The sequence below is a fragment of the Erythranthe guttata genome, chromosome 2, assembly GCF_056151865.1.
Source record: "Erythranthe guttata isolate IM_541 chromosome 2, IM_541, whole genome shotgun sequence".
Lineage (NCBI taxonomy): Eukaryota > Viridiplantae > Streptophyta > Magnoliopsida > Lamiales > Phrymaceae > Erythranthe > Erythranthe guttata.
Genome location: NC_142534.1, coordinates 4,906,952 through 5,049,909, shown reverse-complemented (window position 1 = coordinate 5,049,909; position 142,958 = coordinate 4,906,952). Strand labels below are relative to the sequence as shown.

The following is a 142,958-nucleotide window of genomic DNA, read 5'->3' as shown; positions in this document are numbered from 1 at the left end:
CAAATCAAGGCTCCTTGATACGGGCATAAACTATCTACATATCCAAATCAAATCAATACTCCTTGATACGAGTATAAACCATCTATATATCCAAATCAAGTCAAGGCTCCTCGATACGAGCATAAACTGTCTATATATCCAAATCAAGTCAAGGCTCCTCGATACGAGCATAAACTATCTATATATCGAAATCAAGTCAAGCCTCCTTGATACGAGCATAAACTATCTACAAATTCAAGTCAAATGCTCCTTCAGCACGAGCTTAAACTGCAAATGTTTCTCCTTGTCCACATGAGTATAAACTGTGCACAACATCCCTCAAAAGGATATATTTTGAACTAAGTTATGACTTGATCCCTTTATAGGGTACGTAGGCAACTTAGAATCTCTCTAAGTTCAGTCATGATTTCAAAGATGTATGTACCATGATAGATCAAGTTGTAATTGAAGTGGAGCAATTATCGAGACTCATTCACTCCAAAACGCATTGTCCGTGAACAAGTCTCGAGGGGGCATTTGTAGACGCATAAAATTAAATAATTGGTTAATTAAATTAACCAATTAAATTGTGTCTAAATTAAATTATACCTTGTCTTGCAAGACAAGTCATGGAGATAATTATCAATTAATTATTGGCCAATAGGATTATTTCTTCTCTTCCAAGTTATAAGAGATAAATATCAATTTAATAAAGGCCAATCAAATCGCGCCACGTCATCAAAAAGACTTTGTGTAGGACTCTTATTCCACCACTATAAATAGGGACCCTCCCTACACAATTCAAGACACAACTCAAGAAGAAGAAAAACCGTAGGAGAAAATTCTCTCTACAATATTCAAGTCGTTCTTCATCAAATTCAAGGCGTTCTTCATCAAATCGAAGGAGTTCATCAAATCGAAGGTGTTCTTCATCAAATCGAAGGAGTTCATCAAATCGAAGGTGTTCTTCATCAAATCAAGGCGTTAAAGCGTTTAATTCGAGATTACGGTGCTAAACCTTCGAATTAACGTTATTAACATCAAATCGAGATCGAAGGAAGATTGAAGGGCCAAATCCATCAAGAACTCCAAGATCTTCAAGTCAAAATCCGTCAAAGTTCAACGTTCGATCCGAGATTCAAGTCGCAAGACCCTCGGAAGACGTTATTCAAATCCAAATCAAATCCGGAGAAGATCAAGTCAACGACCCGTCTCCGAAATTCAAAGTCAAACACATATTGTTCTTGAGAGAATAATCAGAGGATTAAATTAGAGTTTGTAACCCGCAATATTTTATTTTAATCTAATAAATTATCTTTGTGCAAATTTTTCTTGTTTGTCTAAATCGCAGATAAGAATTTGTTGTTACAAGTACGATCAACCCGACTTGCAGACCAACTGAGAAATAATAATTCCCCCCTCAAGCCACTATCGAAATATATTTGAGCCCTCGCCATTTGTCTCATGTCAGGGTTCAACAGGTAAGTTATATCAATTTCAAATGGCATCACCTGACGATGTCGTATAACAATTTTTTTTTTTTTTTCTGTTAATACTTTACGAGTCCACTGTGTTTTGGGCCAACCCTAATACTCAACACATAGTAACACCATAGACACACATTAAATGAAAGAGAAAAAAAAGCAATTCTCGAACTTTTCCCCGTGATCTGTTAAGACGGCATCCTTGGCAGTATTCTCCCCACGAGCCTTATTGTGATCCCTCTTCTTCTTGTTTGCTACTTGGGCATCCCTGCGACGTCTCTTGGTTACGTACGAAATGTCTTCGACGTTCGTCATCGCTTGAGAATTGGATCAACAATAAGCCCTAGCCGGGCTCTGATACCACTTGTCACGGAATTGTTCCATGAACGACGAACCGTGAGGCCTTAGCTTCTTCTCGCCCCTAGCGATAGCTAAGTCAGCATCTCCCGAATGTGGTGCGAATGCTAAGTGATGGAAAATGAACAAAGAACTTAATAAGATTAGAAACTTTGTAGGAAAGTACTTGTATTGCTTGAATGTCTTGGATTTTTTAGATTTTTTGTTGGATGATTACAAATGAAGTCCCTACTTCTATTTATACTAGGCCACCTCCTTAATGGGCGGTGGAGATCTATTTGATCTACCAGCTAGGAGTTGTTCACTAGAACACTCCAAAGTATTTCTACAAAATATCTACAAAGGGAGGATTTTAGAAAATTTTATAGAATCCTCCAAGAATCACTATATACACTTGGGAAAATCGATACAATCGAGAGTAGAAGAAGGTAAAGTAATACCGAGCCAAAGTAAATGGGGAAAAGTGAAATTTACCATATTTTATATTATTTTATTTTTCTTTCAAGGTTTATTTACATTTATTTAAAAAATACAAAATTGAGCAAGAGAATGAGAAGTCAAATAATGACTTGAGTTTGAATTCATTTAGTAATATCTTTTATGTTTAATTTGTAACACATAGTTTATACTTTTTTTTTAACGGGAAAACATAATTATAATAGGGACCCATTGTCAGAAACAGTGGAGGGTCACACCCTCCAAAGAATCTAAAGTCTCACGTGAAACAATATCGTGAGCTAGTTTATTGGCATCACGCTTTACAAACGGAAAGGAAATAGAAGAGAAAGAGAAAAGAGCGAGCTAAAACCGCCTCCGTAATAGCGCCGAATGAAGTAAGTGAAGAACCTGAGCCATTAAGCGCATCAGTCGATCACCGGGAGACAATCACCCTCAATAATAATGCCAGGCCATCCGAAGCTTAACGCGATAAGAGTAAGCTTGTAAAACGGCCCGAGCTTCCCCCTCGGCAGGTAACACTCGGCCAAGATGCCGAAAATTCTTCTACCACACACTTTGACCTTGTGAATCATTAGTAACCATAGATGTGTAATAGTGATCATTACCTCGCGGAAAAAATTGCGTCAACGTTAACTTTAATCACCCCCATCGGTGGTGGAGATTACAAAATGGCCTGGGACCGTTTGTCGACAACGCTCCGGCGGTGAAGTGTTAAGCAGAACTCGCGTGATTCGGATGATGGTGGTGGTGATCGGTTGGCTTCTAAGGTTAGTGGATTTTATTAACTTTTTTGTCTGCAGGATAGAATTGTAATTATATGAATTTGGACGAGGGTACTAATGAATTTGCAAAGTGTATTTAAACCCAGATTTTTCTACTAGTTAGCTTCTATTTGTTGTTTCCTTGTAGGAGTAAACTTCATATAGATTATTTACCTTAATTAGGCATTATAATTTTAGGGATGAACTTGAGATATCTACGGCAATAGGTCTATATGGAGTATCAAAATTAAGGAAATATTAATTAGTTCCTAAATTCTTGTCATAAAATCGTAAGTAATAAATAAATTTAAATAGTAAGTCTGTGATATGTAAATATTTAAGCTGTATTAAATATATGAAAATTGGACATCAAAATTAGTAGTGGAAATAAAAAGAGGTCTAAGTATATGGGGAATTATATACTAAACCAATTTATTTAACTCGAATATTTGGTAATTGTACATATAAACATTCATCCAATATAAAATAACCGCAAATTAACAGTGACCGGGTGTAAATAATGGGACTTTCTTATTGGTCCAAAAGAAAAGGAGCATCCACATATTTTATTTTTGACTTGAGAAAAAGTCGGAAGAGAAACACAATTGCCCTAGTCAATTCTGAGTCATTAGCATCTCTCTCACACACATACACACACTTTCTCTGTCACATATACACGCACGAAATAATAATATTTCCATATAGACAACCCTAAAATTAAAACAAATCCTAAATAAGATCCAATACAAATTTCTTCACCATCACTTAATAAATACAAGACCCCTTTTTCTAAAAGCTCATTCACTCTCTCTCTCTCTAAACAGTTTCTGAAATCTCTCTCTCTCTACAATAAACAATTCCAATATGGCTCTTGATCGGTCTTTGAATTGTAGCGCCGTCGTGGGGTCGTGGAAGAAATCATCGAGGCGATCGAAGCGATGGTGTCAGTTAAAACTCGGAGCCGACGAGATTTTGGCCGCCCAAGGTCTCGTCATGCTCGCCAGAAGCGGCGGCGGTCCTTACCCATCTCCCCCCGCCGCCAATCACCTGATCACTGGAGAAGCCAAACACGGTGGTAACAAGCCTGCCGTTCCCGAAACCACCATCTCCGCCGCCGCTTCACTCGACTTCAAGATATCTCAAGAATGGGTCCCTACTACGCCGTGCCCGCCGCCGGCCGTGCCCAAATCGTACAGGAGTTGCGCCGACTCCGGTAAGGGTTTCAATTCATACCAGGCGCTCGACAGAAACCCTGACGCCGTCATCCCCGCCATCCCCGCCGCCGCAATCGAAAGAAACCCATACGCCGTCATCCCCGCCGCCGCAATCGAAAGAAACCCCTACGCCGTCATCCCCGCCGTCGCCGCCGCGTCCACCAGATGCACCTCCGGCATGAATCGCAGTGGTAATAAGCTTCACGAGTGCGAAATCTGCCACAAAACCTTCACATCGGGACAGGCTCTCGGCGGCCATAAGCGCAAGCACTATGAAGGCGTCATCGGCGCCGGTTCTAAAAAGAGCCGGAAAACCTCCTCAAACGGCGGCGCAGCCACCCAAAAGATGATCCGGGATTTTGACTTGAACCTGCCGCCGCCGCCTGATGATCAAGATTTCAAGTTTTAATGAATTGAACAAGAAGTGGAAAGTGCTGTGCCGCCACCTTTATACGTATGAAAAATATCTTTAAAATATTTTTCTGGAGTGTTTGTTTATTGTTCCATATTATTTAGGATTCTGTGTATACTTTTATACATTCATTTAAATTCAATGAATTATTTTTTCAATGCCTATTTTCATATTCTTTATCGTTCTTGAATTTAGTTTTTTTTTTTAATACCAAAAGTAAAATTTTATTGAATCAACATGTACGAATACATAGGACTTGATTAAAACCTTGTTTGGTCTAACAGGAATATGGTATGCCACGAATACATAGGACTTGATTAAAACCTTTTTTGGTCTAACATGAATATGGTATGCAGATTATTTCCGAAAATTAGAAAAACCTAACATATATAGGAAAATAAAACGCTTAACAAAGCCTACGTTATTGCAAGTAATACAATGAAAGGAACGACGATAAGAATAAGCAAACTTTGTCAACTGATTTAGCTACTCGATTCTGCTAGTATATTGTGGGAAAATAGGTTAAAAATTGAGTCTGAACAATTTTTATTAATGTTATTGTATGGTTTAATTGATTATATAAATCAATTTTTGGATTAGATTAGTATAAAACCAATTTTGTGGTGAATGAAAAATTACTAGTCCAAAATATAAGGAAAGTGGGATTTTGAGTTATCCAACGACATTGGAAAAGTAGAGAAGTACTGAGCTATTTATATATCTCAATGTTGGGACTAAGGGTTACGCCCTTTGGGCATACAACTTTGTTTAAGAGAAAGGCCTATCCGTCTGGCTCGCTCGTCCGTACGTACCATATTTGGATTTGGGTGCGGTCGAACAATAATAATATAACTAGGTAATATAACTATCAACGGTCAGCGGGGGTCCGGAAATTTCAAACATAAGAAAAAGTTCAAAAAGGATAAAATAAAAGTAACACCGGAAACCAACGGCTGAAAAACAAAATTGAAAAGAAAAAGTCAAAATTGATTTTTTTGGTCAAAATTTATAAAAGTGCAGTTAAATTAGGGTTACATAAAGAATTGAGTTAAAAGATTGGGGGAAAAACAAAATTGAAAAGAAAAAGTCAAAATTGATTGTTTTTGTCAAAATTTATAAAAGCGGAGTTAAATTAGGGTTACATAAAGAATTGAGTTTAAAAGATTGGGGGTTATTTTTTCATAAACATTCAGTTTACCTTTACTTATACCACCTGTTAAAGGGATGCGTTTATTGAAGAAAAAGATATAACACGTGAATCTAGAATAATAAAAGTGGTTGGTCAAAAACTTATGCATAAAAAATTCTTTAAATAAACTAGACTTGTCATTATAATAAAGCTAACAAATAAATTCGAAAAAGAAAGGAGATGCATATGTAGGGATGTCCATGGGGTGGAAACGGGACATGTTTTGAAAGATATGCACCTGCTCCACTAGCAAAATTTATCACCCGTACCCGCTTCGTACCTGTTCCAGATTTGATTTTAATTTAGTAAACCCGCCCCCACCCCGAATAAAACCCGCCCCATACCCGTAATTTGTTTTATATAATTTATTTAATTTAACTATCTTTAAAACTTAGTAATTTACGATATAAAAATATATAAACGAGTTGGATAGGGGGCGAATAAGGTGCATATGATCAAAATCGGTACCCGCCCCATACCTGCTACAGGTGAAATTTTTAAATCCTGTACCAATCCCCGGTCTTCACTTGTACGTAGAAAATGGCTTTTTACTACGATTTTTTTTACTATGGTAAAAAGCCGTAATAAAAGATACATTTTACTACAGGATAATATTGGAATCATAGTAAATTTTAGGATTTACGGTAGGAAAAAAATGTTTGCTACGGTCATAAAAAATGTTTGCTACGGTCATTTACTGTAGCAAAGTTTTTGTCACGCCCGTATATGCGACGTGGCAAATTCATCAAAAATGCGTAGCAAAAGCCTGTTCATTACGAATTAGGTACATTTGCTACGGTTAACAATAATAGTAAAAAGTCATTTTCCTACTATTGCCCATTAGCTAACAAAGCGAGGATTACCTGGTAAATCCAGGACAGGATAGCGCGGGATTGGTATCTGCTGGGACGGGTTAAATGGGATGTAAACCAATATAGTATTTGGGTAAAATAGATTTTTCAACTAGTTAGCTTATGTTTGTTGTTTCCTTGTAGGAGTTAACTCCATTTAGATTATTTACCTTAATTAGGCTCTATTATTTTAGGGATGAACTTGATATATCTAAGGAAATAACTCTATATATAATATCCAAAATTAAAGTAATTTGTAGTTCCTAAATTATTGTCATAAATCGTAATAAATAAATAAATAAATTCAAATTGTTAGTGTGTGATATATCGATATTTAATAGGGCATATTACAAATAAGCCCATCAATGATTATTTATTCATAAAGAGATCCAGATAAAAATCTCTTTTACCAATAAGTCCACACATGTCCAAATTTTTGTAAAGGACTAAAATAACCCCTCATACTTTAATATGCTCCAATTTCATCCTTAACTTAATTTAACTTCAATTTAACCCCAAATTTCACAAATTATTCAATTTTGACCCAAAACTTGTTTTTTTCAAAAGAATTTTTTTCCCGCCGGTCTCCGGCGTTGACTTTTCAACTTTTTTTTTTCTCTCTTTCTTCCGGATTTTTTCGCCGGATTCCGGCGTTGACTTTTTTGATTTTTTTTCTTTTTTTTTTCTTCTTTTCTTTTTTTTCTGTAACTTTTTTTTTCCGTTTAAACAGCAATATTGCTGTGATTGACAGTAATATTAACTATATTACTGTTAAACACAGTAAAATTAACTAAACTATAGTTTCACACAGTAATATTGCAATATTAATCTCTAGCACATTAATATTAACACAACAAAACTCACTATTATTGTGTAATAAAGTAATATTACTATGTTGACCGTTCAACAAATGTAAACATAATAAAAAAAAACAAAAGAAATAATATTACTGTGAGTGACAGTAATATTACTATAGCTAGGGCTGGGACTGGATTGGTTTTTATCCACCAACCGATCCAGTACCGACCATATTTTTAGGCGGATAATCAATTTTTAACCAACCCATTGGATCGGGTCGAAAATTTTAAACAACCCATCTATAATGGGTCGGTTGATGGTTTCTAATATTATCAAAAGTTGGTTGACCGATAATTTTCGGTTATCCAACTATACTATTAAAATTTTATTAAAAATATAAAATAAATGCAGTGTTTTCTTAAGTGGTTATTGAAATCATCAAAATAATTAGTATTCTAAATTTTAAAACAATCAACAAAGGAAAAAAAATTGACCTAAATCTTCAACCAGTTTCTTTATGCCCAAACTTAAACAAAAAGCCCACAAAACTTCACTAAATCTCTTGTGCTTGTTTGAAATTACTTTGAATTTCTTAATTATATTTTTTCGTTAAATTGTTATTAATTATTTTGAACTGATAAATGATGATCGCACCGTGGCTTGACACAAAATTTGGATATTTTTACTCCAAAATTTGATTTTTTTTAAGTGAACTAGGTGGCGGGTATAGACTATCAACCAACCCATTCCGGAACCAAATATTCGGTTGCCAACCATCAACCGACCCACAAAGGTTGGGTCGGCAACGGTTTTCTAATTTGAGCAAAAATGGTTTGACGGATGGGTCGGTTGTTAGGCTGGTAATCGACCGACCCAACCCAGTCTCAGCCCTAACTATAGCAACAGTAATATTACCGTCAACCACAGTAATATTACAATAATAGACAGTGATATTATTACGTTACTCCGTGAATAACTCAAACAAAAAAAAATCCAAACAAAATAATAATATTGATGTGGTTGACAGCAATATTACTATAACAACAGTAATATTACCGTCAACCACAGTAATATTATTGTGTTTACAGTAATATTACAATAATAGACAGTAATATTATTACGTTACTCCGTGAATAATTCAAACAATACAAAAACCCCAAAAAAATAATAATATTGATGTTGTTGACAGTAATATTATTGTGTTTACAGTTATTTTACCGTCAACGACAGTAATATAATTACGTTGACTTGTCAGCAAATCAAACAAAAAAAAATAATAAAAAAAATAAAAAATAATAATATTACATTAATTTACTTAATGGGTTGCTGGGATTGAGAAGAAGACGAAGAAGTTTTTTTTATTTATTTATTCTATTTAATATTAATTCTATTTTAAAAATGAAAAAGACGTCAATAGCCTTGGATTTGTTATGTGCAACGCACATGGGTTGAGAGCCAGTCATTTGACCTGAAAACCGGTAAAATTAAATGACAAAGTGACACAATTAATTGAGTACACGTGAATTCGTGTAAAAAAAATTATTTACGTAATGATCCGCAAAAACTTAAAAAGTCTAGGTGGTTTAATACTATTTCCCCTTAATAAAATGAAGGGGCAAAGAAATTTATCAATTAAAACCATTTATATAGTGGTGCTGATGAAAAGATAAACTTATCTTCTTATAATCATAGAATGACTGACCTTTTAATTTTTGTCCGCCGTAACTAGCAGAGCCGGTCCTGAGGGGAAGCCAGAGATGCCATCGCTTAGGGCCTCATTTTAATCTGGGCCCTCAAAATTAAATTAAATAAAGCCTAATATATATATATATAGATAATTATTTTTTTAATAGAAAAGAATATTGCAAACAAAAATTTATAAGATCGGGGCCTCGATTTTTAATCTCGCCTAAGGCCCTGGGAACCCTAGGGCCGGCTCTGGTAACTAGTCTCACCGATTATGGCCTCCCGTCGCCGGGCCCCTTCTTCCTTTCTCTTATTCCAAAAGGCTCTTTCTATTTGTCTCCAAGAATTTTGATGCACATGAATAGATGTCACCCTTCTCTTTTAAGGCTTCGATTTTCTCAAAGGATATTGTTAGTTTAAAGAAAACATTACTGGGGGAGAAACTCACATGGAAGAGAAAAAGAAGAACCAGCTTCATTTCAATCAATTTCTAGTTTGGATAAGTTTCAAATTAAATTCAATCGAGTCCTTAAGTTTCAATTAAGTTCAATTATGTCCTTAGAATTTTCGATTTCACCCACATATGATATCATAAGATGTAAAGACGAAAAAATCCATGGACGTAGCATTGTGTCTCGCGCATGCGCCGGATCATACTCGAATATTCGCCTGAAAATTCAACATAAGTGGTTAAGTAACTTGAAATAACGAGTGTGTGCGTACCCGTACAAGCTTTTTATTTGTTAAAGAGACAATGTACAAAAACAGGCAACATACGAGTGGCAAAATACTATTTATACTTAAAAAAACTAAGAACAAATAAAAGAATATGAAAGGAGACATAGAAGAATTCATTGAATTTAAGTAAATAAAAGTATACACAAAAATCCTAAATAGTATGGAACAATCAATTAACACTCCAGAAAAATATTTTAAAGACATATTCTTTTTATACGCGCATAAAGGTGGCGGCAGAGCACTTTCCACTACTTCTTGAATTCATTAAAACTCGAAATCTTGATCAGGCGGCGGCGGCAGGTTCAAGTCAAAATCCAGGATCACCTTTTGGGTGGCTGCGCCGCCGTTTGAGGAGGTTTTCCGGCTCTTTTTAGATCTGGCGCCGATGACGCCTTCATAGTGCATGCGCTTATGGCCGCCGAGAGCCTGTCCCGATGTGAAGGTTTTCTGGCATGTTTCGCACTCGTGAAAATCTTACCACTCCGATTCATGCCGGAGGTGCATCTGGTGGACGCGGCGGCAACGGCAGGGATGACGGCGTAGGGGTTTCTGTCGATTGCAGCGGCGGTTGTTGGCTTCAGGCAGCAGCTGGCTTTGTGGCCGCCGAGCGCCTGGTATGAATTGAAACCCTTACCGGAGTCGGCGCACCTCCTGTACGATTTGGGCACGGCCGGCTGCGGAGACGGCGTAGTTGGGACCGATTCTTGAGATATCTTGACATGGAGTGAAGCGGCGGCGGAGATGATGGGTACGGGACAAACAGGGTTATCACCATCGTGTTTGCTCTCTTCGGTGGAAGGACTGGCTGCGGCTGCGGCGGGGGGAGATGGGTAAGGACCGCCGCCGGTTCTGGCGAGCATGACGAGGCGGGCGGCGGAAAGCTCGTCCTCTCCCAGTTTAATCTGCCACCGTCGCTTAGATCGCCTGGATGATTTCTTCCACGATCCGACGACGGCGCTGCTGCTAGGTAGATCAAGAAAGTCGAAATGGCGGGCGTTCTTGAGCGGCGGCGCAGAATTCAAAGACCGATCAAGAGCCATTGGAATTGTTGAGAGAGAAAGAGAGAGATTTTTCTTCAGAGATTGTTGAGAGAGAGAGAAAGAAAGTGAGGTTTTAGAAAAGAGGATCTTGTATTTATTAGTATTGGATTTTAATTAGGATTTGTTTTTGCATTGGGGTTGTCTATATGGAAATATTATTATTGCGTGTGTGTATATGTGAGAGAGTAAGTGTGTGTTTGTGTGTGAGAGAGAGATGCTAATTACTCAGACTTGACTTGAGCAATTTTACTTTCCAAGTCAAAAATAAAATATATGAATGCTCCATTATTTACACCAGTTAACTGTTAATCTGATTTAGGGTTAACAGATACTCAATGTAATTACCCGGTGTAGTATAAATTTCACATATGCTTAGACCTCTTTTTATTACCACTACTAATTTTGATGCCCAAATTTTCATATACTTAATGGGAAAATGAACCCCCTCATCTAAGAAACTATGTTAAGGAAACACTCCTTTCAAAAAAATTTAGAAAAAACCCCCTTAACTTATATTCCACTCAAATGTCATTTTAATATATAATCTCCTAACCATCCTTATTATATTAAATTTCATTTTAACGTTTCAAAGCCATAACCCATTTCATTTGCCGTTTCTCTCTTCTTCTTTTCTCATCTCCTCATCTTCTCTCTTCACTCTTCTCTTCTCGACTGAAATTCAGAGGAAAAGAAAGACGTCGACCGACGGTGGTGGTGATGGAAGAGTGTTTGTCGCCGCCTCCCGCCGCCGCGTGAAGGGTGGTGACAGATCTGTAGTTGGCGGCGGTGGTCTCCATCGACGACGTTGAAGCTGATGACTGACGCTCGTCGTCCAGGGCGCAGTGGGTTGACGGCTACGAGGATGTGGCATGAGAAAATCACTGTTGCAATTGATGTTGATGAAGGTATTTGTTTGTTTATTTTTTTAATTGTTTTTTTAGTGTTGGTTTGTCATGTGCTCAGAAATTGTTTATGGAGTGACCATCAATGGTTGACAAATACCTTGAATCGTTTCTGTTTTTTTTTCTGTGGACATTGAAATGCTAATTTGTGTTTTTTTGTATGAATTATTTATTTTATTCTTGTTATGAATTGGTTGAATAGTGTGGTGTGGCGGCGATGTGGTGACGATGGGGAGGCGGATTTAGGGTTTTTTTGTGGATCGGGCGGAGGACGACGTGTGTAGAGAAATTCGCACATGCTGGAACCTTAACCGACTATGTACATGTTCCATAGATGATTAAGTTAATTGACTATGCTCTGGTAGTAAATTAAGGTTGATCGACTCTGTTTTTTTTTTTTTTGGATTTTTTGTTTATTGCTTCCAATTGTATAAATCAATTATAATGTATGTATATTTTTTGTTTTTGTAAAAGGTTGTTGATTTGGCATTTTTTTTTTTGAAGTTGTGATTTGTTATTTTTAGTAGCAGATTCTTAATCGACTATATACTGGTAATCGATTAAGGTTGATCGACTCCAATTTTTTTTTTTTGTTTATTAATTCCAATAGTATAAATCAGATATAATGTTCTTATATTTTTTGTTTTTGTAAAATATAGGTGATTTTTCATTTTTTTTGCAGTTTTGATTTGTTATTTTTAGTAGCAAATTCTTAATCAACTGTGAAAAAAAAGTTAAAAAAACAAAAAAACAAAAAAAGTTTAAAAGAAAAATTAAAAAAACATTTAAAGAATTTTTTTAATCGACTATGCTTCATAGTCGATTAATAAAATTGATACAAAAAAAAAACGAAAAGAAAATAAGAAAATAAAAAAAATTGTTGATGACCAGCGCGTGACGCAGTGATGATGTTGCGGGCGGGGACAAAATTGAAAAAATAATGACTGAAAATGGGTGTGAGTTTTTCTCAAATTGAGAGAAATATTTTGGACCTCTATTTATTAAAAGAAATAATGAAGAGTTTCCTCAAAGAGCCCCATATATTTAATACATATTAAATATCTATATATTTCACACACTAACAATTTGAATTTATTTATTTATTTTGATATTATATAGAGTTATTTCCGTAGATATATATCTCAAGTTTATCCCTAAAATAATAGAGCCTAATTAAGGTAAATAATCTAGATCGAGTTAACTCCTACAAGGCAACAACAAACAGAAACTAATAACTAGTACAAAAATCTATTACTCAAAGATGACAATTTAACCCATCTCAACATATACCCATCCTGCGCCGGCGCGCCGTCCTGTTCTGGATTTACTAGATAAGTCCCGCTATGTTAGCTAATGGGCATTAGTAGAAACATAGCTTTTTACAACGATCACTAACCGTCACAAATGTACCTAATTTGTAGTAAACAAGCATTTGCTATGCATTTTCTACGAATTTGCTACGTCGCATATACGGGCGCAACACAAATTTTGCTACAGTAAATGGCCGTAGCAAATATGTTTTTGCTACCGTAAATCCTAACGTTTACTATGACTCCATGTTATCCCGTAGTAAAATGTACGTTTTATTACAGCCAAAAAAAATTGTTGTAAAAAATCATTTTCTACAAGTGAGGATTGGGATGAGTAAAGGTTTTAAAAATTTCACCCGTAGCAAGTACGAGACTAGCAAGTACGAGACAGGTACGATTTTGATCATATGCACCCTCATCCGCCCCCCTATCCAACTCGTTTATATATGTTTATTAGTTTTATATATTTTTATATTATAAGATACTTAATTTTAAAGATAGTTTAATTAAAAAAATTATATAAAAGAAATTACGGGTATGGGGCGGGTTTAATAAATTAAAATCACCCCCGGAACGGGTACGAAGCTGGTATGAGTGATAAATTTTGCTAGTAGAGGGGGTGCATGTCTTTCTAAACCCGTCTCGTACCCGCCTCATGCATATGCATCTCCTTTCTTTTTCGAATTTATGTGTTACTTTATTATAATCATAGGTCAAGTTTATTTAAAGGGTTTTTTATGCATAAGTTTCTAACCCACCACCTTTATTATTTTAGATTTACGTGTTATATATTTTTCGTCAATAAGTGCATTCTCTTAACATGTGATCATATAAGTAAAGCTAAACTGAATGTTTATGACAAAATAACCTCCAATCTGTTAATCTCAATTCCTTATATAACCCTAATTTAACTCAAATTTTATAAATTTTAACCAAAAAAATGAATTTTCACCTTTTCTTTTCAATTTTGTTTTCTAATTTTGTTTTTCAGCCGCTGGTTTTCGGCGTTGACTTTTATTTTATTTTTTTGAACTTTTTGTTCCGCCCCCCGCTGACTGTTTGATAGTTATATTATCGTGGTTGGCAGTAAAATTATTGTAAACACAATAATGTTACTATCATCCACAATCAATATTATTTATTTTTGGATTTTTTATTTTGTTTGATTTAGTGATCGCTCAACGTAATAATATTACTGTCTACTATTGTAATGACATTAAAATTACTTTAAATACAGTAATATTACTGACAACCACAACAATGTTAATTTTCTGTTGAGGTTGTCTAGTTAGCTATTCATCAACCTCATACTTGAGCAGAGGGAAATAAATTATAGGGTAAATTACAAACACCCCCTGAGGTATGGTCAAATTACAAAAACACCCCTCTTGTTTGGGTAATTAGAACCACCCCCTCAACTCCTCAAATTTAGTGGAATCTTCGAGATTATATGGAATATTATCACTTTTGTACTCGTTTTATCCCATTCAAAGTCTACATTATGAAGCAAGATGATCATAATATGTGATTTTTAGCTTGTACATATCAGTTTGTGGTGCATCGGAAACTGTATTTTTACACAAAATGAGTACAAACTAGAGTACATATGTTCCACGGAATCTAGATGATTATGTTGAATTTGGCACCATAAGGGTGGAGGTATAAGAAAAAATCATAATTAAGGGGGTAGATGTAATTATCTAAACAAGAGGGGTTTTTTTTTTGTAATTTGACCATAACTCAGGGGTTTTTTGGAAACCCTTGGAACAAAGTTGGTACGTCCGCATTGGAAAATTTAATCATATAGCAGAATCGAGTAGCTAAATCAGTTGGCAAAGTTTGTTTATTCTTATCATCGTTCCTTTCATTATATTACTTGCAATAACGTGGCCTTTGTTAAGCGTTTTATTTTCCGATATAGGTTAGGTTTTTCTAATTTTCGGAAATAATCGGCATACCATATTATTCGTACATGTTGATTCAATAAAATTTTACTTTTGGTATTAAAAAAAAAACTAAATTCAAGAACGATAAAGAATATGAAAATAGGCATTGAAAAATTCATTCATTGAATTTAATAAATGAATAAAAATATACATGTACAGAATCCTAAATAATATGGAAACAATAAATTAACACTCCAGAAAAATATTTTAAAGATATATTATTTTGATCAGGTTGAAAAAAGGGCACTAAAACTGTTCATACGCATAAAGGTTAGACCAAATAAGATTTTAATGAGGTACTATGTATGAAGGGAAAAAGAAAAAGAAAAAAGAACTAAATTCAAGAACGATAAAGAATATGAAAATAGGCATTGAAAAATTAATTCATTGAATTTAAATGAATATATAAAAGTATACACAGAATCCTAAGTAATGTGACTCCAGAAAAAATATTTTAAAGATATTTTTCATACGTATAAAGGTGGCGGCACAGCACTTTCCACTTCTTGTTCAATTCATTAAAACTTGAAATCTTGATCATCAGGCGGCGGCGGCAGGTTCAAGTCAAAATCCCGGATCATCTTTTGGGTGGCTGCGCCGCCGTTTGAGGAGGTTTTCCGGCTCTTTTTAGAACCGGCGCCGATGACGCCTTCATAGTGCTTGCGCTTATGGCCGCCGAGAGCCTGTCCCGATGTGAAGGTTTTGTGGCAGATTTCGCACTCGTGAAGCTTATTACCACTCCGATTCATGCCGGAGGTGCATCTGGTGGACGCGGCGGCGACGGCGGGGATGACGGCGTAGGGGTTTCTTTCGATTGCGGCGGCGGGGATGACGGCGTATGGGTTTCTTTCGATTGCGGCGGCGGGGATGGCGGGGATGACGGCGTCAGGGTTTCTGTCGAGCGCCTGGTATGAATTGAAACCCTTACCGGAGTCGGCGCAACTCCTGTACGATTTGGGCACGGCCGGCGGCGGGCACGGGGTAGTAGGGACCCATTCTTGAGATATCTTGAAGTCGAGTGAAGCGGCGGCGGAGATGGTGGTTTCGGGAACGGCAGGCTTGTTACCACCGTGTTTGGCTTCTCCAGTGATCAGGTGATTGGCGGCGGGGGGAGATGGGTAAGGACCGCCGCCGCTTCTGGCGAGCATGACGAGACCTTGGGCGGCCAAAATCTCGTCGGCTCCGAGTTTTAACTGACACCATCGCTTCGATCGCCTCGATGATTTCTTCCACGACCCCACGACGGCGCTACAATTCAAAGACCGATCAAGAGCCATATTGGAATTGTTTATTGTAGAGAGAGAGAGATTTCAGAAACTGTTTAGAGAGAGAGAGAGTGAATGAGCTTTTAGAAAAAGGGGTCTTGTATTTATTAAGTGATGGTGAAGAAATTTGTATTGGATCTTATTTAGGATTTGTTTTAATTTTAGGGTTGTCTATATGGAAATATTATTATTTCGTGCGTGTATATGTGACAGAGAAAGTGTGTGTATGTGTGTGAGAGAGATGCTAATGACTCAGAATTGACTAGGGCAATTGTGTTTCTCTTCCGACTTTTTCTCAAGTCAAAAATAAAATATGTGGATGCTCCTTTTCTTTTGGACCAATAAGAAAGTCCCATTATTTACACCCGGTCACTGTTAATTTGCGGTTATTTTATATTGGATGAATGTTTATATGTACAATTACCAAATATTCGAGTTAAATAAATTGGTTTAGTATATAATTCCCCATATACTTAGACCTCTTTTTATTTCCACTACTAATTTTGATGTCCAATTTTCATATATTTAATACAGCTTAAATATTTACATATCACAGACTTACTATTTAAATTTATTTATTACTTACGATTTTATGACAAGAATTTAGGAACTAATTAATATTTCCTTAATTTTGATACTCCATATAGACCTATTGCCGTAGATATCTCAAGTTCATCCCTAAAATTATAATGCCTAATTAAGGTAAATAATCTATATGAAGTTTACTCCTACAAGGAAACAACAAATAGAAGCTAACTAGTAGAAAAATCTGGGTTTAAATACACTTTGCAAATTCATTAGTACCCTCGTCCAAATTCATATAATTACAATTCTATCCTGCAGACAAAAAAGTTAATAAAATCCACTAACCTTAGAAGCCAACCGATCACCACCACCATCATCCGAATCACGCGAGTTCTGCTTAACACTTCACCGCCGGAGCGTTGTCGACAAACGGTCCCAGGCCATTTTGTAATCTCCACCACCGATGGGGGTGATTAAAGTTAACGTTGACGCAATTTTTTCCGCGAGGTAATGATCACTATTACACATCTATGGTTACTAATGATTCACAAGGTCAAAGTGTGTGGTAGAAGAATTTTCGGCATCTTGGCCGAGTGTTACCTGCCGAGGGGGAAGCTCGGGCCGTTTTACAAGCTTACTCTTATCGCGTTAAGCTTCGGATGGCCTGGCATTATTATTGAGGGTGATTGTCTCCCGGTGATCGACTGATGCGCTTAATGGCTCAGGTTCTTCACTTACTTCATTCGGCGCTATTACGGAGGCGGTTTTAGCTCGCTCTTTTCTCTTTCTCTTCTATTTCCTTTCCGTTTGTAAAGCGTGATGCCAATAAACTAGCTCACGATATTGTTTCACGTGAGACTTTAGATTCTTTGGAGGGTGTGACCCTCCACTGTTTCTGACAATGGGTCCCTATTATAATTATGTTTTCCCGTTAAAAAAAAAGTATAAACTATGTGTTACAAATTAAACATAAAAGATATTACTAAATGAATTCAAACTCAAGTCATTATTTGACTTCTCATTCTCTTGCTCAATTTTGTATTTTTTAAATAAATGTAAATAAACCTTGAAAGAAAAATAAAATAATATAAAATATGGTAAATTTCACTTTTCCCCATTTACTTTGGCTCGGTATTACTTTACCTTCTTCTACTCTCGATTGTATCGATTTTCCCAAGTGTATATAGTGATTCTTGGAGGATTCTATAAAATTTTCTAAAATCCTCCCTTTGTAGATATTTTGTAGAAATACTTTGGAGTGTTCTAGTGAACAACTCCTAGCTGGTAGATCAAATAGATCTCCACCGCCCATTAAGGAGGTGGCCTAGTATAAATAGAAGTAGGGACTTCATTTGTAATCATCCAACAAAAAATCTAAAAAATCCAAGACATTCAAGCAATACAAGTACTTTCCTACAAAGTTTCTAATCTTATTAAGTTCTTTGTTCATTTTCCATCACTTAGCATTCGCACCACATTCGGGAGATGCTGACTTAGCTATCGCTAGGGGCGAGAAGAAGCTAAGGCCTCACGGTTCGTCGTTCATGGAACAATTCCGTGACAAGTGGTATCAGAGCCCGGCTAGGGCTTATTGTTGATCCAATTCTCAAGCGATCAAGAGCCATTGAAATTGTTTATTGTATAGAGAGAGAGAGTTTTCTTCAGAGATTGTTGAGAGAGAGTGAGGTTTTAGAAAAGAGGATCTTGTATTATATAGTGGTATTTATTAAGTGATGGTGAAGATTAATATTGGATCTTAATTAGGATTTGTTTTAGGTTCTCTATAAGGAATATAATTATTTAGTTTACTCTTGCAATAAATAAATGAAAAACAAATTTTTTTTTAGACCAATAAGAAAGCCTGAATTAATTATCAACTTATCATCCCCACGTACTATTTATATTATTCATATTATTACCATTTAAATTAAAGAAACTAATAATACAATTCCAAAAAACTAAACAACAATTTCGAAAATAAAATTGTATTGCAATATATCGTACCATTTCACATACAAATTAAATTGAAACTTACATTAAAATTAAACTACATAATATATAAATACAAAGTCCTTCCTTTAGTGGAGCAATATCCTTCTCACAATCTTCTTTGTACTTCAATGGATAAGTAAAATGTAGCAATTCTATTTCCAACCATTGCTTCAAATGATGGAACGGGAGTTCTCGAAAAATTGTCTAACTTCTTAACTTTTTAACAACCTGAAAATTAAAGATTTGTGACGTTAAATAACCGAACAAGTACCTTAGAGTGTTCTGAAATTTAATGAATTCTAACTTTTCACCATGGAAATTATTGAGCGGAATATGCAAATACTAACATGAACTTAAAGCAATCAAGTTGTAGTACTATTACCTGAAGACAAAGATGCACCTTTGCACGGAAACTTTTCCTTTCAAGCAATATGAACTTAAACGGAATCAAGCTGCAGTAATAAGGATACAGTCTACACAACCAAAGATACTCGTATAGCAACTTTATCATATTGATCAATAATTAGTATATTGTATAATGAATACGAAAAGTATAAGAAATCTGAAATCCATACAAACCGTACAATGAAGAGAAACCTTGACTAAGAAAGTGATTGGTTCTACTCAATCCATCCCGCTAAAGGCTCATTCCTTGCTTGTTATTCTGCAAAGGGAAAATCAATAATTAGACAACTATACTTACACACTAGCTCATTCCTTGCTTGTTATTCTGCAAAGGGAAAATCAATAATTAGGCAACTATACTTACACACTAACTTTATGCATAGTAAGTTAAATCTTAGAAAGGAACCAAGGTGCATGCCCCTGACAACACCACCATAAGTGATTTTGATTTTGTAGCAGAGGAGAAATCCCATAGTGTTGTTCTTCCTGCAAAAAGAACCAGAGATGACATTAATTAAAACTATTATCTAAAATTTTGTGTTAGTTAAAATGAATTTTGGTGTTACACAGGCGATTCAGATTGAATTATAATCAATTCATCACCCGCTGACATGCACAAACACTTTTCGGGGCATATAGAGTTTAGCAAGAAACTCACAATTGAAGAATTATCATGCTTGCGGCTTTTGTCTTTACGTTTCCCACTCAACTTGTTATCTGAAGCAAGAAATTCGAATTGGTTAAAATTTCAAGGCCACCATAACAAGTAATGAAAATGAAAAATAATTTAATATGGAGCAGAATATCCCAATCCAAAAATATACTTATTAGCACAGTTACTAATTTTCCTAAGCAAAATGTGAGATAATTTAGAACAAACACAAATCCACGTTGAATGCCCAAGCTAATATAGACTAAGTCTCCTTCAATTTAAAATTGCAAAACAAGTCGGAAACTTTACAACAATCCAAGACCTGAATTCCATTTAAAGATTTGTAAATCTTTACCAACTTTCAAACCTTCCTGCAATTTCAAGAAAATTCTAATTATATAAATAACCCCATTCGATGAATACGCAGTCGAGTAAAGGCAGCAACATATATACCTTAGCTACATATTTAGCAATTGCAATGTTTATCACTTTCTTAATAACTTGGTGGTACACTTTTGACGGGCCTAGAATTTCCAAAAGAATCTCTTTCGGTATCTGCAAGAAGGTATATTCTACATTAGGGAAACGAAAAAAAAATTATTTCTACATTTTGGCGAAAACTTTATCATATATTTCTTGCGTTTTGGTTCCGGAAACCTCTACAGTGATCTGCAAAGAAACCATGAGAAAAAAAACCCGAAAAGAAAGAAGTCATTACAAACTATCAACATAATGAGAAAACTATTACAGTATTCACTACCTTTAGTTTGTCGTCTTTGTCAGAAGATGTGGCTGTAAAACTGAACTCTTTAACCGAAGAAACTTCGACGCCATCGACACCTGGTGTAACAGCACAATCCAAAGGAGTCATTAGTTCCAAAAAGAACATAGAATATTATCTAGCAATTAATTGCATAATCGTCGCTCGTTTTTGCACCTGATACGACAACAGCCCATACGCCTGCATTTGCAGTACTCCTGCATTAGAGAAAGCATCGGTAACTAATCAATGCGGAGATATCACATATTTTCACAGTTGAAGTTAACAATCAACATTAGTTACGGAAAAAACAACTCGATATTTACATCGATTTCGACTCGACTCATCTAACAGACAACAATCAATTTTCTTACATTCAGAGTCTGAAAGAGAGTACCTTTGCAGAAGTTGGTGTGTAGTGAATCCCATCTTAAGAGAGAAGCATCTTCCTTTGGGAAATCGACAAGGCACAAACACATCTGCAAATTGCCTCTCACTTGCGATAACCAGTTTAGTCAATCAATCATAATCTCAGATTTCTTATTTCAAATGTAATGAAAATTATAGATAAACCCATCAATCTGAAGCTGTAAATTAAGGATAGAAATTGCCCAATCTTTATCCAATTATCTACAACAAAGAAGAAAACCAAATCGAAATTAAACAGACTGCAAATGAAAAATCATTACCTTGGAATTTGAATAAGAGAAACAGGCGCATGTATTAACGGTTAACATTTCGCCTACCCCCTCTGTTCTTTCTTCTTTAGCCTACACCCTCTGTTCTTTCTTCTTTATCTTCGTACCGTTGGTTAATTCACCATTATTTAGCTGAAGAGGTCTTTTTTGTATGCCAAGGTTTTAACAAATATCATATTAACCCCAATTTAAATGGAATTCAGGTATTGGAAAATACCTTTCTCAATGGCGCTTGGAATTTTTTGTGAGATTTGTGTTTTTCGTCATCTTCCTTGCTTTTGCGCTTTTTAATCCTCGTTCATCTTAATTAGTCAATCAAACAAACCAAAAATTCATATAAATAAATCATAAATATATTCATACAATAACTTAGAGACAGTCAGTAAAGCCAATGCCGATTTCAACGGACACCAGCGAAGCAGATGAACCAACAAAGGAGAACACACAAGTATTTGGGCTAAAGAAAATTAATAGATAGTAAACAAGAGCAGGGGGATTCCATCTATGCACTTCAATTTTTATCTATGCTTGTTTCACTCTTCATTTCTTCCTTTAGGGCTTCATTATTACACTTCCATTGAAGCACCATACCAGAAAACTCCATAATTCTGAATCAGAAAACCTAATTTAGATTCAAACACCGAAGAATTCTTCAATGAATTTTGAAAATTTAATTAGATATCCTTAATTTAATTTTGAGGACAAAAACCTAGTTTACGAACTTTTAGCCAAAACCTTAACATTAGATTTCAGAATTAGAGAGAAGAAAAATGACAGCGGTGTAAATGTAGAGGCTCAAAAACTCCAGTTTACGCACTTCTAACCAAAATCCTAACATTCGATTGCAGATTGGGAGAGAAAAAAAATGACAGATGAGCAGAGGTAGAGAGGCTAGAGTTAGAGATTGAGAACAACAAAATTACCTTACTTGAATCGATTGAGAGGCTAGTGGTGACGGAGGCGGCGGAAGGCTGGCGGTGGTGGCGGAGGCGACAGGCGAAACGCTGGCGGAGGTGGCGGAGGCGACAAGCGAAACGAGAGAGCGAGTGGAAGGAAAATGGTGAGAGAAAAATAACAAGAGACGGATGCAAAATAAAAGATGGGAAAAATAATATTGAATTGCTAAATGACAAAAGATTTAATTGTAAAAGATTTATAATTAAATTTATATTTAATTATAAATTATTTGGTTTTGTGACAAAAATAATTTTGTCACAATAAAAATGAATGTGACGAAATTACTTTGTCATAAAAGAGCTAAATGTTATCACTAAAACGGGTGCACCAATTGTTGGAATGAGTCAGACATTTCTTTTCGAGACGAATTTATAATGTTGTCGCATAAGATGAACTTAATGTGACGAAAATAATTTTGTCTCATAAAACATTACTTTATGAGACGACATCTGATTTCGTCATATAAACTTGTTATTGATGTGACGAATTTTACTTTCGTCACAATAAATTGTCACAAAAAATATATTTGTTTGTAGTGTGTGCGGGTTAAAAAGGGTTAAATAACTTTTTGTGTAACTATTCCTGATTTTTTTTGTTAGCTAAAATATCAAATATTTGATAAAATTAAAAAAAAAAGGTACAAATAAAAAATAAAGTCTGGAAAATCCGAAATCAGAGTTATTTGCCACAATGGATTATTTACATTAGGTGATTGTTAATCGTATATAGAATTGAATAACTACCGATTAAACATACATATATACGAGTGGTGTGTGATCATGTGCAGCTATCCGAATAACAAACACTCAAGCAAAATAATCAGATGTGCATAGAATTATTGATTGGCCTCTTTTTATTAATTACCATACTACTTTTGATGTCCAGATTTTCATATATTGAATACAGATTCAATATCTATATATCACACACTTATATTTGATTACTTACATTTTTTTTTATTAATCACGATTTATGACAAGAACTTAAAATTACCTTAATTTTGATATTACAGTTATTTCCGTAGATATCTCATGTTCATCCCTAAAATCATAATGCCTAATTAAGGTAAATCATAACTCCAACAAGAAAACAACACATAGAAGCTAACTTGTAGAAAAATCTTTTTTTTTTTTTTTTTCCTTTTGAGAAACTGTAGAAAAATCTATTACCTAAAATACTATATTTGTCTTACAACACGACCGGAAAAAACATAAGAGCAACTCCAACAATGTAATGAAAACCTATAATTTACATTATTTGCACAATCTCAACTAAAAACCACATCTCCAACAACAAAATGCAAAAGCTTAGAATATGTCAAAAGAATAACTTTGGTTTCTCAAATTTGGATAACTAAAGTTAATTTTTAACAAATAGTGTAAGCATTTAAAATAATAAAATAATCACATTAAATCATATTCAACCACAAAATATGGTAGTTCAACTTCAAGTAATTTTTTTAATTAATTAATATGTCCAAAGTTGAAATTGTATTGACGAATATATATATATATATATATATATATATATATATATATATATATATATATATATATATATATATATATATATATATATAATACTTAATAATATTAATATATTGGTTAGAATTATTATTTTTAATAATTTTTTAAATGGTTTTTACAATATAGTTGTTGGAATATGGTCATTGAAATATAATTTTTGAAATTAATTAAAAATTTTTTTTTGCAAAATAGTAAAATATAATAATTGTTTAAAATATAAACAATGTTGTTGGAGTGTGATGTTAAAAGTGGTTTTGTATTCATTGTTGACCTGCTAAATTATAGATATAGACAACCCTTTTTAAACGAGCTGTTGGAGATGGCCTAAGCATATTTTTTTTCTTTTTCGAACTTATTTGTTCATTTAGTTAAGGGGTTTTTGACCAACCATCTTTATTATTATAGGTTTAGGGCTATATCTCTTTCACAAATAAGTCAATTCCTTTAATATCTTATATATAAAAGAAAATTATTTTGGCCCTATAACTCTAGACCTAAATAAATTGGTTCAATTTTTTCAGTGAAGCTGTCGTTAGAAAAAAAAATGTAAAGAAATCTGATTTTCATTTGTTTAGAATACTTCAATTTTATTTTTTCATCATCCTACGGCTTCTTCTTTTGATAAATACCGCTTTTCGATTTGTAAGTAAAACATGAAGTCGTTTGACAAGAATATAAATAAATTGTACCAAAACATTTTGCAAAACTGATTTATGTTTATAAATAAGTTATAATCTTTTTGTTGGCAGATGTTTTGTCAAAATTTTACAGGATTTTATGTTTTACCGAAAGATTTTGCAAACTTAATTTTTGTTTAGAATGTTTTTACTTTGTAATTTGTGTATGCTCCATTTTTATTACGCTTTATCATGAATCAAATTCTATGTGTGTCTTCAACAAGCTTTTGGGTGTTCACGGTTGTGCATTATTTCTTTCTTATTTTCTTCTTCATCATACTGGTAAGTTTGGATCTTTTTTTTTCATCATAAAATAATGGGGCCTTAAGATATAAGTCTATGTTGACAAAACTTATTAGAACTAAATGACAAGTTTAACTAAACATTTGCTACACATCCCTTACAAAATTCTTTCCGAAAATACCCCTCCACTCACAAATTCGAATTATGCATTAAGTAAAATTCAAAGTGCATTTATCATCTTTTTAGTTTGCATCTAATATTTTCATTTTTCATCAAATATTTTCATTTTTGTTTTACACAAACGATGTTTTGTTTTCCTTTCAACATTTTAGCATTTCTTACACTATTTGTAAAACAAATAAAATTCTTCTTTTCTATATAATACTGAAAATTACAAACAAATATGTTTTTCATTTTTCTTAATTTAATTTACGTATTTTTTTAATTTTATTTGTTGTCAATACTATAGTAGACTATGATATACTACGATATACTATGGTGTACTGATGTTCTATAATATACTGGTATACTATGATATACTACAGCGTATTATGGTTTACTACGGCGTACTATTCGAAACCCTAGCAGCAAAACAAACTCTCGGCCATCACCAACCCCTAGCAGCCGCCGCCAACTCCTATCAACAAAACCCTAGCCGTCAACCAAAATCCAAGCGTCGGGAAAAAACCCTAGATTAATACAACCACCACCCACCGTCGATCTAATCTCAACCACCGTCTCCAATGGCCATCCCCACCATAACCATCACCTCTATAAACACGACCACCGCCGTCATTGCCACCTCCGTTCCTCCCTTCTACATCCGCCGCCTGCTCCACTACTAGAAAAATGCCATTTAGCAACGGACATATTCGTCTCTAAATTGCGAATATCCGTCGCTAAAGAGGGTTTAGCGACAGATTCGGTCTGTTGCTAATACCATCGATAAAAACCGCGTCGCTAATTTTTAGCGAGGACGAGGTAGAATCCGTAGCTAATTTGCAACGGCTATAAATCGTTGCGATATCCGTCACATATTTAGCCATGGAGTATGTTGTCGCCAAATCCGTCGTTAATCTTAACAAATACTTTCTCGCAAAATCCGTCACTACTATGGATAGATCTATCCCAAAATCTCTATTATGTTTTCGATTTTATTAAATATTTCAACACAAATAACACCTATTCAAATTTATTGCCTGATGCATATATACTCTTAAAAAAATACCACACTTTCCGAGAACATAGCATTAAATCAAGCAAATGATCTTATATATAGCTTTGCATGTGTGATAAAAATCATAATACAACATCCAACCAGAACATCCATTTACAATCTTCTAACCGTTTGCAATATAGTCACAATAAAAACAAAAAAAATCAATCCTTTAACTGCAATGTTGACATGGTATCTCTAACAGATCCTTCCGATTGAGTTTTGTGCTCGATGGCAGTATGAAATATTAGCTTGCACTCTTGAAAAGTTGTTCCTTTTTATCTGTCATCCAACTCCCTCAAGCGAAAGTACTGTCTCCAACTTGTTTATATAACCACTGTCACTAATGCCTCATCTCCATTAACATCTCCTGGATTAGGTAAACCAAAAGAAAAAATTAATGCAATGTAACAAAGAACAAAGGACAGAGAAGAGAAAAGAGACAAAATGAGAAACTTATGACAATATCTGATAGATCATAACTTTGTATGCAAAACATAGGGTGGTAAAACAAGATGCATTGAGTAGAATGAGTATAAAAGAATAATCAGAATATTAGATTTATCATAAAGATTAGAGAAGAATTGTAACAAAATGTATGACTTAAAATTAGTAAATTATTAAAGTAGCATACCTTCACCACACACACAGGTTGCTCAAATTCTCACTCTCATCTTCGATCATCTTTACATGTATCAGGTGTTGCAGAACTAGAAATTAAATATGAAATTTAACTTAAAATTATTGCACAATAAACAACAAATATTTCTAAAATAAAAGGAATACGAATAACCAAACCATTATATTTCAACAACTAACCATCATTTGCTGCAAATATAATCTCAAAATCTTCTATCCTCGGTATATAATTATAGGTATCATCTTTGTATACCAATTGGGTCGACTCTTTAAACCTTCACTTCTTCCTAAAAAATATTTATAATATAACTAAAAAACAAAAACAAAATCAAAAGGATATAATACACTAAATGTTCTACAAAAACTAATTAATCTATCATATTACCTGCTCAATTGCACAAGTGTTTCAGCCTCGGTTATTTTTCCCCAACTTAATTATGTTAGCTCTTGTTCACATACAGTCCAGACGCACAATTTTAAACTCAAAACCTGGAACTAAATAACATATAATTAATGTGATTAGTAAATTATATAAACCAAGCACAAAAAAAAATGAATAACAATCATTCTCTAAAGTAATTCAAAAACTGAAATTGAATAACCTTTCTTCTTACAGTTGTCTTCAATCTGAATATTTGTTCACTAAAGCTTCAAAATCTTTGTCACTAGTACCACAAAAACAATTTATTCAACATAATAATAATAAATAAATAAATAAATAAAATAAAATAAAATCTATCATATCAGCTAGATTTTATGTCAGTAATCTATGTACCTAATTAGAAATTAGGGTTTTTACCTAACAAGACATTAAACATACAAAAAATTCGAATTAAAAAAATGAAATAAAATAATTTACCCAATTTAAGATTAGGGTTTTCTTTCAAATATGGCTAGCGGCTCTAATGATGGGCATCATCTATACCGGCGAACGACTAGGGTAGCGTGCCGCAACAGTGTTCGGTGAGAATTACAGAGATTGCCTTGTGGTCGGCGGCGGCGGACTTGAAAACTAAGAGCCTTTGGGTGTTTGCCTTTTTCAACCGGCGACGAGAGGGAAGATGGGGAATGGTGATTTGCGTATAGGAAGATGGTGGACCGACTAAGACTTAGCTTGAATGGTTATTGAGGGAGACGAAAGGGTTGAGGAGAGATTGGAGAATTTGGGAGTATGGGAAAAAACAAAGAAATGGGTTTCTTTATTTTGAAATGAAAAGTGAAAAATGGTGAACGATGAATTCATGAATTAAATAATTGATACTTTGTTTTAGTCACGGATCTTTGGCTGTCACTACAATTATTGCTAAATCTTTTTGTTTGAAACGAATTTATTGTCCGTAGCTAATTTGCGTAGCTACTGTTCAAACTTTATAGCTGAAGGGACGATTTTGTATACCGTCGCGAATTCCGTTGCTAAATATTAGTTTTAGAGACAAATTCATTACCCATCGCTTATTGCCGTTGCTAAATGGCGTTTTTCTAGTAGTGCTCTGCCGCATCACCGCCGAGGTCTCCAAAAATCTCGAAATTTCGAGATCTCCGCATCTCCCCCTTTAGCCTTCTCTAACACTCCGTGGAAGATCTGGATTGGGTTCTCCAATTTCGATGGCATCGAAATCCTCAGTCTGCAAAAATATGAGAAAAGTAGAGAAAGGGGTGAAAGTTGGAACGATTCAAAAGAAGAGAGAAAACGACGGGAGGTGGGGTGGCTGGGAAAAAAAAGGAGGGGAAAGAGATTAATGAGAGTAAAACCTAATTTATTATTATTTATATTAAGGATATTTTCGGGTTAAACAAAAATAAAAGGATGTGGGTTAAATTTTATTTTGAACTAAGGATTTAGTTAATATATTTTATTTGAGGTTGTCATCCACTTTAAATTAGGTTTATGTTGAAGAACTCTTAGCATATTACTCCTAAAATAATATTGTTGTGTTATAGTATTTTGAAAAGATTTATTTTAGTGCTTTTGAAACAATTATAGAACATTCTGCCTTTTGAGTCATTATTATGTTACAAGTTTACTGCATAGAATGGATTTTCTGACTTTTCATTACGTAGAAATGAATTATACGACATGATCTCACATTCTTTTTGTTATAATTATAAAAAATTCTTATTTGGTCGTTTGTTATATTTGTTCGATGGGAAATTTCATTTTTCCAGATTTTACGAATACTTTTTCAATCATAGTTTATTGTATGTTTGTTCATCACAGTGAAGTGAAGTTTTTGGTATTTTTACGTGATAATTTTTTAACAGTATGTTTTCAGATTTTCTATCATCTCTTTCGCTATCACCAATCGACAGCTACATACAAATTGCAAGTGATTAGGTACAAAACATGAACAAGACCCTTAGAAGTTGCAGTTGGTACTTTTGTCTATGTTCCCAAAGTGAGTAGCTAAATCTAGCTATATGAAGCATAACATATTTTATTTTGTTTTTCTATCTTATTGATTCATCGGGGACAAAACTGCAAGAAGAAGAAGAAGAAGAAGAAGAAGAAGAAGAAGAAGAAGAAGAAGAAGAAGGAGGAGGAGGAGGAGGAGGAGGAGGAGGAGGAGGAGGAGGAGGAGGAGGAGGAGGAAAAAAAAATCAACGTCGGAAACCGGCGGAAATATCATGAAGAAAAAAAAAGTCAACGCCGAAGACCGACGGTGACAAACGAAATATTCCATGAAAATGTGTTTTTGTTCAAAATTGATTAATTTGTGAAATTAGGGTTCAAATTGATGTTAAATTAAGTTAAGGATAAAATTGGAGCAAGAGACTATTTTAGTCTATTACGAACTTCTGGTTCTGGACCATGTGTAATTTTTTTTGCAAAGGACTTTATGAATAAGTACTCGTTGATGGACTTATTTATTAAGTGTCATTTAATTAATCCCAAGTTTAGTTTATTAAAAATTAAAAATTTATATACGTTATAGCTCATTTGATGCAGATTATCTAAATTAATTTTATTTAGTGTTTTTTTTATTTCTTTATTTTTAAATATTTTTCAATTTCTATTTTTTAATTCTCGGTTTTTATTATAAATTAATTTTTTTCTTATTTATACTTTCATATTTTTTATTTTGATTTAATTTTTTCTAGCTTTATTTTTTTATTATTAATTTTCCAGTCGGTTTTAAAAAATTCAAAATTGAAATCCATTACAAACTTATTAAAGTCCACTTCCACTATGAAATTAAAATAAATCACTACCAAATTAATCTAATTCGCTCTTAAAAATAATGTAATCCACTCTAAAAATTAACATAATACATTGTTAACTTAATGTAATTCACAACAAAATTTTACTAGTCACCTTTAATAAATGTCATAAGCAAATTATCGATACAAAATAATATAATGTGGTTCGACAAAATAAATAAAAGTAGCATGAATTTTCTTAAGAAAATTACTATTGTTCTGTTCATTTTCATGAATGGCAAAAAGGACGCCAACAAACACCACCACCTCCACTCCTGCCGCCATGCATGACTCCCCTGCTCAAGAACTGAAATAAAAAAAAAAAAAAAAAAAAAAAAAAAAAAAAATCAGTCGAATTTGTTCAAAAAAATTCATTTTCAAAGGCACAAAATTGAAATTCACAACATTTTATCGAAATTCACTATAACTTATTGTAAGAAAACTACTACTATTTTTCTATTTTATTCTAATAAAATCAACTACAACATATTATAACAAAACTACTATCACTTATTTTAAGACTAATATCATTTTTACTAAGAGACACAAAAATAATTTTAACAATTATAAATAACAAAACTACTACTATTAATCTGTTTTGTACTTTTTTTGTTTTAGAAAAAAAAGACACCAAAAATGAATGCACACCGCACCACATGCAGCCGACGAATAAGCGGCATGCCTTATATTCAATACAAACTAGATCACATTTCACGGAATCATAGAAATGAAATTAAAGAAAGAAAAGTTGGTCGCTTACAAACATCGGTGAAGAAGAACAAGCGATACAAAATTACAACATAAAACAAACAAATGGCGGGAATGTTAGTTTTTGGCCCAAATGTGTTTTGGGCCATAGAGCCCAATTGTCATCTGTTTTTTATACACCACCATATTGAGTTAAGCCCAAGTTATTTATGAGTGAGCCCAATCCATTTCTGAGCCAAATCCATCCGTTGGATTTTATGATGAATCTGGATCGTTCATTGTCTCACTTAAATACCTCTTTCTCTCTCCTCACTTCTCTCATTCTGAAACCCTAACCTTACCTCTTCTTCTCCGCCGCTCCTGCTTCTGTCTTCTTCCTTCCTTGTACTGCCTTGACTGAGTTATGGCTAGAGGTCAAAAAGCATGGTACAGTGCTGACTTTGACTCTCCGGTACAGCCTTCACCGGCTCTATTTGACTTCTGTTCCTTTAAATACAGGTATGGAGGCTGGAAGAGGGTAAGACAGAGAAAAACCCTAAATCCGACCTAAATCCCTCAGTTTTCTATCTGTGAGTTCTGAAATAGGGGTTTTGGTGAGTGGGTAAGCTTGAGTGCTTGATCTGTTCTTCCTTCGTGGTTTTTCTGGGTAATCTAGGGTTTGAGTGTTGTGAGAGAGAGAGAAGATCTGTTCTTCTTGAGGTACTCTGGTGGTGTATATTGGAAGTGTGAATCTCTGGTGTGAAATTGGAAAATTGAGCTGAAAATTTCAATCTATTATCCTTTCAATTTTTCATACCTTTCATTCCTTTCTTTCATTTATACATATTTATATATATATATATATTCTCCTTGGCAGTAATCAATATTGCACAAGGGGAACTTATATATTTTACAGTAGGTTTGAATAGAGCTGGGCAGTTTGATACCCTACAGTGGTATTAGAGCTATGGCTATAGCTTAGCTCTACTCAAAGCGGAGTAATCAAAACCTAACTTGGTTTTGTCAAGGTAACACCTCTGAAACCCTAAATTTCCTTTTCTGTACGTTGACCTGTGGAGTTTGGGAGCCATAATCTCTGAAACCTCTGAAACCCTACTTTGTATCTCTGTGTGATTCTGTGTGACTCTGTGTGATTCTGTGCCTCTAATCTGTGTGAAACTATGAATGCTTATCCCTTAGCTCCTTTGATGGAAAAGGGGATTTTCCTATTTGGCAACAGAAAATAAAAGGTGTTTTAGTACAACAAAAATGTTTTAAAGCTGTTACATTAGCATATGATGATACCACTACTGCTGCTAAGAAGGCAGAATTTGATAAACTTGCTTATTCTTTGATTATCTTGAACCTAAGTGACTCTGTGATTAGAAAACTAGGAAAACAAGATAATGCTAAAGCCTTGTGGGATAAATTGGAAGAACTTTATACTGAAACCTCCTTGCCCTCCAAAATGTTTTTGTTGGAATTTTTTTTTAGATTCAAACTGGATTTAAACAAAGACATTGATGAAAACCTTGACATTTTTACAAAACTGGTTCAGGATATTAAGCTAACTGGAGACAAAAATATTGATGATTACTCTCCTATTGTTTTGTTAAATGCTATCCCTGATACTTACAGTGATGTAAAGTCAGCCATTAAGTATGGCAGAGATAAGGTTTCTTTGTACACTGTGATAAATGGTTTAAAAAGCAAAGAACTGGATTTAAACACTACCAAGGGTAGTAAATCTTTTGGTGAAATCAATTTTGTGAAAGGGAAGCCTAAAAATCAGTTTCAAAGCAATTTTCAAAATAAATTTCAAAATAAGGCTTCTTCTAGTAACCAAAACCAGTCTTTACAAAATCTAAAAAGGGCAAGGGGTGGAATAAGTTTAAAGCCAAAGGCAGAAAGTGTTATAACTGTGGTAAAAATGGTCATTATGCTAATGAGTGTTCTGAGCCTAAAAAGGAAAGAACCAATGAACATGCTAATGTTGTGACTGATAACCTTGGTGATGTGTTTATGGTTGGTGATGTAATGCATGATTATGTGAACTCTGTGATCTCCTCTCTGTGTGATAATGATTGAATTTTTGACTCTGCATGCACCCATCATATGACACCTCACAGACATCTGTTTTCTTCCTATGTGAAACTTGAAAATGGTAATGTGTCTATGGCTGATAATAGTGAAAAACTGTAGTTGGAATTGGAACAATCTGTCTAAAATTTGAATCTGGTTTTGAATTAATTCTTAAAAATGTTAGGCATGTTCCCAAACTGAGCAGTAATTTGTTATCTGTTGCTATTCTTGAAGATAGTGGTTTGCATGGTAATTGGGGAGATGGTTGTCAAAGAATCATGATGCATGATAAATTTGTTTTCAAAGCTGTTAGAATGCAAAATCTCTATGTGTGTTCTGTTGAACCTGTTTTGCATGCCAACACTGTTAATCATGACATGTCTATCTTGTGGCATAACAGATTAGGTCATATAAGTGGTAAAGGTCTTGAAATTCTGCATAAGAATAATTATCTGAGTGATGATTGTGTGACCAATTTGCCTATATGTGACTCATGCATCCTTGGAAAACAAACTAAAGTTAAATTTCCTGTTTCCCCATTCCCCAATTCTTCTAAATGTTCAGACATACTTGAATATGTGCATGCTGATGTGTGGGGCCCTGCCCCAGTTACTTCTCATGGTGGTAATAGATATTTTCTGTCTATTGTTGATGATATTTCTAGAAAAGTGTTTGTGTTTTTACTCAAGAATAAATATGATGTGTGTGAAAGATTTAAAAATTGGAAAATCTTGATTGAAAACCAAACTGGAAAGAAAATCAAAACTTTGAGAACTGATAATGGAATTGAATTCTGTAATGCTGAATTTGATACTTTGTGTTCTGAATCTGGCATTAAGAGACATAAAATTGTTGTGTATACACCCCAACAAAATAGTATTGCAGAAAGAATGAATAGAACTTTGCTTGATAGAGTTAGGTCTATGCTAAATTCTTCTGGCTTGAAAAAACATTTTTGGGGTGAAGCTATTCTTACAGCTGCTTATTTGATAAATAGATCTCCTTCTGTGCCCTAAAATGGGGAATTGCCTGAATCTAAATGGTGTGGTAAACCTGTTGATTTATCAAACTTGAAAGTTTTTGGTTGTACTGTGTTTGTTCATCAAAAACTTGATAAACTTGACCCCAGATCTGTGAAATGTGTTTTCTTATGATACCCTGAAGGGGTTAAGGGGCATAGATGTTGGTTGTACGGTGATCAGGGTTTTAAAATTGTGATTAGCAGAAATGTTGTGTTTAATGAAAATGAATTTCCATGCTTATCTGCTCCTACTATGGTTTCACCTGATACCACTTCATCTGAGGTGGAGATCCCACCTATTAATTCTGTTCAAACTGAAAATGAAAACCCTGATGATGAAGTTGTTAATAATGAGATGCCTAAAAACACTGTTTTTTATCAAAATGCTAATCTTGATGTTCCCTCTGTGAATGATCTTAGTGACTATCAACTTGCTAGGGACAGAGATAGAAGAAACATTGTTAGGCCCCCTCATTTGAATGATTATCAACTTGCTTCTCATGTGTTTCATGTGTTTGATTCTCTAGATGGTAATGAACCTAAGTCCTATAGGGAATCTTTGAATTCTAATGAGTCTGTTGAGTGGTTAAATGCTATGAATGATGAAATGAAGTATTTACATGTTAACCATACTTGGATTCTTGTACCTGAACCTCCTACATGCTCTTTGGTTGACTGTAAGTGGTTGTTTAAGGTTAAACATGAGTCTGACTCTGTTAGATACAAAGCTAGGCTAGTGGCTAAGGGGTTTACCCAAAAGGAAGGTATTGATTATACTGAAATATTTGCTCCTGTTGTGAAATTCACCATTGTTAGAATCATGCTTGCTTTAATTGCTCACTTTGACTGGGAATTAAAACAAATGGATGTAAAAACTGTTTTTTTGCATGGTGAATTAGATGAGCAAATTTATATGTGCCAGCCTGAGGGTTTTGTTGATAAAAAACATCCTGATTATGTGTGCCTGCTAAAGAAATCTTTGTATGGACTGAAACAGTCACCTAGGCAATGGAACAAGAAATTTGATGCATGCATGATGTCTTTAAAATTTAAAAGAAGTTCATATGATCCATGCTTATATTTTAAAGAATCTGCAAAAATTCATGTGTTCTTGCTTATTTATGTGGATGACATGCTTCTTGCTAGTCCTTGCATTTAAACTGTTAATCATGTGATTAAATGCCTTAGTAATGAGTTTGATATGAAACTTCTTGGTGATGCAAAAAGAATTCTTGGCATGGACATAATTAGAGATATACCTGGTGGCTGTACTTTGTTTCTGAATCAATCCTCATATATTGAGAAAATCCTTGAAAAATTTTCTACGCTGTCTGCCAAACCTGTGTCTGTTCCTCTTGCTTTTCAATTATTGCTAAGTAAGGACCAGTCTCCCAAGACTGAGCCTGAAATCTTTGAAATGAAAAATGTGCCATATGTCAATGCCATTAGCTCTGTTATGTACTTGATGGTTAGTACTAGGCCTGACATTGCATATTCTGTGAGTTGCTTGAGTAGATATATGTCTAATCCAGGTTTGCCCCATTGGGAGGCATTAAAATGGCTGCTTAGATATTTGAAAGGTACTGTGAATACTGGTTTGATGTTTTCTAAAGGTAAAACTGAGATTGAACTGTGTGGTTATGTGGATTCGAACTTTGCCAATGATAGGGACAATAGAAAATCCTCTACCTCTTATGTGTTCACCTTGAATGGTGCTTGTGTTAGTTGGAAATCTCAACTCCAAAACATTGTGGCTCTGTCTACTACTGAATCTGAATATATAGCTGTCACTGAAGCTATAAAAGAAGCCATCTGGCTTAAAGGGCTGTTGTTTGAAGTTGATATGCTTAATTCCAAAGTGGTAGTATTTTCTGATAGTCAATCTGGCATCCAACTGTGCAAAAACCCTGTTTTTCATGATAGAACTAAACATATTGATGTGAAGTTCCATTTCATTAGGGATGTAGTTGAAAAGGGGATTATTGATCTTGAGAAAATCCCATCTGAGTTTAATCCTGCTGACATGGGAACAAAATGTCTGCCTTCTGAAAAATTATGTTCTTGTTTGAAAAACTTGAACATTATTTCCAAACCTTGACTTGCTTTGTGCTAGTTAGTAGTCTGTGTGACTTGATACTTATGCTTTCTTTGTGATTGCCTGTTAAATTTATTTCTGTGTGAATAAGATTATGCCTTCTATGTGATTGCATCACTGCATTTATTCTAAATGCACATAAGTTGTATTCTATGTGAACTCAACTTGATATACCAGTATGAACTGTGTGCTCCTACTGGTGTGTCAAAAATCAGCAATGATGACTTTCAAAATTTTTTTAGAAATTTTCACTAATGATTCACATTTGGTCCAAGGTGGAGAATTGTTGGTTTTTGACCCAAATGTGTTTTGGGCCATAGAGCCCAATTGCCATCTGTTTTTTATATACCACCATATTGAGTTAAGCCCAAGTTATTTATGAGTGAGCCCAATCCATTTCTGAGCCAAATCCATTTATGGTTTTAGGCTGAATCTGGACCGTTCATTGTCTCACTTAAATACCTCTTTCTCTCTCCTCACTTCTCTCATTCTGAAACCCTAACCTTACCTTTTCTTCTCCGCCGCTCCTGCTTTTTTCTTCTTCCTCCCTTGTACTGCCTTGACTGAGTTATGGCTGGAGGTCAAAAAGCATGGTACAGTGCTAACTTTGACTCTCCGGTACAGCCTTCACCGGCTCTATTTGACTTCAGTTCCTTTAAATACAGGTATGGAGGCTAGAAGAGGGTAAGACAGAGAAAAACCCTATATCCGACATAAATCCCTCAGTTTTCTATCTGTGAGTTCTGAAATAGGGGTTTTGGTGAGTGGGTAAGCTTGAGTGCTTGATCTGTTCTTCCTTCGTGGTTTTTCTGGGTAATCTAGGGTTTTAGTGTTGTGAGAGAGAGAGAGAGAAGATCTGTTCTTCTTGAGGTACTCTGGTGGTGTATATTAGAAGTGTGAATCTCTGGTGTGAAATTGGAAGACTGAGCTGAAAATCTCAATCTATTATCCTTTCAATTTTTCATACCTTTCATTCATTTCTTTCATATATATATATATATATATATATATATATATATATATATATATATATATATATATATATATATATATATATATATATATATATATATATATATATATATACCCTACAGGGAAATTAAATTGTTTATTATTCAATTTCTTTAGAGAGTATATAGCTTCACTTCTCGTTTGCGACGGTGGTGAGAGAGAAGCAAGATGAGCGGCTATGGTTGGAAGGGAAAACAGGGTGGCATAGTTGGAAGAAAACAAGAGGGGATAGATCTGGAGAAAAGAAATAAAAAAAAAAAGGAAAAAAAAATTGAGAACATTGGATATAGGGCTATGTGGAGGGTATTATAGTGAATTTGATTATTAATAATGACTACTTAAAAAATATTTTGGATTTATCTTAAAAATTGATTTTTTTTTTTTTCTGAACCATCTTAATTGTACAATTTATATGAGAGAGCTTTGTCCACTAACCCATTTATATAAAGGGGTTTTTTATGCCTATGTCTCTGACCAACCACTTTTATTATTCTAGATTCAGGTGTTATATTTTATTCGTCAATAATCTCATCTCTTTAAGATGTATTATAAGTAAAGGAAAACCTAATGTTTATGACAAAATTACCTCCAACCTTTTAAACTCAATTTCTAATTATAAATCCAATTTAATTACAATTTCATCAATTTTGATCAAGAAAATCCAATTTTAACATTTTCTTTTGAAGCTATTTTTTTTTTGAATTTATTTTTCCGCCCCCGTTGAACATTGATAGTTATATTATTGTGGTTGATATAGTGAAATTACTCCAAACACGATTATATTATTGTCAACCACATTAATATTATTTATTGTTTGCCTTGTTTATTTTGTTTGATTTGTTGACCAGTCAACGTAATAATATACTGTCTATCATTACAACATTACAATGGTTGACATTAAAATTAGTGTGTACGCAATAATGTTATTGTCAACCACATTAATTTTTTTTGTTTGATTTGTTGACTGATGACGTAATAATATTATTGTCTACTATTGTAATATATCACTATGGTTGACAGACATATTACTACCAACTTCACTTAGATTACTGTGTGGTTGACTATAAAAAATAAAAAGGGTTAATATTGGAGACACCCCTCAAACCAAATATAATTAGATCTGAGGCCAACCTCAAATAAAACATTTTAATTAAATCCTTAATTGAAAATAAAATTTGACCCATATCCTTTTATTTTTATTTAACCCAAAAATATCCTTATTATACCTAATTAAAAAAAAAAACCACTTATTTTCTTGTCAGTTCTCTATCTTTCTCTCACTAAACGCCGCCCACCATCAACTTCTCTTTTTTTTTATCATTTTCTTTGCCATCCCACCATGGCCTCTTCTCTGTTTCATCAGCTCCACACATCTCTCTCTCTCTCTCTCTCTCTCTCTCTCTCTCTCTCTCTCTCTCTCTCTCTCTCTCTCTCTCTCTCTCTCTCTCTCTCTCTCTCTCTCTCTCTCTCTCTCTCTCTCTCTCTCTCTCTCTCTCTCTCTCTCTCTCTCTCTCTCTCTCTCTCCTGTAGTGGTTCTGACTTGGAAGTACTCATTGTAGGAGGAATTTTTCAGATCGGATCTTGATATGGGGTGGCGGACGGCGGTGGTTTTTGGTCGCTGGTAGCGGGGGCGGTTTTTTAATCGCCGGTAGCGGCGGTGATTTTGGTCATTAGGGACGACGGCGGTTGTGGTCGCTTGCGTCGGTGGTGATTTTCTTCAACACCGACGGTAATTTTTTATCGTAATTTGATGTTGGGTTTGGAAGAGAGGAAGGCTAATTAAGATGAAAAGTGAGACGTAGAGCAAGAGAATGAAAGGTTCGATGATTATGGGCAGATTTCGGATATCCATTTTCATAGGTGAAGATGGTGGCGGATCTAGGGTTTTATATTGGATGAGTGCGTATGACTACTAATGTCTATGAATTACTACGAGTGTCTAGGAATGGGTAGCGGCTAGGGTTTAAAATGGAAGTTAGGATTTTAAGAGTACGTAACTACGGATTACTATGGTTACTACATGTGTCTATAGATGACTACGACCGATTTTGTTTAAAAAACATTCATAATTTTCAATATTAGTATATTATAGTACGCCATAGTATACGATAGTAGACTACTTTTAAAATCTGCTGTACTATTTAAAAAAACGAAAAATATTTTATTTTGTAATTTTCAATAAAATGTTAAAAATAAGGGGAAAAAAACTAAGTTGTTTATAATAATGTAAAAAGTGCTAGAGTGAAAAACGAAAAAGAATATGTTAGATGGAAAACGAAGATATTAAATGCATAATAAAAAATGATAAATGCAGTTTGAATTTTACTTAATGCAAATTTTGAATTTGTGAGTGGAGAAACATTTTTTAATGAATTTAATAAAGGATGTGAAACAAATATTTAGTTGGACTTGTCATTTAATTCTAATTAGTTTTGTCACCAGGGACATATATCTTAAGAGCCCATTTTTTTTTATAGTCAACCACACAGCAATCTAAGTGTTATAGTCAACTTCACTTAGATTACTTAGATTACTGTGTGGTTGACTATTAAAAAAAATGAAACCCACACCCAGATTTGACCATATATATATAACATGAACATTAGATAACCCTCAGTTGTTTTTTCAGTTATTTTTCCCGTTTTCCTCTGAACACTCGTCTTGACTTTGAGCTCCATCCATTTCCCGTGTCACACTGTAGGTCGTCGGCCATCGTCCGTGGCGGTCGTTGGTCATCTCTCATTGAGCTCTTGTCTGATTTTTTTTTTTTTGGTGTTATTGGATGTGGTTTGACTTAAGTTTTTACTATGACAGTATAATTATATTGATGCGTTTCGGGATTAAATTGTTTCCCATTGTGTGTATTTTGACAAGTAAATTGCAAAAAATATTCATGTGTAATCTCAAAATAGCAAAAACCTCTCATGTGTTAAATAAATTAGTAAAATCCCCCTATGAAATTATTTATAGATCACACTTGGTTATTCATTATTCATTTGAGTGTTGAATTGATATAAAAAGACAAAAATACCTCCAAGGTTTTGGAATTAATAAATTCTTATATTTTATAAATATTTTAATTATTTTATTTTTGTTATATCTTAACTAGAAAAGTGCAATGAGTCTTTTATTTCTATTTTGGGATTATTTTGTAGACCCCCCTCATTTCCAAATTATATAGAACTAACTATCAAGTGGATTACACTCTAGGTGAAACCTCCCTCATTTCGAAAATATTTTGACATACCCCCCTGGGCTACCCTGAAGTACCTATAATACCCTTCTAAAATCAGTTTTAACCCTAGCCACTCACGGTCTCTCTCTTCTTTTCCCAGATTCAAAATCCCGCCTCTACAAACCTCTCACCGACGAAATTGCTTCCCGGAGCCATATCTCTCTCTCCGGTGGTCGGAATTCGATGGTTTAACTACCGTTGGATTCCTCTCGTCGAGCTCTTTCTTTTGGTGGTGATTTCATTCAGTTTCGAGCGCGGATCTGTTTCTGCAATTTTTTTTCATTCGAAGACGGTGGTCTTGCTGGAGCTTTATTTTGTGTTCCACCCGTCGAAATTTGACGGGTCATCCACCGTTGGATTCCTCTCGTCGGGATCTATATTTTGATGGTAATTTCGTTTATTTTTATCTTTTCAGATTTATTTCTATATTTTTTGCATTTCCCAGCAATAACCCTCTCTCTATCTCTCGATCTCTTAATAATGTTTGGTGATTTTTGAGTGTTTTGATGTTTTTATTCAAATTTGTTGATTTGCACTAAAGTAATTTCTTTTTGTTTTGATTTTGCAATTGCAGCTTAATGAAGGCCATTGATCCTTTCCTTGAAGGTGTCAAATTTTTGTTTTTTTAAGTTACATCAGATCTGTTCAACAGACTGTATACATTACTATACATTACTATAGTAACATGTAGTTACATGTAGTTATATATGCGTATATTTATGTATTTTCGTTTTGTATTTTATTGGTTCTGATGTGATTTATAATAAAAATATTTAAATTTGTAAATTTTTGTTGGGGTTTTATGAATTTATTTTGTACAAGTCAGTATTCGTGTGTGTATACAATTGATCGACTAAAAATATGGGAAAAAACGAACATAACTATGAATTACTATAGGTAGTTACATGTAGTTATTTTCAGTACTGTAAACATATTGTTTTGAAAATTAAAAAAAAAATAAAAAAAAATAAATAAAATTAAATATATATATATATATATATATATATATATATATATATATATATATATATATATATATATATATATATATATTTAACAAACAGATTTATAAAAAAAAAAAAATAATAAATAAATCAGCGAAAATGATAAATGCAGGACCATAAATGCTGAATGCAGTTTGGCCGAAAATTGCACATAAGGGTAGTATAGTACTTTCGCGTCCCCAGGGGGGTATGTCAAAGGATGATTTGGGCTTGAGTTTATCCCTAGTTTATTTGGTGGCTAGGGGGGTATGTAAAATAACCCCTTCTATTTTTTATCAATAATTGATATATATATTTCAAATTATCCCTATATCAAAAGAAAACTTAAATTCATTATTACATATTTCTTTAATTTGTATTTAAAAACCCTATACTTAATTTGATTACTATATTTTTAATAGTTTTTCAATTTAATTTGTACTAATTTTTTTAATAATATTTTAATTTCTAAAAAAAATCAAATTAAAAGGAAAAATATATACATATACTATATATACGTATAAATACATTCTGAGGAACAATTTCGTCATTTCACATTCAAAAATCGGCCACGTACCAACCGCTCATCCAGTGAGTGAGCCACACGAAAGTCAACCAGGGGGATTTCTGCCTTTGACTAAATTTTATAGAGTATTTTTGCTAGTTTATTTACCACATGGAGATTTTTACAATTTAGAAATTACACATGAGTACTTTTTGCAGTTTACTCATATTTTAACTATTGTTGACATATATAGCTATGTTTTTGGTATCTCTTTTTTTGTGGCACTGTGTTTCTTTTTCCTTTATTCCTTCTTGTATGTTTTATATGGTGTTGCTATTGATGTGTGTTGGACTGAAAGTCAAGTACAAGGAATCTAGTTGGGATGTAACATTCTAGTAATTAATTAAGCTATTCATCAACCTCGATCATATTCGAGAAACAGATTAAAATGGAAACCCTCGGAATCGGCTGGTTCAAGATCAATGTGGATGGAGCACATAGTAATGAAGGTAGCACCGGAGGGGGCATTTTACGCAATTATGCATGGGTTGAGATGAAAGCTTTTTCATGTTTCTAAAGAGATTTCCGAGTTCTGTATGCAGAAGCTATGACCACGAGAGAAGGTTTGCAGATGTGCCTTCAACTTGGCATTTATCATATTATTATCGAGTTGGATTCGAAGTTGTTACAACCGTATTGGGAAAATTAATCATGTATCCAAATAGCATAATCGAGTAGCTTACCAGTTGTTAAGCGTTTTATTTTCTTATATATATAGGTTAGGTTTTTCTAATTTTCATAAATAATTGGCATACCATATTCTTGTTAGACCAAACAAGGTTTCAATGAAGTCCTATATTGTATTCATACATGTTGATTCAATAAAATTTTACTTTTGGTATTAAAAAAAAAAACTAAATTCAAGAACGATAAAGAATATAAAAATAGGCATTGAAAAAATAATTCATTGAATTTAAATGAATGTATAAAGTATACACAGAATCCTAAATAATATGGAACAATAAACAAACACTCCAGAAAAATATTTTAAAGATATTTTTCATACGTATAAAGGTGGCGGCTGAGCAGTTTCCACTTGTTGAATTCATTAAAACTCGAAATCTTGATTATCAGGCGGCGGCGGCAGGTTCAAGTCAAAATCCAGGATCATCTTTGGCCTGGCTGCGCTGCCGTTTGAGGAGGTTTTCCGGCTCTTTTTAGATCCGGCGCCGATGACGCCTTCATAGTGCTTGCGCTTATGGCCGCCGAGAGCCTGTCCCGATGTGAAGGTTTTGTGGCAGATTTCGCACTCGTGAAGCTTATTACCACTCCGATTCATGCCGGAGGTGCATCTGGTGGACGCGGCGGCGACGGCGGGGATGACGGCGTATGGGTTTCTTTCGATTGCGGCGGCGGGGATGGCGGGGATGACGGCGTCAGGGTTTCTGTCGAGCGCCTGGTATGAATTGAAACCCTTACCGGAGTCGGCGCAACTCCTGTACGATTTGGGCACGGCCGGCGGCGGGCACGGCGTAGTAGGGACCCATTCTTGAGATATCTTGAAGTCGAGTGAAGCGGCGGCGGAGATGGCAGGCTTGTTACCACCGTGTTTGGCTTCTCCAGTGATCAGGTGATTGGCGGCGGGGGGAGATGGGTAAGGACCGCCGCCGCTTCTGGCGAGCATGACGAGACCTTGGGCGGCCAAAATCTCGTCGGCTCCGAGTTTTAACTGACACCATCGCTTCGATCGCCTCGATGATTTCTTCCACGACCCCACGACGGCGCTACAATTCAAAGACCGATCAAGAGCCATATTGGAATTGTTTATTGTAGAGAGAGAGAGATTTCAGAAACTGTTTAGAGAGAGAGAGAGTGAATGAGCTTTTAGAAAAAGGGGTCTTGTATTTATTAAGTGATGGTGAAGAAATTTGTATTGGATCTTATTTAGGATTTGTTTTAATTTTAGGGTTGTCTATATGGAAATATTATTATTTCGTGCGTGTATATGTGACAGAGAAAGTGTGTGTATGTGTGTGAGAGAGATGCTAATGACTCAGAATTGACTAGGGCAATTGTGTTTCTCTTCCGACTTTTTCTCAAGTCAAAAATAAAATATGTGGATGCTCCTTTTCTTTTGGACCAATAAGAAAGTCCCATTATTTACACCCGGTCACTGTTAATTTGCGGTTATTTTATATTGGATGAATGTTTATATGTACAATTACCAAATATTCGAGTTAAATAAATTGGTTTAGTATATAATTCCCCATATACTTAGACCTCTTTTTATTTCCACTACTAATTTTGATGTCCAATTTTCATATATTTAATACAGCTTAAATATTTACATATCACAGACTTACTATTTAAATTTATTTATTACTTACGATTTTATGACAAGAATTTAGGAACTAATTAATATTTCCTTAATTTTGATACTCCATATAGACCTATTGCCGTAGATATCTCAAGTTCATCCCTAAAATTATAATGCCTAATTAAGGTAAATAATCTATATGAAGTTTACTCCTACAAGGAAACAACAAATAGAAGCTAACTAGTAGAAAAATCTGGGTTTAAATACACTTTGCAAATTCATTAGTACCCTCGTCCAAATTCATATAATTACAATTCTATCCTGCAGACAAAAAAGTTAATAAAATCCACTAACCTTAGAAGCCAACCGATCACCACCACCATCATCCGAATCACGCGAGTTCTGCTTAACACTTCACCGCCGGAGCGTTGTCGACAAACGGTCCCAGGCCATTTTGTAATCTCCACCACCGATGGGGGTGATTAAAGTTAACGTTGACGCAATTTTTTCCGCGAGGTAATGATCACTATTACACATCTATGGTTACTAATGATTCACAAGGTCAAAGTGTGTGGTAGAAGAATTTTCGGCATCTTGGCCGAGTGTTACCTGCCGAGGGGGAAGCTCGGGCCGTTTTACAAGCTTACTCTTATCGCGTTAAGCTTCGGATGGCCTGGCATTATTATTGAGGGTGATTGTCTCCCGGTGATCGATTGATGCGCTTAATGGCTCAGGTTCTTCACTTACTTCATTCGGCGCTATTACGGAGGCGGTTTTAGCTCGCTCTTTTCTCTTTCTCTTCTATTTCCTTTCCGTTTGTAAAGCGTGATGCCAATAAACTAGCTCACGATATTGTTTCACGTGAGACTTTAGATTCTTTGGAGGGTGTGACCCTCCACTGTTTCTGACAATGGGTCCCTAATATAATTATGTTTTCCCGTTAAAAAAAAAGTATAAACTATGTGTTACAAATTAAACCTAAAAGATATTACTAAATGAATTCAAACTCAAGTCATTATTTGACTTCTCATTCTCTTGCTCAATTTTGTATTTTTTAAATAAATGTAAATAAACCTTGAAAGAAAAATAAAATAATATAAAATATGGTAAATTTCACTTTTCCCCATTTACTTGGCTCGGTATTACTTTACCTTCTTCTACTCTCGATTGTATCGATTTTCCCAAGTGTATATAGTGATTCTTGGAGGATTCTATAAAATTTTCTAAAATCCTCCCTTTGTAGATATTTTGTAGAAATACTTTGGAGTGTTCTACTGAACAACTCCTAGCTGGTAGATCAAATAGATCTCCACCGCCCATTAAGGAGGTGGCCTAGTATAAATAGAAGTAGGGACTTCATTTGTAATCATCCAACAAAAAATCTAAAAAATCCAAGACATTCAAGCAATACAAGTACTTTCCTACAAAGTTTCTAATCTTATTAATTTCTTTGTTCATTTTCCATCACTTAGCATTCGCACCACATTCGGGAGATGCTGACTTAGCTATCGCTAGGGGCGAGAAGAAGCTAAGGCCTCACGGTTCGTCGTTCATGGAACAATTCCGTGACAAGTGGTATCAGAGCCCGGCTAGGGCTTATTGTTGATCCAATTCTCAAGCGATCAAGAGCCATTGAAATTGTTTATTGTATAGAGAGAGAGAGAGTTTTCTTCAGAGATTGTTGAGAGAGAGTGAGGTTTTAGAAAAGAGGATCTTGTATTATATAGTGGTATTTATTAAGTGATGGTGAAGATTAATATTGGATCTTAATTAGGATTTGTTTTAGGTTCTCTATAAGGAATATAATTATTTAGTTTACTCTTGCAATAAATAAATGAAAAACAAATTTTTTTTTAGACCAATAAGAAAGCCTGAATTAATTATCAACTTATCATCCCCACGTACTATTTATATTATTCATATTATTACCATTTAAATTAAAGAAACTAATAATACAATTCCAAAAAACTAAACAACAATTTCGAAAATAAAATTGTATTGCAATATATCGTACCATTTCACATACAAATTAAATTGAAACTTACATTAAAATTAAACTACATAATATATAAATACAAAGTCCTTCCTTTAGTGGAGCAATATCCTTCTCACAATCTTCTTTGTACTTCAATGGATAAGTAAAATGTAGCAATTCTATTTCCAACCATTGCTTCAAATGATGGAACGGGAGTTCTCGAAAAATTGTCTAACTTCTTAACTTTTTAACAACCTGAAAATTAAAGATTTGTGACGTTAAATAACCGAACAAGTACCTTAGAGTGTTCTGAAATTTAATGAATTCTAACTTTTCACCATGGAAATTATTGAGCGGAATATGCAAATACTAACATGAACTTAAAGCAATCAAGTTGTAGTACTATTACCTGAAGACAAAGATGCACCTTTGCACGGAAACTTTTCCTTTCAAGCAATATGAACTTAAACGGAATCAAGCTGCAGTAATAAGGATACAGTCTACACAACCAAAGATACTCGTATAGCAACTTTATCATATTGATCAATAATTAGTATATTGTATAATGAATACGAAAAGTATAAGAAATCTGAAATCCATACAAACCGTACAATGAAGAGAAACCTTGACTAAGAAAGTGATTGGTTCTACTCAATCCATCCCGCTAAAGGCTCATTCCTTGCTTGTTATTCTGCAAAGGGAAAATCAATAATTAGACAACTATACTTACACACTAGCTCATTCCTTGCTTGTTATTCTGCAAAGGGAAAATCAATAATTAGGCAACTATACTTACACACTAACTTTATGCATAGTAAGTTAAATCTTAGAAAGGAACCAAGGTGCATGCCCCTGACAACACCACCATAAGTGATTTTGATTTTGTAGCAGAGGAGAAATCCCATAGTGTTGTTCTTCCTGCAAAAAGAACCAGAGATGACATTAATTAAAACTATTATCTAAAATTTTGTGTTAGTTAAAATGAATTTTGGTGTTACACAGGCGATTCAGATTGAATTATAATCAATTCATCACCCGCTGACATGCACAAACACTTTTCGGGGCATATAGAGTTTAGCAAGAAACTCACAATTGAAGAATTATCATGCTTGCGGCTTTTGTCTTTACGTTTCCCACTCAACTTGTTATCTGAAGCAAGAAATTCGAATTGGTTAAAATTTCAAGGCCACCATAACAAGTAATGAAAATGAAAAATAATTTAATATGGAGCAGAATATCCCAATCCAAAAATATACTTATTAGCACAGTTACTAATTTTCCTAAGCAAAATGTGAGATAATTTAGAACAAACACAAATCCACGTTGAATGCCCAAGCTAATATAGACTAAGTCTCCTTCAATTTAAAATTGCCAAACAAGTCGGAAACTTTACAACAATCCAAGACCTGAATTCCATTTAAAGATTTGTAAATCTTTACCAACTTTCAAACCTTCCTGCAATTTCAAGAAAATTCTAATTATATAAATAACCCCATTCGATGAATACGCAGTCGAGTAAAGGCAGCAACATATATACCTTAGCTACATATTTAGCAATTGCAATGTTTATCACTTTCTTAATAACTTGGTGGTACACTTTCGACGGGCCTAGAATTTCCAAAAGAATCTCTTTCGGTATCTGCAAGAAGGTATATTCTACATTAGGGAAACGAAAAAAAAATTATTTCTACATTTTGGCGAAAACTTTATCATATATTTCTTGCGTTTTGGTTCCGGAAACCTCTACAGTGATCTGCAAAGAAACCATGAGAAAAAAAACCCGAAAAGAAAGAAGTCATTACAAACTATCAACATAATGAGAAAACTATTACAGTATTCACTACCTTTAGTTTGTCGTCTTTGTCAGAAGATGTGGCTGTAAAACTGAACTCTTTAACGGAAGAAACTTCGACGCCATCGACACCTGGTGTAACAGCACAATCCAAAGGAGTCATTAGTTCCAAAAAGAACATAGAATATTATCTAGCAATTAATTGCATAATCGTCGCTCGTTTTTGCACCTGATACGACAACAGCCCATACGCCTGCATTTGCAGTACTCCTGCATTAGAGAAAGCATCGGTAACTAATCAATGCGGAGATATCACATATTTTCACAGTTGAAGTTAACAATCAACATTAGTTACGGAAAAAACAACTCGATATTTACATCGATTTCGACTCGACTCATCTAACAGACAACAATCAATTTTCTTACATTCAGAGTCTGAAAGAGAGTACCTTTGCAGAAGTTGGTGTGTAGTGAATCCCATCTTAAGAGAGAAGCATCTTCCTTTGGGAAATCGACAAGGCACAAACACATCTGCAAATTGCCTCTCACTTGCGATAACCAGTTCAGTCAATCAATCATAATCTCAGATTTCTTATTTCAAATGTAATGAAAATTATAGATAAACCCATCAATCTGAAGCTTTAAATTAGGGATAGAAATTGCCCAATCTTTATCAAATTATCTACAACAAAGAAGAAAACCAAATCGAAATTAAACAGACTGCAAATGAAAAATCATTACCTTGGAATTTGAATAAGAGAAACAGGCGCATGTATTAACGGTTAACATTTCGCCTACCCCCTCTGTTCTTTCTTCTTTAGCCTACACCCTCTGTTCTTTCTTCTTTATCTTCGTACCGTTGGTTAATTCACCATTATTTAGCTGAAGAGGTCTTTTTTGTATGCCAAGGTTTTAACAAATATCATATTAACCCCAATTTAAATGGAATTCAGGTATTGGAAAATACCTTTCTCAATGGCGCTTGGAATTTTTTGTGAGATTTGTGTTTTTCGTCATCTTCCTTGCTTTTGCGCTTTTTAATCCTCGTTCATCTTAATTAGTCAATCAAACAAACCAAAAATTCATATAAATAAATCATAAGTATATTCATACAATAACTTAGAGACAGTCAGTAAAGCTAATGCCGATTTCAACGGACACCAGCGAAGCAGATGAACCAACAAAGGAGAACACACAAGTATTTGGGCTAAAGAAAATTAATAGATAGTAAACAAGAGCAGGGGGATTCCATCTATGCACTTCAATTTTTATCTATGCTTGTTTCACTCTTCATTTCTTCCTTTAGGGCTTCATTATTACACTTCCATTGAAGCACCATACCAGAAAACTCCATAATTCTGAATCAGAAAACCTAATTTAGATTCAAACACCGAAGAATTCTTCAATGAATTTTGAAAATTTAATTAGATATCCTTAATTTAATTTTGAGGACAAAAACCTAGTTTACGAACTTTTAGCCAAAACCTTAACATTAGATTTCAGAATTAGAGAGAAGAAAAATGACAGCGGTGTAAATGTAGAGGCTCAAAAACTCCAGTTTACGCACTTCTAACCAAAATCCTAACATTCGATTGCAGATTGGGAGAGAAAAAAAATGACAGATGAGCAGAGGTAGAGAGGCTAGAGTTAGAGATTGAGAACAACAAAATTACCTTACTTGAATCGATTGAGAGGCTAGTGGTGACGGAGGCGGCGGAAGGCTGGCGGTGGTGGCGGAGGCGACAGGCGAAACGCTGGCGGAGGTGGCGGAGGCGACAAGCGAAACGAGAGAGCGAGTGGAAGGAAAATGGTGAGAGAAAAATAACAAGAGACGGATGCAAAATAAAAGATGGGAAAAATAATATTGAATTGCTAAATGACAAAAGATTTAATTGTAAAAGATTTATAATTAAATTTATATTTAATTATAAATTATTTGGTTTTGTGACAAAAATAATTTTGTCACAATAAAAATGAATGTGACGAAATTACTTTGTCATAAAAGAGCTAAATGTTATCACTAAAACGGGTGCACCAATTGTTGGAATGAGTCAGACATTTCTTTTCGAGACGAATTTATAATGTTGTCGCATAAGATGAACTTAATGTGACGAAAATAATTTTGTCTCATAAAACATTACTTTATGAGACGACATCTGATTTCGTCATATAAACTTGTTATTGATGTGACGAATTTTACTTTCGTCACAATAAATTGTCACAAAAAATATATTTGTTTGTAGTGTGTGCGGGTTAAAAAGGGTTAAATAACTTTTTGTGTAACTATTCCTGATTTTTTTTGTTAGCTAAAATATCAAATATTTGATAAAATTAAAAAAAAAAAGGTACAAATAAAAAATAAAGTCTGGAAAATCCGAAATCAGAGTTATTTGCCACAATGGATTATTTACATTAGGTGATTGTTAATCGTATATAGAATTGAATAACTACCGATTAAACATACATATATACGAGTGGTGTGTGATCATGTGCAGCTATCCGAATAACAAACACTCAAGCAAAATAATCAGATGTGCATAGAATTATTGATTGGCCTCTTTTTATTAATTACCATACTACTTTTGATGTCCAGATTTTCATATATTGAATACAGATTCAATATCTATATATCACACACTTATATTTGATTACTTACATTTTTTTTTATTAATCACGATTTATGACAAGAACTTAAAATTACCTTAATTTTGATATTACAGTTATTTCCGTAGATATCTCATGTTCATCCCTAAAATCATAATGCCTAATTAAGGTAAATCATAACTCCAACAAGAAAACAACACATAGAAGCTAACTTGTAGAAAAATCTTTTTTTTTTTTTTTTTCCTTTTGAGAAACTGTAGAAAAATCTATTACCTAAAATACTATATTTGTCTTACAACACGACCGGAAAAAACATAAGAGCAACTCCAACAATGTAATGAAAACCTATAATTTACATTATTTGCACAATCTCAACTAAAAACCACATCTCCAACAACAAAATGCAAAAGCTTAGAATATGTCAAAAGAATAACTTTGGTTTCTCAAATTTGGATAACTAAAGTTAATTTTTAACAAATAGTGTAAGCATTTAAAATAATAAAATAATCACATTAAATCATATTCAACCACAAAATATGGTAGTTCAACTTCAAGTAATTTTTTTAATTAATTAATATGTCCAAAGTTGAAATTGTATTGACGAATATATATATATATATATATATATATATATATATATATATATATATATATATATATATATATATATATATATATATATATATATATATATATAATACTTAATAATATTAATATATTGGTTAGAATTATTATTTTTAATAATTTTTTAAATGGTTTTTACAATATAGTTGTTGGAATATGGTCATTGAAATATAATTTTTGAAATTAATTAAAAATTTTTTTTTTGCAAAATAGTAAAATATAATAATTGTTTAAAATATAAACAATGTTGTTGGAGTGTGATGTTAAAAGTGGTTTTGTATTCATTGTTGACCTGCTAAATTATAGATATAGACAACCCTTTTTAAACGAGCTGTTGGAGATGGCCTAAGCATATTTTTTTTCTTTTTCGAACTTATTTGTTCATTTAGTTAAGGGGTTTTTGACCAACCATCTTTATTATTATAGGTTTAGGGCTATATCTCTTTCACAAATAAGTCAATTCCTTTAATATCTTATATATAAAAGAAAATTATTTTGGCCCTATAACTCTAGACCTAAATAAATTGGTTCAATTTTTTCAGTGAAGCTGTCGTTAGAAAAAAAAATGTAAAGAAATCTGATTTTCATTTGTTTAGAATACTTCAATTTTATTTTTTCATCATCCTACGGCTTCTTCTTTTGATAAATACCGCTTTTCGATTTGTAAGTAAAACATGAAGTCGTTTGACAAGAATATAAATAAATTGTACCAAAACATTTTGCAAAACTGATTTATGTTTATAAATAAGTTATAATCTTTTTGTTGGCAGATGTTTTGTCAAAATTTTACAGGATTTTATGTTTTACCGAAAGATTTTGCAAACTTAATTTTTGTTTAGAATGTTTTTACTTTGTAATTTGTGTATGCTCCATTTTTATTACGCTTTATCATGAATCAAATTCTATGTGTGTCTTCAACAAGCTTTTGGGTGTTCACGGTTGTGCATTATTTCTTTCTTATTTTCTTCTTCATCATACTGGTAAGTTTGGATCTCTTTTTTTCATCATAAAATAATGGGGCCTTAAGATATAAGTCTATGTTGACAAAACTTATTAGAACTAAATGACAAGTTTAACTAAACATTTGCTACACATCCCTTACAAAATTCTTTCCGAAAATACCCCTCCACTCACAAATTCGAATTATGCATTAAGTAAAATTCAAAGTGCATTTATCATCTTTTTAGTTTGCATCTAATATTTTCATTTTTCATCAAATATTTTCATTTTTGTTTTACACAAACGATGTTTTGTTTTCCTTTCAACATTTTAGCATTTCTTACACTATTTGTAAAACAAATAAAATTCTTCTTTTCTATATAATACTGAAAATTACAAACAAATATGTTTTTCATTTTTCTTAATTTAATTTACGTATTTTTTTAATTTTATTTGTTGTCAATACTATAGTAGACTATGATATACTACGATATACTATGGTGTACTGATGTTCTATAATATACTGGTATACTATGATATACTACAGCGTATTATGGTTTACTACGGCGTACTATTCGAAACCCTAGCAGCAAAACAAACTCTCGGCCATCGCCAACCCCTAGCAGCCGCCGCCAACTCCTATCAACAAAACCCTAGCCGTCAACCAAAATCCAAGCGTCGGGAAAAAACCCTAGATTAATACAACCACCACCCACCGTCGATCTAATCTCAACCACCGTCTCCAATGGCCATCCCCACCATAACCATCACCTCTATAAACACGACCACCGCCGTCATTGCCACCTCCGTTCCTCCCTTCTACATCCGCCGCCTGCTCCACTACTAGAAAAATGCCATTTAGCAACGGACATATTCGTCTCTAAATTGCGAATATCCGTCGCTAAAGAGGGTTTAGCGACAGATTCGGTCCGTTGCTAATGCCATCGATAAAAACCGCGTCGCTAATTTTTAGCGAGGACGAGGTAGAATCCGTAGCTAATTTGCAACGGCTATAAATCGTTGCGATATCCGTCACATATTTAGCCATGGAGTATGTTGTCGCCAAATCCGTCGTTAATCTTAACAAATACTTTCTCGCAAAATCCGTCACTACTATGGATAGATCTATCCCAAAATCTCTATTATGTTTTCGATTTTATTAAATATTTCAACACAAATAACACCTATTCAAATTTATTGCCTGATGCATATATACTCTTAAAAAAATACCACACTTTCCGAGAACATAGCATTAAATCAAGCAAATGATCTTATATATAGCTTTGCATGTGTGATAAAAATCATAATACAACATCCAACCAGAACATCCATTTACAATCTTCTAACCGTTTGCAATATAGTCACAATAAAAACAAAAAAAATCAATCCTTTAACTGCAATGTTGACATGGTATCTCTAACAGATCCTTCCGATTGAGTTTTGTGCTCGATGGCAGTATGAAATATTAGCTTGCACTCTTGAAAAGTTGTTCCTTTTTATCTGTCATCCAACTCCCTCAAGCGAAAGTACTGTCTCCAACTTGTTTATATAACCACTGTCACTAATGCCTCATCTCCATTAACATCTCCTGGATTAGGTAAACCAAAAGAAAAAATTAATGCAATGTAACAAAGAACAAAGGACAGAGAAGACAAAAGAGACAAAATGAGAAACTTATGACAATATCTGATAGATCATAACTTTGTATGCAAAACATAGGGTGGTAAAACAAGATGCATTGAGTAGAATGAGTATAAAAGAATAATCAGAATATTAGATTTATCATAAAGATTAGAGAAGAATTGTAACAAAATGTATGACTTAAAATTAGTAAATTATTAAAGTAGCATACCTTCACCACACACACAGGTTGCTCAAATTCTCACTCTCATCTTCGATCATCTTTACATGTATCAGGTGTTGCAGAACTAGAAATTAAACATGAAATTTAACTTAAAATTATTGCACAATAAACAACAAATATTTCTAAAATAAAAGGAATACGAATAACCAAACCATTATATTTCAACAACTAACCATCATTTGCTGCAAATATAATCTCAAAATCTTCTATCCTCGGTATATAATTATAGGTATCATCTTTGTATACCAATTGGGTCGATTCTTTAAACCTTCACTTCTTCCTAAAAAATATTTATAATATAACTAAAAAACAAAACAAAATCAAAAGGATATAATACACTAAATGTTCTACAAAAACTAATTAATCTATCATATTACCTGCTCAATTGCACAAGTGTTTCAGCCTCGGTTATTTTTCCCCAACTTAATTATGTTAGCTCTTGTTCACATACAGTCCAGACGCACAATTTTAAACTCAAAACCTGGAACTAAATAACATATAATTAATGTGATTAGTAAATTATATAAACCAAGCACAAAAAAAAATGAATAACAATCATTCTCTAAAGTAATTCAAAAACTGAAATTGAATAACCTTTCTTCTTACAGTTGTCTTCAATCTGAATATTTGTTCACTAAAGCTTCAAAATCTTTGTCACTAGTACCACAAAAACAATTTATTCAACATAATAATAATAAATAAATAAATAAATAAAATAAAATAAAATCTATCATATCAGCTAGATTTTATGTCAGTAATCTATGTACCTAATTAGAAATTAGGGTTTTTACCTAACAAGACATTAAACATACAAAAAATTCGAATTAAAAAAATGAAATAAAATAATTTACCCAATTTAAGATTAGGGTTTTCTTTCAAATATGGCTAGCGGCTCTAATGATGGGCATCATCTATACCGGCGAACGACTAGGGTAGCGTGCCGCAACAGTGTTCGGTGAGAATTACAGAGATTGCCTTGTGGTCGGCGGCGGCGGACTTGAAAACTAAGAGCCTTTGGGTGTTTGCCTTTTTCAACCGGCGACGAGAGGGAAGATGGGGAATGGTGATTTGCGTATAGGAAGATGGTGGACCGACTAAGACTTAGCTTGAATGGTTATTGAGGGAGACGAAAGGGTTGAGGAGAGATTGGAGAATTTGGGAGTATGGGAAAAAACAAAGAAATGGGTTTCTTTATTTTGAAATGAAAAGTGAAAAATGGTGAACGATGAATTCATGAATTAAATAATTGATACTTTGTTTTAGTCACGGATCTTTGGCTGTCACTACAATTATTGCTAAATCTTTTTGTTTGAAACGAATTTATTGTCCGTAGCTAATTTGCGTAGCTACTGTTCAAACTTTATAGCTGAAGGGACGATTTTGTATACCGTCGCGAATTCCGTTGCTAAATATTAGTTTTAGAGACAAATTCATTACCCATCGCTTATTGCCGTTGCTAAATGGCGTTTTTCTAGTAGTGCTCTGCCGCATCACCGCCGAGGTCTCCAAAAATCTCGAAATTTCGAGATCTCCGCATCTCCCCCTTTAGCCTTCTCTACCACTCCGTGGAAGATCTGGATTGGGTTCTCCAATTTCGATGGCACCGAAATCCTCAGTCTGCAAAAATATGAGAAAAGTAGAGAAAGGGGTGAAAGTTGGAACGATTCAAAAGAAGAGAGAAAACGACGGGAGGTGGGGTGGCTGGGAAAAAAAAGGAGGGGAAAGAGATTAATGAGAGTAAAACCTAATTTATTATTATTTATATTAAGGATATTTTCGGGTTAAACAAAAATAAAAGGATGTGGGTTAAATTTTATTTTGAACTAAGGATTTAGTTAATATATTTTATTTGAGGTTGTCATCCACTTTAAATTAGGTTTATGTTGAAGAACTCTTAGCATATTACTCCTAAAATAATATTGTTGTGTTATAGTATTTTGAAAAGATTTATTTTAGTGCTTTTGAAACAATTATAGAACATTCTGCCTTTTGAGTCATTATTATGTTACAAGTTTACTGCATAGAATGGATTTTCTGACTTTTCATTACGTAGAAATGAATTATACGACATGATCTCACATTCTTTTTGTTATAATTATAAAAAATTCTTATTTGGTCGTTTGTTATATTTGTTCGATGGGAAATTTCATTTTTCCAGATTTTACGAATACTTTTTCAATCATAGTTTATTGTATGTTTGTTCATCACAGTGAAGTGAAGTTTTTGGTATTTTTACGTGATAATTTTTTAACAGTATGTTTTCAGATTTTCTATCATCTCTTTCGCTATCACCAATCGACAGCTACATACAAATTGCAAGTGATTAGGTACAAAACATGAACAAGACCCTTAGAAGTTGCAGTTGGTACTTTTGTCTATGTTCCCAAAGTGAGTAGCTAAATCTAGCTATATGAAGCATAACATATTTTATTTTGTTTTTCTATCTTATTGATTCATCGGGGACAAAACTGCAAGAAGAAGAAGAAGAAGAAGAAGAAGAAGGAGGAGGAGGAGGAGGAGGAGGAGGAGGAGGAGGAGGAGGAGGAGGAGGAGGAGGAGGAAAAAAAAATCAACGTCGGAAACCGGCGGAAATATCATGAAGAAAAAAAAAGTCAACGCCGAAGACCGACGGTGACAAACGAAATATTCCATGAAAATGTGTTTTTGTTCAAAATTGATTAATTTGTGAAATTAGGGTTCAAATTGATGTTAAATTAAGTTAAGGATAAAATTGGAGCAAGAGACTATTTTAGTCTATTACGAACTTCTGGTTCTGGACCATGTGTAATTTTTTTTGCAAAGGACTTTATGAATAAGTACTCGTTGATGGACTTATTTATTAAGTGTCATTTAATTAATCCCAAGTTTAGTTTATTAAAAATTAAAAATTTATATACGTTATAGCTCATTTGATGCAGATTATCTAAATTAATTTTATTTAGTGTTTTTTTTATTTCTTTATTTTTAAATATTTTTCAATTTCTATTTTTTAATTCTCGGTTTTTATTATAAATTAATTTTTTTCTTATTTATACTTTCATATTTTTTATTTTGATTTAATTTTTTCTAGCTTTATTTTTTTATTATTAATTTTCCAGTCGGTTTTAAAAAATTCAAAATTGAAATCCATTACAAACTTATTAAAGTCCACTTCCACTATGAAATTAAAATAAATCACTACCAAATTAATCTAATTCGCTCTTAAAAATAATGTAATCCACTCTAAAAATTAACATAATACATTGTTAACTTAATGTAATTCACAACAAAATTTTACTAGTCACCTTTAATAAATGTCATAAGCAAATTATCGATACAAAATAATATAATGTGGTTCGACAAAATAAATAAAAGTAGCATGAATTTTCTTAAGAAAATTACTATTGTTCTGTTCATTTTCATGAATGGCAAAAAGGACGCCAACAAACACCACCACCTCCACTCCTGCCGCCATGCATGACTCCCCTGCTCAAGAACTGAAATTAAAAAAAAAAAAAAAAAAAAAAAAAAAAAATCAGTCGAATTTGTTCAAAAAAATTCATTTTCAAAGGCACAAAATTGAAATTCACAACATTTTATCGAAATTCACTATAACTTATTGTAAGAAAACTACTACTATTTTTCTATTTTATTCTAATAAAATCAACTACAACATATTATAACAAAACTACTATCACTTATTTTAAGACTTATATCATTTTTACTAAGAGACACAAAAATAATTTTAACAATTATAAATAACAAAACTACTACTATTAATCTGTTTTGTACTTTTTTTGTTTTAGAAAAAAAAGACACCAAAAATGAATGCACACCGCACCACATGCAGCCGACGAATAAGCGGCATGCCTTATATTCAATACAAACTAGATCACATTTCACGGAATCATAGAAATGAAATTAAAGAAAGAAAAGTTGGTCGCTTACAAACATCGGTGAAGAAGAACAAGCGATACAAAATTACAACATAAAACAAACAAATGGCGGGAATGTTAGTTTTTGGCCCAAATGTGTTTTGGGCCATAGAGCCCAATTGTCATCTGTTTTTTATACACCACCATATTGAGTTAAGCCCAAGTTATTTATGAGTAAGCCCAATCCATTTCTGAGCCAAATCCATCCGTTGGATTTTATGATGAATCTGGATCGTTCATTGTCTCACTTAAATACCTCTTTCTCTCTCCTCACTTCTCTCATTCTGAAACCCTAACCTTACCTCTTCTTCTCCGCCGCTCCTGCTTCTGTCTTCTTCCTTCCTTGTACTGCCTTGACTGAGTTATGGCTAGAGGTCAAAAAGCATGGTACAGTGCTGACTTTGACTCTCCGGTACAGCCTTCACCGGCTCTATTTGACTTCTGTTCCTTTAAATACAGGTATGGAGGCTGGAAGAGGGTAAGACAGAGAAAAACCCTAAATCCGACCTAAATCCCTCAGTTTTCTATCTGTGAGTTCTGAAATAGGGGTTTTGGTGAGTGGGTAAGCTTGAGTGCTTGATCTGTTCTTCCTTCGTGGTTTTTCTGGGTAATCTAGGGTTTGAGTGTTGTGAGAGAGAGAGAAGATCTGTTCTTCTTGAGGTACTCTGGTGGTGTATATTGGAAGTGTGAATCTCTGGTGTGAAATTGGAAAATTGAGCTGAAAATTTCAATCTATTATCCTTTCAATTTTTCATACCTTTCATTCCTTTCTTTCATTTATACATATTTATATATATATATATATTCTCCTTGGCAGTAATCAATATTGCACAAGGGGAACTTATATATTTTACAGTAGGTTTGAATAGAGCTGGGCAGTTTGATACCCTACAGTGGTATTAGAGCTATGGCTATAGCTTAGCTCTACTCAAAGCGGAGTAATCAAAACCTAACTTGGTTTTGTCAAGGTAACACCTCTGAAACCCTAAATTTCCTTTTCTGTACGTTGACCTGTGGAGTTTGGGAGCCATAATCTCTGAAACCTCTGAAACCCTACTTTGTATCTCTGTGTGATTCTGTGTGACTCTGTGTGATTCTGTGCCTCTAATCTGTGTGAAACTATGAATGCTTATCCCTTAGCTCCTTTGATGGAAAAGGGGATTTTCCTATTTGGCAACAGAAAATAAAAGGTGTTTTAGTACAACAAAAATGTTTTAAAGCTGTTACATTAGCATATGATGATACCACTACTGCTGCTAAGAAGGCAGAATTTGATAAACTTGCTTATTCTTTGATTATCTTGAACCTAAGTGACTCTGTGATTAGAAAACTAGGAAAACAAGATAATGCTAAAGCCTTGTGGGATAAATTGGAAGAACTTTATACTGAAACCTCCTTGCCCTCCAAAATGTTTTTGTTGGAATTTTTTTTTAGATTCAAACTGGATTTAAACAAAGACATTGATGAAAACCTTGACATTTTTACAAAACTGGTTCAGGATATTAAGCTAACTGGAGACAAAAATATTGATGATTACTCTCCTATTGTTTTGTTAAATGCTATCCCTGATACTTACAGTGATGTAAAGTCAGCCATTAAGTATGGCAGAGATAAGGTTTCTTTGTACACTGTGATAAATGGTTTAAAAAGCAAAGAACTGGATTTAAACACTACCAAGGGTAGTAAATCTTTTGGTGAAATCAATTTTGTGAAAGGGAAGCCTAAAAATCAGTTTCAAAGCAATTTTCAAAATAAATTTCAAAATAAGGCTTCTTCTAGTAACCAAAACCAGTCTTTACAAAATCTAAAAAGGGCAAGGGGTGGAATAAGTTTAAAGCCAAAGGCAGAAAGTGTTATAACTGTGGTAAAAATGGTCATTATGCTAATGAGTGTTCTGAGCCTAAAAAGGAAAGAACCAATGAACATGCTAATGTTGTGACTGATAACCTTGGTGATGTGTTTATGGTTGGTGATGTAATGCATGATTATGTGAACTCTGTGATCTCCTCTCTGTGTGATAATGATTGAATTTTTGACTCTGCATGCACCCATCATATGACACCTCATAGACATCTGTTTTCTTCCTATGTGAAACTTGAAAATGGTAATGTGTCTATGGCTGATAATAGTGAAAAACTGTAGTTGGAATTGGAACAATCTGTCTAAAATTTGAATCTGGTTTTGAATTAATTCTTAAAAATGTTAGGCATGTTCCCAAACTGAGCAGTAATTTGTTATCTGTTGCTATTCTTGAAGATAGTGGTTTGCATGGTAATTGGGGAGATGGTTGTCAAAGAATCATGATGCATGATAAATTTGTTTTCAAAGCTGTTAGAATGCAAAATCTCTATGTGTGTTCTGTTGAACCTGTTTTGCATGCCAACACTGTTAATCATGACATGTCTATCTTGTGGCATAACAGATTAGGTCATATAAGTGGTAAAGGTCTTGAAATTCTGCATAAGAATAATTATCTGAGTGATGATTGTGTGACCAATTTGCCTATATGTGACTCATGCATCCTTGGAAAACAAACTAAAGTTAAATTTCCTGTTTCCCCATTCCCCAATTCTTCTAAATGTTCAGACATACTTGAATATGTGCATGCTGATGTGTGGGGCCCTGCCCCAGTTACTTCTCATGGTGGTAATAGATATTTTCTGTCTATTGTTGATGATATTTCTAGAAAAGTGTTTGTGTTTTTACTCAAGAATAAATATGATGTGTGTGAAAGATTTAAAAATTGGAAAATCTTGATTGAAAACCAAACTGGAAAGAAAATCAAAACTTTGAGAACTGATAATGGAATTGAATTCTGTAATGCTGAATTTGATACTTTGTGTTCTGAATCTGGCATTAAGAGACATAAAATTGTTGTGTATACACCCCAACAAAATAGTATTGCAGAAAGAATGAATAGAACTTTGCTTGATAGAGTTAGGTCTATGCTAAATTCTTCTGGCTTGAAAAAACATTTTTGGGGTGAAGCTGTTCTTACAGCTGCTTATTTGATAAATAGATCTCCTTCTGTGCCCTAAAATGGGGAATTGCCTGAATCTAAATGGTGTGGTAAACCTGTTGATTTATCAAACTTGAAAGTTTTTGGTTGTACTGTGTTTGTTCATCAAAAACTTGATAAACTTGACCCCAGATCTGTGAAATGTGTTTTCTTATGATACCCTGAAGGGGTTAAGGGGCATAGATGTTGGTTGTACGGTGATCAGGGTTTTAAAATTGTGATTAGCAGAAATGTTGTGTTTAATGAAAATGAATTTCCATGCTTATCTGCTCCTACTATGGTTTCACCTGATACCACTTCATCTGAGGTGGAGATCCCACCTATTAATTCTGTTCAAACTGAAAATGAAAACCCTGATGATGAAGTTGTTAATAATGAGATGCCTAAAAACACTGTTTTTTATCAAAATGCTAATCTTGATGTTCCCTCTGTGAATGATCTTAGTGACTATCAACTTGCTAGGGACAGAGATAGAAGAAACATTGTTAGGCCCCCTCATTTGAATGATTATCAACTTGCTTCTCATGTGTTTCATGTGTTTGATTCTCTAGATGGTAATGAACCTAAGTCCTATAGGGAATCTTTGAATTCTAATGAGTCTGTTGAGTGGTTAAATGCTATGAATGATGAAATGAAGTATTTACATGTTAACCATACTTGGATTCTTGTACCTGAACCTCCTACATGCTCTTTGGTTGACTGTAAGTGGTTGTTTAAGGTTAAACATGAGTCTGACTCTGTTAGATACAAAGCTAGGCTAGAGGCTAAGGGGTTTACCCAAAAGGAAGGTATTGATTATACTGAAATATTTGCTCCTGTTGTGAAATTCACCATTGTTAGAATCATGCTTGCTTTAATTGCTCACTTTGACTGGGAATTAAAACAAATGGATGTAAAAACTGTTTTTTTGCATGGTGAATTAGATGAGCAAATTTATATGTGCCAGCCTGAGGGTTTTGTTGATAAAAAACATCCTGATTATGTGTGCCTGCTAAAGAAATCTTTGTATGGACTGAAACAGTCACCTAGGCAATGGAACAAGAAATTTGATGCATGCATGATGTCTTTAAAATTTAAAAGAAGTTCATATGATCCATGCTTATATTTTAAAGAATCTGCAAAAATTCATGTGTTCTTGCTTATTTATGTGGATGACATGCTTCTTGCTAGTCCTTGCATTTAAACTGTTAATCATGTGATTAAATGCCTTAGTAATGAGTTTGATATGAAACTTCTTGGTGATGCAAAAAGAATTCTTGGCATGGACATAATTAGAGATATACCTGGTGGCTGTACTTTGTTTCTGAATCAATCCTCATATATTGAGAAAATCCTTGAAAAATTTTCTACGCTGTCTGCCAAACCTGTGTCTGTTCCTCTTGCTTTTCAATTATTGCTAAGTAAGGACCAGTCTCCCAAGACTGAGCCTGAAATCTTTGAAATGAAAAATGTGCCATATGTCAATGCCATTAGCTCTGTTATGTACTTGATGGTTAGTACTAGGCCTGACATTGCATATTCTGTGAGTTGCTTGAGTAGATATATGTCTAATCCAGGTTTGCCCCATTGGGAGGCATTAAAATGGCTGCTTAGATATTTGAAAGGTACTGTGAATACTGGTTTGATGTTTTCTAAAGGTAAAACTGAGATTGAACTGTGTGGTTATGTGGATTCGAACTTTGCCAATGATAGGGACAATAGAAAATCCTCTACCTCTTATGTGTTCACCTTGAATGGTGCTTGTGTTAGTTGGAAATCTCAACTCCAAAACATTGTGGCTCTGTCTACTACTGAATCTGAATATATAGCTGTCACTGAAGCTATAAAAGAAGCCATCTGGCTTAAAGGGCTGTTGTTTGAAGTTGATATGCTTAATTCCAAAGTGGTAGTATTTTCTGATAGTCAATCTGGCATCCAACTGTGCAAAAACCCTGTTTTTCATGATAGAACTAAACATATTGATGTGAAGTTCCATTTCATTAGGGATGTAGTTGAAAAGGGGATTATTGATCTTGAGAAAATCCCATCTGAGTTTAATCCTGCTGACATGGGAACAAAATGTCTGCCTTCTGAAAAATTATGTTCTTGTTTGAAAAACTTGAACATTATTTCCAAACCTTGACTTGCTTTGTGCTAGTTAGTAGTCTGTGTGACTTGATACTTATGCTTTCTTTGTGATTGCCTGTTAAATTTATTTCTGTGTGAATAAGATTATGCCTTCTATGTGATTGCATCACTGCATTTATTCTAAATGCACATAAGTTGTATTCTATGTGAACTCAACTTGATATACCAGTATGAACTGTGTGCTCCTACTGGTGTGTCAAAAATCAGCAATGATGACTTTCAAAATTTTTTTAGAAATTTTCACTAATGATTCACATTTGGTCCAAGGTGGAGAATTGTTGGTTTTTGACCCAAATGTGTTTTGGGCCATAGAGCCCAATTGCCATCTGTTTTTTATATACCACCATATTGAGTTAAGCCCAAGTTATTTATGAGTGAGCCCAATCCATTTCTGAGCCAAATCCATTTATGGTTTTAGGCTGAATCTGGACCGTTCATTGTCTCACTTAAATACCTCTTTCTCTCTCCTCACTTCTCTCATTCTGAAACCCTAACCTTACCTTTTCTTCTCCGCCGCTCCTGCTTTTTTCTTCTTCCTCCCTTGTACTGCCTTGACTGAGTTATGGCTGGAGGTCAAAAAGCATGGTACAGTGCTAACTTTGACTCTCCGGTACAGCCTTCACCGGCTCTATTTGACTTCAGTTCCTTTAAATACAGGTATGGAGGCTAGAAGAGGGTAAGACAGAGAAAAACCCTATATCCGACATAAATCCCTCAGTTTTCTATCTGTGAGTTCTGAAATAGGGGTTTTGGTGAGTGGGTAAGCTTGAGTGCTTGATCTGTTCTTCCTTCGTGGTTTTTCTGGGTAATCTAGGGTTTTAGTGTTGTGAGAGAGAGAGAGAGAAGATCTGTTCTTCTTGAGGTACTCTGGTGGTGTATATTAGAAGTGTGAATCTCTGGTGTGAAATTGGAAGACTGAGCTGAAAATCTCAATCTATTATCCTTTCAATTTTTCATACCTTTCATTCATTTCTTTCATATATATATATATATATATATATATATATATATATATATATATATATATATATATATATATATATATATATATATATATATATATATATATATATATATATATATATATATATATATATACCCTACAGGGAAATTAAATTGTTTATTATTCAATTTCTTTAGAGAGTATATAGCTTCACTTCTCGTTTGCGACGGTGGTGAGAGAGAAGCAAGATGAGCGGCTATGGTTGGAAGGGAAAACAGGGTGGCATAGTTGGAAGAAAACAAGAGGGGATAGATCTGGAGAAAAGAAATAAAAAAAAAAAAGGAAAAAAAAATTGAGAACATTGGATATAGGGCTATGTGGAGGGTATTATAGTGAATTTGATTATTAATAATGACTACTTAAAAAATATTTTGGATTTATCTTAAAAATTGATTTTTTTTTTTTTCTGAACCATCTTAATTGTACAATTTATATGAGAGAGCTTTGTCCACTAACCCATTTATATAAAGGGGTTTTTTATGCCTATGTCTCTGACCAACCACTTTTATTATTCTAGATTCAGGTGTTATATTTTATTCGTCAATAATCTCATCTCTTTAAGATGTATTATAAGTAAAGGAAAACCTAATGTTTATGACAAAATTACCTCCAACCTTTTAAACTCAATTTCTAATTATAAATCCAATTTAATTACAATTTCATCAATTTTGATCAAGAAAATCCAATTTTAACATTTTCTTTTGAAGCTATTTTTTTTTTGAATTTATTTTTCCGCCCCCGTTGAACATTGATAGTTATATTATTGTGGTTGATATAGTGAAATTACTCCAAACACGATTATATTATTGTCAACCACATTAATATTATTTATTGTTTGCCTTGTTTATTTTGTTTGATTTGTTGACCAGTCAACGTAATAATATACTGTCTATCATTACAACATTACAATGGTTGACATTAAAATTAGTGTGTACGCAATAATGTTATTGTCAACCACATTAATTTTTTTTGTTTGATTTGTTGACTGATGACGTAATAATATTATTGTCTACTATTGTAATATATCACTATGGTTGACAGACATATTACTACCAACTTCACTTAGATTACTGTGTGGTTGACTATAAAAAATAAAAAGGGTTAATATTGGAGACACCCCTCAAACCAAATATAATTAGATCTGAGGCCAACCTCAAATAAAACATTTTAATTAAATCCTTAATTGAAAATAAAATTTGACCCATATCCTTTTATTTTTATTTAACCCAAAAATATCCTTATTATACCTAATTAAAAAAAAAAACCACTTATTTTCTTGTCAGTTCTCTATCTTTCTCTCACTAAACGCCGCCCACCATCAACTTCTCTTTTTTTTTTATCATTTTCTTTGCCATCCCACCATGGCCTCTTCTCTGTTTCATCAGCTCCACACATCTCTCTCTCTCTCTCTCTCTCTCTCTCTCTCTCTCTCTCTCTCTCTCTCTCTCTCTCTCTCTCTCTCTCTCTCTCTCTCTCTCTCTCTCTCTCTCTCTCTCTCTCTCTCTCTCTCTCTCTCTCTCTCTCTCTCTCTCTCCTGTAGTGGTTCTGACTTGGAAGTACTCATTGTAGGAGGAATTTTTCAGATCGGATCTTGATATGGGGTGGCGGACGGCGGTGGTTTTTGGTCGCTGGTAGCGGGGGCGGTTTTTTAATCGCCGGTAGCGGCGGTGATTTTGGTCATTAGGGACGACGGCGGTTGTGGTCGCTTGCGTCGGTGGTGATTTTCTTCAACACCGACGGTAATTTTTTATCGTAATTTGATGTTGGGTTTGGAAGAGAGGAAGGCTAATTAAGATGAAAAGTGAGACGTAGAGCAAGAGAATGAAAGGTTCGATGATTATGGGCAGATTTCGGATATCCATTTTCATAGGTGAAGATGGTGGCGGATCTAGGGTTTTATATTGGATGAGTGCGTATGACTACTAATGTCTATGAATTACTACGAGTGTCTAGGAATGGGTAGCGGCTAGGGTTTAAAATGGAAGTTAGGATTTTAAGAGTACGTAACTACGGATTACTATGGTTACTACATGTGTCTATAGATGACTACGACCGATTTTGTTTAAAAAACATTCATAATTTTCAATATTAGTATATTATAGTACGCCATAGTATACGATAGTAGACTACTTTTAAAATCTGCTGTACTATTTAAAAAAACGAAAAATATTTTATTTTGTAATTTTCAATAAAATGTTAAAAATAAGGGGAAAAAAACTAAGTTGTTTATAATAATGTAAAAAGTGCTAGAGTGAAAAACGAAAAAGAATATGTTAGATGGAAAACGAAGATATTAAATGCATAATAAAAAATGATAAATGCAGTTTGAATTTTACTTAATGCAAATTTTGAATTTGTGAGTGGAGAAACATTTTTTAATGAATTTAATAAAGGATGTGAAACAAATATTTAGTTGGACTTGTCATTTAATTCTAATTAGTTTTGTCACCAGGGACATATATCTTAAGAGCCCATTTTTTTTTATAGTCAACCACACAGCAATCTAAGTGTTATAGTCAACTTCACTTAGATTACTTAGATTACTGTGTGGTTGACTATTAAAAAAAATGAAACCCACACCCAGATTTGACCATATATATATAACATGAACATTAGATAACCCTCAGTTGTTTTTTCAGTTATTTTTCCCGTTTTCCTCTGAACACTCGTCTTGACTTTGAGCTCCATCCATTTCCCGTGTCACACTGTAGGTCGTCGGCCATCGTCTGTGGCGGTCGTTGGTCATCTCTCATTGAGCTCTTGTCTGATTTTTTTTTTTTTGGTGTTATTGGATGTGGTTTGACTTAAGTTTTTACTATGACAGTATAATTATATTGATGCGTTTCGGGATTAAATTGTTTCCCATTGTGTGTATTTTGACAAGTAAATTGCAAAAAATATTCATGTGTAATCTCAAAATAGCAAAAACCTCTCATGTGTTAAATAAATTAGTAAAATCCCCCTATGAAATTATTTATAGATCACACTTGGTTATTCATTATTCATTTGAGTGTTGAATTGATATAAAAAGACAAAAATACCTCCAAGGTTTTGGAATTAATAAATTCTTATATTTTATAAATATTTTAATTATTTTATTTTTGTTATATCTTAACTAGAAAAGTGCAATGAGTCTTTTATTTCTATTTTGGGATTATTTTGTAGACCCCCCTCATTTCCAAATTATATAGAACTAACTATCAAGTGGATTACACTCTAGGTGAAACCTCCCTCATTTCGAAAATATTTTGACATACCCCCCTGGGCTACCCTGAAGTACCTATAATACCCTTCTAAAATCAGTTTTAACCCTAGCCACTCACGGTCTCTCTCTTCTTTTCCCAGATTCAAAATCCCGCCTCTACAAACCTCTCACCGACGAAATTGCTTCCCGGAGCCATATCTCTCTCTCCGGTGGTCGGAATTCGATGGTTTAACTACCGTTGGATTCCTCTCGTCGAGCTCTTTCTTTTGGTGGTGATTTCATTCAGTTTCGAGCGCGGATCTGTTTCTGCAATTTTTTTTCATTCGAAGACGGTGGTCTTGCTGGAGCTTTATTTTGTGTTCCACCCGTCGAAATTTGACGGGTCATCCACCGTTGGATTCCTCTCGTCGGGATCTATATTTTGATGGTAATTTCGTTTATTTTTATCTTTTCAGATTTATTTCTATATTTTTTGCATTTCCCAGCAATAACCCTCTCTCTATCTCTCGATCTCTTAATAATGTTTGGTGATTTTTGAGTGTTTTGATGTTTTTATTCAAATTTGTTGATTTGCACTAAAGTAATTTCTTTTTGTTTTGATTTTGCAATTGCAGCTTAATGAAGGCCATTGATCCTTTCCTTGAAGGTGTCAAATTTTTGTTTTTTTAAGTTACATCAGATCTGTTCAACAGACTGTATACATTACTATACATTACTATAGTAACATGTAGTTACATGTAGTTATATATGCGTATATTTATGTATTTTCGTTTTGTATTTTATTGGTTCTGATGTGATTTATAATAAAAATATTTAAATTTGTAAATTTTTGTTGGGGTTTTATGAATTTATTTTGTACAAGTCAGTATTCGTGTGTGTATACAATTGATCGACTAAAAATATGGGAAAAAACGAACATAACTATGAATTACTATAGGTAGTTACATGTAGTTATTTTCAGTACTGTAAACATATTGTTTTGAAAATTAAAAAAAAAATAAAAAAAAATAAATAAAATTAAATATATATATATATATATATATATATATATATATATATATATATATATATATATATATATATATATATATATATATATATATATATATATATATATATATATATATATATATATATATATATATATATATATATATATATATATATTTAACAAACAGATTTATAAAAAAAAAAAAATAATAAATAAATCAGCGAAAATGATAAATGCAGGACCATAAATGCTGAATGCAGTTTGGCCGAAAATTGCACATAAGGGTAGTATAGTACTTTCGCGTCCCCAGGGGGGTATGTCAAAGGATGATTTGGGCTTGAGTTTATCCCTAGTTTATTTGGTGGCTAGGGGGGTATGTAAAATAACCCCTTCTATTTTTTATCAATAATTGATATATATATTTCAAATTATCCCTATATCAAAAGAAAACTTAAATTCATTATTACATATTTCTTTAATTTGTATTTAAAAACCCTATACTTAATTTGATTACTATATTTTTAATAGTTTTTCAATTTAATTTGTACTAATTTTTTTAATAATATTTTAATTTCTAAAAAAAATCAAATTAAAAGGAAAAATATATACATATACTATATATACGTATAAATACATTCTGAGGAACAATTTCGTCATTTCACATTCAAAAATCGGCCACGTACCAACCGCTCATCCAGTGAGTGAGCCACACGAAAGTCAACCAGGGGGATTTCTGCCTTTGACTAAATTTTATAGAGTATTTTTGCTAGTTTATTTACCACATGGAGATTTTTACAATTTAGAAATTACACATGAGTACTTTTTGCAGTTTACTCATATTTTAACTATTGTTGACATATATAGCTATGTTTTTGGTATCTCTTTTTTTGTGGCACTGTGTTTCTTTTTCCTTTATTCCTTCTTGTATGTTTTATATGGTGTTGCTATTGATGTGTGTTGGACTGAAAGTCAAGTACAAGGAATCTAGTTGGGATGTAACATTCTAGTAATTAATTAAGCTATTCATCAACCTCGATCATATTCGAGAAACAGATTAAAATGGAAACCCTCGGAATCGGCTGGTTCAAGATCAATGTGGATGGAGCACATAGTAATGAAGGTAGCACCGGAGGGGGCATTTTACGCAATTATGCATGGGTTGAGATGAAAGCTTTTTCATGTTTCTAAAGAGATTTCCGAGTTCTGTATGCAGAAGCTATGACCACGAGAGAAGGTTTGCAGATGTGCCTTCAACTTGGCATTTATCATATTATTATCGAGTTGGATTCGAAGTTGTTACAACCGTATTGGGAAAATTAATCATGTATCCAAATAGCATAATCGAGTAGCTTACCAGTTGTTAAGCGTTTTATTTTCTTATATATATAGGTTAGGTTTTTCTAATTTTCATAAATAATTGGCATACCATATTCTTGTTAGACCAAACAAGGTTTCAATGAAGTCCTATATTGTATTCATACATGTTGATTCAATAAAATTTTACTTTTGGTATTAAAAAAAAAAACTAAATTCAAGAACGATAAAGAATATAAAAATAGGCATTGAAAAAATAATTCATTGAATTTAAATGAATGTATAAAAGTATACACAGAATCCTAAATAATATGGAACAATAAACAAACACTCCAGAAAAATATTTTAAAGATATTTTTCATACGTATAAAGGTGGCGGCTGAGCAGTTTCCACTTGTTGAATTCATTAAAACTCGAAATCTTGATTATCAGGCGGCGGCGGCAGGTTCAAGTCAAAATCCAGGATCATCTTTGGGCTGGCTGCGCTGCCGTTTGAGGAGGTTTTCCGGCTCTTTTTAGATCCGGCGCCGATGACGCCTTCATAGTGCTTGCGCTTATGGCCGCCGAGAGCCTGTCCCGATGTGAAGGTTTTGTGGCAGATTTCGCACTCGTGAAGCTTATTACCACTCCGATTCATGCCGGAGGTGCATCTGGTGGACGCGGCGGCGACGGCGGGGATGACGGCGTATGGGTTTCTTTCGATTGCGGCGGCGGGGATGGCGGGGATGACGGCGTCAGGGTTTCTGTCGAGCGCCTGGTATGAATTGAAACCCTTACCGGAGTCGGCGCAACTCCTGTACGATTTGGGCACGGCCGGCGGCGGGCACGGCGTAGTAGGGACCCATTCTTGAGATATCTTGAAGTCGAGTGAAGCGGCGGCGGAGATGGCAGGCTTGTTACCACCGTGTTTGGCTTCTCCAGTGATCAGGTGATTGGCGGCGGGGGGAGATGGGTAAGGACCGCCGCCGCTTCTGGCGAGCATGACGAGACCTTGGGCGGCCAAAATCTCGTCGGCTCCGAGTTTTAACTGACACCATCGCTTCGATCGCCTCGATGATTTCTTCCACGACCCCACGACGGCGCTACAATTCAAAGACCGATCAAGAGCCATATTGGAATTGTTTATTGTAGAGAGAGAGAGATTTCAGAAACTGTTTAGAGAGAGAGAGAGTGAATGAGCTTTTAGAAAAAGGGGTCTTGTATTTATTAAGTGATGGTGAAGAAATTTGTATTGGATCTTATTTAGGATTTGTTTTAATTTTAGGGTTGTCTATATGGAAATATTATTATTTCGTGCGTGTATATGTGACAGAGAAAGTGTGTGTATGTGTGTGAGAGAGATGCTAATGACTCAGAATTGACTAGGGCAATTGTGTTTCTCTTCCGACTTTTTCTCAAGTCAAAAATAAAATATGTGGATGCTCCTTTTCTTTTGGACCAATAAGAAAGTCCCATTATTTACACCCGGTCACTGTTAATTTGCGGTTATTTTATATTGGATGAATGTTTATATGTACAATTACCAAATATTCGAGTTAAATAAATTGGTTTAGTATATAATTCCCCATATACTTAGACCTCTTTTTATTTCCACTACTAATTTTGATGTCCAATTTTCATATATTTAATACAGCTTAAATATTTACATATCACAGACTTACTATTTAAATTTATTTATTACTTACGATTTTATGACAAGAATTTAGGAACTAATTAATATTTCCTTAATTTTGATACTCCATATAGACCTATTGCCGTAGATATCTCAAGTTCATCCCTAAAATTATAATGCCTAATTAAGGTAAATAATCTATATGAAGTTTACTCCTACAAGGAAACAACAAATAGAAGCTAACTAGTAGAAAAATCTGGGTTTAAATACACTTTGCAAATTCATTAGTACCCTCGTCCAAATTCATATAATTACAATTCTATCCTGCAGACAAAAAAGTTAATAAAATCCACTAACCTTAGAAGCCAACCGATCACCACCACCATCATCCGAATCACGCGAGTTCTGCTTAACACTTCCCATCTCCAAAGAAACCGCCTCCACCGCCGGAGCGTTGTCGACAAACGGTCCCAGGCCATTTTGTAATCTCCACCACCGATGGGGGTGATTAAAGTTAACGTTGACGCAATTTTTTCCGCGAGGTAATGATCACTATTACACATCTATGGTTACTAATGATTCACAAGGTCAAAGTGTGTGGTAGAAGAATTTTCGGCATCTTGGCCGAGTGTTACCTGCCGAGGGGGAAGCTCGGGCCGTTTTACAAGCTTACTCTTATCGCGTTAAGCTTCGGATGGCCTGGCATTATTATTGAGGGTGATTGTCTCCCGGTGATCGATTGATGCGCTTAATGGCTCAGGTTCTTCACTTACTTCATTCGGCGCTATTACGGAGGCGGTTTTAGCTCGCTCTTTTCTCTTTCTCTTCTATTTCCTTTCCGTTTGTAAAGCGTGATGCCAATAAACTAGCTCACGATATTGTTTCACGTGAGACTTTAGATTCTTTGGAGGGTGTGACCCTCCACTGTTTCTGACAATGGGTCCCTAATATAATTATGTTTTCCCGTTAAAAAAAAAGTATAAACTATGTGTTACAAATTAAACCTAAAAGATATTACTAAATGAATTCAAACTCAAGTCATTATTTGACTTCTCATTCTCTTGCTCAATTTTGTATTTTTTAAATAAATGTAAATAAACCTTGAAAGAAAAATAAAATAATATAAAATATGGTAAATTTCACTTTTCCCCATTTACTTGGCTCGGTATTACTTTACCTTCTTCTACTCTCGATTGTATCGATTTTCCCAAGTGTATATAGTGATTCTTGGAGGATTCTATAAAATTTTCTAAAATCCTCCCTTTGTAGATATTTTGTAGAAATACTTTGGAGTGTTCTAGTGAACAACTCCTAGCTGGTAGATCAAATAGATCTCCACCGCCCATTAAGGAGGTGGCCTAGTATAAATAGAAGTAGGGACTTCATTTGTAATCATCCAACAAAAAATCTAAAAAATCCAAGACATTCAAGCAATACAAGTACTTTCCTACAAAGTTTCTAATCTTATTAATTTCTTTGTTCATTTTCCATCACTTAGCATTCGCACCACATTCGGGAGATGCTGACTTAGCTATCGCTAGGGGCGAGAAGAAGCTAAGGCCTCACGGTTCGTCGTTCATGGAACAATTCCGTGACAAGTGGTATCAGAGCCCGGCTAGGGCTTATTGTTGATCCAATTCTCAAGCGATCAAGAGCCATTGAAATTTTTTATTGTATAGAGAGAGAGAGAGTTTTCTTCAGAGATTGTTGAGAGAGAGTGAGGTTTTAGAAAAGAGGATCTTGTATTATATAGTGGTATTTATTAAGTGATGGTGAAGATTAATATTGGATCTTAATTAGGATTTGTTTTAGGTTCTCTATAAGGAATATAATTATTTAGTTTACTCTTGCAATAAATAAATGAAAAACAAATTTTTTCTTAGACCAATAAGAAAGCCTGAATTAATTATCAACTTATCATCCCCACATACTATTTATATTATTCATATTATTACCATTTAAATTAAAGAAACTAATAATACAATTCCAAAAAACTAAACAACAATTTCGAAAATAAAATTGTATTGCAATATATCGTACCATTTCACATACAAATTAAATTGAAACTTACATTAAAATTAAACTACATAATATATAAATACAAAGTCCTTCCTTTAGTGGAGCAATATCCTTCTCACAATCTTCTTTGTACTTCAATGGATAAGTAAAATGTAGCAATTCTATTTCCAACCATTGCTTCAAATGATGGAACGGGAGTTCTCGAAAAATTGTCTAACTTCTTAACTTTTTAACAACCTGAAAATTAAAGATTTGTGACGTTAAATAACCGAACAAGTACCTTAGAGTGTTCTGAAATTTAATGAATTCTAACTTTTCACCATGGAAATTATTGAGCGGAATATGCAAATACTAACATGAACTTAAAGCAATCAAGTTGTAGTACTATTACCTGAAGACAAAGATGCACCTTTGCACGGAAACTTTTCCTTTCAAGCAATATGAACTTAAACGGAATCAAGCTGCAGTAATAAGGATACAGTCTACACAACCAAAGATACTCGTATAGCAACTTTATCATATTGATCAATAATTAGTATATTGTATAATGAATACGAAAAGTATAAGAAATCTGAAATCCATACAAACCGTACAATGAAGAGAAACCTTGACTAAGAAAGTGATTGGTTCTACTCAATCCATCCCGCTAAAGGCTCATTCCTTGCTTGTTATTCTGCAAAGGGAAAATCAATAATTAGACAACTATACTTACACACTAGCTCATTCCTTGCTTGTTATTCTGCAAAGGGAAAATCAATAATTAGGCAACTATACTTACACACTAACTTTATGCATAGTAAGTTAAATCTTAGAAAGGAACCAAGGTGCATGCCCCTGACAACACCACCATAAGTGATTTTGATTTTGTAGCAGAGGAGAAATCCCATAGTGTTGTTCTTCCTGCAAAAAGAACCAGAGATGACATTAATTAAAACTATTATCTAAAATTTTGTGTTAGTTAAAATGAATTTTGGTGTTACACAGGCGATTCAGATTGAATTATAATCAATTCATCACCCGCTGACATGCACAAACACTTTTCGGGGCATATAGAGTTTAGCAAGAAACTCACAATTGAAGAATTATCATGCTTGCGGCTTTTGTCTTTACGTTTCCCACTCAACTTGTTATCTGAAGCAAGAAATTCGAATTGGTTAAAATTTCAAGGCCACCATAACAAGTAATGAAAATGAAAAATAATTTAATATGGAGCAGAATATCCCAATCCAAAAATATACTTATTAGCACAGTTACTAATTTTCCTAAGCAAAATGTGAGATAATTTAGAACAAACACAAATCCACGTTGAATGCCCAAGCTAATATAGACTAAGTCTCCTTCAATTTAAAATTGCCAAACAAGTCGGAAACTTTACAACAATCCAAGACCTGAATTCCATTTAAAGATTTGTAAATCTTTACCAACTTTCAAACCTTCCTGCAATTTCAAGAAAATTCTAATTATATAAATAACCCCATTCGATGAATACGCAGTCGAGTAAAGGCAGCAACATATATACCTTAGCTACATATTTAGCAATTGCAATGTTTATCACTTTCTTAATAACTTGGTGGTACACTTTCGACGGGCCTAGAATTTCCAAAAGAATCTCTTTCGGTATCTGCAAGAAGGTATATTCTACATTAGGGAAACGAAAAAAAAATTATTTCTACATTTTGGCGAAAACTTTATCATATATTTCTTGCGTTTTGGTTCCGGAAACCTCTACAGTGATCTGCAAAGAAACCATGAGAAAAAAAACCCGAAAAGAAAGAAGTCATTACAAACTATCAACATAATGAGAAAACTATTACAGTATTCACTACCTTTAGTTTGTCGTCTTTGTCAGAAGATGTGGCTGTAAAACTGAACTCTTTAACGGAAGAAACTTCGACGCCATCGACACCTGGTGTAACAGCACAATCCAAAGGAGTCATTAGTTCCAAAAAGAACATAGAATATTATCTAGCAATTAATTGCATAATCGTCGCTCGTTTTTGCACCTGATACGACAACAGCCCATACGCCTGCATTTGCAGTACTCCTGCATTAGAGAAAGCATCGGTAACTAATCAATGCGGAGATATCACATATTTTCACAGTTGAAGTTAACAATCAACATTAGTTACGGAAAAAACAACTCGATATTTACATCGATTTCGACTCGACTCATCTAACAGACAACAATCAATTTTCTTACATTCAGAGTCTGAAAGAGAGTACCTTTGCAGAAGTTGGTGTGTAGTGAATCCCATCTTAAGAGAGAAGCATCTTCCTTTGGGAAATCGACAAGGCACAAACACATCTGCAAATTGCCTCTCACTTGCGATAACCAGTTCAGTCAATCAATCATAATCTCAGATTTCTTATTTCAAATGTAATGAAAATTATAGATAAACCCATCAATCTGAAGCTTTAAATTAGGGATAGAAATTGCCCAATCTTTATCAAATTATCTACAACAAAGAAGAAAACCAAATCGAAATTAAACAGACTGCAAATGAAAAATCATTACCTTGGAATTTGAATAAGAGAAACAGGCGCATGTATTAACGGTTAACATTTCGCCTACCCCCTCTGTTCTTTCTTCTTTAGCCTACACCCTCTGTTCTTTCTTCTTTATCTTCGTACCGTTGGTTAATTCACCATTATTTAGCTGAAGAGGTCTTTTTTGTATGCCAAGGTTTTAACAAATATCATATTAACCCCAATTTAAATGGAATTCAGGTATTGGAAAATACCTTTCTCAATGGCGCTTGGAATTTTTTGTGAGATTTGTGTTTTTCGTCATCTTCCTTGCTTTTGCGCTTTTTAATCCTCGTTCATCTTAATTAGTCAATCAAACAAACCAAAAATTCATATAAATAAATCATAAGTATATTCATACAATAACTTAGAGACAGTCAGTAAAGCTAATGCCGATTTCAACGGACACCAGCGAAGCAGATGAACCAACAAAGGAGAACACACAAGTATTTGGGCTAAAGAAAATTAATAGATAGTAAACAAGAGCAGGGGGATTCCATCTATGCACTTCAATTTTTATCTATGCTTGTTTCACTCTTCATTTCTTCCTTTAGGGCTTCATTATTACACTTCCATTGAAGCACCATACCAGAAAACTCCATAATTCTGAATCAGAAAACCTAATTTAGATTCAAACACCGAAGAATTCTTCAATGAATTTTGAAAATTTAATTAGATATCCTTAATTTAATTTTGAGGACAAAAACCTAGTTTACGAACTTTTAGCCAAAACCTTAACATTAGATTTCAGAATTAGAGAGAAGAAAAATGACAGCGGTGTAAATGTAGAGGCTCAAAAACTCCAGTTTACGCACTTCTAACCAAAATCCTAACATTCGATTGCAGATTGGGAGAGAAAAAAAATGACAGATGAGCAGAGGTAGAGAGGCTAGAGTTAGAGATTGAGAACAACAAAATTACCTTACTTGAATCGATTGAGAGGCTAGTGGTGACGGAGGCGGCGGAAGGCTGGCGGTGGTGGCGGAGGCGACAGGCGAAACGCTGGCGGAGGTGGCGGAGGCGACAAGCGAAACGAGAGAGCGAGTGGAAGGAAAATGGTGAGAGAAAAATAACAAGAGACGGATGCAAAATAAAAGATGGGAAAAATAATATTGAATTGCTAAATGACAAAAGATTTAATTGTAAAAGATTTATAATTAAATTTATATTTAATTATAAATTATTTGGTTTTGTGACAAAAATAATTTTGTCACAATAAAAATGAATGTGACGAAATTACTTTGTCATAAAAGAGCTAAATGTTATCACTAAAACGGGTGCACCAATTGTTGGAATGAGTCAGACATTTCTTTTCGAGACGAATTTATAATGTTGTCGCATAAGATGAACTTAATGTGACGAAAATAATTTTGTCTCATAAAACATTACTTTATGAGACGACATCTGATTTCGTCATATAAACTTGTTATTGATGTGACGAATTTTACTTTCGTCACAATAAATTGTCACAAAAAATATATTTGTTTGTAGTGTGTGCGGGTTAAAAAGGGTTAAATAACTTTTTGTGTAACTATTCCTGATTTTTTTTGTTAGCTAAAATATCAAATATTTGATAAAATTAAAAAAAAAAAGGTACAAATAAAAAATAAAGTCTGGAAAATCCGAAATCAGAGTTATTTGCCACAATGGATTATTTACATTAGGTGATTGTTAATCGTATATAGAATTGAATAACTACCGATTAAACATACATATATACGAGTGGTGTGTGATCATGTGCAGCTATCCGAATAACAAACACTCAAGCAAAATAATCAGATGTGCATAGAATTATTGATTGGCCTCTTTTTATTAATTACCATACTACTTTTGATGTCCAGATTTTCATATATTGAATACAGATTCAATATCTATATATCACACACTTATATTTGATTACTTACATTTTTTTTTATTAATCACGATTTATGACAAGAACTTAAAATTACCTTAATTTTGATATTACAGTTATTTCCGTAGATATCTCATGTTCATCCCTAAAATCATAATGCCTAATTAAGGTAAATCATAACTCCAACAAGAAAACAACACATAGAAGCTAACTTGTAGAAAAATCTTTTTTTTTTTTTTTTTTCCTTTTGAGAAACTGTAGAAAAATCTATTACCTAAAATACTATATTTGTCTTACAACACGACCGGAAAAAACATAAGAGCAACTCCAACAATGTAATGAAAACCTATAATTTACATTATTTGCACAATCTCAACTAAAAACCACATCTCCAACAACAAAATGCAAAAGCTTAGAATATGTCAAAAGAATAACTTTGGTTTCTCAAATTTGGATAACTAAAGTTAATTTTTAACAAATAGTGTAAGCATTTAAAATAATAAAATAATCACATTAAATCATATTCAACCACAAAATATGGTAGTTCAACTTCAAGTAATTTTTTTAATTAATTAATATGTCCAAAGTTGAAATTGTATTGACGAATATATATATATATATATATATATATATATATATATATATATATATATATATATATATATATAATACTTAATAATATTAATATATTGGTTAGAATTATTATTTTTAATAATTTTTTAAATGGTTTTTACAATATAGTTGTTGGAATATGGTCATTGAAATATAATTTTTGAAATTAATTAAAAATTTTTTTTTGCAAAATAGTAAAATATAATAATTGTTTAAAATATAAACAATGTTGTTGGAGTGTGATGTTAAAAGTGGTTTTGTATTCATTGTTGACCTGCTAAATTATAGATATAGACAACCCTTTTTAAACGAGCTGTTGGAGATGGCCTAAGCATATTTTTTTTCTTTTTCGAACTTATTTGTTCATTTAGTTAAGGGGTTTTTGACCAACCATCTTTATTATTATAGGTTTAGGGCTATATCTCTTTCACAAATAAGTCAATTCCTTTAATATCTTATATATAAAAGAAAATTATTTTGGCCCTATAACTCTAGACCTAAATAAATTGGTTCAATTTTTTCAGTGAAGCTGTCGTTAGAAAAAAAAATGTAAAGAAATCTGATTTTCATTTGTTTAGAATACTTCAATTTTATTTTTTCATCATCCTACGGCTTCTTCTTTTGATAAATACCGCTTTTCGATTTGTAAGTAAAACATGAAGTCGTTTGACAAGAATATAAATAAATTGTACCAAAACATTTTGCAAAACTGATTTATGTTTATAAATAAGTTATAATCTTTTTGTTGGCAGATGTTTTGTCAAAATTTTACAGGATTTTATGTTTTACCGAAAGATTTTGCAAACTTAATTTTTGTTTAGAATGTTTTTACTTTGTAATTTGTGTATGCTCCATTTTTATTACGCTTTATCATGAATCAAATTCTATGTGTGTCTTCAACAAGCTTTTGGGTGTTCACGGTTGTGCATTATTTCTTTCTTATTTTCTTCTTCATCATACTGGTAAGTTTGGATCTCTTTTTTTCATCATAAAATAATGGGGCCTTAAGATATAAGTCTATGTTGACAAAACTTATTAGAACTAAATGACAAGTTTAACTAAACATTTGCTACACATCCCTTACAAAATTCTTTCCGAAAATACCCCTCCACTCACAAATTCGAATTATGCATTAAGTAAAATTCAAAGTGCATTTATCATCTTTTTAGTTTGCATCTAATATTTTCATTTTTCATCAAATATTTTCATTTTTGTTTTACACAAACGATGTTTTGTTTTCCTTTCAACATTTTAGCATTTCTTACACTATTTGTAAAACAAATAAAATTCTTCTTTTCTATATAATACTGAAAATTACAAACAAATATGTTTTTCATTTTTCTTAATTTAATTTACGTATTTTTTTAATTTTATTTGTTGTCAATACTATAGTAGACTATGATATACTACGATATACTATGGTGTACTGATGTTCTATAATATACTGGTATACTATGATATACTACAGCGTATTATGGTTTACTACGGCGTACTATTCGAAACCCTAGCAGCAAAACAAACTCTCGGCCATCGCCAACCCCTAGCAGCCGCCGCCAACTCCTATCAACAAAACCCTAGCCGTCAACCAAAATCCAAGCGTCGGGAAAAAACCCTAGATTAATACAACCACCACCCACCGTCGATCTAATCTCAACCACCGTCTCCAATGGCCATCCCCACCATAACCATCACCTCTATAAACACGACCACCGCCGTCATTGCCACCTCCGTTCCTCCCTTCTACATCCGCCGCCTGCTCCACTACTAGAAAAATGCCATTTAGCAACGGACATATTCGTCTCTAAATTGCGAATATCCGTCGCTAAAGAGGGTTTAGCGACAGATTCGGTCCGTTGCTAATGCCATCGATAAAAACCGCGTCGCTAATTTTTAGCGAGGACGAGGTAGAATCCGTAGCTAATTTGCAACGGCTATAAATCGTTGCGATATCCGTCACATATTTAGCCATGGAGTATGTTGTCGCCAAATCCGTCGTTAATCTTAACAAATACTTTCTCGCAAAATCCGTCACTACTATGGATAGATCTATCCCAAAATCTCTATTATGTTTTCGATTTTATTAAATATTTCAACACAAATAACACCTATTCAAATTTATTGCCTGATGCATATATACTCTTAAAAAAATACCACACTTTCCGAGAACATAGCATTAAATCAAGCAAATGATCTTATATATAGCTTTGCATGTGTGATAAAAATCATAATACAACATCCAACCAGAACATCCATTTACAATCTTCTAACCGTTTGCAATATAGTCACAATAAAAACAAAAAAAAATCAATCCTTTAACTGCAATGTTGACATGGTATCTCTAACAGATCCTTCCGATTGAGTTTTGTGCTCGATGGCAGTATGAAATATTAGCTTGCACTCTTGAAAAGTTGTTCCTTTTTATCTGTCATCCAACTCCCTCAAGCGAAAGTACTGTCTCCAACTTGTTTATATAACCACTGTCACTAATGCCTCATCTCCATTAACATCTCCTGGATTAGGTAAACCAAAAGAAAAAATTAATGCAATGTAACAAAGAACAAAGGACAGAGAAGACAAAAGAGACAAAATGAGAAACTTATGACAATATCTGATAGATCATAACTTTGTATGCAAAACATAGGGTGGTAAAACAAGATGCATTGAGTAGAATGAGTATAAAAGAATAATCAGAATATTAGATTTATCATAAAGATTAGAGAAGAATTGTAACAAAATGTATGACTTAAAATTAGTAAATTATTAAAGTAGCATACCTTCACCACACACACAGGTTGCTCAAATTCTCACTCTCATCTTCGATCATCTTTACATGTATCAGGTGTTGCAGAACTAGAAATTAAACATGAAATTTAACTTAAAATTATTGCACAATAAACAACAAATATTTCTAAAATAAAAGGAATACGAATAACCAAACCATTATATTTCAACAACTAACCATCATTTGCTGCAAATATAATCTCAAAATCTTCTATCCTCGGTATATAATTATAGGTATCATCTTTGTATACCAATTGGGTCGATTCTTTAAACCTTCACTTCTTCCTAAAAAATATTTATAATATAACTAAAAAACAAAACAAAATCAAAAGGATATAATACACTAAATGTTCTACAAAAACTAATTAATCTATCATATTACCTGCTCAATTGCACAAGTGTTTCAGCCTCGGTTATTTTTCCCCAACTTAATTATGTTAGCTCTTGTTCACATACAGTCCAGACGCACAATTTTAAACTCAAAACCTGGAACTAAATAACATATAATTAATGTGATTAGTAAATTATATAAACCAAGCACAAAAAAAAATGAATAACAATCATTCTCTAAAGTAATTCAAAAACTGAAATTGAATAACCTTTCTTCTTACAGTTGTCTTCAATCTGAATATTTGTTCACTAAAGCTTCAAAATCTTTGTCACTAGTACCACAAAAACAATTTATTCAACATAATAATAATAAATAAATAAATAAATAAAATAAAATAAAATCTATCATATCAGCTAGATTTTATGTCAGTAATCTATGTACCTAATTAGAAATTAGGGTTTTTACCTAACAAGACATTAAACATACAAAAAATTCGAATTAAAAAAATGAAATAAAATAATTTACCCAATTTAAGATTAGGGTTTTCTTTCAAATATGGCTAGCGGCTCTAATGATGGGCATCATCTATACCGGCGAACGACTAGGGTAGCGTGCCGCAACAGTGTTCGGTGAGAATTACAGAGATTGCCTTGTGGTCGGCGGCGGCGGACTTGAAAACTAAGAGCCTTTGGGTGTTTGCCTTTTTCAACCGGCGACGAGAGGGAAGATGGGGAATGGTGATTTGCGTATAGGAAGATGGTGGACCGACTAAGACTTAGCTTGAATGGTTATTGAGGGAGACGAAAGGGTTGAGGAGAGATTGGAGAATTTGGGAGTATGGGAAAAAACAAAGAAATGGGTTTCTTTATTTTGAAATGAAAAGTGAAAAATGGTGAACGATGAATTCATGAATTAAATAATTGATACTTTGTTTTAGTCACGGATCTTTGGCTGTCACTACAATTATTGCTAAATCTTTTTGTTTGAAACGAATTTATTGTCCGTAGCTAATTTGCGTAGCTACTGTTCAAACTTTATAGCTGAAGGGACGATTTTGTATACCGTCGCGAATTCCGTTGCTAAATATTAGTTTTAGAGACAAATTCATTACCCATCGCTTATTGCCGTTGCTAAATGGCGTTTTTCTAGTAGTGCTCTGCCGCATCACCGCCGAGGTCTCCAAAAATCTCGAAATTTCGAGATCTCCGCATCTCCCCCTTTAGCCTTCTCTACCACTCCGTGGAAGATCTGGATTGGGTTCTCCAATTTCGATGGCACCGAAATCCTCAGTCTGCAAAAATATGAGAAAAGTAGAGAAAGGGGTGAAAGTTGGAACGATTCAAAAGAAGAGAGAAAACGACGGGAGGTGGGGTGGCTGGGAAAAAAAAGGAGGGGAAAGAGATTAATGAGAGTAAAACCTAATTTATTATTATTTATATTAAGGATATTTTCGGGTTAAACAAAAATAAAAGGATGTGGGTTAAATTTTATTTTGAACTAAGGATTTAGTTAATATATTTTATTTGAGGTTGTCATCCACTTTAAATTAGGTTTATGTTGAAGAACTCTTAGCATATTACTCCTAAAATAATATTGTTGTGTTATAGTATTTTGAAAAGATTTATTTTAGTGCTTTTGAAACAATTATAGAACATTCTGCCTTTTGAGTCATTATTATGTTACAAGTTTACTGCATAGAATGGATTTTCTGACTTTTCATTACGTAGAAATGAATTATACGACATGATCTCACATTCTTTTTGTTATAATTATAAAAAATTCTTATTTGGTCGTTTGTTATATTTGTTCGATGGGAAATTTCATTTTTCCAGATTTTACGAATACTTTTTCAATCATAGTTTATTGTATGTTTGTTCATCACAGTGAAGTGAAGTTTTTGGTATTTTTACGTGATAATTTTTTAACAGTATGTTTTCAGATTTTCTATCATCTCTTTCGCTATCACCAATCGACAGCTACATACAAATTGCAAGTGATTAGGTACAAAACATGAACAAGACCCTTAGAAGTTGCAGTTGGTACTTTTGTCTATGTTCCCAAAGTGAGTAGCTAAATCTAGCTATATGAAGCATAACATATTTTATTTTGTTTTTCTATCTTATTGATTCATCGGGGACAAAACTGCAAGAAGAAGAAGAAGAAGAAGAAGAAGAAGGAGGAGGAGGAGGAGGAGGAGGAGGAGGAGGAGGAGGAGGAGGAGGAGGAGGAGGAGGAAAAAAAAATCAACGTCGGAAACCGGCGGAAATATCATGAAGAAAAAAAAAGTCAACGCCGAAGACCGACGGTGACAAACGAAATATTCCATGAAAATGTGTTTTTGTTCAAAATTGATTAATTTGTGAAATTAGGGTTCAAATTGATGTTAAATTAAGTTAAGGATAAAATTGGAGCAAGAGACTATTTTAGTCTATTACGAACTTCTGGTTCTGGACCATGTGTAATTTTTTTTGCAAAGGACTTTATGAATAAGTACTCGTTGATGGACTTATTTATTAAGTGTCATTTAATTAATCCCAAGTTTAGTTTATTAAAAATTAAAAATTTATATACGTTATAGCTCATTTGATGCAGATTATCTAAATTAATTTTATTTAGTGTTTTTTTTATTTCTTTATTTTTAAATATTTTTCAATTTCTATTTTTTAATTCTCGGTTTTTATTATAAATTAATTTTTTTCTTATTTATACTTTCATATTTTTTATTTTGATTTAATTTTTTCTAGCTTTATTTTTTTATTATTAATTTTCCAGTCGGTTTTAAAAAATTCAAAATTGAAATCCATTACAAACTTATTAAAGTCCACTTCCACTATGAAATTAAAATAAATCACTACCAAATTAATCTAATTCGCTCTTAAAAATAATGTAATCCACTCTAAAAATTAACATAATACATTGTTAACTTAATGTAATTCACAACAAAATTTTACTAGTCACCTTTAATAAATGTCATAAGCAAATTATCGATACAAAATAATATAATGTGGTTCGACAAAATAAATAAAAGTAGCATGAATTTTCTTAAGAAAATTACTATTGTTCTGTTCATTTTCATGAATGGCAAAAAGGACGCCAACAAACACCACCACCTCCACTCCTGCCGCCATGCATGACTCCCCTGCTCAAGAACTGAAATAAAAAAAAAAAAAAAAAAAAAAAAAAAAAAAAATCAGTCGAATTTGTTCAAAAAAATTCATTTTCAAAGGCACAAAATTGAAATTCACAACATTTTATCGAAATTCACTATAACTTATTGTAAGAAAACTACTACTATTTTTCTATTTTATTCTAATAAAATCAACTACAACATATTATAACAAAACTACTATCACTTATTTTAAGACTAATATCATTTTTACTAAGAGACACAAAAATAATTTTAACAATTATAAATAACAAAACTACTACTATTAATCTGTTTTGTACTTTTTTTGTTTTAGAAAAAAAAGACACCAAAAATGAATGCACACCGCACCACATGCAGCCGACGAATAAGCGGCATGCCTTATATTCAATACAAACTAGATCACATTTCACGGAATCATAGAAATGAAATTAAAGAAAGAAAAGTTGGTCGCTTACAAACATCGGTGAAGAAGAACAAGCGATACAAAATTACAACATAAAACAAACAAATGGCGGGAATGTTAGTTTTTGGCCCAAATGTGTTTTGGGCCATAGAGCCCAATTGTCATCTGTTTTTTATACACCACCATATTGAGTTAAGCCCAAGTTATTTATGAGTGAGCCCAATCCATTTCTGAGCCAAATCCATCCGTTGGATTTTATGATGAATCTGGACCGTTCATTGTCTCACTTAAATACCTCTTTCTCTCTCCTCACTTCTCTCATTCTGACACCCTAACCTTAGCTCTTCTTCTCCGCCGCTCCTGCTTCTGTCTTCTTCCTTCCTTGTACTGCCTTGACTGAGTTATGGCTAGAGGTCAAAAAGCATGGTACAGTGCTGACTTTGACTCTCCGGTACAGCCTTCACCGGCTCTATTTGACTTCTGTCCCTTTAAATACAGGTATGGAGGCTGGAAGAGGGTAAGACAGAGAAAAACCCTAAATCCGACCTAAATCCCTCAGTTTTCTATCTGTGAGTTCTGAAATAGGGGTTTTGGTGAGTGGGTAAGCTTGAGTGCTTGATCTGTTCTTCCTTCGTGGTTTTTCTGGGTAATCTAGGGTTTGAGTGTTGTGAGAGAGAGAGAAGATCTGTTCTTCTTGAGGTACTCTGGTGGTGTATATTGGAAGTGTGAATCTCTGGTGTGAAATTGGAAAATTGAGCTGAAAATTTCAATCTATTATCCTTTCAATTTTTCATACCTTTCATTCCTTTCTTTCATTTATACATATATATATATATATATATATATATATATATATATATATATATATATATATATATATATATATATATATATATATATATATATATATATATATATATATATATATATATATATATATATATATATATATATATATATATATATATATATATATATATTCTCCTTGGCAGTAATCAATATTGCACAAGGGGAACTTATATATTTTACAGTAGGTTTGAATAGAGCTGGGCAGTTTGATACCCTACAGTGGTATTAGAGCTATGGCTATAGCTTAGCTCTACTCAAAGCGGAGTAATCAAAACCTAACTTGGTTTTGTCAAGGTAACACCTCTGAAACCCTAAATTTCCTTTTCTGTACGTTGACCTGTGGAGTTTGGGAGCCCTGTGTGGCTATTGAGTTGGCCCTGTGTGGCATTATGTGGCCCTGTGTGGCATTACTTGACCTTACTTGATCCTTCCCTTACTTCTGTTTGGTTACTTTTCCGCTCTTAGTGTAGTTTAGGATTGCTCTCATCCACTCTTTCTTGTCCGGACCGCCTTAGTGTCGCATGAATCTGGAAAGGGGAGGGCAATCTGATTATTTATTGCGCTACTTTGTATCTCTTTGTGATTTTGTGTGACTCTGTGTGATTCTGTGCCTCTAATCTGTGTGAAACTATGAATGCTTATCCCTTAGCTCCTTTGATGGAAAAGGGGATTTTCCTATTTGGCAACAGAAAATAAAAGGTGTTTTAGTACAACAAAAATGTTTTAAAGCTGTTACATTAGCATATGATGATACCACTACTGCTGCTAAGAAGGCAGAATTTGATAAACTTGTTTATTCTTTGATTATCTTGAACCTAAGTGACTCTGTGATTAGAAAACTAGGAAAACAAGATAATGCTAAAGCCTTGTGGGATAAATTGGAAGAACTTTATACTGAAACCTCCTTGCCCTCCAAAATGTTTTTGTTGGAAAATTTTTTTAGATTCAAACTGGATTTAAACAAAGACATTGATGAAAACCTTGACATTTTTACAAAACTGGTTCAGGATATTAAGCTAACTGGAGACAAAAATATTGATGATTACTCTCCTATTGTTTTGTTAAATGCTATCCCTGATACTTACAGTGATGTAAAGTCAGCCATTAAGTATGGCAGAGATAAGGTTTCTTTGTACACTGTGACAAATGGTTTAAAAAGCAAGGAACTGGATTTAAAAACTACCAAGGGTAGTAAATCTTTTGGTGAAATCAATTTTGTGAAAGGGAAGCCTAAAAATCAGTTTCAAAGCAATTTTCAAAATAAATTTCAAAATAAGGCTTCTTCTAGTAACCAAAACCAGTCTTTACAAAAACCTAAAAAGGGCAAGGGGTGGAATAAGTTTAAAGCCAAAGGCAGAAAGTGTTATAACTGTGGTAAAAATGATCATTATGCTAATGAGTGTTCTGAGCCTAAAAAGGAAAGAACCAATGAACATGCTAATGTTGTGACTGATAACCTTGGTGATGTGTTTATGGTTGGTGATGTAATGCATGATTATGTGAACTCTGTGATCTCTTCTCTGTGTGATAATGATTGAATTTTTGACTCTGCATGCACCCATCATATGACACCTCATAGACATCTGTTTTCTTCCTATGTGAAACTTGAAAATGGTAATGTGTCTATGGCTGATAATAGTGAAAAACTGTAGTTGGAATTGGAACAATTTGTCTAAAATTTGAATCTGGTTTTGAATTAATTCTTAAAAATGTTAGGCATGTTCCCAAACTGAGCAGTAATCTGTTATCTGTTGCTATTCTTGAAGATAGTGGTTTGCATGGTAATTGGGGAGATGGTTGTCAAAGAATCATGATGCATGATAAATTTGTTTTCAAAGCTGTTAGAATGCAAAATCTCTATGAGTGTTATGTTGAACCTGTTTTGCATGCCAACACTGTTAATCATGACATGTCTATCTTGTGGCATAACAGATTAGGTCATATAAGTGGTAAAGGTCTTGAAATTCTGCATAAGAATAATTATCTGAGTGATGATTGTGTGACCAATTTGCCTATATGTGACTCATGCATCCTTGGAAAACAAACTAAAGTTAAATTTCCTGTTTCCCCATTCCCCAATTCTTCTAAATGTTCAGACATACTTGAATATGTGCATGCTGATGTGTGGGGCCCTGCCCCAGTTACTTCTCATGGTGGTAATAGATATTTTCTGTCTATTGTTGATGATTTTTCTAGAAAAGTGTTTGTGTTTTTACTCAAGAATAAATATGATGTGTGTGAAAGATTTAAAAATTGGAAAATCTTGATTGAAAACCAAATTGGAAAGAAAATCAAAACTTTGAGAACTGATAATGGAATTGAATTCTGTAATGTTGAATTTGATACTTAGTGTTCTGAATCTGGCATTAAGAGACATAAAATTGTTGTGTATACACCCCAACAAAATAGTATTGCAGAAAGAATAAATAGAACTTTGCTTGATAGAGTTAGGTCTATGCTAAATTCTTCTGGCTTGAAAAAACATTTTTGGGGTGAAGCTGTTCTTACAGCTGCTTATTTGATAAATAGATCTCCTTCTGTGCCCTAAAATGGGGAATTGCCTGAATCTAAATGGTGTGGTAAACCTGTTGATTTATCAAACTTGAAAGTTTTTTGTTGTACTGTGTTTGTTCATCAAAAACTTGATAAACTTGACCCCAGATCTGTGAAATATGTTTTCTTAGGATACCCTGAAGGGGTTAAGGGGCATAGATGTTGGTTGTATGGTGATCAGGGTTTTAAAATTGTGATTAGCAGAAATGTTGTGTTTAATGAAAATGAATTTCCATGCTTATCTGCTCCTACTATGGTTTCACCTGATACCACTTCATCTGAGGTGGAGATCCCACCTATTAATTCTGTTCAAACTGAAAATGAAAACCCTGATGATGAAGTTGTTAATAATGAGATGCCTAAAAACACTGTTTTTTATCAAAATGCTAATCTTGATGTTCCCTCTGTGAATGATCTTAGTGACTATCAACTTGCTAGGGACAGAGATAGAAGAAACATTGTTAGGCCCCCTCATTTGAATGATTATCAACTTGCTTCTCATGTGTTTCATGTGTTTGATTCTCTAGATGGTAATGAACCTAAGTCCTATAGGGAAGCTTTGAATTCTAATGAGTCTGTTGAGTGGTTAAATGCTATGAATGATGAAATGAAGTATTTACATGTTAACCATACTTGGATTCTTGTACCTGAACCTCCTACATGCTCTTTGGTTGACTGTAAGTGGTTGTTTAAGGTTAAACATGAGTCTGACTCTGTTAGATACAAAGCTAGGCTAGTGGCTAAGGGGTTTACCCAAAAGGAAGGTATTGATTATACTGAAATATTTGCTCCTGTTGTGAAATTCACCACTGTTAGAATCATGCTTGCTTTAATTGCTCACTTTGACTGGGAATTAAAACAAATGGATGTAAAAACTATTTTTTTGCATGGTGAATTTTTCACTTCCGCGCTTCCTCCTCTATTATTTTTCTCTCCCGACGATTCTGCTTTTTGGAACGAAGTTCTTACCCTCTGTGCCCACCATCTTCCTCAGCAAAAGGTATTGCTCTTTCCTTAATCTTTTATTGCCCTTGTTTTGTCCCTCGAATCGCATATGTCTTCCCATTCTCCCGATCCTTTTGGCCAAAAAATGCCCTCCAGTCACTGCTCCGGAGAGGGGGATGATTGTCCAACCCTTACCCTTTCCTCTTCTTCGGAGGAAGGTCCCTTCTTTTCCCCTTCAGGCAAACTTCTGAAAAAATCGAAGAAAAGAGGGAGGGATGACGCTCTGTCCTCTGCGAGGAGCGACTCTCCTTCGCTGTCTGGGGGGCGTGATTTAGACGACCAGTGGGGACCCAGTACCTTAAGCGAGGTAGATTTAGATAATTTAGTTCGTGACATAGGTCTTCCCACCGACATCGAACTAATTTTACCTTCCCGAGATCAGAGGCCCTTAAACCCACCTCCCGGTTTTAGCACCTGGTTTTCGGAACAATTCTATTTCGGTCTCTCTTTCCCCATCTCTTCTTGGTTTTCCGAGATCGCTCAATTGTGCAACGTGTCCCTTAATCAATTCCATCCCCATGCTATAGTTATCATGATCGGGTTCCGCATGCTTTGCACCTGGTCGGGTGTGATCCCTACCCCAGCTCGATTTCGGAGTGTGATGGTCTTAAAAAATTCCAACCATTTCCACATCTCGATCTCGGCTCGTCCGGGTTTCAAAATATTAATGCCACCCAATAAAACTGATGGGTGGCAGGGTCACTATTTTTTTGCGAAAAATCCTTCTGATACTCCTTACCTACGTCCTTGGCTCGCCACCTTGCCCGATAAGCGGAGGGGAAAACCCCTGGCGATTGATGAGTGGCTTTTGAAAATGATTGTCCATTTTCAACCAAGTTATGGTATGCCCGAGAACCTTACGAGTTTTCCACCGATACTCCGTCATTTCTACTTTCATGACAACGGCACTCACTCCCTAACTCAAGAGGATTTAGGTGGGTTTTAACACGATATTAATTTTTCGTATTAGTTCGGTATTTATCTCGGGCTGTTGCTCCTCGTTAAATTGTTTCTGTATGTTTGTCAATGTATCACCTATTTGCTCACCACCTTTTCCCTACTTCCACGAACAGACTTAAGGATGAAGAGGATGTTCCGAGGTGATAAGCCGGCAACTCGCCCATCAGAAACAGAGCCAGAATTCCGGGCCTCCGAGCTTCAGCGCCCTCTAGCCGCTGAATCTAAGAAGCGGTCCTCAGAGGAGGGGGCTTTAAGGCCGAGGCCCTCCAAAAAGAATGTTGGGGCCTCGCGTCCCCGAGGTGATTCACGCACTGAGGATCCCGAGCTTCCCCGCCGATCCTCAGCTATAGTAACAGTTTCCTCTCCACCACCTTCCTTAACCGAAGAGGTGGCAGAAAAAGAACCCACCGTGAAGAAGAGAAGGGCGGATTTGGCCCTTGGGCTGGTCGGGTCGACTCCTGGGCAGACCGGGTCAGCTTCGGGGCAAGTTGGGTCATCGCTGCCTCCTAACTTTGCACTTCATCTCTGCCAAAACGCAGAGAACGCCATTGCTGCTTGCCGAGCTATGGCACTTCCTCGAGATGTTGCCCACTTCGGGCAAATGAGCAAAGGTGATAGGCTGGAGTTGCTTCTACATAACATAACGCAGGTTGGTCTTATCTCGCATACTTGAGTTAGCTTTTGTGTTTCTTAATTGCGGTCGATTTTACTCAAGTCTTTTGCATGTGCAGCAATTCGCCATCGCCTTTTCGGGCCCCCTGGGGTGGGACGATGTTTCTCGCGAGGCGTATGACAATCAGAGGAAGGAGGTTACCCAGCTCCGAAAAGAGGTCCGAGCTCTAAAAGAGAGTCTGGCAGTGGCTGAGTCGGCGAAGGAGGGATTGTTTGCCGAGGTGAAGAAACTGAAAGAGAAAGAGGAGATCTCGCAGGCGGAGAAGAGCTCCCTAGCATCTCACAATGCTAGTTTGGAGGAAAAAGCGAAGTAGCTTTCAAACGAGCTCTTTGCTGCTGGGGTGCAAGCGTCCGCCAACTTCACCGAAGGAATGAAAGAAGGGCATCGACTGTTCCCGGGATCGTCTGAGGGTCTTCGCTTTATGGAGGCGTTCGTCAGTCGTTTTTTCAATCGACTATGGCGCTCGACGACGTTCACCCGACAAGCATCTGGCCTAGCTCGCTTCTTCTTCTCGGAGGCGGTGAAGGCCGTTCGGAAGCGACTGAGCGGCGCTGGCATCGAGTTCCCGCTGATCGAAAATGAGTTGGCTGAGGACTTACCGGATGACGTTATTCCGGGTTTCGAAGGCGACGTGAACGAGGACCCCGACTTAGAGTGGTGGAGGCAGGTGCATCGGGAGCTCGTTGAAGACTTCTCCCGTCAAGGGAGTTCCTCGGTGATCATCACCGATTTAGTTGGGGATGTTGAAACTATTGATGCGATGGCGAGTCTCAACAAAGGGCCATTGGACCTCACCTCATCTCCTCTTCCGCCGGCCGGGGATCAAGGCGAAGCCGGGGTGGAGTCTCCCAAGAACACTTAGCCATTTTTAGTTGTTCCTATTAATGTGTTATGTACTTGTATTCTCCTTTTTTCCCTTTTGTATGTCCTTGAACAATTTTTCTCCATTTCCCTTATAGCAATATATCGGGAGTTCATTTGTTTAAGTAGTGCTTTTCATGCTTACTTTGGGTTCATCATATTCTGATTTTATGCTCTAAAGCATAATTCTTTAGACTTAGCAACTTTATCTTCACATTCGAACTAAACCAACAAATCTTTAGATTTCCCCAACTCAGGGCTTACCCTGGTTTTGGCAAGTCTCTTTAATTTTAGTGCAGTGTTTTGCTTTCACTTTAGCTTTAACACTTGGTTTTTATACCTTGCTTGCGCGCATGACTTAACACCTCTCTTTAGCGTGCGCCTTAACATGTTAATGCAATCTGCAATTTATCGTTATAATGAGACACACGATCTAACACGCGATTTAACGCCGCAATGGAACATGCGATATAACGCCATGCGCGATTTAACGCCACAATGAATCACGCGACTTAACGCCGCAGTGAAGCACGCGTTTTAACGCCACAATGAAACACGCGATTTAACGCCACCATGACACATGCGATTTAACGCCACAATGGAACACGCGATTTAACGCCACAATGAAATACGCGATTTTACGCCACAGTAGAACACGCGAGTTAACGCCACAATGAAACACGCGATTTAACGCCACAACGACACATGCGATTTAACGCCACAATGGAACACGCGATTTAACGCCACAATGAAATACGCGATTTAACGCCACAGTAGAACACGCGAGTTAACGCCACAATGAAACACGCGATTTAACGCCACAATGAAACACGCGAGTTATCGCCACAATGAAACACGCGATTTAACGCCATAATAGAACACGCGAGTTAACGCCACAATAAAACACGCGATTTAACGCCACAATGGAACACGCGATTTAACGCCACAATGAAACACGCGAGTTAACGCCACAATGAAACACGCGATTTAACGCCATAGTAGAACACGCGAGTTAACGCCACAATGAAACACGCGATTTAACGCCACAATGGAACACGCGATTTAACGCCACAATGAAACACGCGAGTTAACGCCACAGTTGTAACTTAAGTAAATAACACAAGGATTTTTTAACGTGGAAACCCTCCAAATGAGGAGAGAAAAAACCACGGGGCCTAGCCCAGATCGGAAAATGGATGTTTATTAATGGTTTTCTGCATGTACAAGGTGTGTCTCGATTTCGTTGACTAATTGCCTGTATCTCTTCTCTCTCTTTTTTTTTTTTTTTTTTTTACGCGAAGAAGCGTTTCAAATGGATGACATTCCATGCTCGTGGCAATGGTTTTCCTTCTACATCTGCCAGCTCGTATCCTCCACCAGCCAAGCACTTTGTGACTACGTATGGTCCCTCCCAATTGGCTTCCAGTTTTCCTGTGTGCTTTAAGGCATCAGCTCGTCGTAGAACGAGATCACCAAGCTGGAACGAGCGAGATTGGACCCCTTGGTCATATCGGGCTTTAATCAAATTCTTGCTTCGTTCCATGTGTAAATAGGCTGCTTCTCGTAGGTCAAAGATCTCATCCAGCTGGGTTCTCAATGCATCATCATTGGTTTTTTCATCAAATGTGGCTATGCGGAGTGTGTCCATTGCCAGTTCTACTGGAATAACTGCTTCGGTTCCGTAGGTTAACCGAAATGGTGTTTCTCCGGTAGCTGCTTTGGCCGAGGTTCGGTAAGACCAAAGGACCGAAGGTAACTCGTCTACCCAACTGCCTCCCAGTTCGTCTATCCTCTTTTTTAAGCCATTGACAATGGTTCGATTTGTGGATTCAACCTGACCGTTGGCCTGGGGGTGTGCTACTGCCACAAACTTTTGTGTGATCTTCATCTCTTCGCACCATGCGCGAATCTTTCTGCCATTGAACTGAGTGCCATTATCCGACACGAGGCTTCGGGGTAGGCCAAACCGGCAACAGATATATTTCCAAATAAAATGCATGACCTCGTCCTCTGTTATTTTCGACAAGGCCTCAGCTTCCACCCACTTGGTGAAATAATCCACCGCGACGATAAGGAATTTCTTTCTACCGGTGGTTTGAGGAAAAGGTCCTACCAGATCGATTCCCCATTGGGCGAAGGGGCATGGGGCGCTCATGATGGTCATCTCTTCTCCCGGTTTATGGATAAGTGGGGCAAATTTTTGACATTGTATGCAATGTTGCACATATTGATGGGTGTCCTTCTTCATGCCGGGCCAATAGTATCCGGCCCGATGTAATTTTTGTATGAGGGCCCGAGCTCCTCCATGTTCTCCACAACCTCCTCGGTGTACCTCGTCCAGGACATGTTTCACCTCTTGCTTTCCCAAGCATCTCGCATCTACTGTGGTGAAGTTTCTCTTGTATAATATCTTGTGCCGCACATAAAAGTGCCTCGCTTTATATGCCAAACGATGTTGTTCCCTTTTTGTGCCAATCCGCTCTCCTCTGAAATACTTGAATAAATGTGTTCTCCAGTCGGGCTCTTCACTGATCATCATGACTCCCGGTGTCGGGGTGGGGGCAATGAGGATAGTGATTTTTCTTTCAACACAGTCGGCAACTGACGACCCAATCTTAGCGAGGAAGTCAGCTCGTTGATTGTCACTCCTCGGGACCTGGTGCACCGTGCAGGCTTCGAAGGTCTCTTGCACTGCTCGAGCTTTATTTACATACCCCTTCATTCTATCATTTTTTACTTCGTAGTCCCCTTCGAGTTGGTGTATCACCAGTTGAGAGTCGGAGTATATTCGCACTACTCGCGCCCCGAGCTCCTAAGCGATCTCCATACCTCGGATGAGGGCTTCGTATTCTGCTTCGTTATTGGAAACTCGAGGTAATCTAACGGCAAACTCGACTTCCGTTCCTGTGGGATCAATGACTATTATTCCTGCCCCTGCTCCTGTCGTTGTAGATGAACCATCCACGTAAATTTTCCACTCCTTTTCGATAGGTATTCTGGTAGTCTCCCGGATGAAATCTACTAGTGCCTGTCCTTTGACCGAGGTGCGGGGTTGGTACTGGATTTCATACTGTCCTAATTCGATGGCCCATTTGACAATCCGTCCTGATGCGGTAGGCTGGCCTAGGGTTTGCCGAAGCGGTAGACTCGTACGAATTATCATGGTATGCGACAGGAAGTAGGGTCGGAGTCGTCGCGTAGTGAGGACTAGTGCATATGCTATTTTCTCGACTTCAGAATATTTGCTTTCCGACGTAGTAAGGATTTTACTAGTATAGTAGATCGGCTTTTGCTGGCCATTCACCTCTTTGAACAGGACCGAGCTGATTGACTCATCGCCCACCGACAAGTATACGAACAGAGTTTCACCCTTTTCGGGAGTGCTAAGAATCGGCAGACAAGTGAGTGATCGTTTTAACGCGTCGAATGCAAGCTGGCACTCAGTAGTCCATTCAAACTGAGCTGTTTTCCTCAGTATTTTAAAGAAGGGTAAACTCTTATCTGCCATCCGTGATATAAACCGCGCTAAGGCCACAACCTTCCCTGCTAAGGATTGGACTTCTTTGATGGAACGAGGGGGTATCATCTGGAGTACGGCCTCGACCTTATCTTGGTTTACCTTAATGCCTTCTCGATTAACAACATACCCCAGGAATTTGCCAGCTTGCACAGCAAAAGCGCACTTCGCGGGGTTTAATTTCATTCCGTATAGACGAAGGGTGGCAAAGGTCTCGGCTAGATCTGCGAGATGCGTAGAACGCCTTCTGCTTTTGACTAGCATGTCATCGACGTATACTTCGATGTTACGCCCGAGTTGAGCCCGAAACATTCTATCCATCAATCTCTGATACGTGGCCCCTGCATTTTTCAGACCGAAAGGCATTACCACGTAACAATAGGTGCCTGTGGCGGTGACAAAGCTTACTGCTGGCTGGTCTTTTTCGTCTAGCGGAATCTGATGGTACCCCTGCGAAGCATCCATCATACTAAGTAGCTCGCATCCGGCAGTGGCATCTACAAGCTGATCTATGCGAGGTAAGGGATAATCGTCCTTTGGGCAAGCCTTGTTTAAGTCCCTGAAGTCGATACACATTCGCCACTGGCCGTTGGCTTTCTGTACTAACACTGCGTTGGACAGCCATGTGGGGAATTGGATTTCCCTGATGTGTCCGATTTCCAGAAGACGCTGAACTTCTTTTTGTATGATCTCGTCTTTCTCAGTACCGAAGTGCCGCCGCTTCTGCTTGATGGGCTTGCACTCAGGTCGTAGATTGAGTCTGTGCACGGCAGTACGAGGTGCGATGCCGGTTAAGTCACTTGGTTGCCACGCAAAAATGTCTTCATTAGATCGTAATAATGCTATCAGTTCGTCTCGGAGGGGCGGTTCGAGATCCTTGCTTATTCGAGTTTGCTTCATCATGCCGGGGACGAGGTCGATCGTCATCAACTCGTCCATAGGTTGTACATGATTAACCTTATCCTCTGGGTCGATTCGAGGGCGTTTCTCGTCTCCCAAGTCTTCTTTAGTGAAAGTATCACGTCGCCCTTTCTCCGCTATCTTAACCATTTCGACATAACATGATCTTGACTGGGCTTGATCGCCTTTGACTTCTCCTACCATTCCGTCGACTGGGAACTTAAGCTTTTGATGAATGGTTGAAGGGATCGCCCGAAAGACATGCATCATTGGTCGTCCTATTATGATGTTGTAAGAGGTCGGCGATCCTTCAACGATGACGAAATTGATAGTTTGTGTGCGAGTTCGGGGTGGCGTTCCTATAGTGACAGGGATTTTAACTTGTCCAACCGGTGTCAGAGATCCTCCCGTGAACCCGAATATCGGAGTGGTGACGGGAAAGACTGGGAGGTCGAGCTCCATTTGCAGGAAGCACTCGTAGGAGATGACATCTACTGAACTTCCCGGATCGACGAAGGCGCGGGCGACGTCGTATCCTCCAACATTAATCGTGATGAGGAGAGGGTCACAATGGAAATCATCCAGGTTCACTTCATCCTCAGGACCAAATGAGATAGCGGGGTATTGACGACACTTCGATGTAGAAATTCGGCAAACTTCATGATTGTTCTTAAGACTGCCAAGATGGCGTCTCCTAGCCCGATGAGTATCGCCTCCCGTAGGGCCACCTGAAATCATCTGAATGTACCCTCTTTTCGGCTCTGGCGGCGGAGGCGGCACGCGAGGGGGATTTCCGAACTGAGCTTCACGCTTTTGTCCCCGAGGTGGATCGATCTTCACAAAATCTCCAATCTTATTGTCTCTGATGAGACGTTCCACCTCGTCTTTCAGATGTGCACAATCGTCAGTCGCGTGTCCGTATTCGTTATGAAAACGACAGAAAGTACCTAGTGCGGGATTTCGGCGAGGCTCCTCCCGGGCAGTCCGGGGCCAACGCAAGTCGGGCCTCTTCTCAATTGCGCATAACACCTGGGATAAGGGTGCCGTAAGGGGCTGGTATGACTGATATCGGGATCCCTTGGCATCCGGAGTAGTACCTCGGCCAGAGCCGACGCTGGGTATCATATCTCTTCTAGGCAACATGGGCTCCTTACTTTTCCTGGCCTCGCTGGCTCGTACATTCAACGTCTGGTGAGATTCCTCTACTTTCTGTTGCCTGGCTTCTTCCAGATTGATGAATCTGGATGCTCTTTCCAGCAAATTGTCAAAATCAGGTGAGGGTTCTAGCGCTAGAGCTCGGAAAAACTCGTCATCCCTTAATCCTTGCGAGAGAGCCGCCATGAGCACCTCGTCGCTCGTGGTGGGGACTTCCAGCGTGGCCGAAGTGAATCGTTTAATATAATTCCGAAGGCTTTCTTTCTCTTTCTGGCGGATGCTGAACAGCGACAGTGAGGTCTTTTTGCATTTCTTCGAGCTAGCGAACTGATTCATGAAGGCCTTGGCGAACTGTCCAAAGGAGTGTATACTCCCAGGCAGCAACAGACCGAACCAGGTCTGAGCCGGCCCGGCCAAAGTGGTGACGAACGCACGACACTTCACTCATTCCGTAAGCTGGTGGAGCGATGCTGTGTTGTTGAACCGACTCAAGTGCTCGGCTGGATCTGACGTGCCGTTATATTCGAACAGAATTGGTCGGTAATTAGCTGGTATGGGGTCGTTATCGAGATGCCTGGCGAAGGGGCTAGATCCTGCGAAATCTTGCGTCGGTCTGTTCCGCAAGGCTTTCAATTCATCCATATCGCGCCTCAGGCTATCGACCTCCGTCCTGACACCATGACTGTTGCCTTCCCGATTCTCAGAATGACTGTCGCATTCATCTTCCGCCCGTCCCTCATTCGGGGAGCGCCTAGGATCCCTCCTCGGTTGGTTATCCTGGGGTAAGGATTGAGCATAATTCCGGATAGCTGTGGTGATCATGGCCTCCACCTCATCTCTTGTGTATGTTCGCTCATTGGAGGCTTGAGCCGGGGCCGTGACTGTTTTTCTCGCAACAGCTTCACCACTTCGGAACTCGAAAGAGGGGCTACCCGCGACGAAAGGAATCCGACCTTCCTTTTCAGGCGTGACCAGGCTGCACCCTGACTTATCCTTCAAGACAGAGGACAGATTGGCAGTGGGTGTATCATGACCTACTGCATCCAATTCCTTCTGCAAATTTCGGGCAATGGTATCTTCTCCTTCCATCGTTCTCCACGTTTTATAGCTCAGATCTGGACTTCCGGGGGCAGGTCTGATTTTTTCCCGGAAGTTGTTCCCAGAATTTCTAGATGTCTTTCCCACAGACGGCGCCACTTGTTTTCGTCCGTGGGGCTTCGTCTTCCTTGAGTCAGCTTCCGTATGTACTCCGGTGAAGATACCTGCAACGCCGGGAGGGGTTCCCGGCGGGAGAGCTCCGACGATCAAGTCAGTGATCGAATATATAAAACATATGTACGCAATGTAACAGTAATAGAAGTGTGTATCCGCGTGTGTGTTTGGTGATCCATCTATTTATAGATGAGAAAGACTTGGCCTCCAAGGCTTTCCCTTTTTAGGGTTTTTCCTTATCCTCAAGTCACATATCTTGGGCCTATATTTCCTTGGGCTCGCCTTACCTCGTTTTGGTATTGGGCTGGCGAGTTAAAGTATTCCCATATAGTTCTCGAGGTTGGCACAGTACAGCGACCTCGCCCATAATTCCGAGCTAAGTCACCGTGGACTCCTCGTCATGGGCCTCTCATATTGGGCTTATCCTAATAGGCTTTCCTTTATTCATTCTTTGTCGAATTGGCCCGTATCACACACCAATATTTGAACTTTTTTTTATTAATTACGATTTATGACAAGAATTTAGGAACTTAAAATTACCTTAATTTTGATATTACAGTTATTTCCGTAGATATCTCAAGTTCATCCCTAAAATCATAATGCCTAATTAAGGCAAATAATCTAGATCGAGTTTACTCTTAATTACAAGGAAACAACAAACATAAGGTAACTTGATGAAAAATCTATTACCTAAAATACTATATTCTTTTCACAACTCATACACGACCGAAAAAGCATGAGCATATCTTCTTTCTTTTTCGAATTTATTTGGTCACTTAATTAATCCCAAGTCTAGTTTATTTAAATAGGATTTTGCAGTAATTTTCCCTATTTAATACTACTTCAAAGCTTATTTAATAGGGATAATTAGTGAAAACCCCCCACCACATTAGGATATATTAGGATGGATCTACACCCCTTTTCAATATTAGTGAGACCCCCCTTCATGATTTATTTAAATTAATATTAATATAATTATCAAATGTTATACCTATATTACCCCGTAATTGTCAGATGTTATAATCACAAACCCTAGCCTCAAAATTTATATTCAACCGCCGTTCTATTATTCTTTCATTTTTTTCTCTTCTTTTCTGGGACTGGAAATTCATGGCGATGAAGGCGGCGACGAAGGCGACGACACATCTCGACAATGACGAGGAAAGACCCTGCAACCGTTGTTCTCAAATCTGCGGCCCTATTAAAACCGATTCGAACGTCTCCTTGTCGGTGACGGCGGCCAATGAGTGGATGCCCGACTTCCACTATCCCCTCCCACCACCACACTGTCCCCGTCTTCTCCTCAAGTGGTGCTTACAGCCCGTGTAGGTTCCTATGATAGGGGGTGGTACTCTGGTACTAGTTTTTTTTTTTTTTTAATTCAAATTCACTATTATTTTATTTTTTCAATTTTTTCAGTGTTGAATTTAGGCACAATTGTATTCGTCATTCCGACAAACCCGACGATGCAAAACGCTTCACGACCAAGTTCAGATCTGGTGCCGTTTAATTCAAGCAAAAAGTTTATATTTTATTTTTGTTTATTGTGATTTTCTTTATATCAGTTTTGCTATGATGTTTTTCAATTTTGTTTATACTTGTTTCCGTTACTTTGTAGTTGATTTCGGTGTAGCAACAAATTCTTATCTACGATTTAGACAAACAAGAAAAACTTGCACAAAGATAATTTATTGAATTAAAATAAAATATTGCGGGTTACAAACTCTAATTTAATCCTCTGATTCTTCTCTCAAGAACAATATATGTTGACTTTGAATTTCGGAGTCGGGTCGTTGACTTGATCTTCTCCGGATTTGATTTTGAACTTGAATAACGTCTTCCGAGGGTCTTGCGACTTGAATCTCGGATCGAACGCAGAACTTTGACGGGTTTTGACTTGAAGATCTTGGAGTTGACGGGTTTTGACTTGAAGATCTTGGAGTTCTTGATGGATTTGGCCCTTCAATCTTCCTTCGATCTTGATTTGTTGAAGAACGCTCTCGATTTGATGAAGAACACTTTGAATTTGATGAAGAATGACTTGAATATTGTAGAGAGAATTTTCTCCTACGGTTTTTCTTGTTCTTGAGTTGTGTTTTTGAATTGTGTAGGGAGGGTCCCTATTTATAGTGGTAGAATAAGAGTCCTACTTAAATTCTACTTGATGACGTGGCGCGATTTGATTGGCTCTCTTTAAATTGATGTTTATCTCTTATAACTTGGAAGAGAAGAAATAATCCTGGCCAATAATTAATTGATAATTATCTCCATAACTTATTTTGTAGGATAAATTATAATTTAATTTTGACACAATTTAATTGGCTAATTTAATTAACCAATTAATTAATTTTATGCGTCTACAAATGCCCCCTCGAGACTTGTTCACGGACAATGCCTCTTGGAGTGGATGAGTCTCGATAATTGCTCAACTTCGATTGCAGCTTGATCTAGCAAAGAACATATATCTTTTGAAATCATGACTGAACATAGAGAGATTCTAAGTTGCCTACGTACCCTATAAAGGGATCAAGTCATAACGTAGTTCAAAATATATCCTTTTGAGGGATGTCGTGCACAGTTTATACTCATGTGGACAAGGAGAAATATTTGCAGTTTAAGCTCGTACTGAAGGAGCATTTGACTTGAATTTGTAGATAGTTTATGCTCGTATCAAGGAGCCTTGACTTGATTTGAATATATAGATAGTTTATGCTCGTATCGAGGAGCCTTGACTTGATTTGGATATATAGATAGTTTATGCTCATATCAAGGAGCTTTGATTTGACTTGGATATGTAGATAGTTTATGCTCGTATCAAGGAGCATTGATTTGATTTGGATATATAGATAGTTTATGCTCGTATCAAGGAGCCTTGATTTGACTTGGATATGTAGATAGTTTATGCTCGTATCAAGGAGCATTGATTTGATTTGGATATATAGATAGTTTATGCTCGTACCAATGGGCCTTGATTTGATTTGGATATATAGATAGTTAATGCTCGTATCAAGGAGCATTGACTTGACTTGGATATATAGATAGTTTATGCTCGTATCAAGGAGCCTTGATTTGACTTGGATATGTAGATAGTTTATGCTCGTATCAAGGAGCCTTGATTTGATTTGAACTTGTAGACATTTTAAACTCGTGTCATGGAGTACTTCATTTGATTTGGACATGTAGACCTTTTAAACTCGTGTCAAGGAGTACTTCATTTGACTTGGACATGTAGACCTTTTAAACTCGTGTCAAGGAGTGCTTCGTTTGATTTGGACATGTAGACCTTTTAAACTCGTGTCAATGAGTACTTTGTTTGATATGGACATGTAGACCTTTTAAACTCGTGTCAATGAGTACTTCATTTGATTTGGACATATAGACCTTTTAAACTCGTGTCGAGGAGTACTTCATTTGATTTGGACATATAGACCTTTTAAATTCGTGTCAAGGAGTGCTTGATTTGATTTGACTTGTCATATTGCATAGGGTATTGTTTCTTCAAAAGGCTTGCCCCCATCCTCATGATCTTCTTGTTCTTCTTCGACATGTTCTTGTTTGAGCTGATACGACTTTTGGAATGAAGGTTCTTCGACTTCATTTGCAGTTATGCTCAATTCCATATCATGTGCTCGAGTGGCCAACTCTTCAAAACTTTTAGGTTGAATTCCTTGAAGGATATATTGGAGTCCCCATTGCATTCCTTGCATGCACAGTTCAATAGCTGATGTCTCGGGCAGTCGATCCTTGCAATTAAGACTCAAATTTCTCGAACGGTTGATGTAGTGGATGACAGGTTCCTTCTTCCATTGGCGGGAATTGGTGAGCTCAATCATGCTGATTGTTCTTCGAGTGCTGTAAAAGCGGTTCAGAAATTCTTCCTCCAAGTGCTTCCAACTATCAATGGAGTTTGCCCCCAAATCAATGTACCAATCAAACGCGTTGTCTTTGAGCGATCGGACGAATTGCTTGACGAGGTGATCTCCGTACGTCCCGGCATCATTGCAAGTCTCGACGAAGTGTGCCACATGTTGCTTGGGGTTGCCTTTGCCGTCAAATTGTTGAAACTTTGGAGGTATATAGCCCATTGGCATCCTTAGATCATCAATCCTTTGCGTGTATGGCTTGACATAGGTTGATGGAGACTTCGAGCTTCCTTCCAACTTGTCTTTGATGGTTCCACTGATCAACGTCATCACTTGATCTACATGAATCATCCCTTCCGGAGAAACTTGAAGTTCTTGAGTTGGAGCCTTCTCGATTTCAACTGGTTGTTTCTTTGTGGATGTCTCGACTTCGTCTTGAACCTCTATTTGATTCTCCACAGCTTGACTAGCATCGGCTTTGTCCATCTTGTTGATCAACTCGGAAATTTGAGAATCTCGTTGTTGAACATGCTTTGCGAGTCCCTCAATAGCCTTGGTCAAACTTGCAATTTGCTCTTCCATAGTTGTAGCGTTTGTTGTCATGACGGATGCCATCTCTGAGTAGCTTGATGTTGAATGAGGCATGGGCTGTGACATCTCTCGTTTTGAGCCTTCCACGTCTGCGCTTGTGTTGACAAGAGGTGGTAAGCCTTTCTGAACGGTTTGGGGCGTCGAGCTTGTCTTGGAGGATGCTTCTTCCACAGTTGTAGCGTTTGTTGTCATGACGGATGCCATCTCTGAGTAGCTTGATGTTGAATGAGGCATGGGCTGTGACATCTCTCGTTTTGAGCCTTCCACGTCTGCGCTTGTGTTGACAAGAGGTGGTAAGCCTTTCTGAACGGTTTGGGGCGTCGAGCTAGTCTTGGAGGATGCTTCTTCCATAGTTGTAGCGTTTGTTGTCATGGCGGATGCCATCTCTGAGTAGCTTGATGTTGAATGAGGCATGGGCTGTGAAATCTCTCGTTTTGAGCCTTCCACGTCTGCGCTTGTGTTGACAAGAGGTGGTAAGCCTTTTTGAACGGTTTGGGGCGTCGAGCTAGTCTTGGAGGATGCTTGCAGCTTCTTAGCCATACTCCTTGTAACTAAGCCCACACTTGATGAATCCGAAGTAGCAGTCTTCATTGCGAACGTAGAGCAGCCACTGCAACACTTTGAGAATCTTCGAGAGAGAGAAGAGATGAGAGGTAGAGATGTCCCACCGGGCGTGCCAAAATTTGTAGCAACAAATTCTTATCTGCGATTTAGACAAACAAGAAAAACTTGCACAAAGATAATTTATTGAATTAAAATAAAATATTGCGGGTTACAAACTCTAATTTAATCCTCTGATTCTTCTCTCAAGAACAATATATGTTGACTTTGAATTTCGGAGTCGGGTCGTTGACTTGATCTTCTCCGGATTTGATTTTGAACTTGAATAACGTCTTTCGAGGGTCTTGCGACTTGAATCTCGGATCGAACGCAGAACTTTGACGGGTTTTGACTTGAAGATCTTGGAGTTGACGGGTTTTGACTTGAAGATCTTGGAGTTCTTGATGGATTTGGCCCTTCAATCTTCCTTCGATCTTGATTTGTTGAAGAACGCTCTCGATTTGATGAAGAACGCTTTGAATTTGATGAAGAATGACTTGAATATTGTAGAGAGAATTTTCTCCTACGGTTTTTCTTGTTCTTGAGTTGTGTTTTTGAATTGTGTAGGGAGGGTCCCTATTTATAGTGGTAGAATAAGAGTCCTACTTAAATTCTACTTGATGACGTGGCGCGATTTGATTGGCTCTCTTTAAATTGATGTTTATCTCTTATAACTTGGAAGAGAAGAAATAATCCTGGCCAATAATTAATTGATAATTATCTCCATAACTTATTTTGTAGGATAAATTATAATTTAATTTTGACACAATTTAATTGGCTGATTTAATTAACCAATTAATTAATTTTATGCGTCTACATTCGGGTTTTGCTATTTTTATTTTTTTGTAATTATTGTCGAGAAATGTACAGTAGCTTTCGATAGTTTTATAATTGTTTTCGATTTTTTGTGTTGATTTACACAATTTATAGTTGTTTACCATTTCTTTTATAGCTGATTTCGTTCATTTGTAGTTGTTTTTATTTTTTGTAAATTTGTTATTTGTAAATCACCGTGTTTTATGTAGTTGTTTTATAGTTTTATAATAGTTGATTATGGCGAAAAAAACGAACAGTTGAAAAAAATAGTTATTTTGTAATAGTTGTTTTACGATTTATAGTTTTTTTTATTAAAAAATGGCAAAAAATAGTTGTTTTGTAATAGTTGTTTTACAATTTATAGTTGTTTTTTTATTAAAAAATGGCAAATAAATAGTTGTTTTTCTTGAAAAAATTGGCCAAAATAACTGAAAATTAAAATTAAGAAAAATAAAATAAAAAATTGAAATTATAGTCGATTTCAGAAATATTATAGTTGATTTCAGAATCTTTATAGTTGATTCCGAACAAAAAAAAAGGGAAATTAAAACAATAAAATAAAATAAAAATTATTTTTAATTAAAAAATTAAAAGAAAAATATTTTTAAAGCTATTATTGTTAGTTTTTTATTAAAATAATAAAAAAACCGAAAAATTAAATTTATTTAAATTATATATTAAAAAAATTAGGGTTTGCGATTGTAAGGATATCAAGTTTCTGAATTTTGTGTGTGTGTTCTAGAAGGCTATTTTCGGGAATCATTAAAATAGTGGGTTTTTCACTAATATTGAAAATATGGCTGGATCCCCCCTTATTAAAAAAAAAACTAGAGGGGGTTATGGCTAATAGTCCCTTAATATTCCAAGACATGGGTGTAAGATGCAATAAAGCAATCAAACCATATACTCTGTTCCAATTATATCCTTATTAATTTTCCTAACACTATTTCTGCATTAATTAGTAAATAAGGGTATGTTTGTCTATTAATATCGATTTTCTTAAAATCAATACATATTTATTGAGATTCTTACAACTTCTGTCCAAATGAAAAACGACATCTATATAGAAATAGAGGGTGTATGCATAGCTTGTAAAAAGTTATATGTTTTGCTTGTTTCCGAGTATTCGTATTGAACCATAGTAATTGTAATAAGAGGTGTATATAGGGGTTTCAAGTAGTAGCACGCATGGTTGTCAAATTATGAATCGAATTAAAATTCATTTTGTCAAAAAAAAAAACGAATTGTAAATTGTAAGATTAATTTATCTTTCTTTAAAAATATTAAATAATAATATATATTAAATGATGTACATGTATTTATGAAACATTGCATAGTATTCGCCAAAAAAAAAAAATATGTGATGCGGGCATGAATGCCTCAAAACTCAAAGGGGTCTTTAGCAATACACCCCTTGGATGAGTAATAAATGGTGATATGTCCAACCTTTAAATCTTTCTTTGTGATAAACCCCTATAAATATTAATTTCAATATTACCCTTCTGAAATTAGAAAATCTCCTACCCAATAATTCACCCAATAATCCACGTCCGCTTTCCTTAAATAATGCCAAAATAATAGCAATTTTTTTCCAACTCAATATTCCAATTCCTTAAAATCAGCCAACTTATTAAAAAAATAAAAAAACCAGCTTAATATGCTCCATAAAATCAGCAACAAATAAAAAAAAAATTTGCTTCTTCACATAAAAAATCAAAACTCACGTGCAGATGAAGTTTTTTTTTTTTTTCATATTTTTTTAATATTTTCTTAAATTCTTTTAAACGAAAAATTGTTTTTTTTTCTCGACAAGTTTACTACGCCGAATATGACTATAGTTGAATATGACTAGAGGCATATTTTCTTAAATTTTTTTAAACAAAAAATCGATTTCTTTCCCCCGACAAGTTTACTACGCCGAATATGACTATAGTTGAATATGACTATAGGCATATTTTCTTAAATTTTTTTAAACAAAAAATTGATTTTTTTCCTCCGACAAGTGTACTACGCCGAATATGACTATAGTTGAATAAGAATATAGTGTAATATGACTATATGTGACTATATCAACTGTAGTCATATTCTTTCTTTATATTGCACTTTTTTTAATTTTTAACTTCAAAATTCTGATTATATAGTGCGGTAAAGTCACGTTTACCAAATTATATAAAACAACTAAAATTCCCTATTGTTTAGGAAAACAATGCAATCAACATCCACACAAAAAAACCACAAAAAACCACAATTTAAATCTTGTTATTACAAGTCAACTTGAAACGAGAATATAGAACATATTCGAATATGACTACAATCATATTCAACAATAGTCATATTCGAAAAATACAACAAATATGACTATAGTCATGTTGCTGCTACTGTACATATTTGAACTGTATTTTCAGATCTGGAAAAGAAAGAAGAGAGAGAGAGAGAGAGAGAGAGAGAGAGAGAGAGAGAGAGAGAGAGAGAGAGAGAGAGAGAGAGAGAGAGAGATCGAAAGTACATAAATAAAGGTAGAAAATTAACAAAAGAGATGGAGGGGGAATACACTTCAATTTGTCTAACTAAATACATAAATAGGACTATAGTCATATTCATAAATAGGACTATAGTCATATTCGAATATGACGATAGTCATGTTGCTGCAACTGTACAGATCTGAAACTCTATTTTCAGATTGAGAGAGAGAGAGAGAGAGAGAGAGAGAGAGAGAGAGAGAGAGAAATACATAAATAAAGGTAGAAAATTAACGAAAGAGAGGGAGGGGGAGTCAACGGCGATGGCGGCGATGGTGAACGAAAGAGGACGGTGGTGGTGGTGGTGGAAGGCAGATCTGAAAAAAAAAATGAGAAATCGAGAAAGATAACGAAAAAGAGAGAAGAAGCCTTACGCGAAAACGAAGGAGGCGGCGGCGGCACAAGCGACGACGGTGGTGGTGGTAAGCAAATCTAGACGATGTTGGTGTAAGGAGAGAAATCGAGAGAGAATGAGATTATTTATGTGGAGACAAAGGAGGAAAGCGGCGGCGTTGGTGACGGCGGTGGTGGCGGTGGCGGCGGCGGCGGTGGATGAAGCTTGAAATTTAAGGAGTGTTTTGAGGGATGTAGGTGGAGAGGTGGAGAAGAGAGAAGATGAAAGTAGTAGGTGGGCAAATAATTAGAATTATAATAGTTGAGGGTACTTTTGTCTTCTCACACTAGTGTAGGGGGGTCTCACTAATTAATAATGAAATTTGGGTGTATGCAAAAGTCTTTACAAATCAATTGAGTTTAGTTCAAAATATTTTCCATTTGAGGGGTCTATTGCATATTTTCCCAAACTCAAAAGCCAATTTTTGAAAGCATCCTACAACACGGTCTAGACCGTGTATAACCAGGCCCACTACATGACAATCCATTTCCACCCAATAAGCCCCTCCCACGTGGAGGAGATAATGGACAAATTTGATTACGTTTCAGAAGCGGAAAGCTTGCAGTTTGACGTGGAACAAAGAATGGCCCACTTGACATCTAAAATAAAGGGCGCGCACGCACGCGAGCCCTCTCCGTCTGTACTGATTCAGCTCACTTAAGATAAAGAGCTCGCTCTCAATAGAAATGCATCTTGGAGAAATTACATTACACCCACGTATGGGTATGACCAAAGTTAGAAGAGGGTCCTATCACCCCACTTCTAAGTAGGTATAAATACATCATTGGGAATCGCGGAAAGAGGTTTCATAAAAATAAACACTCTCCTTTTTACATGTCTTTTAGGAAATTCTTTGACTTTTCGTAAAGGGTTCCTTCATTCAAAGGCCCACACTATCTTCTCCTTCCTATTTTTAGCCAAAATGGCAACATCAATATGATTAACATGCAAAAACTAAAATTTAATAGTAAATAGCCAATTTTTAACATAATAAAAGCAACAAAAAAAATATTAAAAAAGTATGATATACCATCATTTAATTTGTAATATTTATCAATGTAAATATTAAATGTTATTAGATAGCCTTATGTGGTATTTTGAAATTATAACATCAATTTGATGAAATATGAAGCTTTTAGAGTGAACATTGACATTTTTTGGTTTTCTAATAAAGTTTTTTGATAAAGACGTGTTGGAGCGAATTCACCATTGAACGACTATGGTTGACTTTAACCACTTTCACTCTAAATATTTATATTTTTACACAACATAATAGTATTTATTTATTTGGTCATGTAACAATGGTGATTTTTTATAAAATAAATATTTAAATGGATCAACTGTAATTTGCAAATGTTTTTTAAAATAGATTATGAGCTTTTTTCTGCAAATAACCTGTTTTTAGTTGTTTGCGAAACAAGATTTTGCTTTAGTTTCTCTTAAAATAAGTTGCTTTAAACTATAATTTTAAAAGTAGTCATGTACGAATCTTGTTTTTTCTATTTTAGTTGATTTTCCAGCTAATTTGCAAACACCTCCAACTTTTAGAAATAAACAGTTAATTAAAACTAAAATCACAATCACTAACTTCTGCTTTTAAATAAGTTTTTGCAAACACCACCTAAATATATTACTAATATCGACTTATTTCACCCTAACTATGCGCTTTTTAAAAGTTAAAAAATACCAAAAAATCAAAAAAACAAAAAACAAAAAACAAAAACAATACAAAAAATAACGGGGGTTAAAATGAATATTTTAATAAGCCGATGACCTTCGAAGTAAACATTTCCCAAAACGGTTATAGAAGCAACACAGTTCAAAAAACTGCAACTGCTTGTTTAATACGCTACTCGCCAAATTCTCAATCTCCACCTCCGGCCACTGCAACTCAATCTCCACCGCCGGCCACTAACCTAACCACCAACATCTCTTTTCATTTCTACATCAATTTACACACAGTAATTGGAGGAAATCGTTTCGCAAAAAAAGTTCAAATTTGTGTTTTACGAAATAATGGCGTTCTCTTCTTCCAGTTCCCGTAAGTCTCATCTCTTTCTCTCTCTAGAACTGACGTATTGATATTGTATGTATGCAGTGAAAAATTTCACAATTCTGCTTATTTTCTTCGTTCGAAACCCTGTTTTCCCCAATTGCACGCTATTTTGACTTTTTTTTCTTCGGCGAAGTACGGATGTTTTTATGTTTCCGATGATCTGTCTTGTTGCTTGTCACAAATTGATTAATATGAATGGAAAAACCTAGAAAATCTACGCCTGTATAATTTGCATCTAAGAAATCAGTCTGGAATTTTGTTTCGTAGTGTATTGTTTTGTATGCGTCAACAGAAAACGGAGAGGTTTTGGGATTATCATTTGTTCTGGGTTCATCATGCTGAAATTTTTTCAGGTTGAATTACCGTCGTTGGTTTCTTTGTTTCGTAATGTATATTAGTGACAATTGAATTGAGTACTTTACTTTTTTGTGTGTATCCTTTTTTCGTACGTTTGAAATTCTTGAAGTTGAAGTTTTTCATAGAGAATCGATAGTGAAAATTCTATGTTCTACTGGCAGCTTTTGGGCAGAATATCAATTCAAGCAGTAATTCGTCAAATCCTTATCGCACTTTAATTGAAGGTTCATCAGTTTTTGCTCAAAATATATCATCTCCTTTTCAAAGAAGCAATCCATCAGGTTTTGGAGGTAAGCACTATTGTATCGTTTTTCATATTTCCGCTCTGAGTATTGGTAATTAATTACATATAAATTGTACTTATAGAACATATACTTCTCTTCTTGCAGAATAGCTAGTTTGACCAAACATGAATGCTATGTATACTTTAAGATTACTTTGGCTTTAAAACGAAAAAGATGACCTTCTCTATTGATATTTAAAGTTCGAATAGTTATATTGATTTTTCGTTGACTATTTTGTACTGCAGGATTCCAGGCCACACCAATATCTCAGGGCAGTGCTTCCACTCCCAGCTTTAGTGACCTACTTAGAGGAAGTACAGTAGCATCTTATACTCCAACACTGGGCATAGATGAAAATGGCCGCAAATTCCAGTCTATATCTGCAATGCCGATTTACCAGTCTAAAAGTCATGAAGAGTTGAGGTTAGAGGACTATGAGTTAAAACAGGGTGAGTTTGTGTAGCATTGCATGATCTGGTTAGTGTATTCGGTATTCACTTACATCCATGATTGCCTAATTTTTATTTTTATTATTAACCGTGCAGAATCAAATTCTTATGTTGGTCGTTTTGATATGGCTGCTACAACATCGAAGTCATATGTTAGTCCACCATTTGGCAGCCCGTGCACTCAGTTTGCGTCAATTAGTGGTAGCAATAATGGTCTTTTTGGAGCATCAATTCCTACAATCTTTGGTGCCCCGAACACCTCAGGGATTAGCTTCAATTCGAAACCAGCAGCTGTTGGCTCAGAATCAGCAAATGGTAGCAACACAAACTCGATATTTGGTGTATCTAATGCTTTTGCACCTTTGAGTGCCAGCACTGGTTTTACCTTCCCCACAACACTACAATTTGGTATTAAGCCGACTCCTCCATTATGGTCAACTTCAGCATCTGTAGTTCCAAGCACTTCAAGCTCTTCTACCCCAACTACAGTAGGATTTGGAGTTCAGAGTTCTTCTGGTGAGTAATATCAAAACGCTTTTTACCAGCTGTAGACAGTGTTCCGTAGATTTATAAATCCTTTAGTAGACAGCTGCAGACTAAAAGTTCGTTTATGAATTACGCTAAAAAAGGTATGGTTGTAGCCTTGAATTGATGTCGTGTTCTTCTTTCTATTTTTCGTAACTGTTTCGTGCTTCTATTTTGATTAGGGGGACAGACCAAACCTATCTTTCCTTTTCCACCATTATCAAACCCTTTTATCTTTCAAGCCGCAACGACACCTCCATTATGCTCAACTTCAACATCTGTTGTTCCAAGTACTTCAAGCTTTTATGGTTTCGGTCAAACCTCAGCGCCCGAAAATACAAGTGCATTTGGAGTTCAAAGACCTGCTGGTGTGTATTATCTAAACTCTTTACCAGCTATACACATAGTATTCCGTAGATTATATGAAATACGTAATAACTGTTTTGTGCTTCTGTTTTATCTTCAGATTGTTTCAAGACTTCATCCTTTGATAATATCTTCCATGTTCCACCATTATCGAATTCACCGTTTCATCCTAAACCATGTTTCAATACACCAGCTTCAACACTTTTCCAACAGCCTGGACAAACTACTAACAGCCTGAGTCAACCATCACAAGGTAATAAGATAAACTTTCTCCTCGTTTTCTTCATCTATGTTACGACATAAAGTTTCAGACATGAAACTGATAGATTCTTTATATTCCCATTTCAAAAGCTTCAAACCGCTCGACAATGTTCACAGAGCAGACTATTAACGGACAAGAGTAAGTGCCATTGCTTCTTCACTCTAGTTTTCAGCATGTTTCTTATAGTTTCTGTTGCTTCTTCATTTTCTTTCATTAATATAAGAGTAAATCAAGAAACGAAACCACAAAGCGGGAAGAGTTTTACATGGTTAGGATTAATATACTAGAAAGCTAATAACAAAGATCCCTTTTCATATCTTATAAAATATCCTAATCTAACTCAGCCAGTCTAAGTGTCTAACAAGCTAAAAATATTTAGTTCAAATTTCAATATGATATCGTTTTCATATATCAGCAATTTCACTAAACAAGAAACAATAGAAAAGCTATACATAGTGAATGATATTTTTTCACTAGAACAAGAAAACAGCATCATGGATACTGATATGTCTCACTATAGATATATAAATGATGTGCATTCCATGAGAATGTGACGTGATGTCATCGAAATAAATATATATCAGTTACTTAAGAAAACAAGGTTTGAAGTTTCCTCGTTAAAACTTATTTCATTCAGAATTGAACATTCATTGTAAGGATTTCCGTTAAATTTCATTTATGCTGTTTATGTCTAGCGAAGTCCGCGAATATCTTAATACTCCGAATATCTTAATCATTTCGTTTCCTGACATTCCCTAATTCATGATGTTTACAGGCAATCGGCGAATCCTTTCGGCATACAATATGAAACTGATGGACCCCATGCAGTAATTACAATACGACATGGAACATCTATCATACAAGCAAGTCATATATTTCATACAATAGAATTCTCTTAAGAACATTAACTTTCTCTTTATTTAACTAGGAAAACTTCAATATGGTATCAGTTTAAACACACAAATAAGAATAAAGTTTTGATGAAGGTTTAAAAGTTTAGGTTTTGTTTTATTTTCGGTCCTAGTGTATGTTTTCACTATTTGAATTTATGAATAATTGCAGGTTTCAGGCGAAATTTCATCTTTAGCTATCCGAGAAGTGTCCTCAAGTCACGACAATCTGCCTGCTCGAGAAAATAGTGGTGGAAGCATTGAGCCTAAGGTATGAGACAATGTGTGATTCGTTGGACTACAAATATTATAATGATATTTTACAACACGTATCTCGCAAATGCAGGTTCCGTTTGTCAATAATGAAGAAGATAGACCTTTCTCAGTTGATCCTTTACACCGGCCTTGTTTTATTAACTCACACGGTAAGCCTTCCACTGTTCTATCTTGTTGGAACCGAACGCCATCTGATAAGTCAAACGTCTAGATTTTCAGATTAGGAGTATCAGTTTTCATTAATCGACATAATTCTATTGTGATTTTTTTATTACAATCTATACGTGCTATTTACTGGTATTACGACAGTTCTATTTGTGCTGTTTACTAGCATTAGAACAGTTCTACATGAGAAGAATGATCCTACAATAATTTTGTATCATGACATTTATCCACTTGACTATAACAGTCTTGCGTCATAAACCATATTTGTTTTGCGGAATTTCTAATTGCAGTAAGATAGATGCTGTACATAATTTAAGATTACTTTGTCTTAAGAAAACTTCTCTTTGCTGTCTGTCGAAAATGTCACCTGATATCAAAATATTACGTTTAGATGAAATGCTCCTTTTTATGTTCCGATAGTTGTATTGATTTTTCATCTACTATTTCTACTGCAGAATTCCAGGGCACCACAATTACATGGGGTACTGTATGCTTGTTTTAGTGTCGTATTTCATACACTATCTGATTTGGTTTTCTCCACATTTTATATCAATGTCATTCATTTGTTAGATATATTTTTCTGGCAGAAGGTTTTATGGTTTTTAAATCATGTATACGATGCCGAAAACACACATCTATGTGTTCTTGTTTGTCCCGGTTCATTTTGGTTTTCTTTTTATTTTTTTTGTGTGTGTTTTTAAATATTAATTACTATAATTTGCACCTATAAATTCTGAATGATTGCAAATGTGTAAAATGGCAGGTAAAGACTGTGAAGGCAAAGCTTGTCCTAAGGCTTCCTTCAGAATGAACGTCAACGAAACAGAGTTGACTGATGATAGTTCCGTCAAAGATGAAGATGAAGATGAATTATTAATCAAACACGAGGCTGATGTTCTAGATCTAATGCCAAAGCTACCAGACGGTGATTATTACACGGAACCTTCTTTGAAAGATCTGGCAGCAAAGGAAATATCCGAACCGGGATATTGCAGCCGAGTGAATGACTTTGTAGTGGGGAGAAAAGGGTATGGAAGCATCAAATTTCTTGGAGAAACGGATATTCGAAATCTCGATATTGAATCTGTTATCCATTTCAACAATCGAGAAGTGATAGTTTATCCGGATAGTACAAAGAAGCCGCCAGCTGGACAAAGCCTGAACAAGCCAGCAGAGGTAACTCTACAGAATGTGAAATGCATTAGTAAAAAGACGGGAAAAGAGTACGTTGATGGTGTTGAAGTTGAAAGTTACAAAGAGATGCTGGTAAAGAAGGGCTCAGAAAATGGGGCTGAGTTTGTTTCCTATGATCCAGTTTTAGGGGAATGGAAATTCCGAGTTCTACACTTTTAGGAATTGAAGATCAAAGTGTGCTCTTTGTGGTTTCAAGAATTTCTGTGTTTGGTGAACTGTAAATAGATGCAAGTCATCAGTTTTAGTTTGTATAGCTAGGTTTATGGCTTTAAGCAAACCTCACCATGTTCTTACAATGTCTCAAAGGAAATCTTTTTTGAAGTTGCCCTCTTCATTTCTAGTAGCAAAATTTACTTTTTTATGTTGAGTTTTATGATGATGCAGGTGATATAAAAATGGTTTTTTTTACTCCATTTAATTGTTTAATAATGAATGATAATAATTATTACTTCATCAAAATAACACTCAAGGTTCCATAAATTAATACACCATCAAAATCCTATTAATTTAGTGAAATGTTAACTTATCAATAAATTAATAATTATTAATTTATACATTAATTAATAACTAATTAATTTATGAAATTATTTTTATTATTATTTTCAACAAATACATTTTTTTTACGTTTTATATTATTTATTGTACCGTTAGTTCAATGTACTATAGACTCTATTTCTCGAACGGAAGCTCTTAAAAAAACGATAGTATTGAACAATTTTCTGTTAAGTTGTGATAAAACTACACCAAAAGTTCTAACCACGTTGAAAAAAAAGTGAGGGAAAAGATTGCTTGTGATGTGAATTTCAATAAGAAACAAACGATGACTAAAAAATATTTTATTAAGCTTTCTTAGATCTATAATATATGTATTAAATTAAGTAATTTAAGAATTATTTTTAAGCATTATTAATTTATATATTATATGGGGCTTCTTAAAATTTTCCAATATGTATTATCTAATAAATTAGGGGAATTATTAATTTAGCACGTTCTCCCCGAGTCGGGACTGGACAAAAGTATTATTTAAGCGAGTTTATTAATTTATCGGGTATTAATTTATTGAGGTTCTATTGTATATATTATTATTATTATTAAAAAATTGTAATGAACGAACCCGCAGGCAACTATATAGGTAAACTGAGTAAACCTACATTTTTATATAATATCATGCAAACCATACGACAAAGTGACTCATAATTACATAGTTAGTTACATGCAAAATGAGTTTTTTAGTCATGTAAGTTTGCTAGTCGGGAGTTTTAGTCCATCATGTTTTAAAATCAATATTTTAGTCCTGTAAATTTCAAAAGTTGATAAGTTTGGTCCTATGACCCGCTATAACACGTTTGGCAATAGTTGGTTGAATGAGTTGGCATTTAATTTATAAAAAAATATAGATTAAAAATAAACTAGATGATGTGGCTGATGAGTTGGACGATTTTGGAAGGAAATAAAGTATACCATCGAATCATTATTTTATTTGATGAATGAAGTAAGTGTTTTTGTAGTAACTACTTTTATAAGTAATATTTCATAGTTTTCAATGATAAAAATAGTAATTAACTATATTTTATCACTAGTTGTGTGTATTTGTTACTCTTAGTTTGATAAGGTATTTTGTGTATGGAGGCTCTAGAATGTTTTTTTAGTACATCTAATTTAATAGAATTTTGAATGTATATTTTTTTTTGTTAATTCGTAAATGTGTTTTTGGTTTTTTATACTAATTATGACAGTGCATATCATTTAACTTTACAACAAGTTTTAATATAAGGTTTTTTTCGTATTTTTGTTGAATTTGATTGTCGGTTCAATTTCATTGTGATCACTAAGTATAGATTTGTAAAAAATGAAATATTTAAATAAATATGAATTTAATTACTATTTTTACTAAATAAAAATAAGAAATATTAGTTAAACATTAGTTATGCTTATTTCCTTCATAAAAAATATAATGGTATAATTTAATCAATTTGAGGTTCTTTATTGTTAAGATATAACAAAAAATAAATATATAAATATTTTTCATTATTTTGGTGTTTCTAAGATAGGGGATCAAACTTTTCTCCCAAACCATCCAACTCATTAGTCACAGCACCTAATTTATTTTTAATCTATTTATTTTTATAAATTAAATGTCAACTCATTCAACAACCATCACATTACCTGCCATAGCAGGTCATATGACCAAAATTCTCAACTTTTATAACTTTTAGGACTAAAATTTTAATTTTAAAATATGGTAGACTAAAACTCTCAACTAGCAAACTTACAGGACTAAAAAACTATTTTGCCGTTAGTTACCTGACTCAGGAGTTTGAAGTAGACAATGACATTCACTTATCTAGTCCCTTACTAACAATGACACCCGCCTCTACTATTTAAACATTTAATTATAACCCCCCTTAGTTAAATTTCCTACCAATTACGACCCCCTTACTTAAATTTCCTACCAATTTTGTAATTGCCAACTCTCTCCCTCTTTATTATACAACTTCTCCCCCTCCCCCCTATCTTCATTATTTTGCAAACTAACTTCTTTCAATTTTTGTATTAAAAATCTTTCGATATATAATTTTTGCACATCTTATTTTATAATTATTATTATTTATTTTCTTAAAATAAATTTATATTCATCCAAATAGATAGTTAATATAATTCAATATAACATTTAACCTAAAATTGTTTTTAAATTTTTTTTCCTTAACAGTCCTCCGCCTGTGACTAGAATGAATATTTTATAAAGTAGATGGACCTAAATTTGAATTCCTAAAAAATTACGTACTGTAGTTGTAAATTCATAAAACCCTGTATATTAGCTTTAAACATAAGCAACAGCGTTTATAAGAAAAAAACAAACTTGAAAAAACAGCTTATTCCATAAGCTACTCGTCGAACTCCCCATTATATATACAATACATACATTCACCTTTTCCCCTTCCTTCCGTACACAATTAATTTACACCCAATCGCAACAAATTTTCGCAGAATCTTTTTTTTTCTCCAAACAATGGTGATTGCCTCTTCAAATTACGGTAATTAATCTCTCTCTCTCTCTCTCTCTCTCTCTCTCTCTCTCTCTATAGATACATATTGTATTTGTATGCATGCACTAAAAAAATTCGAAATATATATATTATATATAGTTCTGCTTATCTTCTTCATTGAAACTCTTTGTTGCCCAATAATCTCTCTCTCTCTCTCTCTCTCTTGCCTGTCACAAATTGACTAATATGAGGGGAAAATCAAACAAATCTATTTTTTCTGTGTATATATTATTTATTTATTTATTTATTTATTATTATTATTATTATTAAATTTTGAAATTGAATTGTTTCATAAATAATGGATACTGACGATTCTTATGTTGTATTGATTGATTGTTCATCAGTTTTTGGTGCAAAAATATCACCTCCTTTTGGAACAAGTTCATCAAGTTTTGGAGGTTAGTGCAATCATGGGGTTTTTCATATTTACACAAACACTACTTATAATTATTTATACTCTTGTTTAAGTCCCAATAGTTTTTATTGATTTTTCGTCGATTATTTTCCTAATGCAGGATTTCAGGGCAATGCGTCGACTTTTAGTTTCGGTAACCGAATTAGAGGAAGTGCGGTGCAACCGTATTCAGTAACAAAAGAAATAGATTCAGATGGCAGATATGGTTTTGGCAAAATTCATTCAATCTCCGCAATGACGATTTACGAGTGCAAAAGTCACGAAGAGTTGCGGCTCGAGGATTACGAGTCGAAACAGGGTAAGCTTCTTCGCATTATCTGGTTTGTTGTGTTATATTCCATTCAATATATATTTTGCAGCAGAACCTCGATAAATTAATAACCTCATTTAAATAATATTTTCTCCCGGTCCCGACTCGAAGCCAACGTGTTAAAAAATGTTTCGTTAAATTAATATTTCGCTAAATCAATAGAATTTGGTTGGTCCCGACGGTATTAATTTATAGAGGTTTCAACTGTGCATCTCTAAAGTTAGTAAAATTAAATTCGTTATTACTAATTAATATTTTTTTTTCAATTAATTTTGCAGGATCCAGTTTTCCAATCCAGAAACCGGAAAATACAGTTCGAAATTCGAATGTGTCACCTTTTGCACCTTTTAGTAGCAGCACCGGTTTTAGTTCAAATAGTACATTTAGCCCTTTTTCGTTCCAATCCCCATCGACCGGACTTTTTAGTACTAAGCCGACGCCTCTATTATGGTCGAATCCGAGCACTTCAAGCTTTTGTTTTAGTTCAAATAGTACATTTAGCCCTTTTTCGTTCCAATCACCATCGACCGGACTTTTTAGTACGAAGCCGACGCCTCTATTATGGTCGAATCCGAGCACTTCAAGCTTTTCCGGTAAGTATATATTTATATATATATTCTCAATATAATATATGTATCATGAAGCGATTTTCTATTAATATATATAATTTCCTGATACAGGAGGGCAAGGCACAAAAATTAACGGGCTTAGTAGTGGAAACCAGCACAATCAAGAAAGCGGATTTGCATTTAATTATTCTGCAACAATGGATGTTAGCGGTGATTTTTTCGGGGCTAATAATAAAATCGAGTCGATTTCAGCGATGCCGATGTACACAGATAAAAGTCACGAAGAGTTGAGGCTACAACATTATCAATTACGTAACAAAGGTATGAAGGCTCTATATATATCGATCTAGTCTTTGAGTTGATGTATTGTGCGCGCCGTTTCGACTTTCGACTAACTCTTTTGTGCTTTTGTTTGATTTATTTATTAGGTCCAAATCCACAAGCCTTTGTTACTAGTAACAATAATAACAGTACAATCTCCTCGGGATTTTCAACGCTTTCCCCGCCTTTGAATCCCCCGAATATTAGCCCGTTTTCTTCATGTATACCTCCACCTGCAGCCTCGCCATCAATATTCTCTACCCCGTCAACTTCATTATCTTTTTGGCCCAAGAATTCATCACAGCCCGGTCAAACTACTGAAAAACCGGGACCCGGTTCTACTAATAATAGCCCGATGAGTCAGCCATTACCACAAGGTACGACAGTGCGTTCGTTCAATATCGTATCTCTGTCTATTCCGTCTTGCTATTCTATAATAAAAACTGTCTAGCTTATGCTTAATCGTATCTCTGTCTATTTTGTCTGACTATTTTATGATAAAATTGTCTCGTTTTTCTTCGTGTGTACTTTCATTTGCAGTGTCGCCGTCAATATTTTCTACCCCAGCAACAACATCAGTAGGTATTTGGCCGAAGGCACCACAATTACCCGGACAAACTGATGGAAAAACGGGACCCCATTTTACGAATAATAGCCCGATGAGTCAGCCATCACAAGGTAACTAGATTTGAACTTTCTCGTCGTTATATTTTCTTGATCTATTTGTATGATATAATAAAGCTTCATCCATGCAATTACTAATATATATGTTCTCGTCTTTTCGTTCAAAAAGCTTCGAACTCCTCGACAGTGTTGGCGGAGGTTGCCATTAATCAGAATATTAATGTCCAACAACAGTAAGTACCATTGCTTCTTATTCCTTTAGTTTTTCCTTTTATTTTGCCCTTTTCTTTTTCTTTTTTAAATTATAATTATTAGAGAATTAAGCATGATGAGAAAATCGATATTCATGTTTGCCGTTTCGTGATGTTTATTGAATACAGGTATGTTCCTTGTTCAAGCAGTACTGTGGGCATGCAGTCGGTGAGTCCTCTTGGCATACGATTTGCGCCGATACAACATGGAACAACATCTACCGTTCAAGTAAGTCAGGATTTTTTTTTTTTTTTTTTTAATTTTCAGTGTTATTTGAATTGATGAATATTAATTAATTCAGGTTTCACAGAAAACTCCACCGCTATCTATCCGACATGTGTCGTCAAGGCACAGCAGGCTGCCTGATCGAGGACATAGTCGTGCTCGAAGCACTGAGCCTAATAAGGTGAGTGCAATAGTGAGACGATTAATTTTCTGATTCTTTAATTCGGTACAAATTTAATAAATAATGAATAACGTAACATAATGATTCAATCATAATAAATGCAGGTTCCATTTTTCCGTAATGAAGAAAATATTAGACCTCCTTTTCCGATTGATCCTTTTCTGCCACGAGAGAATCCGAGAGCCTGTTTTATCAACTCACACAGTAAGCCTTCCTCTGTAATTATCATCAGAATATATAAATGATTTTTTATTTCTTTTTAATTCCAATAGTTGTATTGATTTTTCATCTACTATCTTCTACTGCAGGAATATTCCGAGGCACCACAATATCCGACGGCAGTCCATCCAATGCTCGTATCGGAAAAGATTGTGAAGACGAAGCTTGTCGTAGTGCTTCCTTCAAACTCAACGTTGACGAAGAAGAAGAAGAAGAAGAAGAAGAAGATGACGCAGAAGCATATAAAAAACTCGAGGCCGATGTTTTAGCACTAATGCCAAACCTACCAAACGGTGATTACTACACGGAACCTTCTATAAAGGATCTCACAGCAAAGGAAATATCCGAACCGGGATTCTGCAGCCGAGTGAACGACTTTGTAGTGGGGAGAAAAGGGTACGGAAGCATCAAATTTCTTGGAGAAACCGATATCCGAAATCTCGATATTGAATCTGTTATCTGTTTCAATAACCGAGAAGTGCTTGTTTATCCGGACGCTAGTAAAATGCCGCCAGCTGGCGAAAGCCTGAACAAGCCAGCAGAGATTACTCTAACGAATGTGAAATGCATTAGTAAAAAGACGGGAAAGGAGTACGTTGACGGTGCTGAGGCTCGAAGTTACGAAGAGATGCTTAGAAAGAAGACCTCGAAATATGGAGCTGAGTTTGTTTCGTTTGATCCAGTTTTAGGGGAGTGGAAATTTAGGGTTCAACACTTTTAGTTAGCATTTTTTTTTTTGATTCAGTCTTAGGAATTTTAGTTTGTGAATTTCCACTTTTAGAGGCTTTAGTTAGCAAAGTGTTGCGATGTTTATAAAGAAAACCTTTTTTGTCTTTGACTATATATACTAATGTTGTACATCCTCTTCATTTTCTAGTAGTAATTTTACTTGTTTGGTCTTAAATTTGGTGAATTTTATGAGGGTAGTATGTGTGACACCCTTCAAATCAGATCTAATTAGATACGAATGATAAGTTCAAATAGAATATTTTACCTACATTCCTATTTTCAAACGAAAAATTGATACACATCCTTCGATTTTTATTTAAACCGAAAACACATTTACAATAACTAATAAAAATTAAAAAATTTGTCAATAAATTTGTCATGAAATTTAAAAATAGAGGCTTCTACTTATAGTGAACATTTTTTGGGTCACTTATTTTGATGGATTAAAATAAAAAAAAGAATTGATGAAAGAAATCGACCTAGAAAAGTATCACAAACCCATAATAATGTGGGTCCGCCATACACACGAAATTTAGTCGATACTTGTGTCTTAGTTATGCTCGTAACCCTGTAAACTCATTTTTATTTTTTACAATACAATTCCCTGACAAAATAAAATCGTCGAAAACATACATGAAAAATGGTTTGAAAAATAAGATGAGATGTGTGTTAGACTTTGATTTTTTGGCTATGCGATGTATTTGATGGTAAGTACAAGGCCTGACATTGTTTATATTGTGAGATGTTTAAGTATATACATGTTTAATCCATATTTACCTTATTGGGAGGCTCTAATATAACTTCTTATATTTGAAAGGATCTTTCAAAATTGGAACAAATTTTGCTAAGTATGTTTAGATTGAATTGTGTGGTTATGTTGACTATAATTATGCTAATAATAGAGATAATAGAAAATCAACTACTTCCTATTTGTTTATCTTGTGTGGTTTATGCATTAGTTCGAAACCTCAATTACAGAATAATGTTGCATTCTTTATTACTGAATCTGAATATATTACTGCAACTGAGACTTTAAAAGAATTAATTTGGCTTAAAGGTCTTCTCTTCCGAAATTGGTTTTATAAAGGAAAAATTAGTTGTTCGTTCTGATATTCAATCTGCAATTTAGCTAGGTGAAAATCATATTTTTCATGATAGAATCAAATATATTGATGTTAGATTCCACTTTATTCTAGATATTGTAGAAAAATGGTTTTTGGTTTTGAAAAAATCCCATGATTAAGTTGAGTAGATATGAGAACTAAATATTTATCAATGAAGAAATTTCGTTCTTGCTTCAAAACCTTGAACATAATTTCTGGAAATAAAATTAACTACGTGAAATGGCGCGAATGGCGTACCTAAAACTGCAATCTATGTGATTACAACCTGCTTGTGTATGTAATTGTCTTAGTGACTATAGCATTTGCTCTTACTTTGTGTTACTTGTATGCGTGTACTAAAAACCGATATGATGACCGTAATTAAAAAATATCGAAAATCCAATTTGGTTCAAGGTGGAGAATTACAAGGTTTTTGGCCCAAGAGATTTATTAATTTTGGAATTGGCCCAATTTCTAATCCTATCAAGCACTCGGAGTCAGTCCACTTAGCTTATTTAACCCTAGACTTTAAGAGAAGTTTTGGACTCCAATCTTGATCATCCATCTTGGACAATCAATATTAATCGTCCAACAGGTCATATATAATAGTTTTTTCTTCTCATTTGACATAAACATAATCTTCTCTCTTTCTTTGCGCACCCCTTTTGTACTCTGATGACTTCATTTGTCTTCTTCCGACGACAATCAGTGAAATGCCACCAACCATAGGTGACCTTGACTTTGAGACGGTTTATCCGTCGATGATCGTATTCCAGGCTATAAATGCATGTCTCTGTGAGAAAGAACGGGTGAGAGATACACTGTCTTTGAGAAAAAAAATGAGTGATTTTGAGTGAAGGGATCTAGGGTTTCGGATTTGGACCTTTGGTGACCCATGGTTTTGACATCTTTGGGATTTGTATTTATGGACGTGGATTGGATTATTGGGGGACTGAGTCATTGCTGAACAATAACAACTGCATGTATTGGAGTTACTTTGTTTGTTCTCTCTTTGTTTCCCTACCTATACTTAGGGGTGTTCATTTATTTAAACTGCACCAAAATTATGTGGTTTGGTTTGGTTTGGTAAATAAACGATTTTTTTCTAAAATTTATTAAAACAAATTAAAATTTTGATTTTTTATTAATGTTTATAAATTTTAGTATAAAAATAATATATTTTATTATAAATACTAATATTACATATATAAATAAAAATAAAATCTCAGTATTCGGTAAAACTGAATTAATGGAATTTCGGAAACCAAAAAACCAAATGCCAAATCGAATTACCGGTTCGATATTCGACACATACCCAATTTGCGGTTCGATTTGGTTCGGTCGATTTACAGACCGAAGGAACACCCTTATCTATACTTAGTGTATAATCTGTAATCCTTAATCCATTTTCCCATAGATTATTCTGTGTAATAGTTTATTCAATTTGGTATTGTAAGACCCTTATGTAATATTCAAACGAATACCCAACGTTACCCTATATACCCCATGCCATACTCAGAGACTTGCATTGGCCTTGGGGGCAATTTTGTCAATAAACAATTATTTAAACATTTCGTGGCGTGCAAAAGGGCATTTCAGAAATCATGCATCTTGTATAAAGAAAATAATAAATGATGCATGTTTTTGTTTACACCAAAAATACTCCCTAAACGTGGGCATGAATGGGGTATCAATATTGTCAAAGTCAAAGTCAAGAGTAATTACCAAATGTAAATTTTATATTAAAAAGTAAATATTTTTTTTTTGAGTAATAATAAATATTTATTGTTAAACCTGTTTTTACTACCTTAAGTTGTATGACAATTCAACGGTATATTCTACGCTACACCAGGTGAAATACGTCGAGTAGATATTTACTATTTATATACACACAAACTCACACTCACTCATATTTGTATATGGATCAACGGTTAAAAGTCACCCGATGTAGACTTCACCAGGTGTAACATAGAAATAATCCCAATTCAACTTAGAGAAATGATAAGACTTGTTATGGTTGTATTTATTACACATTAAAATTGATAAAACTATGCTAAGTTTAAATACGAATTCTGAAATTCCGACGTCCGGTTTTTCTAAAATTATTCGAAGCGGAAATGGAATATATGAAATTCCGATTTCGATCAGTATTAAGTTCTGAAAATAATTTTGAAAATTTCGAATCTTTTTCCGAATATTACACTTAAAATACCAATATCGTTATGTATTTTATATTTTAGGTGATAAAAAATTGGAATTTCCAAATTCTGCCGATTTCGATCCGAATTTTTTCAATATTGGAACAAGTATTTGTTCCAATTTCCAAATTTTAATTTTTTTCGGAATATAATTAGAACTAGTTTTTCACTTAAAAAAAAAATCAGAATTTGTTAAAAAAAAACTAATTTCGATCCGATCTTGCCGATTTACGCCCCTAATCCTAATACATGAATTTCAAAATAAGTTTGTGGGTGAATTGACTGGCTGCCAACAACATAACGCACCAACTGATGGATGCATTAAAATCAACTCCATCATTATCTTTCTAAATGACCTACATATAAAACTTTGATTAAATAATTACCATTTTATTCATTATTATAGACTAGTTATGGGTCAAATCACGTGCACGGCACGAAGGCCCCCCCTAATATTTTTTCTTTTTCTTAATATTTTTTCCCTGTAAAGTAAAAACAACCCAAAATAAAGGCCTAATTATCTGTTCCAATGGGCCTGCACCTTCATAGTCATCCCTTATGCTCTACGATGGCATGTTTCGTGCTTTAAAAATAGGGTAAAATTCATTTTGTACCCCTGTACTATACGAAATGTATTATTTACTCCTTGTTGTATAGACAATATCAAACGCCTCCCTATTTTTGACGGTCAATGGTAAAACATTTAACGGTGTTAAAATTTGAGGTTGTAATGACTCTGTTACACTCTTCAATTCAAATGAACTTAGAAGGTTATGAATACGATTTTAAATAAAAATGAGGTGTATATTTTTGGATTGTTGACGATTTTTAGCGCGTGTTCAAATTAGGGATATTTTTCTCGATTCTAGTGTTTGGTTTTGGGGGTTTTGCGATAAATATGAAAAAAAAAAAAAATTAATTTGTAATTCTTTCAAATTATTAGGGTTTCATTTCAGTTTTAGTGTTTCTTTTAGATTTTTGGGATTTTCAGTTTTCTTGTTTTTTTCGTTTTTGATGTAGAAACAAAATAGAAAGGGTCTGAAAAGAGAGTTAAAAATGACTGAAGAAGTGGAAAAAAAAAGTCCAAAAATAGTGAAAATTTGATTAAAAATGGTCAAAATTAAGCATAATTTGGGGGTATTTTCGTCAAAAAAAAGAAAAAAAAAAAGAAAAGACAACTCTGTAAAACAACCGATCAAAGGGTTTGCCTAACGGAATTAGAAAAAAAGCTAACAGTAAGGGTTTTTTGATATTTTCTATACATTAGGGGGTAAATAATACATTTCGAATAGTAGAGGGGCGCAAAATAAAATTTACCCTTAAAAAAAATACACCCCCAACCTAAACCCACACCAACAAAAATAAATTATTATTTTATTTAATTTTTTAAATAGATCAAAGAACTTGAGATCTTCTTTGTTGAATCTTGGAATTATAAATAGTCGACCCACTTTCCTCTTTCTCCTTAATTTAATTTAATTTAATTTGTCCCATACAAACTTTCTTTTCTTTCTAGTATCTCCCAACTCCTTGCTTTCTTCTTTGCTCATTATTACAAGCTTTTCAACTTATAACATATTATTATAATTCCTTAAACATGGCTGCTGTTTATGGAGTGGTGTTAGTAATGGCGGCGGCTGCAGTGGTGTTATGCGGCGGCGGCGGAGCTTATGCCGATCCAGATATGCTTCAAGATATCTGCGTTGCTGATCTCACTTCTGGTAATTAAATTAACTTAAATTAATTCTCTCAACTTTATCTTTTTTTTCTTTTAAATATATATATTCAGAGTGTGATACTTATCATTTAAGCTCCATGAATATTTTGATTTTAATCCATTTTCTTGGCATAATAGGATAGTTTTTGCTAATGTTAAAAACTATGGGGGCTTTTTAGCAATTTGAAAGAATATGGAGGGTTTTTTTATAATTAACTGATAACTGCATTAATGCTCAAACTTGCCCCACTACCTAACTACATACTGCTAAAAACCAACTCTTTCTATCAAAGCATATCCAGTTGTCTTAGACCAACTGCATTAAATCTTTCCTTTGTTCAAACACTCATTAATTATTTGCATTTATTTTATTATTGCTATAATAATTTCAATAGAAGCTATACTAGAATTCCTCCACGCTGTCATACAGTTAAACCTTTATATATTACTCTTCCACAATAACTGTCTCTTTCTTAAAATATTTTTGTTCCATATTATTTGTCATTTTAGATTTCCAATACTGCATTAAATGCATTTTTCCTGTTTTAACCTTATTAATGAAACTCTATTCATTAATTTTCTCTTATAAATCATTAAATATTGAAGGTTGTTTTAGTAATTTTTATATGATTTTTCTAAAATCAAAATATATTTATTGAGTTTTTTAATCTTTGTGAAAAATGAAAAGTGACAATTAGTTAGAAACGGAGGGAGTAATACAATTGGAACTAGTAAAATTCTATTAATTTAGCAAAATATTAAATTATCGAACTAATAATTTAGTAGGTTTTTATCGAGTCGGGACCAGAAGAAACTATTGTTTAAGCGAGATTATTAATTTATCGAGGTTCTACTCTATATAAGCGAGATTATTAATTTATCGAGGTTCTACTGTATATAAGTTCAATGCAAATTAAATATCTGTTTGGTCATGTCATAAAATTAAATTTGTTGTAGCTGTGAAGATCAACGGCTTCCCTTGCAAATCGAACGTGACGTCGGACGATTTCTTTTCCGACGTTCTGGCGAAAGCGGGCCCCACAAACAACTCCGTGGGGTCATTAGTCACGGGGGCCAACGTCCAGAAGATTCCGGGCCTCAACACGCTCGGCGTGTCGCTCTCGCGCATCGACTACGCCCCGGGGGGCCTAAACCCCCCACACACGCACCCCCGCGCCACGGAGGTCGTTTTCGTCCTAGAGGGGGAACTTGACGTGGGCTTCATCACAACCGGAAACGTGCTCTTCTCAAAGTCGATCAAGAAGGGAGACGTCTTCGCTTTCCCGAAGGGGCTCGTGCACTTCCAGAAGAACAACGGCAAGACCAATGCGGCCGTGATTTCCGCCTTTAACAGCCAGTTGCCGGGGACTCAGTCGATTGCCGCCACTTTGTTTGCGGCTAATCCGGCGGTGCCGGATAATGTTTTGACGAAGGCGTTTCAGATCGGGACCAAGGAGGTGGAGAAGATCAAGTCCAAGTTTGCACCCAAGAAATGATCAATGAATTAAGAAAAAGAAATGAAAGTTGATTACTTTGTTGTGTTTGTGGGGTGATGATTTGATTTTATTTGATTTGTTTATGTAACACATGCATGTAGGGGAGTTTTCTTTCTTATGATGTAATAAAATATAAAATTTGGATGTCTTGAAACAACAATATTGTAGGTTGATATACAATATATAATTAATTTACTTTTAGGGTTTTTATTTAATTATAAAAATATTTATTTTTACAATTACAGCACACATATTCATCTATTTAGAATAAGGTTGCTTTTTTGGATGAAATAAAAACCAAATATAAAAAATTAAAAAATGAATTGATCAAAACTCGAGTCCGAGTTCGAGCTGTTTTCGAGCCGGCTCATCGAGCTCATGAACTTTAAAGTTATTACAGCAAACCTCAGGGATCGGTTGTAATTTAACAAAATTATTAGTTTCAAAGCAAAGATTCCTTTCACTTGGGAGTGGTCGACATATGTGAAAACAGATTTTTGTGACATTATTTTATCTCCAAGGATTTTAGTATACTATCCTGAACTGACTCTACTTCTTTAGTTAACAGTTTCAATTATTTTCGAAATTCGAATAATCTGTTTAATTGGTCTACATAATAAAGGACGAGTGACCATGCTGAGTCGTAGAACATCTATTTTGATTTCCCATTTAAAATAGAAGAGGAGCGGAGACAAACAATCAGTCATTAATATTTAATACTCTAAATTATCTTGATTTGCATCTAATATGTGATTAAAAGTGGAGTGGGTATATTATTTGATTAATTCAGATGCATTTGTTATAATTGGATTGGTTAGAATAAATGGGTTGGTACCTTGTGGGTCTCTTTTATGATTCAGGGAATCTATGTCTATTAAAGGTTTATAGTTGCAGACGTGCCGTCTACAAGCGGAACCAGGATTTAAAATTCGGGGGCCGAATGCATTAAAAAATTCTGGGGAAGGGGGAGTTTAATGATATTATAGACGATTTTTTTTCTTTTTTAATATCTATGTATAAATATAATAGGGATTCGAGAGATGTTGGGGGGGCGTGGCCCCCCTGGCTGATTGCTGGCTCTGCCGATGAGTTGCACGTTTATTCGATGAACTCTGGCAATAGTTTCGATTTCATACTAAGAAACATACATCTACAACAATTTCATAACATCTTCGTCTTATGTACACAATCTTACATTGTGCTTTGAAATTTTTTAAAACAATTATTGACTCTGATCTGCATACAATCCCAGTCTTGTAGAAAATTACACTGAATAAAACACTTGCCAAAACCTTTTTTTTTTCTTGTTGTTTGATGATTTTGGGTTAGTAATAAATCGAAGGTCGTACGTGAAAGAGATGATTTGAATTTGAAGAGGGTGCTTCGCAAAATAATTTCGATGCACTTGTAAGAATTTGAAATTCATCAGAATAATTAAAACACAAATCAACCCGAAGCAAGAGTTCCATGATTCAAAATCTATGTACCACGACAACAATTTATCCAACCTCAATGAATTTAACCAAACTTGATTGATTTTATTAATAAATTTAACCCTACCGGAAACGAAAATAATTTACATATTAGCATTGAATATAATGGAAGCCAGAAATGAAAGTCCTAAACACCATAATTCCTTTCGATTAATTGCTTCACAGAGTCAAGTAGAAATCCTTTCTTTGTCACATACTCAAAAAGCAACAACCCCATTAACTTGCAAACAAAGCAGATTCAAAAGTATACGCCTAACACACTGCTTTACGCAGACACCAGAAAAAGTAAACTTGGCACAAGACCGAGAAAAGAAAAAACATTATACTGTTAACAACCAACCAAAGTCGAGAGAAAAGGGAGATGTAGATAAAACATAATAAGAAGAGTAGGTGTTTTTTCTTACTTCCCTACAGTTTGATGTTTGCCATCTGGAATTGCATACAGTACTACGGGCTTCGAAGGTCGAATGAAAGGAGCATCACATCTGTAATAACCTTTCCTCTCCAGCTGTATTACATCTCCACGGTTTAAATTCCGCATATCAGATTCCCCCACTGCTAATGTCTCTGTTCTAGTACACGGATTCACAAAAGGAACGAAATCTTCATCCTCATCCAACTGTAAATATTGAACAATTCAGATCAAATTGAATAAAATAAACACAAGTTTCAAGTAAATAAAAAAGAAGATTGGAATGAAAAAGGATCACCTTCTTCTTTGTAATAAGATAATCAAAGTCGACAAGGGACAGTTTAACAAGCTCACTGGAATCCGCCAGCCAAGTGAGCTTCAGCTTTGTATTCTTAACATTTCCTTCGAGATGCAAAACTCCTACAAGTTCGGTAACAATACCATTTTCGTCCTTCTTGATTTCTTTCACAATCGCATTACCCCAATCCTTTAAAGTCACTTCTTCATTCACCGAGATCGATTCAGCATCGGCATAATCTATCCATAATTTATTCGAGTACGTAACAGCTTTCTCTCCAGCACCTTCGAATTTCTTGTGTTTCGCCAAAATGCGAACGAAGGGAACTTTTGGGCCATCAGTTAGAATTAGCGACACCCGCTTTTCTTCAATAACAGCAGTATACCTAGGGCAAACAGGATCTATGATCTTCTTGTTGATCGCCCACAGCTTGTCCCACTCCATAAGATTGAGATTCTTCGATGCACCCTAACAATTTGGCAAAGAACATATTTTAATTCATTACATTAAAAGTAAAGCTAAATAAAATACAAAGAATTTCCTGATAAAATACAACTTACTTGTTCCAAAATGAACTGTATCAATGCTTCAATCTTCAGACCCCTTCGAACTATACCTTGGACAGTAGGAAAACGAGCATCATCCCAGCTATCAACTATTCCATTTAGAACAAACCACAGCAACTTGCGCTTACTCAAAAGTGTATAAACCATATTCAACCGACTAAATTCGTACAAATGGACCTTCCTAAAACCCATATCTGTCTGAATTCTGTAATACTGTTCATTTCGATCATGGTACTCGCTTGATCTCAGCGCATGCGTAATACCCTCAAATGCATCAACAAACGGACAACAAAAGTCGTATGTCGGATATAACTTATATTTAGATCCAATCCTATGGTGAGGAGTCAAGTTGCAACGGTAATAGACAGGATCCCTAAGTGTCTTGTTTGGATTATGCATGTCCAACTTACCTCGCACACAACACATCAAACCCCTCGGCGAACCATTTATCATTTCCTTCCACAATTTCAAGTTCTCCTCCACACTGTTATTCCTGGACTTCGACTCTATGCCATCCATCCTTTCCACCTTCATTTTCTCACGTGGAGTATCATCTACATAGGCCTTACCCTCACGGATCAACTTCTCGGCCATTTCCATGAGCTGGGGAAAGTAGTCTGATGTGTATGTTACAGCAGTGTATCTAATCCCCAAAGTCGCAATATCTATCAAAAGATTATCCACAAACTCGTTACTTTCCTTATCGGGGTTTGTGTCATCAAATCTTATAATCACCTCCCCTTTGTACCGTTCGGCGAAATACTGGTTCAAGAGTGCAGCTTTTGCGTGGCCAATATGAAGATAGCCACTCGGTTCTGGTGCAAAACGCAACTTCACTTTACCAACCACGGCATGAGGAAGATCTACCTCAAAGGTTTCATTCGCATGGACACCATTCTCCAGTGAAGCTGCCTTGGCAGGGCCTTTTTTCCCGACATATGTTGCAACAAATTCACTCAACACAGCATCATATTCAGTAGATATTGAGTTGAACCAGCGAACCAGGTTTTGGTATTTCTTAGATTTCCTTAGACTATCCCATCTCGGTCCAGCACCTAAAAAGAGAAAAACAAGCAAAAGTTTATGAAATTACTATATCATGCAAGTAACTGCGACATCAGACAACAAACCGTAGGTAAAAGTAACTGTGATCTTTGTCAGGAAGAAAGTTATTACAATATTTATAAATGGCACCACAAATTACGTCCGACTCAAAATACTTGATTAGTTGTAATCTGAGCACAATTTTGTAAACTCATAAACTTTACCTGCGAGACCAGTCCACACAGCAACATCTGCAATCGACAGGCTATTACCCACTAGAAAAGTATTTTGCAGTAAATACTCATCCACAAAACGGCATGCACCCTCAAATTCAGATCCAGACCCAAATAGAAGCGCATAATCAAGCCATTGATCAATCTGTAAGACCAAACATGTTCGATGACAAAATTTTAGAATATCTACAAATACGTAATAATTATACATATCAGAAACTACCTTACCTCAATAACACTTTTAACAATGAAAAGAGTATGGAGAATGTACCTGACTTGACTCGTAAGCATCCCGTCCATAGAAACCAGGCAGGTTTGCTATCCTACCAATATATCTCAGAATCACAAGAGCACCATGCAGCCTCTGCCTGAAAATTGAATTACCATAGGAAACAAATTATTTTATTTTTTTCGTTTTCTGCACAGCTAAAACAAGATAAACGCAACAATTTCATAAAAACGAGAGAGAGATTGAGTACATTGAAATTTGTGTTTTAACTCCAATTTCAGTATCATAGCAATCAAAAAACCTAGGCGTAAAGGGAAAGCTGTTTATTCTCAGAGAAAACGGACATATATTAGCAATTAGTTCACCGTGAAGTCTAACCCGATTTTCCAGTCAGATTTTTTTTCTCAGCAGATCATCCAGCATATTTATTCAACAAAAAACTTAATTATAAGAAATAAATCTATGACTACGTTTAGTATAAACTTTTTATTCAGAAAATACTCCCATTGCAACCCTAGATTCACAAATTCGTTGTAAATGCAAACGAAAACAAAAACATAGGTAATCGAACATGTACACGAGTTAACGAATCGTTATAACCTAGAACCAAAATGAGAAAAAAAAAAAAAAAAAAATTACCCGCTGGCAAGGGCAAGAGTGGGCGGGGATCCAGAATCCAGAGTTGGTTTGGTGACGAGAGAAATTCCTGATATTTTTGTGGCGGCGATGACATGGAGCGGCGGAGAATCGGCCGGAAAGAGGAGTTCCATCGTTGCAATCGGCTCAGCCGCCGTTTACTATACTTAGTTAAGGAAGAGAGAAATGCTCTGCTTTAATACTTCAGTGTGAATACAAGGAACGTGTGCGCACTAGGGGAAATTTGAGGAACGCTGCTCTTATATAATGACATATTTACCCTTCGATAAATCTCACAAATTATGACTTAATTCCATTTTGCACCCTTAAAATATCGTCTTTTGGCACTTTGCACCGTCGAAAATAATTAATAGCATTTTGTACCCTCAAAATACAATAAATCATGCATAACACACCCCGAATGAATTTTAAAGCTAATGAAAATAATTTAAACTTCCATATGAGATGACGTACAGATTATGTAACTTTTTTTTTTGGTTGAGGAAACGAAATTATATTAAGCCAAATTGGTCAATTCTGGAGGAAGTTCAGGACCTCCATACAAGCACTCTTAATTTATTTCTTCAAGAACATGAATTTCTGCTACATTTGACCTTCGGAAATGTTTTTCTGAAGGTATTGTAGTTAAGGTCGAGTGGATGGGATTTCGCAGTAAAGATTCCAGTGGAAAATGGTGGAGATTTTTATAAATACTTTATTTAGTTTAGTGGCGGACGGTTATAAATTTGTACAAAATATAGGTGAAAGAAGAAGAAATCAGTAAAATAGAAAATATATTTAATTTGGAGGTGGAATAAAATATTTTGATGTTGGAAATAGCACATCTCTTAAATTTAATTAAAAGATTAAAATTATTGATTATGCGATCAAATATGTAGGATGCATACGTATTTGACTTCGGCTCAAAATATAAATATAAACTTATAGGGATAGCTCATAAATTATTGTTTGATTATGTTCATTGTCTCTCAAACGTGACAGTAATAGGTTTTCGTTAGCAAAATTTTACACAGACAAAAATGTTACCTTTTACTTTATTTTACTTATTAAAAAAAACAATTCCATCTGAAAACTTACATGTAAACCTATAAATTGCATTTACTACCCCATGACAAAGATAAGTGAAAGTTAGAACTGAGAACAGAAGCACAAAACTAGACATTATTTTATTTTATTTCACAAACCCAAAAGTTTTCAGCAAAAATAAAACACAAGCACAAACTAATTACAAACATGATCACTCTGACAAAAAAAAAAAAAAAAAAAAAAGCCGAAAACACTCATATTTGAGGTTTACTAGAAATTGCAACTTCAACAGTCACGATAAAAGTCGATCGACCCGCCTCCCGCAAATACTGAACATCACCATTCATTAGCTTCACCAGTTTTCTGCTTATAAAAAGATTGATCCCTTCCTCAGATGCTTCCTCTTCATCACCGAACATTTCGCTCAACAGTTCTTGCGCTACTCCACCTCCACTGTGTGTTATCCTATCATAAGACGAGTACACGAGAATTTGTAAGTCAATTATACATTTTTTTTTGAAAATAAAAAATAATTAGTTCTATTTCTACCTGAATTCCAAATGGCCAAGCTTAACAGATTGGCCAATAGAATTTTTAGCCAAAGTTGCTGCAATGGTGAGCTGGCCTCCACTCGGTGTGTAAGTAACCGACACTAGCAAGAAAGTAGCTAGAACTTGTTGAAGCCTAGCACTGTCTCCGAAAAACAATTCGGTCGATAAATTTGGAGCCAACTTATCGACTATCATAATACCCTTTTCGTTGCTCTTCGTCATTACTTGACTGATCGAAGCAATCAGCACATCGTGCAGCTTAAACTCCGTCATCTCAAGATCCAAATACCTAAGAAAACGAACACGAAAAAAAATCCCATTTAAAAAAAAAAAGGCAGAATGTTCCAGTTTATAAAATGGCTAAAATGGTAATTTTATGCATACCCTTCAATAATATGATCAAGATCCGTGTCTTCGAGAATCTTGTTGAGCTGATGCTGACAGTGAAGGCTAATCTGCAGCAGCTTTTTCTGCTCTTCGTCAAGTTCGGTTCCTTCCATCATCTTCCGAGTGAATTTAATCCCAGCCACAGGATTGCTAATCTCCTTCTTAATATAAGCCAAAACCCTCGATTTCTTCAGAGCCGTTTGCTCTGATAGCCTCTGAATATGAATGGCTTGTTGAAGCTCTTGGCTCGCCAGGTGTAAGAAGCAGAAAAGTCCAGTCACCGCCCCTTCTCCGTCCAACTTCTTGCTCACAGAGAGTAGGCACTCAATATACTTCCCGTTTCTCGAGAAAAAACCGAAAGGAATCTTTTCGGAATCTTGACCAGTGACTGCACTGTTGAGCGCAATACCGAGGTTGACAAGCGCCTCTTGATTCTTTAGACAACAGCACGCTTTGTTATGCACACCGAAGACCTCGCCTATAAGCATTTTATCAATCACGTCTTGTCTATCCCAGCCTGATAGTTTTATCATGGACGGGTTCCACTCGGAACACCAGCCGAACTCGTCTGTGCCGAATATGGGCGGGATTAATGGGTTGGGGTTTTGTACGATGGCTTTGTATTCTCCTTCGATTCTTGTGAACTTGTCCATCATGCTCTTTTGTGCAGTTACGTCTTGAGCTATGAAACATACTCCGACTACGTTTTCTTTTACATCCCTGCTTGCACAAGCGTTCACGACTAAGCTGATTGGACCGCACTCACTCCTCGACCCGTGTGTCTTAATTTCGAACTCAATATTTCTCTCTTCTTTACCTGATCAAAATATAAAATTGGTAAAGTTATCACACAATCAAAATATGCATATTATGTAAGAAGCCTTGTAGTTTTCTTTCCATTGAGGAAAAAAAAAAGAAAGAGAGGTGATGCATGTCGTTTCAATTTACATTTACTGTTTCGACTTCAAACGTAATTTTGACCATTTTTAGTCTGAATTTGGCGAAACTTAAAGTATGGAATGTAGTCCTTTGAATCGGCATTCTATTCCAACTTGAATCAGCAAGATTGAGTGTCGGGTGAGAAAGATATGCATGAATGAATGAACACTGCCTACAACTTTGATGTTTTGAGTTATCTAAAATTCAAAATGCAACTTATACATGCATAACTTTGTCACCCGACATCCAATCTAATTGATTAAAGTTGGATTAGAAGGATGACTCAAGGGACTACACGTTCCGTGTTTTGAATTTTGCCAAAATCAAACTCGAAAAGGGTCAAAATCCCGTTTGAAGTCAAAACAGTATTAATAAAATTGAAACAACATTTAGCATTTCGGGGGGGGGGGGGGGGGGGGGAACATACCTTGAAGTGCCAATGCCAACGTCTTATTCACCGTATCGGCACAAGATTCCTCAACAAGCGTAAGAAAATGCCTCTCAATCGCGTCCTCAACACGAAGACCAGTCAAATCAGCAATTTTCTGATTCCAACCATTGACAAGCCCGTTCGAATCAACAGCCAAGATAGGCACAGAGGCGGTTTCAATCAATCGAACCATCTCAGAGGTCACCGCCTCAAGCTCCTGTATACCCTCAATCCTCATATCGTTAAGCTTCGTATGAATCTCCTGAGTGTTTGAATCTTTCTCATCAGCCTCTTTGAAAGCATTTCTCAGAATAAGCTGCAATGAATGTATAGCATCCATTTCGTACTCCTTCCAAGGCAAACTCCTTGTCTTCACAACTTCCAAGAAAGCATTAAAAGAAGACCTCGGATGCATTTTCCGACCATCGTCCTTTTCCCCCGGCTCGTGCTTCGCTCCACCCCATCGAACCTCCGAGGCGGTGTGTGACCTAAACCAGAACAGCCAGTCCCTTTCGGTAATTTTAACCGCCGCCACTCCACACACTGCGTCACCTAACGCAAGTGCACCTGGAAAACCGGCATCGTATAAACTATCTGTGCTCAAACCTGTGGAATCTCTGTGGTATTCATCGAGCCAAGAAACTATATCGCGAATCTGAAAGTCAGTCGGAGTCATTCCCATACGGTACCTCTTGTTCTTGTACAGTAAAAGGGCCCCGTCGCATTTAACAAGGTCCATCACGTTCGGACTGCGGGACACAATACCTAACGGCGCGTCGCGCAGCAGCATATCGCAGAGTAGCGTCTGAGTTCGGAGAATATTCTTTTCGAGTATCTGATTCTCGAGCTCCAGCTCCTTGTTCACATGTATGGCGAAAACCTGAGCGAGAAATTCGCACGCGTATCGAAGTGGGAAAGGCACAAATCTTGGAGATGTGTTATGGCAAACAACCAAGCCCCATAGCCTTTTCCTCTTCGAAGAATCGGAGGGCGAAGGCTCCTCTTCGGCTCCCTCGTTCACCACAACTGACATCACCAACGAGGCGATCGAGCCCATGTTCTCCATGTACTGCAAATGGCAGCTGTGTGGGGCCCGCAGAGTGGAGCCGCACAAGGTTAAATTGAAAGGAAGATGCTCGTCTTGTACCACCTTCACGTGATTCGCCCTACAGTCACAAATCATCCTCACCTTGTTCTTCATGAATAAAAATCGAGCGGCCTGAGGTATATCAGTTGCAGGATAATGCAAGCCCGCGTAAGGCTCGAGCCCTGGTTTTGTGATCTCGGTCAACACTTCTCCATGGTCATCATCGTGGAATTTATACGCCATTACTCTGTCGTAGCCCGTTAGTTCGAAAACTTCCTGCACCATAGTATCACATAGTCTTTCCATGCTGCCGCTAGGTAAGGACTGCAAACGGGCGATCGCTTTAGCGGCAAGCTTGTAAGATTGTAGTGCACCGGCAGCTGTCATGGGGACTTCATCGGGTTTGACCGGTTCGAAGTCAACGATTAAACTTCCAGTGACTCGATGGACTATGGCGTAGTAGGGTTTACCGGAACTTTTGCAGTGGACTAATATAGGGTTTAAGAGAGAGACTTCGCCGAACCCTAACGCTTTCTGCAAAGCTGCGCCGCTCGGGGCGGTGAAAATTGATCGGATATCGGATCCGATTGAGAGGACAGGTTGGTCGTTGACGTTCGGAACTGCGTGCGTGACCATTGTCAGCATTTCAGGGGCGTTTTCGCTGTATGCGATTACTCGGAAGGTTTTTTCGTCAAGGGCTAATAGGCAACCGAAGGGCTGGATGAGTGTGCCTTTCTGGATTTGATGGAGGTATGCTGTGGTGACTTTGTTGGACCTGGTTGGTTCGAGGGCCCCTTTGGTGGGGGCCTTTGTTAGGCGGACCGAGGTGGAGTAGTCGAATGAAGTGCCCGATTGGTCGAAGTCCGCATGGAGCTTTGCGTCTGTGGACGTCTGTGCGATTATCCGAGCGGTGTGTCTTGATCTTGCGGTGTTTGTGGACGACTGACCGGGTTGTGGAGAAGTCATTTTCTCTTCCTTTTTTCTTTTTTACTTATTTTTTTCTTTTCGAAATCTGAACAGAACAAAAATAAAAACTATATAAGAATGATTAAGCAGGTTCTAAATATTGCAGCAAAAAAACCAAACCAACCAGTAATAGAACTTTTTTCGATCGGTCTTGTCGCTTTCGTCAAGCACAAAAAAACAGAAACGTGCGAAGTTCCCTAAGGCTACATTTGAATTGGAGGATTTGAAATCCACCACAATTGCTAAAAACGAAAAAAAAAAACCGAAAAATGAGAGCTATGGATTTCAAATCCCTCCATCAAATTTTACCATCCAATACCAGCCTCAGAACTCTATGCATCACATCATAATCCCAGTATAAACAGTAGATCACTTGACTTATATGTAAATCATTTCACATCTCAAAGTTAGATTCAAATGAATTCTACTAATTCCAACCAAGTAGATTTGAATTTCAAGAATTTGAATATATATATATATATATATATATATATATATATATATATATATATATACACAGTTCAAAACTTCACACACACACACACACACACACACACACACACACACACACACACACACACACACACACACACACAGTTCAATGAAGCAAAAGTGAAGATATATATACACAGTTCAAAACTTCAACCTACCATCTATGTTAATCACACACACACACACACAGAGTTCAATGAAGCAAAAGTGATGATATATAATCAGAAAGAAAGCAAGAAAGACTGACCCCTTCACTTCAGCTTGCAGAAATCAAATTTTCATTTAAGAAGAAATCTTTGAAGTAGTGAAACAATTATACCTAGAAGAAAAGCTCAGCCTCAAATCCTCCTTATATGAAAAATAAAAAAAAATATGATCACCGCCTTACTTCATCTCTCCACACCCAAGAAAACTGGGACCCACCCCCACGCCCCCCTCATACCCTTCTGCTCAGAACGCCCACCATTTCTATTTTAAACAAACAGTTATTTTTTATTTTATTTTTCTTTCTGGACCCGAACATATAATAATATTAAATTGTAACGCCGTAAACCCATGTCATTCCCAAAGTAGCAGTGCTCTATTATTGCACACCTAAACGACGGGTCCAAGTTTCCAAATGTAGAAACTTTGCCATCCGGGTCGGGTCACCCACCCGATTAGTTATATTTCAATTCCTTTTCCCCCAAATGGAGTTACGGCTGTCACGTGAATACGTGATGCAGAAAAACCCAATCTTGGGAGGAAAATTAAACGCAATTCGATTATTCCACCTTTTCAAGCGATAAATTGACAGATAATTCCACCGTTTTAATGAATTTTTTTTAGGTAAAAACAACTAACAGCAATTCGATTACAGAAAAATAAAATAAAAAAAGACGAGATTTATCGGGGAATTAAGAGAGAACTCACCATGTGATGAAACCCTTAAATTTGGGGAAAAAATTGATTGGGCGTAATGGGGATGAGTCGAATCGGGAATCGGCAAGTGAGTAGTGGGAATCACGTGGGAGCATGATGAGTAGCAGCATGGCAGAAGCAGGGAAGAGCGTGGGAATAAATTTGAAGAGGACGAATAGTACAAAATAATAATATGAACGCAAGTTGTTTGTATATATGTCTGCATTTTCGCCCACATTTCATCCCTTTGCCCATGCGCCTTTTGTTTTCTGGCGCCCTTTTTTTTTCCCATTTGGATAACTTGTGGAATTTTTTATAGTTGATATTGTGGATGGAAATCGGAACGGAATTTTCCTAGAAAAATGTCTTTTATTCGAATTTTGGAAATTTTGATTTTCGATTTAAAATTAAAATAGATTTGGTTCGTAATAGAAATATATAAGAGATGTCGATTTTCATTTTCGAAAAATAATTTTAAATGTTACATTTATAGTAGAAATATTGTTACGTGTTTTTATTTTAAAGGTAAGTCAGAAAATAGAATTTCTAATTTTGGTCGATTTTGAGATTTTGGAACAAACTTCTAATTCCGAATTTTGAAATTCCAGATTCTTGTTTTCCCCACAAAAAAATTGGAATGGAATTGCATATAGTTTTAAATTTCAATTTTGGTTTAAGTTATATCTAAAGGTGCCGGAAATAACAAAAACAAGAATTTGCAATTAAATTAGGAGGAACAACTCCACATATTGTGCCCAAGAGACAAGATAGGGAAATGCAAAATTTGTATTCATATTAAACGCAAATATTATTTTTAGTGAAAACATTTTCAACTTAAAATCAGATTAGATGAATCTATCTCACAATGTCGGCCAACAAATGAAATTAATTTGATGCAAAAATTGTTTGACTGGTCAACTATTAATAATCGATTAGACCAGTCAAAACCAGTTTAATATTGGTTCACTGGTTACTCTTCTAGTCTTGAAAGTCTACTATTATTTTTTCTTAGGTAATTCCGACTTTTGGTTTTCTCACCAAAATGTCTAAAAAAAGTGCTTCCACTCATGAGAGAGAGGGAAGTAGATGACAATTATTTTCATTTTATTTGACTTTAATCTCCATTAGATTAATTTCTTTATTATTATTATTTTTTTAACTTTGACACAAAAACTCATTAATATCCTCAATATACATTTTTGACAAAATCACCCATAACAATCTATCAAATAATGCAAGCAAATGATCCTTTTTGCGAATGCAATTTTGCGTAAGTACTTTTGTGCATGCTTTGGTACTTTTACTTATGTGCGTAGCTTTTCTAGTGAGTGTTTTTGTGCACGTTTCTTGATGCGCATTCATGTCCTTGAACTGTAGTACGTATTTTCATGATCGCTTTTGGTATCCAATTTTGACCATGTTCGAGTCCGAATTTGGAAATTTGCCGTGAGACAGGAATTGTAGCCCACTTAAATAGCTTTCTAATGCCGGCGGAACCAGGTGATTTGGAGTCTGGATGAGAGAGATATGCTCGACTTCGTGGACACTACCAAAGATGTTGAGGGATTCTCTTCTAATTTGATTTTATTTTCTTAATTGCAACCCTTTTCTTACTCTTTGAACATTTTTGCTTCCAGGACACTTAATTTTTGATTTGTACCTATAAGATACCAAATCTACCAATTAAAATAGAAATATAAATTGATCCAAACAAAAATTCACGTAAATGTAAACGTAGAGTGTTATTTCTACACTCCACTGTCTCATTTGTATCTAGTGTTTTTGCTGTTGTTTGTTGATGCGTATTAAAGTCCTAGTATTGTAGTTCGTGTTTTTAAGAACGTTGCTCCGAATGCACTGTTGCGCATGGTTTTTTACATGTACGTTTGTGCATGTCCATTTGAGCGAGTGTGTTTGTCCATGTTTGTTGATTTGCATTCATGTCCTAGGATTGTAGTTTGTGTTTTCATGATCCTTTTTGCGAATGCAATTTTGCATGAGTACTTTTGTGCATGTTTTTGTACTTTTACTTGGATTTTTCTAACGTCTGATCGCTCAAAACCTACCTGAGGTCCGATACCCCCTAAATGACCATTCATTTTAAATATATTAGATCTGAACCATTGAATGAAAAAATGATTTTGAGTTTCCTAGAAAAATGATTAAAATAATAACTTGAGCAATTACGCATATATCCTTTTCACTTAAAATTATTTATTGCATTAAAATAAAATAGGCTAATATGGAATAGTCTGATTTACCCCTCAATTAATTGAACGAAAATATCGCTGCAAATAATTGCTGATAGTTGGTTGCATATTAATTCATCTATGGCGAATATATCGATTAAATCAGCAACCCCAAAATCGACCTAAATTTTCTAAAAAAAATTCCCTTTTCTTTCCCCCTAATTTTTGCTGAAATCACACCCACAAACACTCCATAACATTCGATATAAAGGACTTGCAGGAATTTGTGTGTTCCCAATGAATTTGACAAAATTAGGGCAAAATGGGAGAAATTAGAGCAAAAGGGAAGGGAGTGAGAGGGAGAGAAGTGCAAATCGTCCTTTTATCAGCAATAATCTCCAACGGCATTATGGACAGTAACACGTGCATCTGCAGGAATCAGCAACGGCATTATAGCAAATCATTCCTTTAAATTTTGAGTCATTATTTATTTTTAGATGCATAAAACAGAACAAGTGGCCAATAAAAAAAAATTAAATAATTGGGTCAAACCCAATCCAGCTACAAAAATTGGGCCTGAAAAAGCCCACGAGTTAAAAAATCTACCAAAAGAATTTACATGTAGACAATTATCCCCGACCATTACAAAATTTGGTTTACAAAGTTATCGTAGTATTATATAAATCATAAGCTTCCTCAGTATCACCGCGACAATCATCGACGTTGACTAGGAATTCGGTAACATAATCCATGCTCTGATGTTTATTTCGTGCCATAGTCAAAGCCAGAGATCTTCTTACTAATGCTGAATCCTCCTATAAAGAAACGAAATTCAGTTTACTAACACCGTATTGGTGGTAAGATCTAATATCACACAAAACCAGTGTTGTAGGTTGTCTTTAATTGGGATGTAGATCTCATTTACAGTTGACATTGAACCAGCATAACCTTGAATTAGTTTAGGTTTAAAAAAATGCCTAAGAATGTTTTCAATTTCCAACGTGCAATCACCCGTCAACATTTGTTGTACAAAGTAATCATGTTATTATTAATAATAACATGTAATGATGTAGTTGAAATCAAAAGCAGATAATAACACAGATAATATAAACTAATCCAAACTAAAATCCACGAAAACTTAAACGTAGAGTGTTATTTCTGTAGAGTATTGTGCTTTTGCTTTGTATATGCAGGTAGAAAACACACTTGAATTGTTTGGATTCCAGTTTACTTTTCATTTAAATCCACACAAACTACTTGGATTCGATTATGACATTTATGTATAGTATTGTGCTTTTGGTTTGTATATGCAGGTAGAAAACACACTTGAATTGTTTGGATTCCAGTTTACTTTTCATTTGAATCCAAACAAACTCGTTGGATTCGATTATGATATTTTTGTATAGTATTGTGCTTTTGGTTTGTATATGCAGGTAGAAAAAACACTTGAATTGTTTGGATTCGAGTTTACTTTTCATTTGAATCCAAACAAACTGGTTGGATTCGATTATGATATTTTTGTATAGTATTGTGCTTTTGGTTTGTATATGCGGGTAGAAAACACACTTGAATTGTTTGGATTCCAGTTTACTTTTCATTGGAATCTAAAAAACTTGGTTGAATTCGATTATGACATTTCTGTATAGAACTGTGCTTTTTATTTGAATATGCAGGTACAAAACACACTTGAAATGTTTGGATTCAAATAATTGAATTTTAATTACATTCATAAATCTACACTTGAAAGGGTTCTATTATGTTTTTTTGGAATTTACTTATTTCATTTGTAATGAAGTATGTATACTAAACAGTTTGATTTATAATTTATTATAAATGATAAGTAGTTTTTTGCCTTTATAATATGTTCATTTCTTGATGTATTATGAGTGTC

General features: G+C 35.1%; 12 protein-coding genes and 5 long non-coding RNA genes across 98 annotated transcripts; 5 read left to right on the top strand and 12 right to left on the bottom strand.

Annotated features, from left to right (window-relative positions):
* The first annotated feature begins 3,904 nt into the window (after window positions 1-3,904).
* On the top strand, window positions 3,905-4,663 carry LOC148772176 (zinc finger protein 1-like). Its single transcript, XM_088814873.1, has one exon. It carries the CDS (start codon window positions 3,905-3,907, stop codon window positions 4,661-4,663), a length of 759 nt encoding a protein of 252 aa, XP_088670999.1.
* A 10,981-nt stretch (window positions 4,664-15,644) lies between these two features.
* Window positions 15,645-16,403, bottom strand: LOC105978122 (zinc finger protein 1). The gene has a single exon (XM_013003538.2). It carries the CDS (start codon window positions 16,401-16,403, stop codon window positions 15,645-15,647), a length of 759 nt encoding a protein of 252 aa, XP_012858992.2.
* Window positions 16,404-18,885: 2,482 nt separating this feature from the next.
* LOC105978181 (uncharacterized) lies at window positions 18,886-22,651 on the bottom strand. 26 transcript variants are annotated; one of them, XM_088826035.1, is made up of 13 exons: window positions 22,347-22,583; window positions 21,641-21,725; window positions 21,416-21,565; window positions 21,123-21,233; window positions 20,903-20,943; window positions 20,726-20,805; window positions 20,419-20,520; window positions 20,288-20,336; window positions 19,972-20,030; window positions 19,686-19,799; window positions 19,493-19,572; window positions 19,291-19,381; window positions 18,886-19,136 (listed from the first exon to the last, which is right to left on the bottom strand). In XM_088826035.1, exons 3-10 carry the CDS (start codon window positions 21,460-21,462, stop codon window positions 19,701-19,703), a joined length of 588 nt encoding a protein of 195 aa, XP_088682161.1. In that variant the 5' UTR covers window positions 21,463-21,565; window positions 21,641-21,725; window positions 22,347-22,583; the 3' UTR covers window positions 18,886-19,136; window positions 19,291-19,381; window positions 19,493-19,572; window positions 19,686-19,700. The 26 variants fall into 26 exon arrangements, with proteins under 26 accessions (XP_088682161.1, XP_088682169.1, XP_088682197.1 ...); XM_088826043.1 differs by having other exon boundaries at window positions 19,506-19,572; XM_088826071.1 differs by having other exon boundaries at window positions 19,720-19,799.
* Window positions 22,652-26,076: 3,425 nt separating this feature from the next.
* On the bottom strand, window positions 26,077-28,188 carry LOC105949769 (uncharacterized). 5 transcript variants are annotated; one of them, XR_016034627.1, is made up of 6 exons: window positions 27,541-28,188; window positions 27,284-27,346; window positions 27,067-27,176; window positions 26,862-26,990; window positions 26,677-26,752; window positions 26,077-26,412 (listed from the first exon to the last, which is right to left on the bottom strand). It is a non-coding gene; the product is annotated as an uncharacterized LOC105949769 (long non-coding RNA). The 5 variants fall into 5 exon arrangements; XR_016034625.1 differs by having other exon boundaries at window positions 26,862-26,968; window positions 27,541-28,186; XR_016034624.1 differs by having other exon boundaries at window positions 26,862-27,176; window positions 27,541-28,187.
* Window positions 28,189-40,018: 11,830 nt separating this feature from the next.
* Window positions 40,019-40,796, top strand: LOC148772175 (uncharacterized). Its single transcript, XR_016034629.1, has 2 exons — window positions 40,019-40,397; window positions 40,585-40,796. It is a non-coding gene; the product is annotated as an uncharacterized LOC148772175 (long non-coding RNA).
* Window positions 40,797-42,606: 1,810 nt separating this feature from the next.
* On the bottom strand, window positions 42,607-43,311 carry LOC148772174 (zinc finger protein 1-like). Its single transcript, XM_088814872.1, has one exon. It carries the CDS (start codon window positions 43,309-43,311, stop codon window positions 42,607-42,609), a length of 705 nt encoding a protein of 234 aa, XP_088670998.1.
* A 2,483-nt stretch (window positions 43,312-45,794) lies between these two features.
* On the bottom strand, window positions 45,795-49,536 carry LOC148772173 (uncharacterized). 24 transcript variants are annotated; one of them, XM_088825974.1, is made up of 13 exons: window positions 49,256-49,493; window positions 48,550-48,634; window positions 48,325-48,474; window positions 48,032-48,142; window positions 47,812-47,852; window positions 47,635-47,714; window positions 47,328-47,429; window positions 47,197-47,245; window positions 46,881-46,939; window positions 46,595-46,708; window positions 46,415-46,481; window positions 46,200-46,290; window positions 45,795-46,045 (listed from the first exon to the last, which is right to left on the bottom strand). In XM_088825974.1, the coding sequence occupies exons 3-10, from the start codon at window positions 48,369-48,371 to the stop codon at window positions 46,610-46,612; spliced, it is 588 nt and encodes a 195-aa protein (XP_088682100.1). In that variant the 5' UTR covers window positions 48,372-48,474; window positions 48,550-48,634; window positions 49,256-49,493; the 3' UTR covers window positions 45,795-46,045; window positions 46,200-46,290; window positions 46,415-46,481; window positions 46,595-46,609. The 24 variants fall into 24 exon arrangements, with proteins under 24 accessions (XP_088682100.1, XP_088682121.1, XP_088682123.1 ...); XM_088825995.1 differs by having other exon boundaries at window positions 46,402-46,481; window positions 46,629-46,708; XM_088825997.1 differs by having other exon boundaries at window positions 46,200-46,269; window positions 46,402-46,481; window positions 46,629-46,708.
* A 3,465-nt stretch (window positions 49,537-53,001) lies between these two features.
* LOC148772172 (uncharacterized) lies at window positions 53,002-55,118 on the bottom strand. Of its 3 annotated transcripts, none has more exons than XR_016034574.1 (5): window positions 54,465-55,118; window positions 54,208-54,270; window positions 53,991-54,100; window positions 53,602-53,893; window positions 53,002-53,337 (listed from the first exon to the last, which is right to left on the bottom strand). It is a non-coding gene; the product is annotated as an uncharacterized LOC148772172 (long non-coding RNA). The 3 variants fall into 3 exon arrangements; XR_016034575.1 differs by having other exon boundaries at window positions 53,602-53,677; window positions 54,220-54,270; window positions 54,465-55,107; XR_016034573.1 differs by having other exon boundaries at window positions 53,602-53,677; window positions 54,465-55,106.
* An 11,811-nt stretch (window positions 55,119-66,929) lies between these two features.
* LOC148772171 (uncharacterized) lies at window positions 66,930-67,707 on the top strand. The gene is made up of 2 exons (XR_016030059.1): window positions 66,930-67,308; window positions 67,496-67,707. It is a non-coding gene; the product is annotated as an uncharacterized LOC148772171 (long non-coding RNA).
* A 1,866-nt stretch (window positions 67,708-69,573) lies between these two features.
* LOC105978155 (zinc finger protein ZAT6) lies at window positions 69,574-70,297 on the bottom strand. The gene has a single exon (XM_088814871.1). The coding sequence runs from the start codon at window positions 70,295-70,297 to the stop codon at window positions 69,593-69,595; it is 705 nt and encodes a 234-aa protein (XP_088670997.1). The 3' UTR covers window positions 69,574-69,592.
* Window positions 70,298-72,803: 2,506 nt separating this feature from the next.
* On the bottom strand, window positions 72,804-76,546 carry LOC148772170 (uncharacterized). 23 transcript variants are annotated; one of them, XM_088825929.1, is made up of 13 exons: window positions 76,265-76,503; window positions 75,559-75,643; window positions 75,334-75,483; window positions 75,041-75,151; window positions 74,821-74,861; window positions 74,644-74,723; window positions 74,337-74,438; window positions 74,206-74,254; window positions 73,890-73,948; window positions 73,638-73,717; window positions 73,411-73,490; window positions 73,209-73,299; window positions 72,804-73,054 (listed from the first exon to the last, which is right to left on the bottom strand). In XM_088825929.1, coding segments are annotated over exons 3-11 (570 nt in total). In that variant the 5' UTR covers window positions 75,381-75,483; window positions 75,559-75,643; window positions 76,265-76,503; the 3' UTR covers window positions 72,804-73,054; window positions 73,209-73,299; window positions 73,411-73,489. The 23 variants fall into 23 exon arrangements, with proteins under 23 accessions (XP_088682055.1, XP_088682061.1, XP_088682059.1 ...); XM_088825935.1 differs by having other exon boundaries at window positions 73,209-73,278; XM_088825933.1 differs by having other exon boundaries at window positions 73,424-73,490.
* Window positions 76,547-79,985: 3,439 nt separating this feature from the next.
* Window positions 79,986-82,121, bottom strand: LOC148772169 (uncharacterized). Of its 3 annotated transcripts, none has more exons than XR_016034568.1 (5): window positions 81,445-82,121; window positions 81,188-81,250; window positions 80,971-81,080; window positions 80,582-80,873; window positions 79,986-80,317 (listed from the first exon to the last, which is right to left on the bottom strand). It is a non-coding gene; the product is annotated as an uncharacterized LOC148772169 (long non-coding RNA). The 3 variants fall into 3 exon arrangements; XR_016034569.1 differs by having other exon boundaries at window positions 80,582-80,657; window positions 81,200-81,250; window positions 81,445-82,111; XR_016034567.1 differs by having other exon boundaries at window positions 80,582-80,657; window positions 81,445-82,109.
* Window positions 82,122-94,183: 12,062 nt separating this feature from the next.
* Window positions 94,184-97,279, bottom strand: LOC148772168 (uncharacterized). The gene has a single exon (XM_088814870.1). The coding sequence runs from the start codon at window positions 97,277-97,279 to the stop codon at window positions 94,184-94,186; it is 3,096 nt and encodes a 1,031-aa protein (XP_088670996.1).
* Window positions 97,280-108,716: 11,437 nt separating this feature from the next.
* On the top strand, window positions 108,717-120,808 carry LOC105978185 (uncharacterized). Its single transcript, XM_013003626.2, has 23 exons — window positions 108,717-108,979; window positions 109,513-109,641; window positions 109,881-110,084; window positions 110,181-110,600; window positions 110,792-110,977; window positions 111,076-111,228; window positions 111,327-111,375; window positions 112,013-112,100; window positions 112,300-112,398; window positions 112,474-112,552; window positions 113,332-113,916; window positions 116,648-116,797; window positions 117,154-117,207; window positions 117,325-117,522; window positions 117,813-118,127; window positions 118,215-118,424; window positions 118,532-118,801; window positions 118,965-119,102; window positions 119,218-119,281; window positions 119,429-119,528; window positions 119,602-119,706; window positions 119,811-119,910; window positions 120,015-120,808. The coding sequence occupies exons 1-23, from the start codon at window positions 108,955-108,957 to the stop codon at window positions 120,644-120,646; spliced, it is 4,353 nt and encodes a 1,450-aa protein (XP_012859080.2). The 5' UTR covers window positions 108,717-108,954; the 3' UTR covers window positions 120,647-120,808.
* A 4,498-nt stretch (window positions 120,809-125,306) lies between these two features.
* LOC105978187 (germin-like protein 5-1) lies at window positions 125,307-127,369 on the top strand. The gene is made up of 2 exons (XM_013003628.2): window positions 125,307-125,676; window positions 126,630-127,369. The coding sequence occupies exons 1-2, from the start codon at window positions 125,553-125,555 to the stop codon at window positions 127,166-127,168; spliced, it is 663 nt and encodes a 220-aa protein (XP_012859082.2). The 5' UTR covers window positions 125,307-125,552; the 3' UTR covers window positions 127,169-127,369.
* A 1,411-nt stretch (window positions 127,370-128,780) lies between these two features.
* On the bottom strand, window positions 128,781-132,381 carry LOC105978172 (Glutamyl/glutaminyl-tRNA synthetase, class Ic). Its single transcript, XM_013003593.2, has 6 exons — window positions 132,083-132,381; window positions 131,486-131,582; window positions 131,206-131,359; window positions 129,932-130,992; window positions 129,372-129,839; window positions 128,781-129,280 (listed from the first exon to the last, which is right to left on the bottom strand). The coding sequence occupies exons 1-6, from the start codon at window positions 132,211-132,213 to the stop codon at window positions 129,062-129,064; spliced, it is 2,130 nt and encodes a 709-aa protein (XP_012859047.2). The 5' UTR covers window positions 132,214-132,381; the 3' UTR covers window positions 128,781-129,061.
* An 870-nt stretch (window positions 132,382-133,251) lies between these two features.
* Window positions 133,252-139,218, bottom strand: LOC105978167 (phytochrome A1). 4 transcript variants are annotated; one of them, XM_013003585.2, is made up of 5 exons: window positions 138,891-139,218; window positions 135,431-137,532; window positions 134,062-134,881; window positions 133,676-133,966; window positions 133,252-133,591 (listed from the first exon to the last, which is right to left on the bottom strand). In XM_013003585.2, exons 2-5 carry the CDS (start codon window positions 137,484-137,486, stop codon window positions 133,381-133,383), a joined length of 3,378 nt encoding a protein of 1,125 aa, XP_012859039.2. In that variant the 5' UTR covers window positions 137,487-137,532; window positions 138,891-139,218; the 3' UTR covers window positions 133,252-133,380. The 4 variants fall into 4 exon arrangements, with proteins under 4 accessions (XP_012859039.2, XP_088682000.1, XP_012859040.2 ...); XM_088825874.1 differs by lacking the exon at window positions 138,891-139,218 and adding an exon at window positions 138,298-138,835; XM_013003586.2 differs by lacking the exon at window positions 138,891-139,218 and adding an exon at window positions 138,226-138,833.
* Between the last annotated feature and the right edge of the window lie 3,740 nt (window positions 139,219-142,958).

Coding starts and splice junctions, on each gene's coding strand:
- LOC148772174 (XM_088814872.1), bottom strand. CDS start 43,311: ATGGCTCTTGATCGGTCTTTGAATTGTAGCGCCGTCGTGGGGTCGTGG.
- LOC105978167 (XM_013003585.2), bottom strand. CDS start 137,486: ATGACTTCTCCACAACCCGGTCAGTCGTCCACAAACACCGCAAGATCA. Junction 134,882..135,430: donor GTTGGCATTGGCACTTCAAG/GTATGTTCCCCC, acceptor TATTTTGATCAG/GTAAAGAAGAGAGAAATATT. Junction 133,967..134,061: donor CTTGATCATATTATTGAAGG/GTATGCATAAAA, acceptor TCGTTTTCTTAG/GTATTTGGATCTTGAGATGA.
- LOC148772168 (XM_088814870.1), bottom strand. CDS start 97,279: ATGAATCAGTTCGCTAGCTCGAAGAAATGCAAAAAGACCTCACTGTCG.
- LOC105978185 (XM_013003626.2), top strand. CDS start 108,955: ATGGCGTTCTCTTCTTCCAGTTCCC. Junction 108,980..109,512: donor GTTCTCTTCTTCCAGTTCCC/GTAAGTCTCATC, acceptor TTCTACTGGCAG/CTTTTGGGCAGAATATCAAT. Junction 110,978..111,075: donor TGGAGTTCAAAGACCTGCTG/GTGTGTATTATC, acceptor TTTTATCTTCAG/ATTGTTTCAAGACTTCATCC.
- LOC105978187 (XM_013003628.2), top strand. CDS start 125,553: ATGGCTGCTGTTTATGGAGTGGTGTTAGTAATGGCGGCGGCTGCAGTG. Junction 125,677..126,629: donor CGTTGCTGATCTCACTTCTG/GTAATTAAATTA, acceptor AATTTGTTGTAG/CTGTGAAGATCAACGGCTTC.
- LOC105978122 (XM_013003538.2), bottom strand. CDS start 16,403: ATGGCTCTTGATCGGTCTTTGAATTGTAGCGCCGTCGTGGGGTCGTGG.
- LOC148772173 (XM_088825966.1), bottom strand. CDS start 48,371: ATGTTAACCGTTAATACATGCGCCTGTTTCTCTTATTCAAATTCCAA. Junction 47,853..48,031: donor ACACACCAACTTCTGCAAAG/GTACTCTCTTTC, acceptor TCTCTAATGCAG/GAGTACTGCAAATGCAGGCG. Junction 47,246..47,327: donor TTGCTAAATATGTAGCTAAG/GTATATATGTTG, acceptor TTGAAATTGCAG/GAAGGTTTGAAAGTTGGTAA.
- LOC105978172 (XM_013003593.2), bottom strand. CDS start 132,213: ATGGAACTCCTCTTTCCGGCCGATTCTCCGCCGCTCCATGTCATCGCC. Junction 131,583..132,082: donor ACTCTTGCCCTTGCCAGCGG/GTAATTTTTTTT, acceptor TTCAATTTTCAG/GCAGAGGCTGCATGGTGCTC. Junction 129,840..129,931: donor TACAGTTCATTTTGGAACAA/GTAAGTTGTATT, acceptor CCAAATTGTTAG/GGTGCATCGAAGAATCTCAA.
- LOC105978155 (XM_088814871.1), bottom strand. CDS start 70,297: ATGGCTCTTGATCGGTCTTTGAATTGTAGCGCCGTCGTGGGGTCGTGG.
- LOC148772176 (XM_088814873.1), top strand. CDS start 3,905: ATGGCTCTTGATCGGTCTTTGAATTGTAGCGCCGTCGTGGGGTCGTGG.
- LOC148772170 (XM_088825901.1), bottom strand. CDS start 75,380: ATGTTAACCGTTAATACATGCGCCTGTTTCTCTTATTCAAATTCCAA. Junction 75,152..75,333: donor TTCTCTTATTCAAATTCCAA/GGTAATGATTTT, acceptor ATTGACTGAACT/GGTTATCGCAAGTGAGAGGC. Junction 73,949..74,205: donor AATCTTTAAATGGAATTCAG/GTCTTGGATTGT, acceptor TTCTTGCTTCAG/ATAACAAGTTGAGTGGGAAA.
- LOC105978181 (XM_088826041.1), bottom strand. CDS start 21,462: ATGTTAACCGTTAATACATGCGCCTGTTTCTCTTATTCAAATTCCAA. Junction 20,944..21,122: donor ACACACCAACTTCTGCAAAG/GTACTCTCTTTC, acceptor TCTCTAATGCAG/GAGTACTGCAAATGCAGGCG. Junction 19,800..19,971: donor AGCATGATAATTCTTCAATT/GTGAGTTTCTTG, acceptor TTCTTTTTGCAG/GAAGAACAACACTATGGGAT.